Source organism: Oreochromis aureus, linkage group 7 (assembly GCF_013358895.1).
Source record: "Oreochromis aureus strain Israel breed Guangdong linkage group 7, ZZ_aureus, whole genome shotgun sequence".
NCBI classification, from domain to species: Eukaryota; Metazoa; Chordata; class Actinopteri; order Cichliformes; family Cichlidae; genus Oreochromis; species Oreochromis aureus.
The window spans coordinates 58,271,095-58,403,828 of NC_052948.1; the positions used below are offsets into that span (position 1 = coordinate 58,271,095).

Here is a 132,734-nt window from a genome sequence, read left to right on the forward strand (position 1 = left end):
TGAATTTAATGCGCAAAATTGGACTAGATCAAAATTAATTTGGTTAATTGGATTGTGGGATGTGTATTCAGTTCTCATTAAGGTCTTGGCAGGAGAACTGTACATCTGGAGCTGAGCTCAGCTAGCTGACTTGAGATTGAAAAACAGGGTGACAGTCAAGGTGTGAAGATAACATTTAAATTCTCTCAGTGTGTTAATAAGCTAAACATTCAGAATGTTTCAATTCTCTTTAATGGATTAAATTTTTGCTGCTCAAATAAGAGATTGAGTCAAAGACTTTAGAAACGTAGTGTGGAAATGGCTCTAGAAGGTGATTTGATCTTGTGATGATGATCAGAAACAAGTGTTTCAGTCCATCTGAGCTCAGTTCACTGACATCATTAAGGATGGCATGGGTGTCTTAGTTCAGTGTGGTGCAGTTGTAAAAAGCGTTGCTATGACAACCTGGCACACAACTAATATACGAAAATTTCAATAGGTAATTTACATTTTGAGGCAAACCACGCACACCCAGGAGCAACTTTATTTTATTTTTTTTAAATCTGGCAATCGTTACATACAGTGTGTCCAAGGTAGTTTGTATCAAAGGCAGAGGTGTTTAACCACAGGACTATAGAATCCACAGACCATCCACAGAGGTTCAAGAAGTTTTTTTTTCTCTGTAGTATTTCATGTTTCTAAGATGCCAAATTTTATGTAAGCTGAAATCAGTCTCCTTAGTCTGTTTAATAGCGGCAGGCTTTAATTCATTATCTCTTGAGTCTAACCAAAACCAATGGGAAAAATCAGAGGTGAGTCATGTGGAGTTAAAGACAGGCCTGGTATAAGTGTCCACCACCCACATCTCTGTCTGTAAAATTTGCTCTTATGTATTTGCTCTTATGTATAGAGGCAGGTGTAGAAGCTTGGGGTGAGTGGACATCTATTTGTATTTATTTGTTTCTGTGTGGTTGCTTTAAAGGTTGCATTTCCTCTTCTGTAGTAATTTTGTATCTCTTTATAGTCAGCCTGCATCACTGGTGTTAAACGTCTTATTGTAGTCCTTTTACATTGCGTTGTAGCTGTTTCTATGTTGCATAGCTTCAGATAATTTTGTATCTCTTTGTGGGTGTTTGTTTTTAGTTTTTTTGCATTATTTTGTGGCTACTTTTTGTGGCTATTTTGAGAATATTCATGCAGCGTTATTTCCAAAAGCACTGTGTAAACTGTAGATAAAAACATAGCCATCCAGCTTTCCTCTTATCCAGTCATGTGGCTCATGTGAGTTTATCTCTGCTGTTATAGGGCAAGAAACAGGGTACACCCTGGACAAGTTGCCAAACTGCTGCAGGGCTAACACATGGAGACAGACAATCATCACATTCATGATCAATTTAGAATGACTAATTAATCTAACTCTGTTTATGTCTGGACTGTGAAAGGAAGTAGGAGTACTCAGAAAGATTTCAACTGGATTTGAACCCAGGACCTTTATGCTGTGAGCCAAACGTGCTAATCAATGTACCACCTGCAAAGCTACCACCACTGCTGCCCCAAAATTTGCTGTGATTTTTGCACATTAAAGTTGATGAAATCTTATTACTAAGAAAACAATTCCAACCAGTAATACATTTCAACAACACTGGAAACAATTCTGAAAAACACACTGGATCCAACATTTTACATCTAATTTGGTTAACTGACAAAAGTCAGCAACATGAGTATAAAAAGAGCAACTCAGAGAGGCAGGGGTATCAGTGGGGAGGGTTCACTGCTCTGTTAAAACCACACTGTTAAAGACCACAGGTCACATTTGCATTCAGAGAATCTGGAGAATTTTCTATATATAAGTGAGAAGGATCCAGATAAATGCTGCATGGCTGTGATCTTTAGGTTCTTAGATGGTAGTGCTTTAAAAAATTTCAGAGACTTATAAGTGCACAGCCTAGACTAGTGCACAGATCTTGGGTAACTTGCAATCTTTGAAGACATCGTTAATTCTGTACCAAGTGTTATAGCAACATTTGCTGCTGTCCTGACATCATTTTCAGGGAAGTTAACATTCCACATTATCAGAGTGTGGCTCGGTACTACACTTCAGAGCTGCCATTCAATGAAAATATTTAATGGACTATAAAACAAAGAAAATGCAACTGAAATCATAGATCAACCAGGAACAGGATAACACATGGTTTCAAAGTTACAGCATCATACTGCTAGTCTCATAGGTACTCAATGGAAGTTGTGCAATAGGCATTGCACAGAGGCCAAGTGACTTTTCCTTTAGTTTATTATCCTGAGTGTGGACATAGACACAACTTTATAAAATTAATAGCAACACATTTAGTACAAAGATGCACAGCAATACACATTTCAGTTTGATTACACGATTCAGCACTGCATAAAAAGTACATTAAAAACATGGCATAAACATTGGCTTCTTATAACATAAACAGTGTCATAGAAATATACATTCGATATATGCATATCAGAACCTTCTCTGCTCTCTCTGCCCTCTCCAGCTGTTAAGGCTGTGACAGCTGCAGCCTCTGTCTTTATCACGTAATACTTTCTTTGCTTGCAACAGGATCTCATAAAATATTTACAAAATCTGATAAGTACATAATTTGAGGAAAAAAACCCATCATGCGTTTGTGATCATCAGTTTGTAAACAGTGAGTAGATACTGGCAACATGCAGGATGAACTTAAGTCATAAGTAAAATACACAGATTTTGCAAAAGCTAGCAAAACGGCCTACTGAATACACTCAGTGTCCAACATCTGTCCTGTGGTAGTGCTACAGCTGCCAGTATGCCTCATTCTTCTCTGGTTATGTCCTCTTTACTTCACCAAGGATAGTGGAGCAATAAATCTGCCTCCCAGATAACTGCTGACCAAAACTTTTAAACAGAACCCTTCCCCCTGGAGGGTTAAATAAATGCTGCTCTGCTGAGACTCAGCGTATGAGTCCATCACACATGAGCACAAAAGCAAACAGCTTTCATCTGATATGCTACCTCAAAAGGTACAAGAATAAAGAGGAATCAACCACTGATACAGTTCAGCTTAAAGAGGACTTCACACAAAGGAGTTGTATGTATCACATGGTATCAATCACAAGACACATACACATGCAAAAAGCAAAAGAAAAAAAATACATCCGGATAAGTTAATTTATTTTCCCCTAAACAGGCCAGTGTTTCACCTGCATTTTATCTGCACATTTTGGACATGCAAGGTACTCTACACATTATCATCACTGATTTGTGTGCTGGAAAGACTGAAGAAAGAAAGAGTATCACTTCAGATGGGTTCACACTGAAAACTGACCAAACATTCTTTAATCAGTGAAAACTTAGAGACGTCTTCAACGTTGGATTTTTTTTCCACAACTAATTTTTGTCTACTGCTGACATATACTGTACAGTTTTGTTCTGTTTTGTTTGCCATTAACAAAAAGGAGGGGTTTCGTCAAGCTCTTGTATCTCATGTGGGCTCTCGTCTTCAGGGCGTCTCACTCTGGTGCTGGGTTAATGGGCGGTAGATTCCGCTGTTTAAAGTACTGGGTGACCTGCTGAGGCAGCTCAGCCAGGACTGACTTAGCAAGGGTCTCCTTGGGTGCCTGAGAGGAAGAGGAAAAAACAACACATTGCGTTTTAGATTGAATAAAGTGAAGATTTAAAATGAGACATTTTCACTCACGTACAGAAACCTTGGCCTTTTTAATACACTCACCGTGAAAGTGTGTGTGGAGTGTGTTCAAAACAGTCGGCTTGTGCATTAGCCATTTACCCTGTCACTTACCAAGTACAATATGTGTACAGCGTCCATATGAGTGAAGACAGAATTCTTATATTGACCATAAATGCGTAATAACTACTCTTACTTTTAATACTACTAAGTGTTGAGGTATTGTAGACAAGTTACCACTACGCACATTAACTTGTTCACCATTGTGTGACAATCATGATAACAATGTAGGATCAAGTGAATAATGCCCCAGTCTCAAAGGCTTAGAGACCAGTCTATCACCATCTGACCACCACTGGTTGTGAGGGGATAAATGAATATTCCCTGAGTGACTGCAAGTGGTTACTAGAGGTTGATGGTATTCGCTGGGAAAAATAACAATTTGATAAATAAAACTGAACTAAACTGAATTCAATGTGTCAATGATGTCATGTGGTAAAGCTCAGTATTTTAAAGCTAATGCTTTGACTGCTTTCACCTCACTTATAAATGTTTAATTCTTTTCTTTATTTCCTGTCATCTCTAAACAGGTACAGTGACGGATGCTCTTAAGTAAAAAGGTTGCTAAGTAACATCTTTATACCAAAAGCTGTACACCAGCCTTCATAAAGCTCTAAACACTGTTTCATAGATTTTTCTACTGTTAATATGGCCATCTCCGCCCAAACCCCTGAGGTGCAGCTAATCAAACTGAGAAACAACACTACCTTAGTGGAGCCCAGGACCCATCATACTTAGCTTGAACCGAGCATCAAGTCCCATTTTAACTTGTTAAAAAAACCTGTTAACTTTCAAAGTAAACAATCAGCACTATACAACCCTAATGACAATAATTAGTACAAAAGAATCTACCCTCCCAGCACAGCTTATCAATCAGGTCACTCTAATTTCCACATTTCCTCTCTGTCTTAGGCTTCATTTCTCTCTCTTCCTCTCTGTTCAGTCAGTTGCTGTCTCTTAACCTCCCACCAACAATCTGGAATGAAGCCAGTAAACACTGTCTGTTCCTCCCACTACAGAGGAAATCAACTCGCCCACCATCAGCCCACACATACACATACACATACACATACACACACACAGACAAAAAAATATACACATAAAAAGACGATGACAAAACCCAAAATGCCCTAATGAGCCCTCCTGTGCACAGCCTGAAAATGTGCACGCACTAATTAACCCGTGTGCTGACCTGCAGCAAACATGTATGAAGCCTCATTAAAATAAACACATTTCAGCAGGCCTTGTGTGCTATGTGAAATCTGCAACATTATGAGAAGAAACTGAATTTTTTTTTATGTAAACAGAAAGAATTTCGGGTTACATGTATTCGAGGGCAGCATCAGCCAATTTGGAGAATGAGGACATATCAGACTGGGTGTATATACATATTTGTGCGTATCTACTTAAACCAATACTTACGTTGCGGAAATCCCTGAAAGGGACAAACTGCACAATATCCCGAACAGCCTCCTCTCCTGTGCTGGACCTCAAAACGCTGGCGTCCCCATCCAGGAACTCCATGGCGGCAAAGTCGGCATTGCCCACGCCGATGATGATGATGGACATGGGTAGCTTAGATGCCTGCACGATAGCGTCGCGCGTCTCATCCATATCGCTGATGACACCGTCTGTTATAATGAGCAGTGTAAAGTACTGCTGCAGAGGGGAAGAGGGATGGCGGGAGAAAAAATGAGAAGAATTAGCAAAAAACAAAAAGTTATTTTTAGTTGAGCTCTTGAAGATGAATCTACAGCTACAAAAAGACTTGAAACACATTCAGTAACGATCATTATGCTGTGAATAATGGTAAACAGAGTCGCATATTGCGGATGAAGAGGAAAAAGAGTGCTAGAAAAACAAACCAAAACAGATATTATTACGAGTGATGATGAAGAAGAGTCAAATACAACCCAGAAATAAAGCCTTTCTGCATTTTGTCAAGCTGAACTCCATCTGAACTCCATTTGTGCCAATGAAAAAAAAAATCATAACAAAATAATGGAAGTGAAAGATAAATGGCTGAATTTATTGTAACTTAGTTTCGGCATTAAAGTAAATTCAGATCAAGATTATTTCTATAGCATCACAAAAACAGTTGCCTTAAGGCACTCCAAGATAAAGACTACCGTATTATTGAGACCCCAGCAATCAAGCAACCCCCAATAAGCAAACACCTGGCAACAGTGGAAAGAAAAAACTCCCTTTTAACAGGAAGAAACCTCTGGCAGAACCAGAGGTTCAGGGAGGGGTGGCCATCTGCTGTGCAGGAAGTGAGAAAAAAACAAAAGAAAAAATAAAATAATTTTTCTTTCTGTTTTTTTCCAGATGGTCTCGGACGGGTTTCTAGGCCTGTGTGACCGAGGCTTTCGTTCACATTTATCACACTGTCCTCATCCCCGTTCCACGTCCAAAATGGCTGACAGGTTTATATGACGTGGCCAATAGCCACGCGTTTGCAAAACCTAAATGGATGTGTCCAGTTCGATGCAGCCAGTTATGAGGTGACGCGAGTATGGAGAGAGAACGAAAAAAAAGGTAAGCAATGAACTAAACCGCACTATAAAACTCCTTAAACGAAGAAAAGCTGCTGATTTGCAGAGAGACATCACAGCTAGTTACCAAAATCAGTGGTTGAGTTCTAAAAGAGCAAGAAAACTACAAAACAAGAAACAAGAAGCTAGACAGATGAGACAAGACTTGTGGATGAGCATAAAATTATTTGCATTGTAGTTGCCTCCCAGGATGCTCCCAGGAGATTACCTTCATGCTAACTTCTAGTCAACTTTAACAAAATTCATAATTCAAATGTTCACCCTCTATCAAAATATAGAATATGAATGTAGCTCAGGACCCCTGGCTGACCAAAGCACCTTTGAAAAATGGTGGGCGGTGGTGTTACGAGTCCAGCATGTGTGGGTGCAAATGCGTCTTTGCTGACAGAAGAAAAACAATAAGGATGCATCAAAACTCAGTGGACGATATTTCATCACTGAGCAGGATGCAGAATGTGTTTAAAATAGTTCTTTCTGTATTCTGATACAAATGTATTTAAAAAAGAAGAAGAAGCTAAGACTACGTGCTTTAATGTGGGATTATTTTATAACAAAAAACCCAAATAAAACTGTCCAAATACATAACTGCTGGACTGTATCTCTCTCTGGCACAAAATAACATGCATCAATTCTGCATAATGAAATGCAAATGGTTGTCCTATGATAAGAACAGACAAGGTGGCGACGCACACTGACTTTTCTTGGAAGAAAATCGCACTTTCACGTGACACGCAAACAGCCACACACGCGAGGAGGACTCTGAAGCCTGTCTCTTTAATGTGCTAACAGCAGCGCTCATTAGAGAATCATTATCACACAGACAGACAGGGTCGCTCACACACTGAGGCACGCACAGACTGCACTGGCCTGCAGCCTGGGTGTGTGCGCGTGTCACTGGCAGGAGCGTGATCATACACACTCGCGCAGTCTGCAGTCGCAGGTTCTCTCATTATCTGAGAAACAGAAACGCCGAGGCTGAGGAGTAGCTGATTTGTGAAGCCTACCCACTGACTTTCTCCAACACACACCAGTCTAACCAGTAACTCAGCGTGTAGCCTGTGCGCACGCGCGCGCATTTGTGCTGCAGCTGTTACATCCTCATTGTCTGTTATTCCTTCCTATTTTCCACCCGTGTTTGAACTCGCTGTAATATAAGACAAGAAAAGGGTCTGCAATCATTTCCTTACAGAAACAAAAGGATTCTGGCGCACAACACACAGACGAGTACAAGCCTTTGTGTATTCTGCTCATGTATTTTTTCTCCACAGGGTGACAGGGTACAATTAGGGACAAAAAGCACCGTGGGAGCATAATGATACCCAGCCACTACACTCTCGTCACATATAGGCAGTAGAAATGCCAGTGGATATGTACTGGAGAAGGACATGTATATGTTTAAAGTTTGTAGATCCCAAACTTCAGCGAGTGCTGCACATCTATATACTCATACCAATGAGAACATCATGTGGAGCCTTATGTATGAGAACACTGTCTCTACTCTGGTGCTTTTTGTTTGTTTTTGTACACTCTATAGTGTTTATAAAGCAGCAGAAGAGCAACGTAGCATAATTCTGTTTTTGACACAAAGATAAATATAAAGGAAGGATAAATATAAAGGAAGATAAAAATAAAGGATAAATATAAAGGAAGTTACGATAAATCGTAAGAATGAGTCGGTCCCGGTGCTCAAGGAAACGCTGCCAAAATAGAACGTCTTTTTGGGATGTGTCATAGAGCCTTAGGGTTGCTCTTATTTTGGGTTTTAGGTGTTAGCTTCACTGACATATAATAAGCCACTGGAAGTACAGCATGTTGCAGTTCAGTCGTTTTTCTGCATGAAAGTCAATTCAGATCAGGCAAGCTCGGCTGAAATATGCTCTTCATGACTTTTTCTGCCACTAAAGGTGTTTGGGTATAAAGCTGAATATGTGTCTCGAAAGTACCCAGCAGAACAGCAGAACTACCGCAAGCACGGCTGCACTTATGATAAAATTGCTCAGGCTATCTAAAATTAACTAAAAATAAAAGATCATAGACAAACTTTAAACGTCCATTCAGCACCAACTGATTGAGTCCTACCCAGAACCGAGCCAGTGGCACGAGAATGAAAAAATAAGAAGTCTCCCTGGTCAGTGTCTCAGCTGCAATGAGGTGTAAGATAGAAGAAGCTAGGACAGACGTTGTCACTCCAGTCTGTCACCTTCCTTCCTGACACGCTGATCCACATGCCAGGAGACCGAGCCAACAGATGCACACACTTGTTAGCTCCGTCAGCCATCAGTGTAGATAAATTGTGAGTATCAACTTCCCTGACAGGCCTTCCCTGTCGACTATTACTGGTTAGTAAATAAATATTAGTGTTATATTTGCATTTCTCTGGTGTGATTAAGCCTGAGATATGATATATGTATACATACGGCTACTGAATTGAATGAAGGGAAAGTTACTCACTAACTGCACGCCATAAAGGGCAGAGCACCATCGAACAGCAAAAGCAGCAAAATGACAAAAACTGAGATTGAATCAAAAAAAGAGCCTAAATATCTGTGACATAGAATCACATTAAAACATAAGGTGAAAGAAGGCATCAGTCAGTCAACTCCCACAGACTACCACGTACAAATGCCAGCTTTAAATAAAATTAAACTAAAACTGTATTAAAAGTGGCTAAAAATACCATTTTGGCCTATATAGATAGTTTACAGACTCTCTAAGGTGAATGTTTATTTTTTTTATAACGCATCCATCTGGCTACTGGTGGATGAGTTATGTATAGTGTGTCCTTAAAAAATGTGAGGAAACTGGACAAATGGAGGCCCAAATAAAAAGTGGCAGGCCTACAAACTATCAATGGCAGATTAACTGTATATAAAAGTCATGTACAAGAAACAGGAAAAATCCAGCAAGCCAGATCTGACACAGTACCTGAGAGATTCATCTGGCCCTTCGACTAATCCGTCTACTGCTTATTAGGTTTAGAGGGCGATTAATAGGGCCAGGTAGATTTGGGTTTTTTAGCTCTCAAGATATTTCAGTGCAAACCAAATGGGTTTGTAATCACTAAAAATAAATAAATAAATAAATACTTTTCCATAAAGTATGAAGCTATAAAATTTCAAAGTGCCAGTATGAGCGCCTCCAGCACACTCCTAGTTTGATTCTTGGCACCCAATCAGAAATGTCTCTTTTTTGGACATTTACTTTTAAAAACTATCAAAATGAACTTTGATTTAACTTTAATTTCATCGGCGTCTTGGACACAAAAACCTGCTTATAAAGAATCGCTGGTCAAAACTAATTTGTAAAATGAAGTTTTAAGAAGTTTTTGCTTTTTATTGAAGTAGAATTTTTATTGAGTAAAATAATTGCCTCTGTTTTCAGGAATATACAGTAACATAATCTGCCTCATCCTATGTTTTTATGGTCCTGCCAACATTTTGGCTTTTATGTTTTAATCCACAACTACTACTAATCAGACTGCAATGGACTTGAATGGGAATAAAGCAAACAATTAATCAAAGAAATCCCACTACATATAACATGCAATCTGTTGGGTATATGGTCCCTCTGGATTAGCAGAGAATCACACAAGCAAAAATCATTTCCATCCCAAGTCAGCGGATTACCTAAAACCTGGATCCTCTATTATAATCTTTCAAGATATGAATTAATTCACAGGTAGAGAGGGGACCTTTTTTGCACTCATGAATAACTAAGACTTGCTGTATTTTGTACTTTGTATGAACAACGACTAAAACTGACATTTTTATTTCAAGCATACAAATGCAAAACTCATGTGGACAGGGAGCTCTTTAGAGTGGTTATTCTGAAGATGCTTGGGAAATGGTCACAATATTAAAGAGAAAGAAAATTATTTAAATGGAATGTCGCAAAAATTGCATTTATAGGTTTTTAAAATGGAAATGAAAAGATTTAAATTTATACAATATTACATTTCATTATAATTAAAGACAAAAAAAGGCAACCAGCCCCCTCAAAAAAATCAAGCAAAAATAAGACTTCTAACGTCCTTAATCAAAATCAATTAAATTAGGTGCCACTTCCATTAGAGGGAACCCTGCTTGACCTTTGCTCGTTTTCCGCCTTCATTAAAAAAGCTTAACAAACACAAAGAAATCGAATGAGGTGTCCGAGTAGCCTGAAATTTGCAGTCAGTGTTTAATTTCCCCAGACGACGACATGTATTGATTTAGCTGTTTCTGTGACCTTTCCTCTCTTTCTTCCTTAATTTCATTTATAAACTTAACTGGGTAGCATCACAGAGAGTACATGTGTGTTTCTGCAGCCGTTAAGGGCAGCACAGGTGTACATATTCCCTCTGTGCTTTGGGCAATGTCAGCTCTAAGCTGTGCTAGCTGCACTAACTCAGGGTTCGTTCACATTTGAAGGGAAATTAAAATCTTTAATCTTTTTAAAGATTAAAGATTTATCTCCTTCTGGTGTAGTTACACAACACTACAAACACAACAGTGTTGGAATTTCCACGTTCTTGAGAATGCAAGGGTCTGCTTAGGTCCAAGTGAAGTAACTTTCATCATTAAAGGCTCTGTGTGGCTGCCCATCTGGCAGCAATTTTTTCATGACAGGCACTACACGGGAACTGACTAACTGAATAGCCCCCAAGAAAAAGTAAAAAAGTATAATAGAGCAGCAGCAGTGTCTGCGTCCACGTCCGCAAGCAAGTATAATCCTGGCCTCAGAAAATCATTGTCAACACTTCCTATTTCTTTTTCTGTCGTGAGCTGTCCTGTGTTGTTGTCACTCTGTGCAGCCACAGCTGTAGCGAAGTCGCTGTCCATCACTACAGATGCTCCCCTCTCAAGGTCGAGGCACATCAGTCCTTGTTGGATGACGTAAAACATCACTACCTGTGGTCCTGCATAGAAATGTCACTCCAGATCCCAGATGTAAAACTCTGGTATACCGTGAAATAGGGACAGATGTACCTGGGACTAGCGGGCTAATTCAGCACTGTGTGCGGTCCTTCATAAAGGGCTTGAATGGTTCAATGTAGGAATCCAGTTTATGAATTTATCTGCTATATGTGGTGGCTGAAAATTCAAATATAGAAAAGAGTAGTTTTTTTTAGAATGATTTCTTTGTTTCCTTAGGTTGTGAGAGATAGCATCCATCCAACCATTGTCTTCCACTTATCCAGTTCAGGGTCGCAGGGGGGCTGGAGCCTATCCCAGCTACCATAGATAACATGGATAACAACAGAAAAAAACAGCTGCGAGATATTGAGATATTCTAAAGCTAAGCCTTTCAAAATGTTTACTTTAAACTTTTAATGTAACACTCATACACTCCAGCTTTAAAATGTGCTGTCTTTACTTAAAGTAAAATTGGTAAGTCAGTAGGGAGAGGCTATATACAATAAAATTGACATAAATGGTACTTCTGTTTTAGAACTGTTGTATATAATGACAGCTGGGATAGGCTAAAGCCCGCCTCTACCCCCCTCCCCTCCCCCACTGCAAAGAAAAAGGTCAGAAAAATAGAAAATAGTGAGCAGCAGTTCTCTGGGCAAAAACGGCTTGTTTATGCCAGAGGTCAGCGAATGGACAGACTACTTAGAGCTGATAGGAAGGCAACAGGAACTTAAATAACCACTCGTTAGAATGAAGTGCAGAAGAGCATCTCTGAATGCACAACAGCTAAGAACAGCTAAGAACAGGAAACTGAGGCTCACCAAAACTGAACAGTGTCAGAATCCTGCATAAGCATTCGCTCCTTCTTGTATCAACAGGCTGTTCCTGCTGGTGTAATGATGAAGAGGATATTTTCTTGGCACACTACGCAGAACCTCAGTATCAACCGTATGATAAACACCACAGCATACCTCCATTCCTCATCTCATTACAATGAGTTCACTGTAATCAGATGCCGTCCACCAGATCTCAACCCATTATAGCACCTCTGGGATGCTGAACAGGGGATTCAGATCATGAATTTGTAGCAGCTGCAAATTCAATCATGTCAAAATGGACCAAAAGCTCTGAGGAATGTTTCCAGCACATTTCCTATCCTATGAATAGTAGAATTAAGGCCGTTCTGAAGGTAAAAGAGGATCCCGCCCGGTATAATGAGATGTAACTAAGTGAGCTGTGATATATAAAGTTACCAAACTCAGTATGTATATGTAACCTACAGCCTTGATGGACAGGTGCGCCAAAAGAAGAGAGCGTTCTGACAGATTGCAGGGAAAGTCTGGTTGTGTTTAAGCTTGGATTTGCAGTGGTTACAGTTAGAATCAGTATCTGCGTTTGGGAATACACAAACTCCTCCGGCAACACAGTCAACCTCTCAAACGAGATAGAAAAGTAGAGCTGATTGTGGAATACAGCCTGCTATTATATAAATAGTTTTATCTGTGGAGTAGAGTGTCTCGAGAGGTTTAACTAAAGAACAACTAAGAGTGTAAAAAGCAGGTAAATAGGTAAGTTGTAGCCACCCACCGCTGCTTTCTCCTGTTGAAGGGCCTGAGCAGCAAAACGTGCTACATGGTTGATGATTGGAGCAAAGTTTGTTGGACCGTAGAAACGAATGTGAGGGAGACACGCAGAGTAGGCCTGGGCAATGCCCTCCACACCTAAAGATGCAGAAAGGCAGAGAGAAACAATTTAGACTCAAATACACTTTAAATGTGAAGATGAGCTGGAAATAGTGAGGGCAGGAAAGAAACAGAGAGAAAAGTAAGAGGGAGAGAGGTTTGTCCTGGGAGAGATGGAAAAAAGTTTATACAGAGTATTTCAAGGTCAAAATTGAAAACATGATATTGTTTCTAATGAGCACTAATGATGTAGGACACAAGTGGTAGTTGTGGGGAAACCGGGGATCACAGCTTTATATTTTTTATACTTATTTACATATATATATATATATTAAAAAAAACGTGTGTTCCCTTCACTCACATCTTCATATGATAAAGATATACACATTCAGAGAAAAACATGCCGCACAAATGTGTGCACTTATTCAAAACATTGCACACCGATAGTTGGGAACATAAAACCATTCTGTTATCAGGACAGCTGCATATTGCAGTTTCAAGAATAAAGTTTTGCATAACAGCTGAAGTCTTTTTTTTCCTTTGGCCTAGAATTTTTCATTTCAGAGTGCACTGGAGGCTGTATTGGCCCAGAAAATAAGCTAACCCTAAAAAGAAAAGGGCATTTGCAGAGGCAGTTTTTTTTTTAAAATAACCACAAGCTGAACTTCATGTTCTGACGCGGGCCTTTTTCAGCACAGGGGTGAGTATAAATGGAGTTATTTAACATAACCTCTTTGCCTCAGTCAGGCTAAAACATGTGTTACACAATCACAATTTTTTTTCTGGGTCTCACAGATGTGCTTTCAGCAGTTAGCACTCAATTGATTTGCAATTGTCAATAAATACGTTTGCATCCTACACATTTCAAACGTGTTAGCAGATGCAGGTTCACCGTAGTAAAAGGAGAGCTTACTATGAGGTTAGTACAGCAAGGTGCTGACAGTTTATGAATCTTTTCAAGTCGCCTTTGTGCGATGAAGGTGAGGGTATGCACTTACTCTTACTCATAAACAAGGATCTGCAGCCATGGAAGCAGCTCTGTAAGGCTTTGCTCGGGTATGATGGTGCTTTATACTCAATAAACACACTCAAGTTGAAGTCCAGTGTTTAAAGCGTAAGTGTAGCCACAGCTAATAGTAAAAGCTTTTCTTTTTTATGTTATCTTTTTTGTTCAGAAGCCTGAGTGTTGTAAAATTTAATCAGGAATTAAGATTCCCAGAGTCAGAGTTGTTAGACACTGTTACTGCTGATATTTAAATGTGAAGGAATGGACTGTTTTCACTGCTCTGAACTGTTTGGTGTCATAATGTGCATTAGCGTTCATACTTCTAATTTAGATGAGCATCCAAAGTAGCAAGTGTAGGTGATGTGTTAAGGAGTTATTTACTCAGCAAGGCACTTAGAGAGGAGTGCACCACCTGCTGCGGTCACATGATCTGGAGATGGCATGTTTTTTTTTATTAGTGGTTTCTTTTAATCACAGTGCTTTTTCTGCCATAACCTTAATTATACAGCTATCTGTAAATGACAGGTTTTACACCTATTAACTAGTTAGTGGCCTTATTTTTTTGCATCCAAAAACATGACAACATCCTATAAGTGTAAACATATCAAAGCATGTTTTTATGGTATGGGTTTATGTTGAAAAATAATATAATGTATGAAAGGCCAAAAATGTAAATGGGGTATCTAGACCTCTGGACACAGATGGGGTAAATAAAAAAAATGAATGAAAATGAATGAAAATGATAACTATTTGTAAATACTTATAAAGGTTGCCGCAGAGATCTAGATGACATCATAACCTCCTGTGTGGTAACTCACCTGAACAGAAAGGGTTTGTTGGGTTAAAGTTGATGGCAAATTCATGTGACACCTAAGAGAAAAGAAATGAATGAATTGAATGATAATCCTTCACTACGCTGTACAATATTGTTAAGAAATCGCGTCCATTTCTCCCACCTTCTCCCTCCCACCCTCTCTCCATCCCTCTGTGTGCTGCTCTCTCTTCTTTGTCCTTTTCATCAGCTCAGTGCCATGGCAACACAGATGGGTTGACAGTTGCGTAATCATGTGAATATGCATCTATAATGCTTATAGTTTTATTTGTGTGTCTCCGTGTGTGTCTGTGTGTAAAATAATACATCTCGGCTTTAACTGTAAGTCCGCTGATGACAACCCACCCTCCTCTCTCTTTGCCACATGCATATACATGTATCACCTACGTTTGTGTTTGGAACACACACACACAGGCACACAACAACAACAACAACAACAACTACAACACCATCAACACACACATACCTTCCAGTCTGGTGGGAGTTGGGCTCCAAATCCCAGAGCTGGAAACATTTTGTCACTGAGGAGGAAACCATGACAACAGATTGGAACGTTAGTTAAACCTTTTTTTTTCTTTTTTTTTTTGCATACAAATTCAAAAAGCTGGATTTAGATAGCAGGAAAAATCCTGTTACCTTGTTCACATAGAAACACATTCAAAGACATTTACAGAAAAGCAAGAAGAGAACTGGTGGTAAAATGATGCAGTGAGGAAAAATGTCTTCTCACAAAGAAAAACATTAAAGACAGGACAGGACAGAAAATCAGATATAGTGATGAACAATTATTTACTGAAAGAGGAGGAATAGCAGTCGATAGATGCTATTGGTGGTCTAAGTCTGTTTATACTGTCTTATTTTTAACACAAAATGTAAAAGAACAAATAGCTGTTTGTGTGTTTATAGTCCAAAAGTGATGCCCATGCTACAGCTCTGTGCAGTGGCGCTTGTGTAGATGATGGGATTAAGATGGGTATTAGGGAACTGATAAACCTGTTTAGTTCTTTCCACAAAGCCTCAACTGCTCGAAGCTCAAACTTCAAAACTGGAATATGTAAATGCATAATTTGTCTTCGTCAAAATACTCTGAAACCAATGCGTCATTGTTGTTCTTTTAAGGACCCCAGTCACTCTCTTTGTGGTTCACAAGTTAATATGATTAGCATAGTCTGTATAAAAACATGGCATAGTCTGAAAAGGGAAGTCAATGTGCAGGTAACCTTTATATTTTTGATGATCAGCTGGGGGCAGAGTTTGAATGGTCCATGATAAAATGACATCACTGCTTACTTTAATTTTGACTTCGTAATGAGTTTGTGGTCTTAATCAGCAGTTTCAAGTTTTTCTTCAATGCAACATGATATTCAGTTTATAAATTATGGGGCTGTTTTGAGTAAAATATATGATAAAGCAGGGTATAATTTTGGGTAGGCCTGCCTTTTTATTGAGAGATTGCTACTCTTGAACCTATAAAGGCTCAAGGCTTCAGCAAGGCAGTAAAAATATATAAAAATGAGGATACAGAGACTAAGTCCATCTTATCTGTACAGTTTATGGACCTCAGCAGTGAAACGATAAACCTTTACATCAACCAGCCTCACGCAACCCTTACTGCTCTATGTGACCTCTCTTTGCAAGAAATGTAAGCAAAATGTAAATGTTTGCACTAACTGACTAAAAACAGTGCACCGACCCACAGGATTTGATTTAAATACTCACGTATCATAGTCCTGTATGATTTGTCCCACAGCTAAAATAGCAGCAAGGTACTCGTTGCTGCCCAGTGGGTTGATGTAGTGGAGGGAGGACGGTTCTCGGGGGTTCCCATTGGATGCTGTGAAGTCTATACCAACCTATTAAAATACAAAGAGGTGACAGATCAGTAGTTATCACATTGCATTCGTTTCCAAATTGTGTGCAGGGAGGAGGACAATGGTAGAGGGTCTGGAACTTTTGAGGAATGGCGATTACTTTGACATTACTTTTATTTTTATTTCGTGAAAGAAAAAGAAGGAAATAGTAAAATGCAACATGTGTCCAGGACAGAATTACCTGCATCATACTGCTAACACAACATCAGCTCTTTGCAAGCACCTGCAGACAGCATGCACGCACACAGCTAGCCCGAGTGATGTTTTAGCTGTGTGAATGGCGAATCCCAACCCTGCAACCAGCCACTGATCTTCAGTAGGTAACAAAACCAGTGAAAAGCAGCTAGGCTTGTAGCATTGTAGCCTTCATTTCTACCTGTACAGGTTCCTAAAGTAAAATCACTGTGGCGTTTGCTTCGAAGTCTCTCTGGGCTGGATTTTAACTTTACTAGACAGGAATTTGTGTTAGTGTGTGGGACTGTAACCCCAGGTTTATAGAGCTAACTGATATTTATGTAATTTGTAATACAGACGTGAAAGTACATTTGGAGCTTCAAGGATATGTACAGTGAATTCTGGTCAGTAAAACTGAAGGTAAATGCAGTTCCACAGTATATTTTAGGGGTAAATAGAGACAAATAAAAATCATACGATGACCCCGAAATCATATGGAGATTTTTTTTCTTTTAACACAGATTACCACAGGGTGACGTACAGTAGACACATATATGAGCACACATAGACACTTTCCACATGCAGCAAACATACACACTGGAAAACACAAACGCAGGGAAATGCAGCCAAACTCAATGTGAGATTAAGAGTGACAGGCTTTTCCTCAGGCAGTGAATAGTGGTTTGTGTGCTGACAAGAACCCGACCCACAATCTCCGCCTCCCTCCTATCAGCTTAAACATAGTCTAAAACGATCTTCTTCTTCGGTCTTTTGTTTGGTGTATTATAAGACAACAATGTTCTAGTTCAGTAAGGACAACGACCGAGAAAAGATATAACGGAGAAGGGAGCAAAGGTGGGGGGTGAGTGAGTACAAGGGAGAAAATTGGGAAAATGAGGTAAAGAGTGGTAGGGCAAGGAGAGGAAAGAGTTTAAAGAGCAACAGGAGAAGCAGGAGTGACGGGTACAGAAATGCAGGGTGACAGAATTAGGGTGCTGCTGTGTTTTGTATTGTGGGCATGTGACAACAACATACAGAATTGTGCAGAAGTTTTAGGCACAGACTTTTTCGTTCTTATCCATCGCACTCAAATCAGTGAGGCCTCTGATCATACTGCTTTCATTCTGCAGCAGAAAAACAAGCCTAAACACCCACAAGCATTTGGGCTACTATCCATTTACGTTTTTTCTTTTCATTACATTTTCTCAATTAAATGAAATCCACCAATTCAACTGTTTTTGAAAGCATCCTTGCTTTACTTTTAGCTGTTAAAATTGTTCCACGGCACTGTGTGTGAAAACCACATAAACCACACTTCATGGTGCTGAGCGAACAAATACATTTTATGAGGCCATTATTTGTAAACCCAAAGCTAACATGGAAACCAAGCAACAGGACACAAGAACATCCATTCATCTTTTGGCTCAGAAACACACTTTTGCATGAGCAACATTACCGAGTGAAAGAGTTTCATTTCAGCAGAGTCGAGTCAGTCATTGGATTCGCTTCCAGAGGGAAAGTAAAATTTACCTAAAGCGTTATTATCTTCCAATTCTGACCGCTGCACCTGAATTTTCACAGCTTCCTAAATCCTCGTAGAGATTGCCCTGATTAAGCCTGAATTTAGCCTTGAACTGTTGCCCCTGGTTAATTTTAGAATAATTTCTTCCAGATGACACATATACTGTCAGATCAACCAATCGATGCCTCACCATACAAAGATCAGCCCCCAAAAGCTGGTGCCAGCTGGAATTTAGCAGGTCAAATTTATTATTGAGATTTATTATTTATTATTGAAGCTGCAATATAAAACTGACTTGTCACCGGAGAACAGTCAGACGAGAGCGGTCTACACATAATACTGGCTTTCTCCTTCGTCTCCGAGAAGAAAAAAAAGAAGATATTTTTTCTACTTTTTGCAAAATCATTATTAGAATTCTAAATAGGCAATTCAGCCTGGGGTTCTGTTCATTATGAGTTACTCATTACAGCCATTCAAGTTATCTGCACTGTGTACAAATCTAAATAGTGCAGGTCCAGGCCATTACAAAAGACAGATTAAAACAAAGTGACAACCTCTGGGTCTGAAAATGAAGAGTGAACGGTGCCAAAACCTGCAGTTCCCCTGAAGGCCACTTGAGGCTGCCCCCAGAACAGCACGTCCAAAAAGTGTGTGCTTCAGTTTTAGTAAGTGAAAGCTGAGCATTTTATTTGTCTGAGACTTGATGCTAAATAGGTGTCTGAGCATTGCAAACAGACAGTATATGGATGCAGCTTGGCATTCATCTTTACATGTGATGTGGCTAAAATGTAGAAAAGAGAAGAGTAAAATAGAGAAGGCATAAAAAAGAAGGTGCTGGTGTCTCTTTCCCAGTCTCTCATGTGTCTCGACAGTCAATCTCAGTAGGAGCTCTGAAGTCTCCCAGCAGGACTTACAAGAAGCCTCATCGTCACTTCTCCCACATTCTCCTATAGACCTCCAAACTGACACAATGTGTTGGTTTTTCACTCCTTTTATCAACACAATACACATATGGAAAAGGGAAAAAAAATACATATTCTTTTGTCTTTAACTATACATGTTTATTTTTTCATGCAAGTCTCACAAGACTACGATTTACTCATCATCAAAGTGGACTCTTTTGCATTCTTCTCAAATATATAATGTTTACTTGAGTCACACTTAATCCTTATAATTATGTTGCATGAGGGGCAGCATGGTGGTATAGTGATTAGCACTGTTGACTCACAGCAAGAGGAGTTGGCCGGGGCCTTTTTGTGTGAAGTAATGGTTTGCATAGGATTCTGCTCTAGCTTCCTCCCACAGTCTAAAGACATGCATGTTAGGTTAATTGGGGAGTCTAAAACGGCTGTGTGTGTGGATGTGAAAGCATGTTGTTGTCTGTCTTACTAGATGTGAAAGTGGCAAGTTTCATGAATAATTTATGAGACATACAGCACGTACGAAAATAAAGTTCTGCTTCTGTTTCATATGGGTATAGCTGAGAATGTGTTCCTCAAGGTCTTGGTGTGTAAAGTAACCAACCGTGGTTATTTTACACACCAAGCTTGCAGCTTCAAAAAAAAGCCTGGCTCAGGGCTGCCCAGGTCAAGTGTTTTTTGACCTTTCACTGCTGGTATCATAGCCAAGATCAAATTTCTGCTAACATATAAGTCCTTGCTATTTGGTCTGCATACGATTTGTGACAGTATGGATGACTGCATCACTGTGCAAAGCTTCTCCACATTTCTTAATGTTTTGCTAGGAAGATGGAAAATAGGTGCAGCACTTTATTGAAACGTAAATGCATCTAAGTACATTATATAAGGGAAAAACAGAGTTTGTACAATTCTAATGAGGTTCGAAGTCAACATTTTTTATGACCACCTTCATACTTCAAGACAGCCTGAACTCTTTTAGGCAAGCTTTCCTTTGGAATTTCTTTAAGTAGTCATCAGGAATAGTTCTCCAGGTTTCTTTAAGACATTCAAATCTCTTCTTTGGATCCTGGCTGCCTTTTGTTCAGTTCTCTGTCACTATGATCCCACAATGCTTCGGCAATGTTGTTTTGCCTGGAAGGCCCATCCATGACTGACCATTGTGTGTTTTTCTATCCAAGTATGCTTTTACTGAATTATCTGAGTATTTGGGATCATTGTCATGGTAAAAAATGAAGCTGTTCCCATTCAGATGCTGTCTCAATGGTATTGCATGGTAGATCAAAATATGACAGTACTTTTCTGCACTCATAATTCCACTGATTTTCAGTGCAGTTCTTGTGTAATTTGGTGTACCTCAGCCTTTTGTGCACTTTCCTCTTTATTAAGAATGACTTCAACAAAAAGTAGATGTACCAATTGAAGGGCCAGACGGAGCTTAAGTCCTGCTGGAATTTTTTATTCATATTTCTTAAGGACATGACTTTAATACACTGTTGATCTGCTGTAGATATTTTGTTGGTCTGGGACTCCTTCCTTTGTCCTCAGGTTTTTTTTTTTTTAAAGACATGCTACACACCATGCCGAGAAACACCAAGGTTTCAGCTAATAGCTCAGGGAATCACCTTGTTGGTGGAAAACTACTACTATTTTATGCCTATGAAACTGTTATTTTTGGCATTTTTGTAAGTAAAGAAATGGGAGAAAAGTGCTAGTAACAATAACAATTGTTAACAACAATACAATTTAAACATTTTCTGTTATGTGAGTAACGTACTTTGAAAGACCTTCAGAAAGCCAATTTAAAAAATTACAGAATAGCTCATTGGAAGCAAAGAAATAAGGAAATTAGAGGCGGCCCAAGACTTAAGCACAGTACTGCAGGTACACCACTAAGCAGAAAAAGAAAGGGTTTATTATATAGTAGCATTTTTTTTCCCTCATGTAGTACATATTTTCCCCCTCTGGTATCATTTATTTTGTCTTACTATGAAGCTGAAAATATGTACGCCAAATTGATGGCATAAGATCATCCCTAAACTGTTACAGCATTTTTCCTCCAGTGGCCTCTCCCGTGACAGATGCTATTAATTTGATGGCTGTGTATTTGATGACAGTAGGAGATGACACCATTCTGTTTCCAACTTCTTCCTCGCCTCAAGCTATTAGTAATTGCGAACACACAAGCAGACTAAACACACCATGACAAACACACAATTTTAACAAGCAAGTACAAGAATTAAAATGATCATGGGGTGACGGAGGAGCATTTCATTACTGGATATTTTAGTGCAGCAATGTGGCAGAAAACGCCTGTGACCGCATTACATAGATGGATTCGACTACTGCCAAATTACTGTCAAATAACAGACATGCTGACAATCACGCTGGAGTTTTCTCAGCTGTGCCCTGTTGAGAACTGATGAGCCAGTTCTCATGCCAGAGCCTCTTAGACTCATTTGCAGTTAAACAGTCACATAGATGGATGGAGGGATGGATGAATGTGTTAGAGCCTGTGTGAACATCTTCTGGAGTTATTCTCTGTCTCACTCTGAGGCGATAAAGAGATGGTGACAACCAGAAGCTGCAGCCCACTGTGGGAAAGCCTGCTCTTGGTTCATATTTGTCTTGTTGGTTGTAGTTGTGTATTTTGCTTTTGTGAGGTACACAGGAGCCACTGGATGCTTTTTAAAGAAAACAATAAAAATCACAGCAGTGCCAAGTATGTAATGATGAATGACTCAGTGCTTGTAGGCAAACTGCTATGATATGTACAACAATGTGGGTTTTTTAAAAATGACTTTTTGTGTCTTTAGTGGAGTGAATCAATTACAATCAATTACTACTTGCCTGTAACTTGGTAGCTGACACATTGTACCCACATAGACAGCATATAAAAGAAAGGTTTAACCACTGTGATGTCACACATTGGTGTGTGAAGGCTGTGGATTAAGCATTTTGGCCATCACCATTATCACAGTCAGTTTACGAGCAAAGGGTTGTAACTGAATGAAAAGTTAAGGAATCCTGCACGCTCATACGGCAGTGACTTGGTCACAAAGTAGATCCACCTGAAGCATAACTGGTGTTATCTATTTCATTTTATTTTTCCTTTATTTTAGAATAATTTTGAAAATAAATATCAAATTGCATTCAACAAGACTTAAGCCTGGTTTATGGATAAAGTGATTTCTATACAATCTGACTTCTTTTTTCTACTAGGAGTCATCTTGTGCTGACAAGATGACAAGAAGCTCAGCTAGAAGTGGCAGAGTTGAAAATGTTAAGATTTTTTTTGAGAGTGACCAGGTTGGACAGGATTAGGAATGAGTATATCAGAGGGACAGCTCGGGTTGAGCGATTTGGAGTCAAAGCAGGAGAGGCAAGGCTGAAATGGTTTGGACATGTGCCGAGGAGGGATAGTGGATGTACTGGACAAAGGAGGATGAAGCTGAAGCTGCCAGGCAGGAGGAAAAGATAAAGACCAAAGAAGATTCATGGATGTGTGAAGGAGGACATGCAGATGGCTTGAGTAACACAAGAGGATGCAAGGCACCGTGGCAACCTCTAAATGTGGGGTGGGGGGGACGACACCCCTGCAGGACAGCACAAAGACCCAAAAGCTATGACAGACTTTTATAAACAGTATTTTAGAGTTATCTTTCCTATCAAGCTGCTGACTTTACTGACATTTTAGTGTCCACATAGCTGCTAGTCACACACACTGTGTGTGCTTCTTATATGTCATGATTTGTTCACCAGTTCTGTTCGATTTTGTTTTTGTCGACACAGTAATTATTCCACCTTGGCGGAGACTAAAAACTTTGAAATAATCCACCCTATCCACTCTGATGCTTTTTTAAATAAACAAAATAAAAGCATGCATAAAAATGAGGACAGGAAAAAAAATGACTAGCTCTAAAGACATAATCTCCCTTTTACATGTGAAATGTGATGCAACTGCAGGAAATCACTTTCATCGACTTTGGACTAACCCAAAAAAGGTATAGAGAACAGATTGTAGCATCCGACTTTCTCTTTGATTCGGTGTCATTCTGCAGCAGCACAGCAGCTGTCATTAACATGACGTTTTGTTCATTTTTTCAGCCGAGGTAGTCACGATAAGAAAATGATGAAAACATTTTAGTGAGAATAACTATGTTGTAAATTTTGCACTGAAAGGCAGAATGTGTAATTGAATGAAGGTTGACTCCTTTCATTGTCTAGGTCTCTCTCTCTCTCTCTCTCTCTCCCTCTCTCTCTCATTAGTTTTTTTTAAATTTTCAAATGTTTGATCAAAAGGGGTTACGAGTCACTTGTCAAAATAAAATGAGTTTAAATGAATTCACGAGACAATTTCAGCTTAAGAGATGTTAACAAATTAAAAATAATCAAAAATAGATCCACTACAAAAAGATAACAGTGATAAGATGATTTAAATTTGGGAGCCAACTTGAGTCAAGTAATCATCGTTATTATTGCTGGCAATCTGAATATCAGCAGGGAAAGGAAAAGTGACGATCGATCATCTTTATTTTAATCATCATGAGTAGATTTGATTGCCACACTTGCATTTAACAACATAAAGCTGACAAAAGAAAAGCTGCAAAAATGCTGTTAACATTGGGATTTGTGAAAAGTTTGTTTTCTCTATGAATCCAAAAGAAAAATGAGTAAACTGTATTTTTTAAATTATGTTTACTAAGAGTAATTCCACTAATGCTGCTTTAGTTCTGATGAACATTAATGTCTCAATCATGTTTTTTCCTTCTAAGAAAAGACAAAAAGACAAGTGATTGACCAGAACAAACAATCAGATCTCCATAAAAGGTAAAGAAACAACAAGCAAAACCTAACATCTCAATTGGTACTACCACCCTTGAAAGCTCTTCACTGCCTTACAGATGCAAAACAGGCCGGCGTGGCATTAGATCCCTAATGCTGCTAGTGGCTGCAATACATGCCATTTGCACTCTGAATCTCTATGATTAAGATGAAGAGTGCAAATGTTTAAGACCACCTGCTTGATCATGTTCAAAGCGAGTATCAGAATGGGGGAAAAGGCGACTGAACGTGGTGTGCTTGTTGGTGCTAGACAGGCTGGTCTGAGTATTTCAGAAACTGCTGATCTACTGAGATCTTCCCACACAAGCATCTCTAGGGTTTACATAGAATGGTGTGAAAAAGAGAAAACAGCCAGCGAGCGGCAGTTCTCTGGCCAGAGGAACTCTGAGAAGAACGGCCAGACTGCTGGTAACAGGAACTCAAATAACCAAGCCATGTAAATGCACAACATGTCAACCCTTGAAGCAGATGAGCTACAGCAGTAGAGGACCACACTGGGTGCCACCACTGTCAACTAAAAACAGCAAACTGAGGCTACAATTTGCACTAGCTCAGCAAAATGGACAGGAGAAGAAAAATGTTGCCTGGTCTGATCAGTCACGATTTCTGCTGTTTGGTGTAAACAACATGAAAGCATTGATCCATCCCGCTTTGTATCATTGGTTCAGAATGCTGGTGTAATAGTGTGGGTGATGTTTTTTTGGCACACTTTGAACCCTTAGAACCAACTGAGGATCATTTAAATACCACAGGCTACCTGAGTATTGCTGCTAACTAATCATCTTGTGATGACTGTTTCCAGCAGAACAACACATCTACATCACAAACCTCACATAATCTCACACTGGATTTTTTTTTTAAAATGATGGTGAATCCACTATACCCAGATGGCCTCCACAGTCACCAGATCTTAATCCAATAGGTGGAACGGGGCATGATGTATGATGGATGTGCAGTGGACAAATGTGCTGCAACTATGCGACGGTGTCATATGGACCAAACTCCCTAAGGAATGTTTCCATCACCTTGTTGAATCTATGCCACAAATCAGCATAAATAAAGGCAATTCTGATGGCAAAAGGGAGTTCAACCTATTACTGGCGATAGATACCTAATAAAATAGCCTTTAAAATAGAAATGAACACACTGAAATGAACTGGAATTTTCCTTAACATGGAAGCTAAACAATGACTCTCCTCATGAACACTAATGGATTTGACCATTACAGTGGTTACTAATACGAGTTTCATCTTATACTGCAGGAAGTGGTTTCTTTCACTGCGGTATAATATACACACAGAATACACAAGCTATTGATACTCTCTAAGAGTCTGCTTTCGATTCTTGAAAATCCATTATGTTAATTGTTCTCTATATGGCCCCTGAATGATATCAAACATATGATATTAATAATATCTTAATTTAGTAAAAATGTTTTTCATAAACAGCCTATCAGCAGTAGCAGGCTGTCTCTTTGTGTTGGAGTGTGTAACAGAAATGCGGCTCTCTCCTCAAGCTCCTGCAGCCCAGAGGAGAGACTTTCCCTTCGCGGAGATTAGGATTATAGCCATACTAAGTCTGATTGAACACCGGAGAACAGCTCTTTCTGCATGTGTGTGTGACTGTGAGGATGGGCTTTTTTGTACACGACCAGACACAGAAAGAGAGCGAGGTCCTAAAATCCGAGCATATAAATGCCAGTGTGTATATGAGGAGAACTCTTTGGTAATTGAGAATCTGCGCAAGATTATACATGTCTAAATCAGTCAGCGTGCATAAAAAGGTGAGGTGTAATGTTTGTGTACGTGTGCATGTACACCTACACCACGGTTGTTCAGAGCGCAGTAGGAAAACGTCTGTATGAATACAGATAGTGAGTTTTGAACTTGTGCTTTGTGTTTGTGTGTCATGAGTCATGAGTTACCCATGGAATCTGCATTTAAAATCAATTTTAGTGTGAAGTATGGAGTGTGGAGGATATACGTTTGTGCTCACGTGTGTGAAGTAAATGAGCCTGTAAGCAGGAGAAGGTAAAATATCTCTGCGTGTGTGTGTGTGTAACTCAGTGAAAGAGCTGCAGGTTTGTGACAAACGGCAAAAGATTAGGAGGGAGCAGGGAGGATTTAAGTTACCAATCTGCCTCAAATTTGCTCATTTCATCACCACTATTGCAGGCAAATGTTCCCATTGCACTGAAATTTAACACATTCCAGACGAGCTGAGCCTTGAGTGAGGAACTGATTAAAAATATTTAAACAATTCTGTGAGTCAGAACCTGTTTGCAAATTCCAGTAATTGTTATATTTCAACACATTGTGTTGGATGTTTGCATTTTCAGTAACGCTGAAACACTGCCATGGCTGAGAGCTGTCCAACCTTTTCCTGGGGCACTTGACTGCTGGCTGATTACCTGGGGATGAGTGTTTCACCTTTACGGTAGCCATCGAAAAGAGAGAAGGCTGGACATAGAGCGTCCTAATGGCCCTAAGCCCATCACAGCTGGAGTCAGAAATCCAACTTCTAGTTTTAACAGGTTGTCAATTGCCGAGCAGAGTATATACAAGAGGAATTACCTGCTACTGAAGCCCATTTATCATTCAATAAATACTAGAATGATCACAAATTCAGCAATGAAATAAGATCTGCATTGCATCCTTTGAAGGTTACAGCATGATTATATAATGCCTCTGTTTTAACCGCTTCATTGGCTGTCATTTTTGTTCAGTGATTACAAACAAAGTGGGTAAAATCAGCTTCTCTTTTCTAACAGGTGATCTTCATATTTAATATGTTACTGGCAGACTGGCAAATCTGCATGCTATTTTCCACTCAATGCTAACTCATGTTTTTAACAGGTGGTCATTCAAAACTCAAAGTTTTAATAATTACTTTAAATTGGGAACTATGTGAAAATGTTTTTTAATGGCTATGTAGGTGATGCTGTGCTCAAATAAAAGGGTAAATCTACAAATAAAACTAATAGCAAAACGTCGTCATCCTCATTATAGAAATAAAGAAACAAAAATGCGGTTAGGAAGTTTTGGTCTTAGAGAAGTAAGAGTTCAAACACAAACCCGCTTTGTTGGAAATATTACACTAAACTCATTACAGAAAGATTTCATCTTTGCTTTTAACTCCTGCAATGGAACAAGTGGTTACATAAGTAGCTACTGTAGCTACTTATGTAACCACTTGTTCCATTATACTCTAGTTAGCTGGACAAACTAAAATCTAGCAAGCCTAAAAACATTTTAGTTACTGAGAAAAATTAAAAACAAAAGTTTTTAAAATCTGTGTTTTGCTCTCATCACAGCACCATATACTGTTGAGCATGTAACAGCATGTAACAGGCACTGTTTGAAAAGTTGGACATTTTAGACCAAAAATAATGACAAATTAAATTAATTTGAGAAACATATGTTCACTTAAATTGTACATCATATTGTAAATATGCAGTCAAGTGTCTAACTATCCTTTTTTCTTTTAAAGCCTCATTTCCATCAGTACGTTCAGGTGTAAATAGCAGGCTGACACTGGAGGTTATCATTATTTTTAGCAGCTTTAGCAGCTAACTGCTTCAGACAAAATGTAGTCCTCAACAGCTCGGTGCACAACAACAGCTTTCTTGAGACCAGAAAAATACTCAACACTGCCTTCTATCACAGAAGGAAGCTACTCTGAAACTCCGAAACTACTCTGCAGTGTCAACATGTTGCAAATAATGAAAACAGATTCCTGGGTGGATAATGATGACATTTCCATATCTATCTAACATTTAAGTAGTAATTTACAGGTATTCACGCATCACATTGTTCCCATGGTTTGGACCCAGTGCATCTTGTAAAGCTTAAAATATTACTGTGTATGTATGTAGCTTGTGAAAGTGCATTATTGTGAGAGGCTATGCAGACATTTTGTGCTGTGAGCTTTGGGTGCTCTAATTCGATGAACTTTTATACGATCCCTTGCACCATGCACACACATGCCTTCTTGCTAAATGTAGCATAGATAAAACAGGATACTTCTATGTATGTGTCCACTTGGGAAACATTAGAGCCTTGAGGTAAAACTGCTTCTTGTCCTCCTAAATACACAGAGTTTATGTCAAAAAGGTAATCAGCATATATATAACCACATTGACTGAGCACAAACTCCTACACTTTTCCATTTTTGCCTGATAAATTTAGCATACTGCCCATTCCCACAACACTAATTTCCCCACAACATGTGTTCATATGGGGGTTTTCCCTGAAAGATGTTAGGATTTCATTAATTTGGTTATGAATAGCATCAACCTCCAGTGACTGCAGATGAAAATTAGCCTATATGGTTAAATCTAGCAAATTTACACAATGGACCTAAGTGCATGTGTTAATATATAAACTTTTTCCTTCTTAAATAGAATAAACATAATGGAACTCAACTGTTATCCCAGATGCTTTGCATTAAAAATGTAATATAGCCTTTCCTTTCTTGGCTGGTTTAATGTGTAGTGTTGCATCGATTTAATTAAATACTTGTTTTCCTGACTTCACATTGTAAAAGTTGTTGTTGTGAGTACAGGTTATATCACTCCAGCACCACTGGTTATGTATTTTCTCTCTGCCGTTTTTTGAATACCAACATTTGTAATCATGTACCAGCGACTTTTTCAAAAACTCATACACCCCATGATTCAGTAGGTTGTAGAGCCACTTTCAGCAGTAATAACTTGGAGAAACTGTTTTCTGGATGACTTTGTATCAGTCTCTCAGATCATTGTGGAGGAATTGTAGCCCTCTCTTATTCACAGTGTCGCTTCAGTTCATTAAGGTTTGCAGGCGTTGATTTTAATGCACAGCTATCTTAAGGTCCCACCACAGCACTTCATGCTGAAGTCTGGGTCAATGAAACACTGTGATTTTTTCCTTTATCAGCCATTCTGTTGTAGTGTTGCTGGGATCATTGTCCTGTTGCATCAACTAATCTGAGTCAAATTTTAGATATCAGTCAGAAGGCCTCACATTTGACTCTGCAATACTTTGTTGTTCAAAGGAGTTCACGGTTTACTTAGTGGCTAAACATCTCCACTTTGGTCTTGTCTGTCCATTGTTGTCAGATACAACTTTGCAAACTTAACCCATGCTGACATGTGGGTGGGGTTTTGGGGGGATTTTTGTGTTTTATTTCTTCCTGGCAACTCTTGCTAAACAAGTCATTCTTGTTCAGTGTCTTTTCTAATTGTACCATCATGAACTTTAACATTTACTGAGATCTGTAGAGTCTGAGGTGTTGCTCTTGGATTTTTTTTTGCAGATTTTCTGAGCATTGCACGGCACAAGATTAAAGTGAATTTGCAGGGATATGCACTCCTGGGACGACTCTGGCACTGTGTTAACATACACATGAATGCTCCAGACTAGCAAAATGACAAAACATATACTTTTACAGAGGTGCTCAGACCGTAAGGGTGTACTTTTTTTTTTTTTTTACATTACTGTATATGAGTACTCAAAGTATTTTTTTTCCAGTATTAGAGAATTAAACCAAAGTGCATGGAGGATATTTAAACTATCCATTGTATTTTATATAATCAGAAACAATCAACTCTCTTCCAGTACATCTGTAGAGAAAACATGAATCTTGACAAATATAACTGTACAATGTGGTGCACAGATGTCCAATCTGAGAACACACTTTATAAGAAATACCACAAAATCAAGCATGTAAGGAACTACATTATTGTCATTCTGCTACATCTGGAGCCTGGTTCTAGCTCACAAAGCTGGGAAATTGTTGGAGAGATAGAGAAGGAGGGAAAAAAGGGTCGTTGTGTACATGCAGTGAAGTTGGCACAGAGTGCATGTGTGTATATGTGTGTGCTCTCTCATTGCATGAGTGCTATAGGAAATATATTAATAAAAGAACTCGATGTGTGGCAGCGATTGCGCCTGGCTATTATAAAAGAGGACTCTCTCATTCACTGAGTTGCACAAAAAGGTGTGACATCATCAGGGACACACAAGAGTTTCTACTAACAAGAGACTAAAATAGACCATGACACCTCTCTGTCTCTGCCCCTCCCTCTGGTAAAAAATCTTCTTGTTGTTTATCTGTCTCCCTTTCTTTCCTCATTTGTCATTCTCTCATTCATGTTCCATTTCAACCATTTCAACCATTTCAACATTTCACGATACCCAATTTCTCCTCTTTACAACAATCAGTACCACCTTTCTGTTTTTAACCCTTTTTCTTTTGGTTTATAAAAGACACAGGGTTAGAGTTGGATCAATGTCCCATTACAACATTATTGCAGAGATATAAATGTGCAAGCTAATATTGTACTTACTGTAAACATTAGCTGACATCCCCCCAATATGTAATCCAGAAAAGTGTAGTCCCTTGTAATCTAGAGATACAGGAAAAAGCAAGAAATCAGGAAAATAAGTATGCAAGTGAGCACTGATCTGCTGAAGATCAGATCTACAAATGAAATAGTATTTTCCATCATTCACCATTAACTTCGCTGCAAACATAAACACAGACACTATTGATTTTTAATTTTTTAAACAAACCTGACATATATTTTTCGTGACATAATGTGCAACCAGTAGAGCACCACTTATCTTGTTTGAGCACTCCAATTACAATGAATATTTAGCATGGATTTTACTGTCATTAGTCTAATCCCTGCTGGCAGCCAACAAATATAATTACTATATTAGCCATTTTCTTCATGTGCTGTGCCCTATGTGTGTCTCTGTACAAAGGCTTGTTCATGATTGTGCGTAAGAAAAAAAAAAGAGGGAAAGAAGGAATGGAATCAATTATGAAAGCTTGTCATTGCACGCACACAGCTTTAATGTTATTCCAACAGGCATCTAAAGACTCCATGGTTCAGCTTAATGTGTCCTCTGTGGGGCTCTGAGCCATCGTACTAATTAGCTATTCAAGTGGAGTTATGAACGCCCAGTTAGAAGTGTGTCAGCTGATCAAAACTGAAATTCACTGAGTCGAGTGTTAAGATGGATCATTAAGACGTGATGAGAGGCCGGATAATTTATTTGATTTGCTACTGTAGGTGGGTTATTTTTGTTGCTCCTGCTTAGATTGCTAATGGATCAAACTTATTGAGCTAATATTTAAAACAAAAGTTTGATATTACCAGTGGTATTATCAAACTTTACTCAATTGTACTGCTGAATTCATTGTGAAATATCACCTAGCTGTGTTGCTCTGTGTGGACTGGTTTAGTTCATTACTGCAGGAATTACTGCAGAACTTTCCAGTGAAGTCTCATGGTTCACGTACAAATCCTGGTGCAAAGGGATGCAAGTTGGCTTGCACAGAATATCAGAAAGTTAAAGTACACAAGTGGCTGGTAAAGATGTAGCAGCTAAATAGAGAGCATTTCTCTTCGAAGCTGGAGCAACTAAAAGACAAATAAGTAGAAATGTAGAAAAACATCACTGTTCTGTTTCTTCTGCCCCCTTCCTAAAAACTTTCCAGGGGACTTTAACTGTTTGTTAACACATATATCAATTAGCCAGTCGCATGGTAGCAATCCAGTGCATTTGGCCATGCAGAAGTTCAGAGTGAGCATCGATGTGCAGCTGACAAAGGTTCAGCAGCTGTGTGATGCTATCATGTCACCATGGACCAAAATCTCTGAGCAATGTTTCCAGCAGCTTGTATGCTATGAAGAATTAAGGCAGTTATCAAGGCAACAAGGGGCTCCGAACCACGACTAGCAAAATTTACTTAGTAACAGTATCAATCACAGTGTTTTATTTTATTAAATTTTTTTTTTTTTATCTACTATAAGCTTAGCACCTGTATAAGAGCTACAAGCTTTCAGTTAAAACCACCATTAGACCATTTGGAAACATGAGAACATGACAACTAATAATGCTGAATGATTGAGCATGTAAAACCAAAATGTTGTTTTCATCCTTTTAAAATATCACTCAATTTCCTGACTGAGTACAGATTCCCCAGTTTACAACAAAGCTGTAACTATTGTTATTTGCTTCTTAATTTATTTTTCCTGGCATATTTCTCCGCAGGGAAATATGCCAGGAAATCTAAAAATATTGATCTGATTTTAGATTTGGAAAGACGTTTGATATGTGAAGCCACAAGTTTAATGTATACGCAACCGAAGATTAAGATTGCTAAGAAACCTCCATCGGTCCTCACCTTGCAGGACTTGACAATGATAACTCCAGAATTTTTATAGTTCTTCTTCTTTTTCTGTTTCTTGGGATTAATGCAGTCAAACTCCACCTGCAGATACAGGAACGGTTAAGAGGAAATGAAAGAAGTTAAAATTAATGTGTCACTATCAGTAACAGAGGAGTGGGTTTAGCAGGGACAATACAAGGAGAGGAAAAGCTGAGATGACAGCAGAGTTGAAAAGAGTTGGTGTGAGATGGGAAAACGATCAGAGAAGCAGACGATCGAAAGACTGCGACTTGGATTCACAGCTTCCCCATAATGATGAGACCAGGTTCACCTTGACTGTCAAACTATAGTGATTACCATTAATACAGTTACCTACATGTAGACAGAAAATGAAAACAATACAGATTTAATTTTATGTGATGCCGTTGAAAGAAAAGTGAAGGCGAGGATGGCTGTTAATACTGTAAGTCACACAGACACACTCTAAGGTGGCAATGTCTGATCAAAACAGACATTTTAGTCAGTCAGCGATTCATATGACAGGTAACTCTAAATGCCTTGTCGTGTTACTAAGGCTCAGCTAAGGGATATTTTACATCTCAAAAGCACTTCTTTTTTTTATCTTTCTTTTTTACATTCCATTCTCGCTCTCTCTCTGCTTACACCCCCCACTCCCCCCTCATCTCTCCATCCTGCCTCTTATCTTTATTTCCTTGTTATTTCCCCCACCCAACATCATTACCACACATGATGAGACTCAGTGGGAGAACAAGTCATGAGGCCGCTTTGGCACATGCACGCATGCAGTTTCACAAGCAACACACACACACATACACACATGCACACACACAGACCTGCTAATGAATGACCTATGTTCTTATCAGTGCATCATACATCTTTAACAGATCAGGAACTCACAAGAATAAATCTCAATAAAATATAATATATAAGTCTAGTAATTACAGTGTACTTACTTAAATATTGTCTCTTTATTATTATCTAATTACCCTACTACTAAACTGTGTACACACTCGAAACGATTCACTCGTTGCACTCTGCTGTACGATGCCTGGTTGCTTGTAGATATTCTAGGTTCTGGTTGCCTACGTGACCCTCTAATGTGTTCACATCCAGGTCATATGTTATATACAGGTCCTCGTCTGGAAATTGAGTGAAGTTTATCTTAGGCCCTGCCCACTTTCAATCACCAGCTTTTATTTCACCTGTGTTGGCTCAAAATCGCTGAATGTGATTCAATTTCTTTAGTTTCTTGTTGCAATGTTGCCCTAATTGCTTCCAGTGTGTACACAGCTTGACACTGCATTACGAAAGGATTCAAATGCTTAAATTCATTAGCTTCATTTTTATGTATGCTGCACATCCTGCCTTCCTGGCTTGCACACCTGTTTGTTCGCATTTCTGGGGCCCACCCTGCACCCCCCTATTCTCGCCTCTTTCATATGTGTAACAGCGATATCCTAAACCTGAAGGCACCACTTGTCCTGAGTAAGCCCTTTCTCGAACCGCAATCTCTGACCTAGATCATTTTCTTCTCATAAGCCTGTCACTTTATTATCAATAAACAGTGTTAAATCATGTTTGAGTTGCGTTATCTGCTAGCGAATAGCATGCTAACATGCCACCTGCTAAAATGGAGCCACAAGCACAATCATGTCAGTGTTTTACCTCCACTGAGTTCTGGGCTTCACTCATCTTTGCAACTGTGGTCTGAAACTCTCCAATGAAGTCATGTCCTCCATCATTATCGTAGTCATAACACAGCACCTGTAATCGTGCAGAATGCATCACATCATGCTAGTCTTTTCTTTCACATGGGCAGCTTATAAATAAAAGCGGAAACTCAAGCGGTTATGTGGTTTCTGGTATCTGTGTCCTACTTTCACTTCTGTACTGACTCTTCACTTCCTTTTTAATTTTTTTCAAGTTTGACATTCTGGCCAAAGGACATTATAAAGTTATTTTTTAATTTCTTTTCACAGTTGATCTCACCTGTTAGATTCAGTGAAGATTACGTTTGATACTAAACATGTCTTCTAACAGAGAAAGTAAAAATTCTTACTACTAACCTTGATGCTTCTGTCCACATCTCCATTGCACAGAGAAATGAGAGGCACGGTAAAAGGTTTCCACACTGGATCTAAAGTGTTCTTTATGACCTGAAGTCACAGACACAAAAATAGGCAGATTACCGAGCAGCGGATGCATGATGCAATTACCTGAACTTACATCTGTAATTAAAGTTGTACCACTTTGTGTGAGGCCAAGTTTAGCTGACAATGACAGTCGACGATAATAACAGTCAGATGAAGGTAAGTTTAACCTCTGCCAATGACTCACCTCTGTCCTGTGCACAAGCATCCATTTACCATCTTCTCCCTGTTTGTGAAACTCCAGGTAAGGGTCTGACTTCCCAAAGAAGTCCTGCACAAACAAACACACGGCGAATTTGCCCTCATGTCTTTTTTGTCTGTTTACATTTCTTATCTCTTTCACAAAACTGCAACCACTAACCACCGTTTGACAACTGCAACACAACAGGTGATTTAAATTTCTAAAAAAATGTTTCTTCGAACACTTAAAAGATAAGATTGATTAATTAATTTACTGGAGTTTTAACCACAGCATACAGCAGGTACACAGCTTCAGCTTGAATCCTACTCGCAGTTATGATGTTTCTGACCCAGCAGCTAGAGTTGCAGTATATCAAAGCTGCTTAAACGCTGATATTTAATATGTAACAATTTTATAATATCAACAATTTTTAAAATTGTCCTTCAATTGGAAATAACACCATGTGATAGTGTTTAAACGGTACATATGTGTACAGTAGTACACAGTGCATTGAACCCTAGGCCAAAACACCTTGTAATGTTAGATAAAGGTAGCACCTATTATGGCAGCTGAGTCATTGTGCGCACTTCCTTTTTAATATTTCAGGGTTTAGAAACATGTTGCTGTTACAAACCCACCGAATACTTCAAACCCCTTTCCATACCTGTTTTAACAACCCAGAATCACTAGCACCATACACAATACACACAATACACTTTCAGTTCAATCATGCCCGCGGCACACATGGCCTATATGTGCGTTTCCTGTAATTGTCGTTTGTCCTGGTTCCTGGTTTCACCCAGTGATTTTAGCCTGATATAAACAGGCTTTGGGAATGTTATTTTTCCTTAATGTTGTTTCAAACAAAGTGTTGTTAGGGACAACTTCATTGAATAAATTTCTTTGAAAAATTATTTTTTTCATAGTCTTTGTTATCAGCGACCTTATGCAGTAAGTCTAATTGACACTGGGAGATTATACAGCGGTTTGTTTGTTTTTTACTTAACTATAATCTTATGATATTTATAGTCAACTAAAACTACTGAAATCAAAAGAATTTAGATGTTAAAATTATGACTGAAGTCATTTTATGCTTTAGTCAAAAGGCTACGACTAGAACTAAATCACAATTATCTGCCAATACTAAATGCTGCAGGAATGACAGTTGGAGGTTGCGGTTGTTTCAGCAAACATCCAAAAATACATATTTACTGTGTCAAAACAACCTTTTTAATTCCAGCTATCCCAGCACCTGATAGCCTGTTGGTTGGCAGACAAAGGTGAAGACTATGAAAGCATTTACTGTAAATCTTGTCTGTGTGGGCTGTATTTGTGTGTCCTAAAGTGGTATGCATGCTCAAATATATCTGATGTGTGTGTGTATGTGTGTGTTTGGATTTGCACCCTGAGTGTGCGTGTGTGTGTGTGTGTGTGTGTGAGCGTGCGGGGGTCTAACTGCCTACCTTCTTATCCAGTTTACGCCCACTCAGGGTCAAAGTGATGATTCTGTTGTCAGACAACTCCTGCGCTGTTATCTAAAATAAGAGCACCACACAACATTAGTGGCAGCAGATGCACTCACAAATATTAACATTCACATCAACAACAGCAACAGGAACAGTTGGCAAACACGGTAACGGTAGCAGCCTCGACGACTTACTGTGTCATCAGGATCAGCGACTGTAGCCGTACCGTTCACGTAAACATCACAGACAACAGCAAGTTTAGGTGACATAGCACAGTGTGCATTTTTTACATTTGTCTTGTAACTCATAAAGTGCACTGAGATATTAACACCTTTCAGTGTGGTGCATGGCCAAGTCACCAGGTTAATGACTTCCATATATTCCTTATACAGCACTATTAGATTGCTGACTACTCTTTAAACAGATCCTCAGAGGGTCCGATGGCGGTCATGCTCTGAGTCACTTACTTCTAATTAGATCTGGGGGCAACATGGTGACCCGTAACACCCCAGTTTAAGGAAAATACTAATGCTAATAAGCTTGGGGTGTCTTTACTTAATTTATTTAAACCAACATAACTGATGATCCAATGGGATCCTTAAAAAATCTGGTCTCTTCTGGGGACCATTTCTATTTTATTTTTGTAAATAAAGTTTTTAAAAAACAAATAAAAGGTCATAATATTTTCTTTTAAGAGACAGTAGACATTCTTACTGTAATGGATCCTTTGCCAGCTGGCTTCCCATTGGCTAAGATCAGGGGTCTGTGAAGTTTCTTATTGGACACAATCTATTGGATAAGAGACAATCAGGACAACAATTATTTATTTTTGGAATTGAGCAAAAATCCACTTTAAAATATAGTCTGCATCTAATTGTAAGGATAAGTTCCATCTAGTTCAGTTTATCCTATCCCTTCTTCTTTAGACTATGCCTGTAGATATAAAGAATATACTTCAAACCAAAGAAGAAGAAATCATTCAGTACCACTCCCAGTGTGCAAACAAATGCTCCCAGGAAGTCGTGCTCGTCGAGCTGTGTGGCACACTTGTCTTCATCGAACATGGCAAAGCGAAGTTTCTGGATTTCTTCAAAGTGGTAGTCCACCTGGAACTTCACTCCAAACACCGGATTCAAGTTGTTCACAGCTGTTTCAGTGCGTCCCAGCTAAAGGTCAAGAAACAAGGAGAGAGAATAAATAATTCAAGTATTGTCCCTTTTAACGTTTCACCAGCGTGTCATAGTCCTGGTCCTGAACTATCGAGCTCTATCCAGCGCTTGTTTTTAATTGATCATGACTTGATTCCTTGTATGTTGGTTTATTCCTTGCTCAATAGTATGCTCTTGTGTCCTGTTGTCAGGTCTTCATCTCTCTGCTAAGTTGGTTTCCATTTTATTTTGGGAGCCCTTTGTGCTTAATCCTTAGTTTTACTTCCTTTGTTTTGTTATACCTCATTAGCCTCACCTCTTGTACCTAGTTGTTCCCTGTTATCCTGATTAGTCCTAGTGTGTCAGTTTGTAGAAAGAGCTTTGGTTGTCCTTTGTTGTGATGTCTGTTATCCTTTCCTGTGTGTCCTCTACCAGTTAGAGTCTTGAGTTTGGACCTTTTTTCCTTGTTCCTGTGTTTTGGATTGCTTTCTACCACCATTAACAATGAGCTTTGTTAATCCTGCCTGGCTGTAGAGTCTGGTTTTGTGTAGGCACTACATTACCAAAATAGCTGCTCACCTGCATCTAACAGTCTCAAAGTCACCACAAAATGTAAGTTCCGCCCCTTTCAGCAAAACACAAGTGGCTAGTTTTTCACTTGGTTTTCTTTCCATGTTCCTTACACAAGACTTGAATGCCAAAATAATAGGTTAAAGTAACTGTGACTCTTCTGTTGTGGAAAACTGCAAGACTGGGTAGTCTCTGCAATCTTGCAACATGTGGCAATTTATAGAGAAGGTTTGTAAATTCTTAATGAAAGCTTAAAAGACTAAAAATAAATGACTAGAAACATTATAATGAATTGAATTGTTAGTATGAATATATGTAAATACTATCATACATAATCATCAATTTAACTTTTGAGTATTTAGTTGCAAAAGTTTAAATGATTAAAATTAAAATTAAAGATGGACTTTTTTTGGAAGCTTTTGGAATCTTACAAAGCTGCAAAAAACAAACAAACAAGTTTTTATATAGTAAAAAATATTACTGTTTGTGTTTACAAAAAGTAAAGTATGTACATGCATATGCAATTTAATAAAGTGATACTGATATGTATCTGGCAACTGTAACACACCAAACGACTGTAAATAGTTTGAGTCGCTACATATGTATGTGTCTGTGTTTTTTTTACACTAGGGATTCCAAGAGAATGATGTTTAGTGTTAACATTAGTTTTGACACACACTTCTCAAAAAACATTTAATACTGAATGCATTAAACAAGAATCAGCCTCGGGCAACTCTTCAGCATCCCTGATTGTGACACCGGTGCGTCGTAAAATCTGTGGCGCCCACTCAAAGCAAGGATTCCCCCCGATAACAAGATGCAGCTAAAAAAAAAAAAACTTGGCCAGTGATGATCAAAACTGTGGGAGTGTGTTAGACAGAGACCCAACAATGTGCCTCCTACCTGCCATCCCCAGAATTACTATAGATTGCTATAAATATTATACCTTTGTCTGACGCTGGGTTGATAAAGAACAGCAGATTTATCTGAACTTTTAAAGTAGCCTGCTGCTGTGGTTTGTGGTAAATGTATCCTTAAACAAAAACAAAGTCCTAAAAAGCTGCAGCCGTCTGACAGCACTTTATCCAATTTAAGGGCCCTTTCCCCTAAAGCCATTTGTTTTTGATGTTTCTCAGTGCGCTGTGCTCTCATGGCCCCAAAGAGCAGTCCAGACAGCAGACAGATAAGAGGGTGTGGGTGCCTGAAAAGAGTGCTGTGAGAGTCATGTTCTTTGCTCTGACTCTTCTAAACCAGGTAGTTGACTGGCTAATCCCACGGCCGCGCTACTCTCCAGCCTGACTCACCCAGGACACATAAAATCATTAAACGTGGTCACATATACTCACCCTGTCACCACTGAATATAAAAGGCCTTAAAAAAGTTCAGCTCATTCCTATAACGGAGACGGGAGGGATGAAATGCAAACCACTTACAGAAATGCATCTAACCCTCTGCTGATTCACAGGAAAGGAACAAATACTTTACACTGGATGTCTAGAGTTTCAGTCTGGAGCAAAAATGTTGTTCAATTTAAATTAAACTAACTGAACTTTGATACACACCAAAAAAGTGAAACTCTTTTTGAAAGGAAAACTCTTGTTGATGATCTCCGAACCTATAAGACCTTCTAAACCTTTGGTGTCAAATACAAGGCCCAGGGGCCAAAATCAGCCGCCAATAACTCCAATCTGGCTCACTGAATGGATTTTGAAAATGTGAAGGAGGGCGTAAGTTTTACACTTGTACAGTAGACGTATTTTCATAGGCTATTCTGTTTAATAATTGTATGCTGTTGTAATGCTGCTCCTTTGACATAAAGAGTCAGATAGCATCACATATTTGATTTGGCAGTTTTAAACCAGATACCCTTCCTGATACAACCCCAAAGGGGATTGGTGTCTCTAGCTGGAACTCAAACAGTGACCTTTAGTTTGCCAAGCAAATATGCCAACCATCAAACTATGGAGCCATCACTGTTGCCCTATAGTGTCTAAGACCAGCCTAACATCGAACAGTTTTTTTCTTGAGCCCATTTCCCAACGTCTAACACTTTTATTCATAGTAACATTTACTGAAGGCACATCTAGACAGTTTATTAACCTCAAAAGAATCTCCATTTCTGCAGGATCCTGATGTATTTTCTATTCACCAGTCTTTACTCAAAAACCCCTGCAGCAAACAGCAGTACCGCCATCTATTACTTAGCTGTTCTTATCCAATTACACCTTCTTCTTTCATCTTTATTTCCTGCAACAGTTGTAGAGAAATGAATTCCTTGATCCTGACGGGTCCCAGTGGTTGCATACGATCTTTCAATGTTCATATATATTGTATATACTCCTTTCACTCTTCCTTTTTGCTATTTATTCCTGATGTCTTTACTATTTACATTTTATTTATATTTTATTTTAATCCTGTCCAGTACATGTACGATTCCATTCTATTCTATTCTATAAAATGTACCTTTCTCGTGCTACTGTGAATGCTAAGATACATTTCTCTCTGACTGTAGGTAATGATATTAGTACAGAACTGAGATACTCCAGCAGGAAAAAGGTTTTAACTTCACCCTGCTACCGGTGCTTGCAGCACTTATCCATCTGTCTGACTCATGGGAAGGCAGCAGCGGAGAATGGCTGCACTTCGTGGCTTAAAAACCCACATTATTGGGACATCATGGCACGCCAGCAGGCTAAAATCTCATAGCAGTGCCTCTGTGGATTTGATCCTGGTTCACTGAGCTTTAGAAATGAATCAGATCCCTCTGGCACTTCATGCCTCCTTTCTTTCTTATCTGTTTATGTTTACTACAAGATAAAAAAGAAAAACAACAATACAGGTCACTGAGATTACTTCAGATAGAGGAACTGCAGCTGGAAGAAACAGTACAGGTACTGATAGGGTTATGATAGATAGATAAATAGACCACCTTCTAGTCTTATCAACCACTCAGCATGTATTGACATTGTATGCTTTGGTAGCATTCAGCATTTATACTGTAACCTTTATCATTGCTCAGTTTACCACTGTTTGTTGGTTGGTTGGTGTTAATTGAAAAGTATTTTGCCCACTCATGAAGCTAATACAGACTGTTCACAACTAAAGCACTTTCAACAAAGCAAATGCAATGGATGTGCATCCCGCAGCTTAATTTATAGTGAGTTAAAGGAATTTAGAAGCAATCTGTTATAAGTGTTTGTGCCTTAGATTTGAGCGGACACTTTTATTTTTATTTTTTTCATTCAGCAGACAGGGAGACACTCCCCACCAAAAAACCCCCAAAACATAACAAGGACACTTCAGCCCAACAGCTCAATACCAAGATGTTGAATCAATGAAACAAACCAAAGCGGCTCTAAAGACATCGGTGATGATGTTGCTAACAAATAAACACTGGGACCAGCCTACAGCACCAAAACAATCTCTGCTAAACAATGACAACTGGCAGGTGCAAAAATGTATCAGTGAAAGTGTGCTTTGGCTTTACAGTTTAGATTTAATGTCTTATAACCATAGAAAATGCAACACAGTGGCTGTCAGCAAAAGTTCCTTATTTTGTCATCAGCTACAACAATTTTAATATAATTTGCAAGTCCTGTTTGTGTCCCGAATCATGTCCAAAGTTCACTTTCCTTTAAGCTTCAGTCTATTTACCACCAATTACTGAGACGAATAGATGCGTCTTTAGCTCCTAAATATCCCGTGTTTATTGTGCGCTCACTAACTTTGTTGTATGTTATGGGTTACTGAGCTGAAAGTCTGAGTTCTCAGTGTCTCTTTGAACATGGATTGATCACCATGGTAACTTGTGCTTACTGCATAACCCGATCTGGAGCAGATTATGTTCAGCTTCAGTTTAAAATAGTCTGTGCGCACAACATTTTCAGTCATTCAGTCTATTTACAGATGATACGAAGGAGCCTCTACCGCCACTGAAATAATATTCTAGCATGAGTGTTTTCATGTTAAAATGAAAAAAATAAATCTAATTTTCTGCTCTTACTTTTGATATTGGGAATTACATATCAAATATTCTGGGGAGTCCTTAATCATTAGTGAATTACGAGTGGTAAATTCAAAACAATACTCTGGCGTGGAAAGTTTTAAACATAATATTAATCATACACTTGTATGAACTGACTGTCCGTGTGCTGGATTTCTTTTCTTTTGATCAAACAGCAAAATTTAATAACTTAGGAGTTTAAATTACTGGAAACTTGGAACCCTGGGGACTAATCGTAGGGCTTTGAAGTTGTGATAAATGTAGAGGTGTGTGGTTTTTTTAAAGACACATTTTTAATATTCTTATAATGTATTTAAAGATGAAAATTACTACAAAATGTCAGTTATGTGGGGCTTAATGTTAACCACACCATTCACACATCACATAGTGATTTAATGCACTTAAAATCACAACATTTATTAGCCTATATGTTGGTATCTAATGATACAGAATTATAAACATCTGCAATAGGCCAGTTTACATTGGAATGAATTATAACAAGACTTACTGTTAGTAAGAGTATGATTTAGTATCACAAATGTAGATCTAATAAATAAGGCTGCATTTACTGCAGAGGACTGTTAGATTTTTAAACCCTCTGGTTTGAATATGCCACTGCCTGTGAGTTCTCACTTACAGTGTTACAGGCTTATATCTGGGTTTATAACACGTGTTGAGATTAGTATTGGGATTTGGAGTTGGAAGCTCGGAGAAAAAAAAATCCTTGGATTTAGAAAGTAGCCTCAGTAGTGTGATACTTGGGTGCCACATCATTTACATAGCTGAGATCCATATTTCTGTAGACCTATCACATTCTTCAAAGACTTTCTAACACTAACTTTGGCTGCTATCTCCCATTTATGGCTTCAGTCATTCACTTTCTTTTGCCTTCTTCTTGTTCTGTCGCTCATTCATGTCATCACCTCGCTGTCTTTCTCTCCTCCTCCTCCTCCTCATCCTCCTGTCTTTCTCTGGATAATTTTCCCCTCGCCTTCTGCTGCACCCTTTTCTCATCTCCCTCTCTCGCACCTCCTCGTTCTCACACTCTTACCCTTTCGTACCCACTTTTTCTCTCTTTCCCCCTCCCCGATGGACCCAGCTGCTTCTCACACCTCTAGCTCACAAGACAGATGAAGATAGACAAGAGACTGAGACACGGAGACCTAGAGAGGGGAAGGCTGGCGACAGGAACGAGAAAGACAATCGCAGAAAAAAACTGAAAGGAACAGGAGGGGATCAGAGAAGTGAGAAAGCTGAGCGTGAGTGAAACAGCGAGCTGTGGATAATATCCGAGAAAAGGTTCGGGCCTCATTTCGCCTCCTCCATCGTTGCCTCACTCCGGGAGCACTAAGCTTTTGTTTCCCTTCCCGTTGCTATGGTAACTGTTGGCAATTTCACATCGGAGCCACATGCCCTGCTGACCGACAGCTAGCTGCAACCCGAGGCACTCGCCTACACACAAACACACACATACACACACACACATGCAGGCACACATACACAAAAAACCCAGATTGCTCTGTTGACCAGCTGTTAGCTGCAGAAGCATCGAAGCAGGAGCCTGCACACACCAAAACTTCATCACCATCTTCCTCTTGAGCATCTTCAACTTGTTTGCTCAGTGGGTCTACATGGATAGACCATGTATGATCAGGACACATAACAGCCACTTCCTAGCAGTGAATGCACAGAATATTACCAGTGCTGTTCCGACATCATATAGACTTTGAGCAAGTGAGCTGGCAGTTTAAACATCATCTAATGTCCATTGCAACTGCGATGGTCAATCGTCTCCATCACATGCCCCGCTTTTCTGTAAATCTTCAAAAGGGATGTTTACTAAACAGCTCTGTTTAGAAATACAGTAGCTGGCAGTGATTCTGCCTATTGATTTTCATGGGCAGTGTAGTGGAGTCTTGAAAATGGCTTCATGATTATCACCATCTTCTCATGTTGGACCTCTGCATCGACGCTTCAATCCTGACTCAAGCTCACAGCAACAGTCGACGTGCGCTGTGTACTTTTACTGCGCCTCAAGTGCGCTTAAAGTGAATAAGTAATGGCAAAAAGATTGACTTCGCAAAGCTGGATGAAGCATTTGAAGACCTGTTAATATAGATTAACCCAAGAAAAATGCATAATTACCATGAACTGAGAACTATATAAAAATAGCTAATAAACAGCAAAACCAACTGACCAAGATCTGATACAAAATACAGTCACAATATCAAAGCTGAATCAAACCGACTGGAATTTAGCAACAGAGTTGCTGCACTTCAGTATTGGTGTCAACCTAATACCCCAGTTGTTGCTATTTGCAGGAAACAGTATACAACCTGACCGATCCAGGCTTGCCCTAATCACAATCATACTACTGTTCTAATAATCTTCTCCTAGCATTTTATTTGCCTTAGCAAACCATTTCAATCAGCTTTTGGAAAAACGTATTTACACATATTTGTACCATTAACTCCTTCCCCTCATTCAGCGGGGCACTTGTACTGTACTGACGCAGATACATTAAAGGTGCATCACAGCTACTGAGCTAAGATCTGTTTCTTCTGCTTTGGACTCTCCAGCTGTCCATAAAGCCGAAGCAGAGAAGAAGAATTAGCAGCTGATTTCAAACCAGTAACTTTCTGCTTTGAGTCATGAGCACACATCAATGAGTGCCTCTACTAACCAGAAAGGATTTCAGTACAGCTGTAAGGCTGTTGTTTACTTCTCTGTTAGTTTTCTTGTCAACAGTAAAAAAAAAAACAACAACAGAAAACGAAGGTATAATCACTTTTTTATGCTGTCTGGACCTGTGCTCTGGTTTAAAGACAATAACTTTAGTGCCATCTTGTTATAGGTACAAGGATCAGGTGAGTGAATGAGATGTGAATACTAACACAGTCAAAATGATGAAAACCACCTGAGTGGCTTTATCCCCGATGGGCATTTCTGATTGCTGGTTTGGACCACCAAGCCACTATACACATAGTTACCAGTTTCTGACTTATAAATGCAGGTCTTTCCAAATCTATGTACAAAAAAATAACACTAGAGGCCTTAAAATCCAATAAACAGCTAATGCAGCAGCCAAAGGCATTCGTTTTCCACTGCCTGTTCAATAAAGATAGACGTAGCGACCATGACACCACGCGCTGGTTGGTAAAGGTCACTGTAAAGTCTCAACCTAAGCATTTTCAAAATCAATACCTCAGCTTTATGAAATCTGAGTATGAAACTCAGGGCAATGACTTGTGACTGACAAGTAGTTAGCCTGGCTTCACAGAGCAAAGGAGCTGATGGATGTTTTCCTGTAAATTTCTACACAACTGGATGTCATTAGAAAGAATGCTTCACTTTTTACAGCTCAATGCTTTTCTAGTTAATTTTTGATTATCTCAAAGCATTTTAATCCTCAAATCACCAGTTATTGAGTGTTAAAGTGAAGTAAGCCTGTCAAATTGTAAACATTTTTCTTATATTCTGTGAACACATTCCTTTTCTATTCCAGGCAACTCGAATGCAGCAACAGTAAGCCACACTTCTAATTGGAGATATGGCTTTCACTTCAGTTTAACTCTGCACCTTTAAGAGAAATGTACAGAAGAAAAACCTCTTTAAATTTCATCAGTAGCAGATTTTGGTGTTTCCCATTATTTGGTGCTTTTCCAAAGTTTACATCAGAAAAAATTATTTGTTTAACATGATGATGCATCCTCGTCAAAACTTGATATTTTATGGCAATGATTTAAAAATGTCAAACATGTATTACTGACTATCTTTCCGGTTTTTGTGCCTTTGCCCGAGTCTACACTACTTGTCTTAGATTGGAATGATGCTCATAAATCTTGCAACATCCTATTGGGCTCAGCATGCCATGGCTGATGCCAGATGGTCAAGACATCATGGCTTTGGATCTGACTCACAACCTATAGGCTCTTCCTGCAGAGTATCATAGACCACAAACAAAACCTTCTGGTTCCCTTTCCTCAAGGAGCCAGCATGGTGGATGTAACCTTAAAAGCACTTCTTAGAATTATTCAAATTTTCCATCCTCCCCTCAATCTTTTTATTTCTGCATCACTTTAATCTTCTCTCTCCACCTCCCGGGAGTCGCAATACAGAGTGTGAAGAAGCGCCAACATGGGATTGACTACTTATGATCTTAACAGTAATATATCAACTCTCTGTTCGGTCTTTCCTCTTCAGTCTGCCAATTCATTCTCCATTGATTCTGCACTATTAAAATGAAGCAATCCTCTCATTTCTCTTGTCATTTTCTGTAGTATTTCTCATCATTTGTCTGATCAGCTCTCCATCCTTTACTGTACCTCCACCCAGTTTCCATCCACTTCGTGGAAGAGAACGCAGAATGGATCCGACTTGGAGGCTACATCTCGATCTAGCAGGCTGGACGCAGTGACCGACAACTCCACCCGAGTGACACAGTGCTGAGGTCCGACACTGCGCTTCTGGCCATCAGTGGCCAAGCCCAGTGTGTAGGCCATGGTCACACCTGATCACCCTGAAGGAAAGCAAACAGGCTTTTAGTTTCATACTTGTGCACATCTGAATCTTGACACTTAACCAAATATGTCATCCTTACAATGAATTTTTCCACTGTCGATTGAAAGAAAAATTTAAACAGAGCTGCTGTGATTATTAATAACAAATCTCAGCACATTCTCAGCTTGTGCAATGAGAATATGTGCAGTGATATGACAGTGAACTAAAACTCTCTGCATTATGTGCAGTTAGCTGTTGGAAACATAACACCTGAAGATGCTACTTTTGGCTCTGTAAAGTGGTGAGGGTTATTTTTTCACAGACTAAATGAATTTATCCTCTTCAGAGTACCATCATAGCAGAGCTGTTACAGCCTGCATCACAGCATAGGAGCACATTCACTCCCATTCCTATAAACACCTTTTTCTGTACTTTTTCTGCATAAGTGTTTTCTTTCTAACATTCACTGTCTGATGGGAGCATCAGAGAGCAACCAAAGGATATCTGGCATATCAACCACCAACGTTCTGGTTTGTAGATGACCTGCTCTACCTCCTGAGCTGCAGCCACCCAGAATAGAACATAGAAAATATATCATATGTTCAAAATGAGAAAATGTACTATTTTAAGACAGTATTAAGGTCTTGATCTCTGGATCTCTGTTGTATGTTTTCTTTGCACTAAATTTTTCCAACAGCTAAATGGTCTGGACCGTAAGCAGGTCAGTACAAGACCCAGACTCTTATACTGTGCTGTTGGAGTAGCTGCGGTTGAGCTTTATCTTGCTGAAATATGCAAGGCCTTCCCTGAAAAAGGGGTCGACTGGATGCGGGCATATGTTGATCTAAAACCTGTATACATCTTTCAGCATGTGCAAATTGCTAATTCCATAGGCACTAATGCACCATCCTAACATACAGGACACAGGCTTTTGACTCGAGTTGGTCCAAGGTGCAAGCTTGATGATCTCTCTCCTCTTTAGTCCATGTTTCCAAACAGAATTTCTGTGTTCACAGGCAGCGATTTCTGGAAGTGTTCCTGAGCCGTTACGTTGATTTCCATGACAGAATCGTGTCCATTTTAAATGCAGTACCAGAGGATTACAGGCATTAAACACTCTTTTTGAGACTTGTCCCTTGTGCACAGAGATTTCTCCAGATTCTCTTTTGATGATATTATGTACTATAGGTGAGGAGATATTTATATTGTAGTTTTATATTGATTCTGAAATATGCTGAAAATTGTTCCACAATTTGTAAACATAGTTTTTTGCAGATTGTTTGACCTTGTCCCATCGTTACTTGTTCTTTTTATAACCCGTCATCTTACTGACCTATTGCCACTTAACCCAATTAGTCACAAAATGTTCCTCCAGCTGTTTCTTTTTAGTACCACTTACTTTAACAGCCTTTTGTTTTTTTTAAATGTGTTGCTGCCATCAAATTCAAAGTGACCTTATACATCTTAAAATGACACATTTTCTCAGTTTAAACATTTGATATGTTTTCTACATTCAACTGAGAATAAAACATGTGTTTATGAGCTTTGTAAATTACTGCGTTAACACCGGTGAACACAGGTATAACTGATAAAACTAAGTTATGGTCCTGTTCTATTTAGCATACTGATGCCATTCTTGTCAGTGAGCATACACAATGCCAGCACCCCATCCAAATGGAACAGAGCCATAATTAGAGTTATTAATTACACCTGTGTTTACCCTGAGCCAAAATGGCTGCTCAGTAAATGGATGATTAATTAGACCAAACTAAAACAGAGTGCAGGTACAGAAACTGGCTGAAACATTACCGAGGCTTAAAATGACAGAAACAGATGTGCAGAGATTTTCCTGTTAGGCTGTCATGAAAAAAAGATAAACAGCCAATATCAATAACCTACGGTCACCATCAGCTCAAAGTATCTGCCAGTGCCACGAAGAGTGAGTAAATAAATGTGCTACTCTCATGTAATGTAAATGTAAACAACGGTAGGTTGCTATTACATACACACAGATGGCTGGTGTCCAGGATGAACCGCAGTTTCCCTGACGTAACTCTAACAGACAAGCATGTGCATGTGCTCATCTTACGCTGGTATCCAACCAAATCCTAAATTACTGGAGACACCGCTGAGGAGAGAACACGAGACGCTCCCAACACCCTGGGTGTCTGTATCTGTTGCCACGCAGAGAGCACAATTACAGAAATCAGTGTTTGACATTTGTCGAATGGAAGTAACATTTTAATGTCACGTTTGTTTTTTTTAAAAGTTGTTTGACATATTTGTGACCTAACGAAACGAGGGGAAGTTTACCCAGATAACAGAATTAGTAAATCCCAATTACATCAGATCACCTTGAGAATTCGGCTTAATCATACAAATGGTTCTGTTCGGCTAAAAATACCCAATGAGTACAAATAAAACACCACTGGTGTAAAAAAATCCATTGGGGGCATTATGAGAGTCATAGTTACCGTCTGATAAGCCAAATGATACCCAGGATTAAGCACTGCAAAGACACACACACACACACACACACACACACACACACACACACACACACACACACACACACACACACACACACACACAGTGCCCTGAGCCCAGATCAAAGCCATTACCTCTAAACTAAAGAAGCCTCAGGCTAGGAATGGAAAAAACAGAAAGAGGGAATACACACACACACACACACACACACACACACACACACACACAAATCTTGAAACAATTGCTGAGTTTAGTAAAAAATGTTGTGAACACATTCTCAGTGGTATTGCATTTGAAATAATTCCCAGGTGGCTTTTAGGACAAATAAACAGCACAGCGCCCCGTGTCCAGATCAGTGGTTTTGTTCTCACAGCGGCATGCTAAAAGGATGCTGTCTGTTGCTAAGATACTAATGTGTCATAAGCAGCGTGCTCCTCCCGCTCAGCTCCACTGTGATGTCACACTGGTAGTGGTGATGCACTGAAAATACCAGTGCAACATTTTCATTCACTCACTTCATCATTCATAGGTGGAGAAAAGCGTGTTTTGACTGGCTCAACTACTTTTACTCACTCGCTCATTGTTCGTGGTCTCAGTGGCAGTCTCCTGTATTTATAGATGATATTAACAACTCCAGTGTGAGAAGGAGCAGAGAGTGGGATAAATCCAGCTTTAAGCAGACACCTGCTCTATCCCTTATATAGAAGTGTGAATGATTAAGATTAAAAAGGCATCACAGATTGCCAAATAGCATTATCAAAGAAAACATGGCTTCATGAAGCATGCTACAATGCACCAGAGCAGCTTTAAAAGGTGTCCAGTGTATTGCTCAAGTGAACTGTGCTGCACTTCAACTGGATTCAGGATAGGACCACAATATTTGAGACATCAGGGGGGGAAAACAGGATGAATGTTTTCTAAAAGCAACTGAACCTCACAAAACTGCATTTTTCTTGTACTGTGGCTCTAAAAAAACTAGAGCTGCTATTGCATCATTTTTGGCTACATGATGCACTTTGTGTATGAGTGCACTGTAGAAAGAAAACACAAACATAAGCCAGGGTCAGGTGCAGGCCTCTGACTGTACTGACCGTGCCAAAAAGCTTCACACCTGCTCACACCTGCATTTTGGGCAGGCAGCTTAAAGTGAGTGACTGAGGCGGAAAAAGACCTGGAAGCAGATGGCAACTTGTTAATACTAGCGGAAGGATCAGCACGCTTTAAGTTTAATGACAAGACCGGTGAGCCATATTGGTGCCAAAGTAGCCAACATCACTGAAGAGTAGACTCTAAATCTGAATCAAGGAGAGAGATATGCCAACTTAACCATTAAAACTCTCTTTCACACACACAAACACAACACCTGTCTATTCTGTACCATATTTCCTGTGATATTTTTTTGGTCCTACATGAAAGGTGCTCGTCAAAACATGACATCTTCCCCACATCCTTCCGTAATTAACCTCCAAGAGAAGCACACCGACTGTACATTTTGGCTGCAAGGGTTATTTTTGCGTCTTAGTAGCTTCCCGGTTCCCCTTTGACTCGGGATCTGCTGTCAGATCTCTTCTTCTAATGTAAACCCAACAGGAAAATCTGAAACCGACTCACCTCGGTAAATGACGAACAACTTCTCCGCCGCTTTTCACTTAAAAAAAAAAAATCTTTAAGTGCTGCGTACAGTGAAGAGAGAGGAAAAGCAGAGGCAATTTTCCTATAAAGGAGTGAAAGCTGAGGTTAACATTTTTTTTATTATTAATTTTTTTTTTTTAACCCGAGTATCCTGGAAGGCGCAACAGTGTGTGAACACAAACCATCCTCGCAGCCTGGACTGTGCTCTCTGCGCCCAGCGCCACTGAAGGACGGAGTTTAATAAAGCCAACAGTGGTGGCTTCACAGCGGAAGTACGACAAACTCACTCCCAAATCAAAAGCGGAAGAGTCAAGCAGAAAAACTACTTCCGGTTAGTCTTTCATGCGCGATCAGTGCCTATATTTTCCATAAAATTACAGAACAGGAAAAAGATGCATATATTTTTTTTTACCCTACTTAATACGGTGAATGCATTTATTCCACATCTAAGACATTTTTTTTTTTAAATTATTTTGATTTTTTTTACTTACTAAGTACTTATAAAGTTTATCTTTAAAACATGAATTTAATCTTCTCCCTTGTGTACAGACATCAGGCCCCAAGTTTGTTCACTTTCTTTTAACACTACAGCCACGTTAGATGTAAAATAAGGCTATTTACAGTAGCCAACAGGACGTTCATTTTAAAGCATTATTTTAAAAGTATTTCCCAATGTTTTATGCTTCTGCTAACCGCAGCGAAGTCAAAGCATGTACATCTGCATGCGCAGTATTTTATGGTGTTATGTATTCAGTCTTATTTTACTTTCCATTGTTATTTAGTTGAATCTCAATAAAATGTAATTCAGCCTTGGAAAGGTTTACATCTTTAGTCACATTTGCATGTTTTTTATGTGCTGCGTATAAGCACGCCCACAGTTTCAGAGTCTCGTTAATCCTGGGGTATACGCAACATTTTTCTGATAATTTCAGATGAACATTGTGCAAGAATAGCAAGCAAAGCAAATCCTTCTTCTATGGAGAGAAATTTGCCTCCAAAGGGTTGCAAATGCGTACGATATGATCCACAAGCGTAAACTAACCTTTAAAAATGTGTACAATGATTTGTGTCTAACTTTTTAAGGACTCACGACGAGTGCTTCCATCCACACACAAACACCTGAAGTGAAAGGACCCAAGTTTTGGTAATCCTCCTGCAGCCCATTCAGCAGTACCACTGTTAACCACAAGAGGGCGGAAAGTGAACATAATTTACAACCTTTCGACCGAACGCAGCTGCTGGTGCCGCTGACAAGGAAACAGGAGAGGTATGAATTGTGCTTTGCATAATGAGCAGGACATAAGATGACCTAATCTACACCAAAAAGATGTAAAGTAAAAGCATAAAGCAATCAGGTATCAACTTTTAATTGCTGACATTGAGAACAAACCAGAATTGCCATTTTTTTAAAGTTGTATATTATAGTTGAGGTGCATATTTTTTGTATTAGACTTTATTTAACTGGCATGTATTGCTAGAGCAGATTTTGTTGAGTTTGTGCTTTATTGATGTGTTTAAATTTAACATCATACATTGTAAAACCGCTGACATAACAAAAAAATAGAAACTCAACTTAATGTTTTCTAATTAGCAGGTGACATCTTAATGCAACTCATAGTCAGGAAATATCAAAAGTATCTGCAATTTTTCTGTCAAGCTCAAATCACAACCTGCACACAAACCTTTCAAAAACTATATTTAACAGATAAGCAATTTTAAATCCTTTCAGTATGAGCCAGTGTTGCTCCAAAAATCAAAGGAAAAATGAAAAAAACGGACAATTACACACGGGAAAAGAGAAAGGAATAAGGTGCATTACATTCAGAAATCAGAGCATCAGCATGACGTTAGAAAGTCATGGTGCGACCTGCAAAAGTTACAGGATCTTCTTTTGGTCACAAAGCAAATACATTCCTATAAAAATATTTCTTTTTTTAAAATTTTAACCCTGATTTAATCACAGCTCAATAAATAAATACAATTTCTTGTGTCCTACTATGATAAACAGCAGAAATAAATACGCACATTGGATAGAGACCACGACCTAGAATGACGATAGGAGCAGATAACTCTTCTTTTACTGTGACTTTGTGATTTCTTGTGTTTTCAGTAATGTGGCCTCTAATTATTGTAAACATTCCACAATGCAAATTGACTCCTTGTATCAGAGTCTGCAAAGATACAGTCATCATTTCCTCACAGGAAAATAACACAGCGTGGCCTTTATTTTCACAGCAGTTTGGGTCGGTGTGAAGCTCAGTGGTGTGCTACTGAAAGGTGGAGCTCAACAAAGGTTTAGTGATTTCACACTTTTTTAAGTGCATACATAAGTTAGTGTAATATTTTTTAAAAGCCATCTATAATGTACTTTGTGACTTTTTCTAACTTTATTGTAACAAGTTTGAAATGATCCTGTCATATGGGAAATACTGTAGTCCCGTTATAACAGTAAAACATTATCTGTCCAATTCAGTAGGGAAGAATTTAGTAATGAGTGTGATACATTAGTTAAAACTGAACACTCAACCTTTGGCAGGGCCTGCTTTGTGTATGTGTGTGTTTTTCCTTTCTCCCAGGAATTCACTGATAAAACAGGAAGCAGCTGGCCAGTCTCTCAGCATCACTCACTTGGGTGTCCTCGCCCACCTACTTGCCCGCCTAGCAAGGTGATGACAGTACACCCTCAGCCGTAAAAAAACTCATTCTACTGCTGATTAATACGACTCATTATGACAGTAAGTGTGTTATTTCAATGGCTTTGAGGGAACTTTTTGTTAAAAACTGCATCTCTAGTTAAGCGGACAGTGACAACAGCTTTTGAAAAAAAGGTTTCAGTGACTTCCACCGGTTTCCTGCTTTGTGAAACCAAAGGCCAATCAGTGCAAAGTCAGAGATTTAAATAGTTTCAAAAATACATTATTTCTTCTTGTCTTATTTAAACTGTACAGCCGTGTTTTAATGGAGCAGCACTTAGAAAAAAACCCCCAAAACACTTCAAGCAAAAAACCCAAATTTCTCACAGATTTTTAAGTCAATGTTGGCAGAAGAAGTACTGGAGTGTTCATCTGCACCGGTGCTGGTGAACTGGAATTGTACTTCTCAACTGTCCAGCAGTGCAGATCATATCAGGTGGAAGAGAAATTCATCCTCCTGTCCCTCAGAGCGAGCCTATGGACATCACCCTCAAAGATTTTGTTCTTCCAGAGTCTGAAACCAAGTTCAAGAATTTATAAAGACCAGAACATTATCACAACATTAAAAATTAATAAGGTTTCAGTGGATAATGCAGGCATAAAAGTTCAGGAAGTTTACCTGATGAGTTGCAGAGCAGGGCAGAACCTTAAGGCTTTAAGCAGGGCCTCCGCTCCAGAAACACTCAAGCTGTTGCACTCGAGACTGTGAGAAATAAACACTTAATCTCTCATGTACTGAGACTAGAGTTGTTTTCCTTATTGTTTTAATAAATATAAGAAATCCTAAATGAAAAGTGGAAGGAAAAAAGTAAAACTCTTGCAGTTGCGGGTCTTTATGTGTGTGTTTTACTCACTCTATCTGAGTCAGCGTATGACAGAAAGGCAAAACCCTGGCCACTTCTAATGCCACTTCATCACGACAGTTATTCCAACCCAGACTAGACAGACACCAAGACACAGAGAGAGAGGTTTAAAGAACAGAAGCTGAAGCACCACGCAAAAATGTTATCCTAAGATGCAAATATCAAAAATTACTTTTAATTAAAAACCATAGTGTCATGTACAATAATACCTTAAATAATTAAATCATCAATTCCTTAAACTGTGTGGTGCTGTGTAAAGTGTAGGTAAAAACAGAATGAAATGATCTGCAGAGTTCATAAATCCATATTCTGTTCACAAGTGGCAATAGAAAACATGCAATGTTCAAACTGAGAAAAATATTTACACATTTTGTATTTGATGTGGTCATAGTGTCTCAGAAAAGCTGGGACAAGGGCAACAAAAGGGTGGAAAAAAAGGGGCATTATAAAGAAACATCTGGAGGAACATTTAGCAAATTATTAGGTTAATTTGCAACAGGCTGGTCACATAATGGGGTATAAAAAGAAGTAATGATGGACAGAGGCTGAACAATCTGCAATAAAAAAACTGAATATCTTCTCATACAGTGCATGACATCATCAGAAAGATTGAGTGGATCTGGAGAAATGCCTGTGTGCAAGGGACAAGGTCAAAAATCAGTATTGGATGCCTGTGATCTTTGTTCCCTCAGGCAAGAATGCATTAAAAACAGGCACGATTCTCTCATGGAAATCCCTCAGGAATACTTCCAGAAATCACTGTTTGTGAACACAGTTCATCCACAAGTGCACGTTAAAGCTCTACCATGTAAAGAAGAAGCCAGATGTGATCACAGTAACTTTAAAAGGAGCTACTATTTTTCTTAAATGCTACATTTCAGTTTATACCTTTGATGCGTTTTCTATGTTCTATTGTGAATAAAACGTGAGTTTACAAGATTTACAAATCATTACATATAGTGTGTGCCAACTCTTATAGAACTGGGGATGTCCATGTACTAAAGAACACAGAACACCACCAGATTATTAAATGTTTGATCATTTTTGCTTTATCTTACCCAACTTCCTGTATGAGGGGACAGTGAGCCAGACTGGCTACAACAGCACGCAGCTCTGAAGTCCCAACAGAGGTCAGGCTGAATTATTGTGCAAAAGACAAAAAACAATCAGTAAGTGTAGTCACCTGTGTGAGCTGTGATTCTGAAAATAATCAAAGCAAGTGAGTCTTACTTAATCTTTTTGAGGTTCTTCATGCACATTATGGCTTTGGAAAGGCTATCGGAGCCTTCATGGTCAATACGGTTGAGAGAAATGCTACAAATGACACAGAATTAAAGAAAGAACAAAAAGGCTGAATAAGTGAGGGGAGAAACACATATCAATGAGAACATATACGCCTGGGTGAGACTTACTCTAACACACTGAGGTGTGTCAGTGATGGGAAAATGAGGGCCATCCTGGCAGCAGTGAGGTTTCCCAGTGTGTTATCGGACAGACTGGAAGAGTGCACAAAAAGACATATAAATATGTACATTTTAAAACAATCTTTGAGTTGCATGAGTTAAATGCCAATTAATGATATAGCCAAATATATAAAACTCAGCTTTTCCAAAGGAAAATAAACAAGTTTGAAGATTAAACTGTTCACTCAAAAGTTTTGAGGGCTTATTTTGTACGCTTCTTTAGCCAAGTGCGTGCACATGCAAACTCTTGCATAGTGTTGCAATCAAGTGCCAAAAGCACATTTACAGGAATGAAACACATTCTCACCAGAGCTCCTCCAGGTGGCTGCAGTCTTTCAAAGCCTCGAGCAGCTTCTCTCCTGATTGGTCACTGATAAGGTTCTTTGACAGCCTGGAGGATAAACACACACAGCAAGAAAAGCAAAATTACTCGTTTTTAATAACTGTTAATGGACCATGTAGTGTTCTGACGATAGTGTGTTTTTTTGATTCTTCCACTGGATGGCGCCAAACTTATCTCAAACTTTACTTTTAAATTATATGGATAGTAGACACCATACACATTACAGTGGATTGATATAGCTCAGTTAAATCTGTGCTATAGGTAACTGGAAACTACCTAAATGCTTCAACTTTGCAATAATATCATTTACAGCTGATCATGGAATATCTAGGACCAAATAAATTTCACAAGCTGACTTGACTTATTCTTTCACAACTGTTTGCAAAGACAAGGTGTATAATCGATTGTGTAGTGATAGGATGTGTGATCTTTAGTAGACTGCAAAAGGCTTTGGGTGCATTCCAGAGTGTTCTGGCATTCAAACCCACATCCTGGGAGCATGGGAAAAGGGCATACCTTCTGTTATTGTTTTATGATAGGATAAACGTATCTATGTCTGTTTTAGGCTAAGTGCCTTTTGTTTAGATGAACTGCTGGACTTCCAGGCCAGCAGGTTTAGGGAAGTCATTTATGGGGTCAAACTCTGACCCCACACACACACACAGCAAAGAAGGACTCATCCAGGCTGGAGAAACTGATCAGGAAGGCTAGCTCTGTGGTCGGCATGAAGCTGGACACTCTGGTGTCAGTGGCAGAGAAAAGGACACTAAAAAAACTGCTGGACATTATGGACAATGCTGGGCATCCTCTGCACACGGCCATAAACAACCAGAGGAGTCTGTTCAGTGACAGGTTGCTTCTCCCAACGACAAGAACCAACAGACTTAAAAACTCCTTTGTCCCACACGCCATCAGACTGTTCAACTCCTCTCTGGAGGGGAGAGGGAGGGGAAACAGGAGGACAAAGGAGGGGGGAACAACTAAGCTGTAGTGCCTCTTCACTTCACTGTGCAATACTTTTTGTTAATAGTCAACGGTGCAATAGACTTCAATACTTGAAATGTGCAATTCACTTGTATTTTTATTTTTTATTCCTATTTATTCTATTTATCCCCTTCGTATATTTTATCTATATATGTCTCTGTATTTATATGTGTATATATATATAATATTCTCCTCACGCTCTGTAACTTCTGTCGGTGCTGTGCTTTTGGAAACCGAATTTCCCAGAGGAACCCACCCGAGGGATTAATAAAGTTCTATCTTATTTTATCTTATCTTATCTTATCTTACACACACACACACACTCACCCAAAGATGTATAAATAAAGACCAGGGCAGTGGCAGGGCGCGAGTCTCAGAGAGTGCTCTGTACTGCCCTTGCATGCAAGTAAAACTGTGTGTTTCTCCTCTCTGATTCTCAGCTGAAGAAGTGTCTTAGAATATATCTCTTGACACTATGCAATCTCAGATTCAGAATTCCTTCGGTTTACTTGATGTGTATAGGTTTACTGCCTGCCATAACCATTATTCCTTGGGATCTAAAAATAAAAGTGGAAGGAAGTAAGGACAGCGATAGCCCAGTGGAGGTGACAAAGTTGCAAATTTTGGGAAGCTTTCATTCAATCGAAAGAGTTTAACTTGTACATATTTAAATTAGAACTTCAGGGGTTTATACCGGAGCTGGATATGTAAATATGAAGTATAAGCATAAAAAGAGCATTCTCTTTAAAAAATTAAGCATAAAAGCATAAAGGCCTGTAATATGAAAAACGTCTTGAGCCTGTAGACATTTTGTGGCTGTCAGTCAAACACACTGGGAAGGAAGAACCTGCTGCATAATGCAAACAGTTGGTCTCCATAAAGGACAGATAAAATGGCTGTAACATTCTGAATGAGTGCACCTCTCATCATGTGGTTCTGATTTATGGTCCAGCATGTACTAACATTTTTATTATTAAATTGTTTAGAAAAAAGACAAACAAACTCTGTCTCGCTCACCATGTTGTATATGACAGGATAAATGGAACTTAGCACGAGTATAATCTACAGAAGATTGGTCATGTGACATAAACATAAAGTATTTTAAAGCATTATTAAAAACATTACTATTTCTCTTGGGGTGAAGGTGAACATATCCTGGAGAAAACATGTTGGAAATGCAGCTAGAGTGTTTTGGAGATAAGTAAAATACAAATTTTCCATGTTTCCACCCCCTGTGTACATACTTGATCTTCCTGAGCTCTGTCCAGGTCGGAATGAGCCTGTTCAGCTCTTCTATTCCTCTGCAAGCCATCCTCCAGCCCTCCAACCTGAGACAGAGCAAATCCAACATTCTCAAAGCCAAGCTTCTTCTCTTTTTAATGACAGACTGACAGAAGGTGAATGGTAATGTGCAGCGAGCGCTAGGTATGAATAAAAGACTCACTCTATCTCCTTTAAATGTGTGTGTCCCTTCGTGGCAGCCAGGAGATCTAGAACGCTGAGATTGTCCATTGCTGTGACAATTTCATTCAGCCTGGTACACACACACAAAATGTATCAGTTATGTTAGGTAGATATGTATTTTGATGAGGATTTATAGCCATAGAAACATGATCTGTATTTTTAAAATGTATAAAAAGCTTTGACATATGCTGACCAGGCAACCTGCCAGCTACATTTTACAGCTTAGCACTATGAGAGAACTGGGAACGATAAGGGATAAATTTCTCACTGGGGGGGGGGGAATTAGTAGGATCAGATCCTACTAATTAATTATGAGGTTCATAAGAGCCTGATGACATGCTGGTATGACAAACAGCACCAACAGTGGCTGCAGTGTGAAAAGCAAAGCAGCGGCTTTGACATTGCAATATAGTATAAATGCAGAGTGAAGTGGACTGTGGTGGAAACAGCAAAGACGTCTGCCTGGAAGAGTTTTGATCTGGGTTCAATAAATCCTGAAGACTATGTGGTAAAGAACAAGCCAAGATTTACTTTAGCTCTTGGATTATGACTACTGCAAAGAAACTGAGAGTGTTTCTTACCTGAGACGGCAAATAGAGTTGATATTCCTTAGAGCTCGTGCCAGACACATCCTGCTCTCCTCATTCAGTAGCACAGAATCCAAACTTTGGGTGCACAGAAAACACAGAAAAAAATGGACAATTTTGGAACAGCTTCTTTATTTTATCCAACAGAAAAAAACAGCTGTATTGTTGTATGTGCTGTATGTGTGTGTGTGTGCATGCCTTACCAAAGGTCTTCAAGAATAACACACTGTCCCAGTGCTTCAATGAGCTGCAGTCCTCCAGGCAAAACACAGTGGGAAAGACTACAGCAGAAAAGTTCCATTGTGAACAAATGTTTATTCACTGTGTGTAACATTTTACACCAGCCTAAATATAAGTTCATATTCTAGACCTTATTTTTCACATAGTCATGTACAGAAGTACATTGACACTCATAAATACTTACTTGAGTGATCGTAGACAGGGCAACAACGTGGTCATATTCTGAGCTGCTGTCTCACTAATCTGATGACCCGACAGACTGAAAGAACCAGAGGACGGTTAGAGATTGTATGTGTGCACCTTCATTAGGATAGGGATTTATGTTGGTGTGTAGAACTGCAGCCTAAGCTTTAAATTGTTAACTGTTAATTATGTGACAATGCATTCAGGTTATTTTACAGAGTAACACGAAAGTAATGTAACGAGTGTTGTAACAAATTACTCTCTTAGGTGAGTAATTAAGTAATTTACTGCATTACTTAAAAAAAAAAAGGTAACAAGCAATGTGTAATACATTACTTTGAGGAGTGACCCTCTACATTGGATCCACCAGTCTACAGAAGATCATGAAAACAGTTCACCAGGGAGGGTGAAGGGAAAGTTATTTATTTATCATTCTGGGCATTCCTTAAAAATGGTTTATATATTTGGGTTTTTAATGAGCCTGTCACTTCTTCCTCCACGTCTTACCTACACTTGTTAAATACATATGCCAAGTTTCCAGCTAGAAGCTCTTTAGGAACTACCTTGTTGGTGAAAAATACTGTTTTATGCCTTTGAAACTGTGCTATCTTTGACATTTATCAACTAAACAAATGAGAACAAATTATGCTCCAGGCTGCTAGTAATGAAAATGGTTCTTTGCAAAGTTATCTTTTATGTGTAGGCACAGCACTGGTTCACCTTCAGCGTCTTTTCTACGTTTGAATGATCCATAAGTCAGTGTTAAATGGCTGAATAAAAAAAACATTCCTGTGAAAACATTCAGGTACAAGAAAATCTGGTTTCCTGGAAATATATTACAAAGAAATAATGGATGGCTCATTACTTTTGCACAGTACTATAGGTAGTGCTGTGTAGCAGTCTTTAGCAGCGCTGATGGTAACCGAACAAAGGAAAATAGAGGAAAGTGTTATAATTCCTCCTTAAATTGGGAACATTATAAAAGCCTAACAGCAGTTATGACAAATCTGAGATAAGGGCAGCTTTTAAAGGTTTTGGAATCATGCGATCCACATCTGCTTTTTTATATTGTTATTATCATTATTATTATTATTTTTTATTGTTATTATTATGAATGCTCTAATTTCCCAGCCATCCTGAATGGAGCATTGCCCATGTAGGTACGGTATTTAATGTACAGTGGAAGAGTGTTGCTAAATCAATAAATCAATACGGGAATTGAAAATTAATGTTATAAAAATGCTTCAGACAAATTCTAAAATGTGTTGCTCACTTTAAGTGCTGAATGGTGTTAGACTGCAGGAAGATCTGTGACAACGTCTCAAGCACAGTCACATCACTCTCTTTGGAAGCAATACTGTGGATGACAGAGAAAATAGTTGTTATAGGAGATCTTTAAAAGTCATGTTGGTCAAATGTGAAAAGGTTCTGACCTGAGTGAAGTGAGATTGGGCATCCGGGGAAGAACAGAACAGAGAAACTCAGCTCCCTCCACACCGAGGATGTTGTGGGAAAAGCTGAATGGGAACAAACATTTTTTTTTTTACTAATTTATTTCCCTTGAGTACTACAGAGTACATGCTAATGTTAAATACTGAAATGTGACTACTTACTCCAGTTCTGTTAGAAATGGACAACTCGGGATGACGCTCTCTATGGATGCAAGCTGATACCCATTTACTGCACAGTCCACAAGGCTGGAACAGAGCGATCAGAGGAATTCGTTTTTCCTTTAAACTGTCTTTACTTTCAAAGGAATTCAAGCAGAGTGTGGTGTAAATTAATACAATTTACTAGAAAAAAGAGCAACCTTTACAACAGCTGGCTTTTCCTTTTTGCCTGCAAAGCAAGCTAAATATATAGCGTATGCACTGAGCATTAAAACAGTGAGTGGGGGCTGTTAACAAAGTGTGCATTCCTTGCAGGTATCATCAAAATGTAAAATAAAATGTCTAAAATAAAAAAATACCCAATTTTCTTAATGGCCCTCAATTGAGCTGCATTTCCAGAGTGATCACTGCAAACAAACAAGCAAAAGACACAAATCACAAATCTGAATCATTTGATTTCTAGGAACATGAAATTCAACATAACTATGTTTTTATATTTACACTTTAATCAATAAACTACCGAAGAGTACAGCTGCTGTCTATATAACAATCATTTAACAATAGTTATTACCTATCTGTCGTCAGTTCAGTGGACTTAATCAGGTGGAGTGTGTTTTGGTGAATACTGGAAAATAAATATAGTTCACAGCTTTGACACACATACTGTATCTTTATTTGGGCAATGCTACAAAATGTTTGATTTGTTTAAAAGGAGCATCATTTGCATCTATATGCATATCTTACCTGACAGTTTGAATATTGCTATTGAGTTGCAAACAGCGACACATTAATCCGACAGCTTTCTCAGCGCCGATCCAACGCTCCTCAATGCTAAGTAGAAAAGTACGTATAACACCGCTCAGTGTAATTCAGTGTTTTAACATCCATTCACTGAACAGCCATGACTGATTTGGATAAGTTGTAGTTTCAAAAAAGCCCGAACAGATTGACAAAAGAGATAACAGTAAAGATTCTTTTGTCTCACCTGAAAACACATCCACTTTGATTGGAGCTCAGCAGCTGCAGGAAATCTTCAGTCTGCTCCAGTAAGCTGTGGTTTAACCTGCAGATCAACCACAGACATATCACAATGTACTTTCTGATCATGGTTAGATAATGGAGGCCAGAAAGGAATGGTTAAACCCTCAATACCCTTAGCATAAAGAGACTTTTAATAAATCATAGATGCATTTCTAATCAGTTCCTTGTCTTGATCCGTGCTCAATCATCCAGCTAAGTAAATCCCAAAAGGTCAGTTCTGTTCATCTGGATGTAGCATTTTCAGTGGGAGAAACATTTCGTCACTCATCCAAGTGACTTCTTCAGTCTTAGCTGAGTTCAGGTTTCCCCAACCTTATAAACAGTACATTTGCACAATGACTGAAACTAGCCCACTGAATGAACAATGGTCTCTGAGGTCAGTTCCTTGATCATTAATCAGGCAATTTCTTGCTGTTAGCTCAAATCTAAAATGTTAACAAAGAAATACGGCCTTGTTGTTGCAATCTTTCCATATTTTAAAGGTAGTCAGTTTATGAACCCAGTTTTATTAAGTGTAATTATTAATTGCAAAGAAGCCATTATTTTAATGGGATGAAATCCATAAATTAGTCTTAAGATAAAGGGATACTTACTCCACTTTGGTCAGATGGGGACAACTGGACACAATCTCTGCTAATCGGACCAGATGTTCACGCTTCAAACTACCTTCCCTGACTCTGGTGGAGAAAAAAAGCAGAGAAGGCAAAAAAAACAAAGAAATTTAGATTTCTGCAAAGTGAGTGCCAAATCCAAAATGTACTAAAATCTTTAAAAAGCAAAGAAGAAGAATTGAAATTTGCCTTAACCTCTACTAGCCCCCAAATTACACTGTAACAGTATTATGTAGTCAAAGTGTATTGAGAGCTGGAGGACGCTTGTTTCTGTGAGTGCTAGATTTAAGGAAGGTACTTTCAGAGCAGCTAAAATCGATCAGACCCCGGAAACGAATTGTGCCGTTATGCAGAGTTCAAATATTTTTTGCATATCTGTGAGAGGTTTCCTGTGTTGCTGACGCAGGAAACATTACAAAGCAGAGAGTCTGGGTCTTTTTTTCACAATGACACTTGTTACTTTGAATACATCAGCTGTCGACTTATACAATCAGACCACATATAAGTTTCGTTTTGATCTTTTCTGTCTGCACACTAGTGCTGCATGGAGCTCTGCACTTTGCATTAGTTCACAGCTGCTCTCAACAATTTAACACTCTTAAAATTTCCTGTCTACGTGAGAGTGAGAGCTGTAAGCCTTCCCCTGCTTTTTAAAGGCATCATTTAGCTTTAGTTCCCCAATCAGTTGCATTTGAGGTGACTTTCACTACTTAGTGCTATTGTGCTTTAGCACTAAATTTTAGTGCTAAATATTCATGAGTTTTAATGAGTCCATCAGGTCATTATTATTTTTTTTTACTTTATCTGAAATGAAAATATTTAAAATTTTGACTGTTTTTTTTTTTTTTGGTGTAGGTGTGAATTCTGTGTTTTTACTCAAGTCGCTGTGCTCACCTCATCAAAGGGACTCAGTGGTACTACGGGCACCATTTCAGAATCAGAGTCAGTGTTTTGAAATTTTGGATGGAACTCCTACCTCAGAGATTTTTCACGAGTTTCACTTTGTCTGAACCAGATGAAGCATTGCTCTTCTTCTCCCAAGCTACCAGCAGACATCAGAAAGTAGAGTCCATGGACAAAGAGAGAGACATGGACAAATATTTCATTATAGATTATTTAGAAGAATTCCATTAACTTCTTTTCTATGCGCAGACTTACCTGACTTCCACACCAGAGACATTAGCACAGGTACACAATGTGTTGGCCACAGCCAGCAGCCCCTGCTGGGTCAGTCTGTTGTTACTGAGACTGCACATGAAGATTCATTAAAGAAAAGAATTAGTGTGTATTTTAATCATTAACTACGATACACATCATTTTTAAATATTGGAGCTTCATACTCTTGGTCTACCTGAGGGTGATTTTATTATACATTCTGTGGACACTTTATTAGGTACACTTGGCCATGTTCAGAATCACTTAAATCACCTTTTTTTTTTTTTTTACCCATTCAGATGTTCACTTTGAACTGCATTAGGGTGTCCTGATCTTATATACATGCCTAAATACATGTTGCTGTCATGTCATTGACTGATTAGATATTTGTGTTAACAGGCATTTAAATAGGTTAACTAATAAAGTCAGTGGTGCATGTACATTTAAGTATTTTTTACTCTTTTGCTCTATATTTAATATAAAACGTAATATGTTTATAGTCTTACTTGACATAGGTGTTGATTTTTAGCCTTGGTAGGGAATGCACAAAAGAGCTCATGTCTTCATCTTCCAGTTGGTTACTTGACAAACTGTGATGAAAGGAAAGCAGAGCTGAGCATCCTTACTGGATAAAAGCTCAGGAAGAAAGCACTGGACTATCCATGGCTACATGGGTGTGTGGTCATGATTCTAAGATTGTGTGTCTAAATGTGGCTCATACTCAAGATCTGAAAGCTGGGGACCCTGCTGCAGGATCTCAAGAAGTTTCTTCAAGTGGTCACCCTTCAGGCAAAAATGAGTTAACCTGTGATACACACAATCAGGGAGACAGAAAGAAAACATAGCACATGAAGTTCATTAATTATTAGTTATAGTGTAGTCACATTATTATTCTAAGATGTCCTCTTTTACCTGAACTCTCTAATTCTGTGGTGATTAAAATGGCAGGTTGTAAAATACAGGACATCCAACGTGCTTCACACTATATAATATTATCTTTTTTAATGAGTAGCATAAAATCTAATTAAACTGTGCTTTTCAACAGCTCTGTGTATAAAACAGAAAATGACAACATATATTTTTTAGTCAAATTCTAAAATAAACAGAGTGTGAAAGTGTTCTCATCTATTTGCTGTTTAAAAATTCACACATTTGCAGCTAAGTTCTCTTCAGACAGCATTACCTGCCTAGCTGGGTACATTCACTTGATGTTGAGCCACTGTGGCAGTTTAAAATGAGTAGCTATAGTGTATGAGCCGTGAATACTTAGGTAAGTGACCAAGTGAGCGGTCTGAAAACACCTACAAATGTTGTTAGGTCATCAGTAAGCAGTGAAAATGTTGCGGATCACAGACCTGCAGCTCACTTGTTCCACTTTCACTGCATCAAAATTGATGAAGGAGTCACTCTGAGGGCTAAAGAAGAGATCAAAGCAGCAATTAACCAAAACAGATCAGTTACAGAATTAAAGTAATTGCAGCTACAACTAAAAAGTGATGTAGGAAAAGGAGCATCACACCAGCACTCAATTATGGCATGCTGTGGTGTGATGAGTGCCACAAAAGTATTCACTGTACCTGAGCTCAACCGATGTCACGCGCTGACTGTCAGTCAAACAGCTGACCAGCTTGAGTGCTTTGGCTGCAGATGTGATGCTCTGACTGACACTATTAGGAATACAGAATAAACTGTTATTCCTGTTATTAGAAAAAATTAACATTTTAAATCCAGAATAATCTGACTGTCTATTGCAGGCTGTAATCCAGTGTTACTATTAATACTTGCATTAGCGTGTATGCCTTACTTGAGTCTCTGCAGTGACGTCATCTTTGGCAACACTTTGAGAAGATTCCCGATGGCTTCGTCGGTAAGTGAACACTGAGATAACCTGACAGAACACATTAGTGCATGAACATGAACGTGTTCAGTCACCCCTTTAAATACTGTTGAATAATTTGCAGATATACATAATAAAGCTTACTCTAACTCCCAATGGAAGCGACTCTGGACCAATTTTCGACATACTTTGGTCATATCAGATGGTAGGATGCTGCTGTCCTTTACTCTAGAAACAAAAATAAAAGGGGCTCATTCTTTTGTATTCAGAGTCAGAGGTCAGATTTGTACTTTTCTGCATGTCTTTATTTGCTCACTGTACCGGAACATCTTCAGCTGCTGCTTGTCATCACTGAAAAAGAAATACAAGAGAAAAATAAATAAATCTAGATGGAGACAGCAAGAATCAGACTGTGTGAACTTTTGCATAGATGCAGGTTTTCTACCTTTCGTCTGGGCAGAACTTTAGACTGACTTCCTCTTTGCCTCCGCCACTGTAAAACCAACAGAGCACAACAGCCAATTATAATTAACCTGACTGATTACTGTAAAGCTATATGACCAGTGTTGGCCAAGTTACTTTGAAAAAGTAATTAGTTATAGTTACGAGTTACTTCTTCAACAAAGTAACCAAGTTAGTAACTGAGTTACAATGTTATAAAAGTAACTAATTTCCAGGAAAAGTAACTATTGCATTACTTTAAAAAATGTTTAATTTGAAATAAATTGGCACTTAACAAAAGGAACTAATAAGAAACATTGTACACTAATCTAAACTATTCAAATTCTACTCTGTGAAAATATGAAATAAAACACCAATCAGATAAACTGTAGATAGAACAATACACTAGGTGTTTTAAACCTCGCCTCTGTTTTAAATTATGTTTTAAACCTTTATCTCTTTAAGAAAAATTTTTTTCCGTACTTCCACTCAAAAAATGCTTCCTTTGAATTATCTGGGCTCTCTGTGACTTTGTCTCATCACTGTGCGTATCTGTTTGTATATGAACACCTGCCCAAGTCTGCCTGTGGTTGGTTTATCATGACTACTTTACTCTTCCTCAGCCAATCAGCAGCACTCATGCGATTGTTTCGCACCCCTAGCCCCCGGTAAAATGACGTAAGCGTCATCCATCTGTGTGTTTAAAAATAGTAACACACCCACACCGCTTTTTTTTCTTAGTAATGGTAACGGTGTTTTAACAATAGTAAAAGTAATTAGATTACCTGTTACTGAAATAAGTAACAACGTTAGTAACGCTGTTTATTTTAATGCAGTTATTCCCATCACTGTATACAACATGTCTGTAGTATTTCATGTATTTATGTATTTTATAGTATTTTTCAAACAGATAGATTTTTTAAACCCAGACCTGGATAGGTGGCACAAACAGATGGGTAAAGCAGCTATTGGTATCATTAAATAGCTACAATGTAAAACAAAGATTACCTGATGTGAATTTCTGTTAAGGTGTTATATGAGCATAGAGCACCAGCCAGCATTACCACCCCTTCCATGTTGATGTCATTGTTACTGGCACTGGAAAAAACAAAAGCAATGAGCACAAGGAAGTTGGTGTTGGCTGTTTGGAACCTGTTTAGTGAGAAAATAGTTTACCATTTGCCTATTTGCTTTGTATATCTCCATGTAAAAAACAAAGAGTCATCTTTCTATTGAAATACTCGCAAATTACTAGAGAGGTAATGGAGGGAAATTCTGCCACCAGGGTCAAATACAAGTAGTAAGTGACCCTGGTGGCTAAAGATACCAACAACTTATAGTTGTTGGTATCTTTAGCTATAAATATCTCAAGGAAAGCTTTAAAAGAGGTAGAATTGTTAATTAATTATTAGTTATAATGGTTGTGTGTGAGCATTGTGACAGACTAGCAGCCTGTCCAAATATCTACCCCCCCACAGACACCTATGCCACCCTATGACAGGCTCCAGCCTCACTCAGAGAAAATAAATGCATGCGTGTGAGCTTACTTAATTTCCTGGATTTTGCTAAGACGAGGCAGGAAATCCAACAACTTCTTCAGACCTTTGTTGCCTAAACAGTTACTGGACAAACTGAAAAGAAAGGTTAAAAAATGCATTACAATTCGGCGTTTGTACATTTGTCAAGAGAACATGACAAAAATGAGTCAGTATATCAGTATCAGAAGTGCAGACACAGCTGATCCACCTGAAATGTGTAATGAGTGTGAACAGTGGTCTCTTTTTCCTCTAAATGTGATACATTTGTTGAGATCTTTCTATTAATGCTACAAATTACAGTTACTTACAGTTATTTATTACATCCATGAACTGAAAAACGTGTTTTGGAGATTAAATCACTAAAATATGTGCGTTAAATATGTGTGTGTGACAGGTGGTCTAATAAATTTGTTAAGCACTGTATAAGCTATCTAAAGGTTAGCTGTAAGCAAAAACCATGATGGTGCATCTTTTAAGAGGTGGTTTAGGATGTAGCGGTTAGCTACTTCATAAACTCAGCATACACTGTCATTTTTAGAATAATGTCCAAGGCATCAGTTTTTAACACAAATGTGTTTTGATTGCCTGACACACTTTGTAAATATCTTTCCTTCCTTTGCACTATTATCTTCGTAATTGTAGACACTTGTATTCATGCGGCTCCCCCTGTAAATGTTCTAGTCATTTTACACATAAATTTATTATCTACTAATTAGAAATGGTCCTATTTTTATTATCTGTCCATGGTAAAATGGTGTGTGCACTTTCGTGGTTCTTGCTCATCTTACTCCAGCATAGTGAGATCAGAAGAAGTTCCCAGACATCTCAACACACTTTCCAGATCAGCAGGATGCAGATTGCAGTAGCTGAGGCTGAAAGATGCAAAAGCCGAATGATTATCATTCGTACCGATGACATATTATTGGACAAAGGATATACCTGAACAACCCATTATAACAATTAAAACATTAAAACTTTTTGCTTGATAACTGATGGTCTGTTGGTTACCAGTTTAAAATGATAGCTTTACTCATTCTAAATCCTACCCCACTGTTGTTCTGCAACATCAAATATACTGTTTGATCGTTGTTGTAAGCTTGTGATACAGAAGCATTAACATACCAGAGAGATTTGGATATTCCACTTGCAGGTTTTTCTCTTCCCCTCGCAAACACAATAGACACCTTAACAGGAACCTGTAGTCTGCAACATAAAGAAACATTCAGATACATAGCAGAGATGACAGCAATAACTCTAACATAAATCTAATTTTGCATTTCCTGGTACAGTATGTCTAAAGGTTTCTGCAACTATGGTTGCTAAGAATAGATGCGTGTGTGTACCTGATATGAAGCTCCATCACAGGAGGATAATCAGACAGTAGAGCCGTCAGAACCACCAAACCCTCCACTGATGAGCAGCTGTCATTAATGCTGTGAAAAGATTGTAAAACGTCAACTAAATGCTGCTGGGTTTTATGCACAAGTATAGCAAAGTGCACAACACCATTTTTTTTTAAACCTAGTCTTACATGATCTTTTCAGTAATGCTGAACTGTGGCAAAAACTCAGTCAGTTTCCTTAATATTTCTTCATCCCACTGGCCTCCAGACAGACTAGAAGGCAAAGACACAGTAAAACAGTTACACACATTCACTGGCCTTTGATTAGCATTCATTTACCAATGTAATATGCACACAGTGTAGTTTGCAGATTGTTCAATTACTTGAATCCATAACAGAAGGAAAACAGTAAGTCAGTAACTGGTGCATTGTTGCTATTCTATTCATTCTGATTTTGTCTGTGTCATATGCTCTGAATAGGTTTTTCTAATTATGAAGGTGTGTACTTATGAAATCTTACTCTAGGACAGACAGGGCAGGGCATCGAGCCAAGGATTCAGCAAGTTTCTGCATCTCAGACTTGTTCCAATTCTGGTTCAGCAAGCTGGAGAAAAATGACACCAACATAATGCAAACATCCATGATAAAAAAAACCCTCAAAAATACTCAACTGTGACATTTAGAGTCACATTTAAATCAACATGCACATTAACGTCCTTTCTAGTCAAGATCTTTTGAAGCCAAAAAAAAAAAAAACAGTCAAGGTGAATGCACATTTTCCTGACACCCATTTAAGATCAATGAAGGTGCAAAGTTCATCAAGGAAACTGGCAAAGCTCTTTGGTAAGGCAGTTACGGTAAACCGACTTAGTGGTTTCAGATCTTACCTGATTGTCGATTCAAGTATAGATTTATGGCTGTAGAGCGGAAAATATCAATATATCAGAACTTTACTATGTTCATTTTATTGCTTTATTTGGTTTAGAAGCATAAAAGTCACCTGTTCATATCTGACTTTTGGAAGAAAGTTACTGTCAAGTCTTTGATCCCCCTGCAAAGAAAAATAATCTGGACTGGAGTACACATTTATGACACACTTATGTTTAAAGTTATGTCTTGTCATAATAACTTTATCAATAGGAATTAGCTACTTTGAATTTCAGGAATCTCAAATCTATGACTGAGAAAATATTCATAGTGCAGTGAGCATTACTGACAAAAGCGAGTTAAAATGTGTGTAATTTTTTATTTAATTTAAACAACAATCCCTGTGCCATAACTGTGCCTTAACCGCCACTTTGTGTACATGTGTGTGTGGTCATACTCTGCATGAACATGTTGGATGTTCAAACATGAAGACATCATCTTAATAAGACAGTCGACTGCATTCAGGGTTGTGCTGTTTCGTCCCAGCCTACAAAGAAGCACACACACATATGATCACCACACAAAGTCTTCTGCATTAAGTACAGATGAGTCTTTGCATTAGAAATGTGAGAACTTACACTACATTCGAAAGGTTTTGTAGTTTGGTAAAAATCTCAGCAATGTAACTGATTCCTTCATCCCTCAAATTGTTGTCACTTAGGCTGGAAAAAAAAGAAGAAAAATTGAAACTTTAAGCTCAGCATTATTAAAAGCATCTGGTTAATCTAGCAGTTAAACTAATCGTGTACTATATTGAACAACAAAAGATATACTTGATTTCAGTGATGTGTGGACACCCCTGAAGACCAGAGGCCAAACTAGCTGCTCCAGTAGCAGTCAGACTGGCACCAGAGAACCTTGTGAACACAAACATCAAACAGGTAATTACTGTAGTTAAGGGACGATTACCTTTAATATATTTTTCGCAGAAATAATACAAACAATAAAACATACTCTAGTTTTCTCAGGGATGTGAATTTAGGCAAAACAGACGACAACTTCTCAGCAAACTTGTCCCCATACTTGCGGCTGTGAAAACTGTAAGGACACATAGTGAAAACCAATAAAGTAATTATTATTCACAAGGAAGCATAGGATTAGAAACTCAAAAAAACAAAACAAAAAAAACCATCAGTTCAAAGCAGCAATTAAAGAAAAACCTGCTTTTTACAAGCATCTCTATAGTTGACAACATTTCTTGATGCTGCTATGTTTTTATCTACAAATTAATTATTTGTGTAGTTATCGTTTGAGGGTGGCCCCTAGTGGGAACGCCAGTTTCATTGGCAGCTGACCAGCTTATGAAAACAAAGCGAACACAGTTCAATTATAACAAGCATGCCAAAAACATTGGATTTATGACTCTTCTTGGCAATTTTTATCTAAGCCACCAGGTGGGAAATTCCAATGCTTAATATTTTCTTGAATGTAGTATTTTAATTACAGAGGATAAAACAGACTCAGATTCCCAGAATCACTATATGAACCAAACTGGAGATCTGTTTGTTTAAATGTCAGTGTGAATGTCTGAACATAACAATAAAATAAGGAGGCATTAACAGATATTAAAAAAATGGTAACTTTTTCTTAAAGAGGTGGTGACAGAGACAGATTTCTGTGACGCAGCGAATCATACTAGATTCACAGACTACAAACTGAAAGCCAAAGTGGGGTTTATAGGAGAATTGCTTTGGAGTTGTAACCTGTAATCTCTTTTAACTCTGTACAATATTTGATACATGAGATTTTGAGACCTATATATCATCAGTGTCTTTTTAACACACAAAAAAAATGCAAAAAAATGAAACCTCATACATGGAAACTGTTATTTATTTATTTTTTTAATTGTTAGCATTTGTCCAATTTGTCAAATTAAAAGAAAATCAAATGTCTGGCATTAATCCATGCTTCAGGCTTTACAGGGTTAATAATTCACTCTATGTAATCCAGAATAAACTGAAACTAAATCCCCGTGACAGAGGTAATTTGATGGGATACTTTTTGAACACTGGTTATATCATGTTTGCTTTACTTGTATAATTTGTACATGGTTTTAGGTTTACAGCAGTTTTCTGAATTATAATTTTCACATTTCTAAATCATATAATGATGGATAGTTTATTACATGTACAAACAGTATTGTAAGTGTTTTACATGTGGATGATAACAACTTTTTTTCACTCAATAGTCTTTTCATTGGCTGCCTTCCAGGTGGCTTTTCTTGCACATGCTTTCTCTCATACGGTTACACTGTATGCTCTCTGGTGTTTGGAGCCCATCTGGGTCTATGTATGGGTGGTCTCTATTTGTCATGTCCAAAATGAAATAAGAAGAAAAATGTGCCGGTATTCTGTTTGTTTTCATAACAAACAGAATACCGGCACAAGATCTTGTCAAGATCAAGAACCGGGTACTGGGTTTAGGATTAAGAGTTGGGTGACTGCCCCCAAAAAATCTAGTTTAATAGCTTACATGTGCCTGGGTGACATAAAATATACACATGAAATAATTATGGTGTAACTATGTGAGAACTGTAGAGAGCAGCTGACAAGTTCTGCTTGCACCCTTGACTGTTCACTAGTTCTAGTCTGCACAGGAGGATCGAATCACAGTCAGTAAAACAACATTTTCTGCTCACCACAGCTGTAAATATCTATTTCAGGTACCTTCTGCATCTTGTCAACGAGATATTTTCTGTGTATAGAGCACCTACGCTGCTGTTCTGAACATATAGACTGCTGGGTACAGTCACATTTTTCCTCATTCTAATTTTCCAAGTTATAATTACTGTTTATGACTTGTATGTAACTGGTTCTCTTTATAACCACAAGCAGATGTATCGGAGTTCCTAATAAAATGCTTGAGGTTTCGGTTTGTTTTACATACAGATTAATGAGCTGTTGCTGCAGCACTTTATCAGACACTGTCTCGCTTTACTTTTAATGTCTGAGCTGAAATCTTTATGGTCAATGCAACTTTATTTGATACGGTTACGCTATATTTGTCGTTAAATTCTTGTTTTGGATAAGGAAAACATCAGGAAGAGCAACTAAGGAGGGATAGCTTTCCCGCTAGACAGACATTAGATGTTAATGTGCATAATTATATAAAATTAACAATAAAGAGATGACAGATGTGAGATGACAACGTGCAGCTTGCAGATTTTGCTAAACAGATAAGCCCTGTCCCACCCACTATTCAAGACATGCAAGTGCAAACTTGTGTGGAACAACATTCTTTTTCGAGTTGATGAAGGAATACTTTCAAAGAATCAGTAGTCGTGTTTTTGCAGTTGAGTGCAGACTATTTTCTGTCTTCTTGTAACAAGAATACTGAGCTCATTCACTTTCACTGTAAGACAGGTGGTCAGTCAGCTGAGGAATGTCAAAGGCAAAGCTGTAGCTCTATCAACAGCAACATTCACTGCTGCTGTGCGACTAGTCCTCTCTCTGCATGTCCGTGGGCTAAACATGGGTTTTACAATTTCTGACAGATCAACACCGTCCATTTCAACACTCTCATGTGTCACAATGATGGCTTTCCAATGTTCCCATAGTGCATTCCCACAAATATCATATGAATAACCTTGTGAAACCTTTTCAAATAAATGCTGACCTGTAAGATTTAACATATCCAGAATGGTACAGTAATATAATAAAAACCCTCATCTCAAAATCAAAATAAACATTTGTATTGTAATTAATAGTTTATTTTTGTTAGTGTTATTTCTGATTTAGGTTAGCTAAAAAAATTACACTTAGGTTTTTGGAGGGTTTTTGTTACTTTTTAACTACTGTAACTTGTAAACGTCTGTGTAGCCTCACCTGAGGTTATGAATTCCCTGACACCTGGCCAGAACTATTAAACACTCCAGCTCCATGGAGCACGCTCCGAAGTCCAGACCGATGTCATTATGATCGGCTGAATTAACTACGAAAGCCAGAGCTTCGATATCATTCGGTAACAGCCAGATGTTGCGCAGCTCCAGTTTGGGTCTCACACCAAAAACCTGCTTGGCGAGTTGGTGGTTCTGGCTCTCCTGCACACTGTGGCAAAGCTGGAGTATCTGGCAAAATATAGCAAAGAAAAGATCAGTAACAAAGTGACAGAAAAGAAAATCTGCTTTTCCTGTTTTTCATTCTACCTTTGGTCCGGTCAGAGTGTTACTGTTACACATGGTTTTGAGCAATTTCAGAACAAGGTCTTGTCGTTTCTGGACCCAACTTTGGACGCTACCAGAAACCTTGGCTAACTCAACCAGGGCTGGAGTGCATTGTGAGGAAGCCAGACCGCAAACATAGAGGTACAGTGAGTCGGTGAAGACCGTCTTCTGGTCTGATTTGCTTGTCCAGCGAGTTTTCAGACTGAATCTGAGGATATAATGAGAGCAAAGTCAACATCTGAATTATGATGCAAATTAAAGCATGTTACTTTACTGTCCAGATGATAGTTTCAACACTCTTCTGGGAGATGAGAATAATAATAATATGACCGTGCATATTTTGAAATGCAATAAATAATATTATTTTTTAAGATTTAACAGATAGGACAAAAACAAACAACTTCTACAGTGCAGCCCACAAAGCACACAGAGTGGGAAGAAAGCACAGTACACCAGTTTGAATGGCTTTCGCCTTTTCTTCTCTCTTGCTCAGGTGCATTCATTTTACCACATTCCCCAAACGCTCACAGAATGAAACACACAACAAAACGTCAAAGCCAGAACTGAACTAGTCATTTTGCAGCTGCCTGACTGATTTCGAACCACAGACCTCCAGAACCTCACTGAAACATGTGAAATCAAAGGGTTAAATGAGGAAGTGTGAGGAAACAGACCCGTTATCTAATCATTTAAGGAACTGGGTATGGGTGAGGTCCTTGCTGCAATCCACCTTGTCAACTAAATATGATGAAAATGTGAACAAATCCATATCACACCACCAAAAAAATGTAGTGATTCTTTAGAGGAAACAATGCGAGATTTATTAAAATACAGCTGTACGAATAGATTTCATGGTGTTGTAAATTTGACTGCTGGAGCAATTAAAAAAGCAATTAATTAATTAAGATTTAAGTAATTAATGAATGCGTGTCCCCTGTTTAAATATTCCAAAGCTATCATCTCTCACATCACTATTGATCGTGTTACTGCGTCGTGACTACAGTTATTTAAAAAAGTCCTAGAGAAGGAGCTTCAAGTCTATATATGTTTGGACATATGAGAATGGATCTGAAGCCGAAAAGGGGATGGAAGATGAGCTCTATAAGGGAAGGGTGCAATTTGGATGTCAGAGGGTGGAGCTTAGCATCTGTGGGCTCTGATGCAATTAAATTCCTGCTTTTAAAACAACTTGTGATAAAAACAAGACCCTTTTACAGAAGAATCAATAAATCCATGAAGCTGCATTGTCATTTTTAGAGGAAGCAGTAGCATTACACTTAGGAAAAAATGTGGTGGAATACAACCCGGACTTGTGATATACGTCATACCACATGTAGCCACATACAAGAGGTCTCTTAGCGAGTGACTATGGTCGCCTGCTGCTTAGTTATGTCAGCTGTGCCATATTTCACTTTCAGTGGCCCCACCTTTGCACAGTCTCACAGACTCTCACACTGTGATTTGAGCCGTCACTTTGTGCCTACATCAGTGTTTTTCTGATGTAAGGAGTAAGGACAAATATGTCTCGTACTGTACCGTGCTTAACTCGCACAGCTCAGGTTGCTTCCATGGCAGAGTTATTCCTGGTATACCGTGTGACTTTACATAGTCAAATTCCATCATGCTTTCTTTCACGTATTCTAAATGAGATTCATTAATTAACTGTTGAATCTTTCAATATATTCATCATAATTCTGCTGTTTGTGAGCTTCTCTTTTTTAGCTTAGGTGACAAAATTTTATTTCCACAGCTTTTCAAACACTCCATCACACACTAGTGTCTACCTGATCTGAAGGGAACTTATCTATTTCGGGACCAGGCAGGGACTGCCCAGCACCGAGTTGGGAGGACAGATGTAGACAGAAGAAGCCTCATTCAGCTAAGGCAGCAACAAGAAAGGTGACTGTATTTAGGACATTTTGTTCATTTGGTTCACATGCACCACAGTTAATTAACAAAACCGTTTCCAGGATGTGAATTTGCAGATAATTTAATCAATTAATGTGTAATAATGTTGTGAATGTTATATTGTTATCTGTAATTTGAATTTGTCCAACACCAGTAAGAGAGTAAAGTGCAGAGGTTACTGCGTATGTGCCATTAGACTAAAATGCTATCTGGCTATTTTATTAGGTACACCTTGCCAATTTCGAGTTATACCCCCCTTTTGCCCTCACAACTGTCTTTATTATTTGTGGTACAGACTCAACAAGGTGTTTTCATGTTGCTTATACTAAATTCTGACCTTTCCGTTTAAATGTCAAAGCAGAAATCGAGACCCATTAGGCAATCTTGTTCAATTTTGGTGAGCTCGTGTGACTTGTAGCCTCAGTTTCCCGTTCTTAGCTGGCAAGGTGGAACCTGATGTGGTCTGCCCGTTCTCCCATCACCAACACATTTTCACCCAGAGAACTGTCACTCACTGGTTACTTCCTCTTTTTCAGACCATTCACTGTAAAAACTAGAGATGGTTGTGTGGGGAAATTCCAGTTGATCAGCATTTTCTGAAAAAAACCAGACCAGACCATCTGGCACCAGCAACCATTCCAGGTCACTTAAATCACCTTTCTTCCCCATTCTGATACTTGGTCAGAACTTCAGCAGGTCATCTTGACCATGTTTCGATGCCAAAAGTACAGAGCTTCTGCCGTGTGACTCCCTAGTTTCTCCATCAGGTGGGCTATGTAACCTAAACTGGTCTTGACGCTGCAATCATCTTAAAAATTACACCCATATTTCTCTCCATTTGGCTTCCTTACCTCTTCTTAAGCTGTGCGTCATTAACATCATTACTAGTCATGATTCTTAGTGCAGCTAAAAACTCCTGCACTGTCAGATGAATGAAGCAGTAGGCACTGGCGAGTATCCCGTCCTGACGTCTGAGCTCCACCTAACAGCAGATAAGTAATTATGTTATTATTATTAATATGTTACAAACATGACAAGTCGTCTACAGGGACAGCCTTTATCTACCCTTACTCTGTTTACTACACACAGCCCTACTACATCTATGTCCACTGTAAGTAAAAACAAATACCTTTTGCCCACTAAGCAAATCTATTAATAGTATCAATAGTATAAATAGCATGCAAACACTCGACAACAAGGATTTTGAGGACATTCACAGATATGAGGAGGACATTAATGCATGCATTCATGTCTGACCTGTGATAAGAGTCCTATCCTCAATGAAAACTTTAAAACCTCCTGTGGAATTTCTTCTTTCAAAAAGAGTATCTTGCTTTCCTCTAAGCCTGTCCAAGCCAGTCGGCTCAGCTCACACAGCTCCGACTGATACTGACTCAGAATGGTCAGTGTGGTGACAGCACTGCACGGAAAGACAGAAAACAGAGATAATCCATAAACTGAAGCATGACGCATTTTTTGCTACACTGGTGCTTTCTTTTCTAAACAGTCATTTTTTCATTTACTTCATCTTTTTTGAAATATAATGTTCAAGATGGAGACACATTAGAGTGAGTTCACAGCTCAGTCTCTACCTGTGAGGAAATCTTTTAGTTTTTGGCCTGCCGTCTCCTCCGTGGTTAGGGTCTCGGCTAAGAAATGAGCCCAGAACAGTGAGGTAGACCTGAGTGAGGGTGGCAGGGACTTGGGGTGAAGCGGGAGTCAGCTGGGGTCTGCCATTTGTTCCATCCATTATTACATCTTTGCTCCCTTTTCGTTTTCCATCCTCTTGTTTCCTTTGTGCAGGATTTCCTCTTCTATTGCCCTCCTCCCCTCTGGCTTCTCTTGACATCTGTGCTCCTTCTGCTTCCTGAGCATCTGTCCTAGCCTTACTTCCTTTTTCGTCAGGCATCGGTGCTCCTCCTGTAGCTTTATCTCTCCACTGCAGCAGTAAATGCTCAAGACAGATGCAGCAGATGTTGCATAGGGCAGGAATGGAAGACATGGCGAGAAGGTGTCGACTGGAGAGAAGGAGCTGTGCTGCCTGCTCTCTAAGAGCTACATCTGCTGGGTGTAAATGGTGATTAAACTAATTAAAGACAACATACATTTAAGATAGACATGCACAAGAAGTTTTACTCAATTGTTATTTTAACACCAATTTTTTCATGTTAGTAATGCAGCTATTACACATGAGATCCTATTTTATATGGAAATTACTCATTTCTACTAGTTTGAAAGTCTAAATTTTAGCAATTGGCCAGTTATAACTGGATACAGGTGCTGTTTTGCAGTTCTAAATGATCAAATATAGCACTGCTAAAGATGTAGATAACCCCAGATTAGGTTACTTACATAAGCTACTGCCAGCAAGTAAAATAAAAAAGACAAACAAATGTTTAGTCGGAAACATCCAAGTTCAAACTTGTCTGATATTTATGTGAGTCTTGAAACCCACAGCAACCATAACTGAAGAGAAAATAAAAAATGCAGACAAGTTTCATGTAAGAGTCAAAGAGAAAGCGAGAAAAAATATTAGAGACAACTTTGGCTGTGGGGAAAGAGGGAGCTAGATGTTTTCAAGAAATGAATAAACAGCAGAGATCTGGTGTCCAGAAAACCATATTTTATCAGTTAATACAAAAAAGTAGTAATAAGTGAATTATTTCATGTTTTCTAACTACAATAATACTATTATTGTATTGCCTTGATTATATATACTAAGCACCAACTTCCACAGAGAAAAATTAAGTTAATACAGAAGAGCCAAAAACAACACTTCCTCAAAACTTTACTGAAATAAATAAAACAAATAAATAAAGCCCAACGACAATGTAAATACAAGTAAATAAAGTTTTCACCTTTTGCACCAAAGAAGTTGTCTACATACTCCTTGATCTCATCCTGGTCCCAGCCCAGCAGCTGGCCTACTTTATCTGAAATGCCATCCAAATCTATAAGATCCCGTACACGACAGGTGACCAGCACAGTGCTTCCTGGAAGAATCTGGCGATTTAGCAACCCTGAGATGAGGTCTGCGACAGGCAGAGGATCTTCTAAGTGCAGCGGTTTCCTCTGCACTTCTTTTTTGCTGAGTTTGCTGTGAAACTCATCATAGCCATCCAGTACCCAACAGCTTTGCTCTGGATTAGTAAGGAGGTAGTCGATAATGGCTCTCTGTTCAAATGAAGAATAAGTTTAGAATGTGAGAGCAATTGAATGTAACATTTTCCCAACATACATGTTTTTTAGTTTCACACTTTAGCCTAATGAGTGCAGGCTATTACGCCTTGCCAACCACACTAAGTGTTTTCATACCTGCAGTTTGTTTACTCTGGCCCAAATCAGCTGATGAGTTCATGAAATTGTAGCCCTTTTCCCATGGATTCATTTTTTTTCTTACACAAACAAAACTCTGATCTTCCATTTACATTCATTTTACCACTAATATGGTATGATATTCTGTCATATCCCAGAATGCAAAGCATAGCTAACTATGTTTAGTATCACAAATGTACTGTTTTATAACAGGTACTACTCAAGCATTACATGCGTACCTTTGCATCTTCTCCCCCAGTTGGAGGGAGGTAGTATTGGAATAGCAGCTCTGATAGTGAAAGAGGGCGTGACAGTAGGTTGAGCTGACGAAACTCCAGCAGGACAAACACAAAGGATGAAGGGACAGGACCCTGGATGAGATGGAGAGGAGAACAATTGGCAGAGGGAAAAGAGTCATATCAAATTCTGTTTGCACAGCTTAGGTAGTGCCACAAATGTGAAAGTTGTAAGAAGCATTCACTGGCTCCAGAAGAAACAAGTGTGCAGTTGAAAAACGGCTGAACAAGTAGCTGCCTGATAGTAGCAGGAGCTTCTTTACTGTTATTCTTAATGCACCAAATTAATAATTTATTAACTAGGTTTTTCAAATAAACAATGAAAATGCAGAGTTTGGATCATCTGCAACCTCTGCAAGGTCAGTGATGGTTCCTAAGCCTAGAGCATACTGTAATAATGATAGCCACAATAAAGCCAGTTTAAATCAGTTATATTTAATATGGCCTTTACATACAGTATGGAAATATAGCTGCCCTATGTTTTTATATCACTAGCATGCAAATTCTGGGACAATGGCTCTTCCTTTATTCCTCTGAATACAAATAAGATCAGCACTAGCCATACAGATAAACATCGAACATGCCTGATAACGCAAATAATTAGAACTTACTAATCCACTCGCCCACTGCTGTCCTAAACAGGATGTTAGCAGAGTTTTTCCTGATCCCGTCTTGCCCACCAGAACTGTCACTTTACCCAAACATCCCTGGAGGAACGTCTCCAACGTCACTCTGGACTCCAAATACCCGTAATCCCCATCGGGCTCTGAGTTTGGTGAGAAAGATGTGCAGCAGACTTCAAATATTCATGATTAGGTAAGTTTACATGAGAAGCTTAGAACATACAAAGCTGCTATTATTTTATTTCTTTGTGTACCACAAGATACTTTTCAAAAAATCCCTTTATTTTAAAAAAAGCCCAATCATCAACTGGTACAATTAGAGGAAGTCTTGCTGACCAGGTGTTCTGCCCCCTCTGTCTGCTGAGCCAGGGGTTTGATCAGGTCTGTCTCTGCTTCTGTTTGCCGCTCTCGGGCTGACCCATACATTCTCCAGCTGGACCTCCCTCACCAGGCCAGCTGTGAGTTGCTTCCATCTCTTCAGCAGGCATTTCTGCACTTCACTGATGTACTGCTGCCAGTGATCTGTGGGTGGAACCCATTAGAAAAGTTAGAAGTGAAAAACAGATAATCTCTTTACAGTGCAATTGTCTTGCTTGGAAATTTCAGCCACTGGGTTTCATGTTGATCTTATTTTGATATCTAAGACACAGGCCCGCTCTGACGACATCAGCTTCCCACAGTACACAATAATTGCTCAACTACATGAAGCAGCACAACTAAACGGTAAACTTAAGACTTCCTTATCAAAATCTAACTGAATATCTGTGGGATGAGGTGTAACCCTCATCCATGTAAGCCCAATTCCCCTATTCCCTACATACAACATAAAAACAATTTGCCGCCAACACAGTGATGCTAGATACCACAGAACAATGTCAGAGTTCATAGGTCCATGTGCCAAAGGGGCAGAGCTTTTTTGGCAGCACAAGCTTTACTGCCAAGATAAGGCAAAGGGTTTCAGTGCTAAAAAAGTGATAAGTCCTTTAAAACTTTAACCTAAATTAGCAATACCACCATGCTGGATTAATTATTATGAGAACTAGATAAGTACTCGAATCCTTCCAAGATGGATCCCAATCCTTCCACTGTCAGCTGCACACTTACTGTATTGTGTTTTAACTCTTCCTAGTTTCTTATTATAAACTCTTGTTTATGTGTTTTTATTAATAAATCAATGAATTAAATATTTCTCTTGGCTGGTTTGTGTGATGGTTTGAATGTAGCTGTAACGCATGAATCATTAAGAGTCACATGTGTATCCTACCAATCCGTGGGCGCTTGACGAGCCGCTGCTCGAGAAATGGCGGTGACGAGTTCTGATCTGTTACAGCAGGGCTAGAATTTTCATAACTGTCTGCAATACAGAAGACACAGAAAACATACAGTGCATGAAAACCCCTGCAGAAAAGTATAACATGCCAAAAAGGATGAATGCAATAAAGTGTGCTGCAAGATGTTCAAATATTCTGTATTTACACCTCTTAAACCTTCCTATTAGTTTCGAAATGATCTACACACCAAAAACGCAAAAAAATAAAATGCTGGGGGAATCCCAAAGTGAAACGAACGAATAAGTCACGTGAATTTTTTGATACATGCAAACCTATTTACAACAATCTTAAGCTTTTGGTTTCACTTTTCCCCTAAGTTTGTTTTCTTTGAGCCTTTACTGTAAACTAAACTGAGCTAATACAAGTGATTACTTAAATAATCAAGAAAAATGTAAAAACTAATTTAAGCTTTTCTAAAAAGAGAAAGAAAGAGGCATAACTACTGAGTGGCTGTAGAATGGTTATAGTGGTATTGTCACCATCAGGGTAGTGATGATTGTTTTGCAGCCACAGGTGATAAATGAAGACTATACTGCTCAAAAATGAAGGGAACACAGGTAAATATCAGTACAAACCGTTGTGAACCTATTTCACCTGCTTTGGTGCAAAGCACCAGTGAGGGGGCACCGGAGCAGCAACAACTAGGGAATGGTTTTGCAGGTGATGGAGAAACTACTGCTCTCTCCTTATCCCTCCTGAGTGATTTTCCTCTAGCTGTGCTTTTTCCTGTTGAACTTGTCACTGCTGATTACATGAGACAGTACCTGCATCCCATTAAGGTTCACAGGTCATCGCAAAAAAGTTTGCTGTGTCTCCCAGCACAGCTGCAAAACTGCCAGGAGATACCAGGAGACAGGCCATTAGAAGAGGAGAGCAGGACAGGGCACTAGAAGGCCATCAACCCAACAGCAGTAGCAGGAGGAACACAGCTAAACCCCTGAAAAATAACCTCCATTGACCAAACTGTCAGAAACAGACTCCACAAGATAGGTATCTCCTCTACTATCTTAAGACCGGGATGGAAGGCACAGCAAACTTTTTTGTGATAGCCCATATTGACGTGGCACACTGGAGGATCAGAAGTAACTCTTACAAACCACATGGGCTGCAGGTGCTATCTCATGCTACCAGCAATGACAACGACATCAGCTAAAAGAGTCAGTCAAGAGGTATAAGGAGAGACCAATGGTCTGCAAAACCACTTGCAAAACTACTTCCTCTTCTGATCGTCTTGCTGTTGCCACTCCAGTGCACCTCATGTCACTTTCAATTGCACTAAAGCAGCTAAAATGGATTCACAATAGTTGAAGCTTCCAAAATGGGCAGTTTGGTATCCCCGAAATTTAACTGACTTTGTGTTATACTACTGTGATTACGTTTTTACTTTTACTTTACTTTTACTTAAAAAAATAAAGTGAATGAGAGTTCAAAAACATTAACATCTGATGAATTTCATCTAGTGCCTCACTTTGGGTTTCACTACCATTTAATCTTGGCTTCTGATCTTATGGCTGAGCCTCATTTTACTTGGAAGATGCCTTGGGTCTGCTCAGTAAACACACGAAACAAGCCAGAGAAATGTGAGCCAATGTGGTCAGGCTGATGTAAAACCAAAAAAGAAAACACCAAATTATGGAAAATCACCTGCAGACTGCAAGTATATGTATTTATAGTAAGCTTAGAGGTGAAGTTAAGCACAAGTAAAACTACAGATCTTTACACACCCACACAATCATTCTGTACACACAGATATGAGATAGTGACAAACAGTGGTGATCTACCTGCGTTTGCTAGAGACACGTTCTCTGCGGCTGGAGACGGTACATCATCAGCTAAACATTCAAGCACAAAGTCATACTGTTAGCCATGCAGATAAGCACAATTATACTTACGTTTTTGATTACTTACATACACACACCATGGGAATAAGCATATTACCATTGGAATAAATAAAGTAAGTGGAATTGCTTTCCTAAACCCTGCCCTCAGTCATACTGACAATTTGTGGACTACACTTAAAAGCTGGGTCGGTACCAGGAAACCAATCAATTTAATATAAATCTGCCCAGTGGTCAAATATATATGAACCTGTATGTGTACATTTGCCACTGTGTGGATTACAGAAGAGCAACAATAAATTAAAACCTCTGCACCTAATTCTTTTTTTTTAAACTTTACTAAATATAAGAGATTAAGAGCTGAGCACACCAACCCTTATTCAGCAGAAATTAGTGACCATTTATACTAAATTTGGTGATTCAACAAGTCTGTTAATACAGTAAAAGTTAGTTCATGCTGTCATAGTGTGTTAATTTGGTGAGAAAACTGCTGACGCTCTGTACACTGTGGGGTTGATTTTTGGGTTCTTTCCGTATACAGTCAAATAAATGTAACCACTTCCGTGTCAACCTCAGTGGGTATACCCTATTCTCCTCAGCAGGCAAACCTTTAACTGGTATTGTATGCATGAAATATGTATATGTATGCATTTGCTCACCAAAGAAAACTCTAATTGTAAGACTGCTTTAAATTCCCTTTCACATTGTTCTACTGTTTTGACAGAATACAGGACCTGGACGAGTAAAGTGAACCTCAAAGTGAAAGTGACTGACGACTGCAGTGTTTTGGTCAGAGACAAACACCACTTTATACTCACTGCTGTCATATCCTGCCACTGACATGAGCCTCGACTCCAGAAGCATGGGGATGTTCTCACACGAGAAGCACACTCTCTGAAGGAAGTTACGGCATCTTCGAGCACTGGCTGACCTGAAGTATTCCAACATGGTTTTGATGAGTTCTGGTCTTGCTGTTGCAGAAGAGCTTGAGGGGTCAACCTGATATTGGTGCCAAGCTTCACTGGGCATCATTTGACACAGCTCCATTATGACTGAGTGCGACTGACTGCTGAGGATGTGGAACAGTTCAATGGAGTCCTGAGCCAAGACTGAGTTCACATTTTCATGGTCAGGGTTGACCTCCTCATCCATGGTCAGACTCCATCGGCTGATACAAATAAAGAGGGGGAGACACACATAAAGTCACAATCTTACCTGTGAAATGCAGCTTTGACTGAAGGAAGCAAGTAGCAAACATGCAAATCATACATTCATATCATCGTACATCACTATATTTGTCGATGCTTCAAACCCAACACGGTGAGCATTAACATTATAATCACACAGAAAGCCACAAAGTAAAGCGATCGTCCATTGCATTTGCAGGAGAGCCCGTGCTCCGCACTTTATTCACTGGAAGTGAGCCACACATGGACAAACGCGGTCTTTTACGTCATTTTCAAAACCGTAAAACTTTTTAAACACGCCCTTGATAAACCAGTAAAAAACATTCTTCTATGTGTCCATCGGCCTCACAGATTTACACTTTAAACAACTAAAAGTGCTCCAATAAGTAAACAGCGTTAACTGTGCTCTAATTTAGGTGGATTTTGCTCATTATTAACGAAAAAAAGCGATTTTGAGGGACGTTTGAATCATTAAGAATAATTTGTGTGTGCGCGCTTTTTATACGTTTATTGTTATTATTTTATGTATACACGTCATACCGACATTCATTTCTTTTGTGTCGTTTTTAAACTTTTAATGTAAAAAAAAAAATCGACGTCCACTGCTTTGTCTCGAGCCTGTCCTCAAACGGCTTCGAGGCGAGGTCATTTAAGGTAACGCACATCAAAGACTGCGTCATTGTGTACAGCTCAGCAGAGCTAACAAACTCAGGCTGCACGGCCAAGCAAAAGTCTGCGACACAGGCTACAGTATATTGTTCAGAAATAAAATAAAGACTCACCAATAATACTTGGCGCAGATTGCAACTCAGCGCGGCCAGCCAGTGTCTCTATCATTTAAACCGAAACTCGTGGAATGGCTGGCTACAGTTTTTGTTTCGTTTTCGTGTAACGCATTTGGTGGAGTCCATGGGATACGCTGGACTCCTCCAGATGAACAAAGGAGATATAAAACAGTAGGGTTCTGGAGGAATGATATATTTGGGCATTCAAACGACTGCCCCAAGTTAAGCATGACAGGCAGAAATTTGTGTTAAAACAGTCCAGTGTGTCATGGGTTTTGCTTCACACAAGACATCTGATGGTAAGCGAATGACCATACCACAGGAAATGCCATGGGTGTAATAGTGTGATATCCCGTGTATTAGATGCAGGCAGGCCAGTGGGTTAGTACTGCTTGCTTTGCGCATCAAAATCAGGTTTAGTTTATTGGGTTATTCCAGTTCCGAACCCGTTTCTTACTGACAGAAGAGCTAAAGCTTTGGAGAGCGCGTGGCTGGCGGTTCGCCATGCTACTCCATGTTTTGCCAAAGAGTCTCATTCTGGACAAGATGCTCTTTGCATATTGTAGGAGCTTCTTAAACAAAGGCAAAATTTTGTAGCTGCTGCTATTTCTCTTTATCCCACAAATAATATATTAAAATGACTATGGACTGATTTTGAAGGGAGGAACCGACATTGCGTTTATTTTACATCATCCAAAACACACTGGTGCCTGTTATAATACATGAGATATTTTGTATAATGTTGTAAACTTCTCTCATTACTCCTGTTGTGAAGCTCTACAACGTCAAAAACGCCACAGTTTAAGTTTAGCGCTTCATAAGTGGACTTAGATGAGATAATATGTCATGTGTCTGCTCATTTGCTGGCTTATGAGCTGCAGTCACCCACCCCTTTTTTCAGACAAAGTATTGCAGTTTTACTTCTTTAAGTACTTTGGTGATTAGGTTTCAAAGGAACTTCAACAGCTGTCTTGTCCTTCAAAATCCCTGACCACATCGCCTGATCTTTGACCTCCCAGTCGGCACTCTTTCATTTCATTTTCTTTATTTGTCAAAGACAGTGTACAAAAAAAAAAACTAAGAAAAATTGCATTGTACCAAACATGATTGAAAATATTAACTGTGCCACAAAGGACCCATACATACACACTGTTAGGTACTCGTCTTTTATTTTTATTACTTTTCAAGATCGCTCTGTACAGCTTTTCAGCTGGCTTGTTTTTGGCACAGAGTTCCCCTCTGGTCCCAGAGGCAGCTGAAATAGCAGGACTGATCACCCAAATCAGTCCCAACTGCTCTACCAGCCTTCAGGCACTGCCCACAGAAACTACTGCCCCACCACTCCTCTGCAGCAGAGCAGACCACACCCCCGCCACATACCGCCATTGCCTGACTGAGGCGAGGGAGCCATCTGGCTGAGCCTATCCCCCCACGCCAGTGGGAGAAGAAATCCCCCATGATCATCTGCGCCCCCGACCTATGGACCACCTTTAACTTCAACCAGGTGAGAGCCAGATACCACTGGGTGATCTGGGCATCATTCATGCGGTGGAGCCATTGCAGCAGGGCATGGTCTGAACAGCGGGTGAATGACCGTCCCAGGATATAATAGCGAAATGAGTCGACTAGCCACCAGATGGCCAGACACTCCTTCTTTATCTGGCCTCTCTTTCTGACACTTCGCAGCTGATGTATACAACAGGGCGGTTGGAACAAAACAGCCCCCAGTCTTCTGTTTGAGGCATCAGTCTGCAGAATTAAAGGGTGTGAAAAGGGTCTCCCCACTGAGAGCCTTCATCACCTGCACAAATCCTGCTCAGTCCACTGGACCATATCTTGGACCCCCTTTCGGGTGACATTGGTTAAGGGCTGGTCAGCTCCTCAAAGTTTGGCACAAATCGTTGGTAATAACCAGTCGACCCTAAGAACCGTCTCACCTCTTTTTTGGTCTTTGGATGCGCGCAAGATGTGATGGCTGTAGTTCTCTCCAAATGCAGGCACAACTGCTTGCCTCTTAAGTGGTACCCGAGATACTGTACCTACCTCTGTCCAACTGCATACTTTTTTGGGTTGGCTGTAAGCCTGCCTGCCTCGGAGACTCCAGGACCGCAGCCACTCGCCGCACATGCTGTGGATTATGACATCATCCAGGTAGGCGGCAGCATATGCAGCGTGTGGATGCAGCACCTGGTCCATAAGGAGCTGGAACGTGGCAGGGGCTCTGAACAAGCCGAACGGAAGGGTAACAAATTGATACAAACCGCATGGAGTGGAGAAGACGTTTTTTTCCTTGGACTCCGCAGATAAGGGAATCTGCCAGTAGCCCTTGGTTAAAATCAGTGTCGTTAGAAAAACGAGCAGTGCCTAACCAGGAGCTCGTTGACTGGGGCATGGGATAAGCATCAAACTGCAACACTTCATTCACTTTGCGGTAGTCAACACAGAACCATAAAAACCCATCTTTCTTCACTGCAAGAACTATGGGGTCCTTGCCAAACCGCGCACTGTGCGACTCTTCTATTACTCCCATATTCAGCATCGCAGCCAATTCCTTCTCAACAATTTGTCTTTTATGTTCAGGTAGCCTGAAGGGCCAAGAACGCATTGTCATACCAGGGCGCCGTTTCAAAATGGTCCTCTATGAGATTTTTTTGACCGGGCAGGCAGGAGAACACATCTGCAAAATGCTGTTGCACCACAGCAACATCTGCTCTCTGGGCCTGTCGAGATGATCATCATAATGGAGGGAGGCGGCAATGGTGGAATGTGACACCTCCAGCCTGAACTGATCTCTCTCCTTAACCATGCTCACCAGAGAAACAGTTTCCGCCTCTCTCCATGCTTTCAGGAAATTATATATGTGTGGCTCCCCCCTGTCAAACCTTACCAACTCATAGTCAACATGCCCCACTCGCCGTGTGACCACAAAGGGTCCTTGCCACTTGGCGAGAAATTTGGAGCTAGAAGAAGGGAGCAATACAAGCACTTTGTCTCGTGGTGAAAATGAGTCTAAACCCTCTGTTGTCCTGTTCCTGGGCCTGGAGCAAATTCTCTTGTGACAACCCACCCAATGTGTGTAGCTTTGCTCTCAGGTCCAGAACATACTGTATTTCATTTTTAGCCGAGCTTGGACCTTCCCCACGGTTGTTTCTTTCCACACCTTCCTGCCAAACAACAACTAAATATATCAATATATCAATATATAACACCACCCTTTTGACCTAGTAGGCCTTTTACTTTCTCATCATCAGACTGAGACCATGATGACTGATGCATTAGTGAAGCTGATGCTATTTAATCCATGTACATAGACACATATACCATGATTTATAACCATCCAACAATCCATTCATCTATCTATCCATTTAATCTGTTTAGATGTGTACCATTAAATTTCTGTGAGCCAGCATAAACATGTGAGGTCACTGCAACTCAAAACATGACAGGAAAGAGTTAAATATATATTATATTACATAATCATTAGTAATTCAGTGACAGTCACCCCAGATGAAAAATTTCCATGTCATTTGCATCGCTCTTGTTTTTCTTCCCCTTTCCTCGTAGTGGGAGGCACATTCGCGTAGGAACCGATTTCCTCAGTTACTCCGGGCTTTTAAAATTTAGCTTGCTTAAGTGAAGACAACTTGATTACCACGCTCGTTGGGAAGAAATGAATTTTTAAAACATATCAGAAGATTAATAGGTGTATGTTGCTAGGAGCTTTGCGTTTGCCATGAATCAGCAATAACAAGCATTTTTACTACTCAAACCGAAACGGTGTGTTCTGTTTCACAATACATGAATAGTTAAGTAATAGCTTCCAGCTATCCAACCAGAAGTTTGAACAAACTCAGAGCTCTGTTGGAGGCTGCAGTGTGTTTTTTTTTAAGTGTTTGTGTCAAAGCAAACACTTTTATCTATGCACTTGAGCACAGTAACAGTTTCATTTCTTTTGTGCAGGGCAGTTTAACGTGACATATTTATTTTTTTTAAAATTGCATGAAAAGCTTTTGGATAATTTGTAGTATAGATATATTTCCTGTGAACAGTACAGAACAGTAAGTACTGTCAAATCAAAGGTATTTTGTGACAGGTGAGCAAGTGAAGCATGCATAGTATGTCACTAAACCATAAAAGCAGCATTCAGTTAGGTGCAGGCTTAACTTTGGTTAACTAACTGCAGTCCACCAGCTCAGAGACAGCTTTGTACCCTCTCATTCTTTAAACACATGCTCACTCTTACAGCCACCACCGCAGTAGCCTTTATAACTACTCATATTTCATGGGTATGACAGTGGAGCTCTAAAACATGCTGCACACACAGACCTAGCATGTGTGTGTTACTGCACTCCAAGTTAGCAAACAACTGGTGCACTCTGAACACTAAACCACACTCACGCAACAGTGAGGGCCAAAAATTCTCGCAGAGACTGGCACACTGGACATTCCTGTAAAGTTAAGTCAAATTAGTTTAGCTTGTTATACATGGAGGTTTTCTGAAACTACATTAACCTGAAGGGAATTAAAATGAACTACATCAAATTAAATGTTTGCTCAAAGTCATTCCAAATATTTTACAATCGTACATATGTGCCTGCATTTGCATGCAAAAGACCCCAGTAACTATACAATTTCCATATCAGTTTATTATTTAGAACAAATGACCTAAATCTTTCCAAAAAGAAAAACTGCCCAGAATTTTGTACATTTCCAAAAAAGTACTAAACCAGCAGAACAGAATCGCCTCCTTCAGACCATTAAATCGAATGTCACCAACCTCCACTGTGTATGTTCAGTCTGACTCTTTAAAACCTCAAGTATAATTGTTTATTTTAGTACAAAAAAGCATTTTCCCCACACTCAATTTGGTTTTCAAAGCAATCACTGTAAAATAAAACACACTAAAATCCACTGAGTGTTAAAACATCAGTAATTAAATGAGATGATGTTATAGGGACAAGCCCACTTATAGAATTAATTCAAAAGGCATTTATACCTTAAAATGTGACTGAAGACATCCCGTTTTTTCAAGCATTATAGACCTAAAGACCCTTTTCCAACATTTACATGTTTTGAATATTTTAAATACTTTAAATATTTTGCTGTGTCTTGTATTCCAGGAGGAGTATAGGCCAGTGTTCATCTGTCCAAATGCAGCAAGATCCAGCACGGGCACAAGGAGGATGAGGAGGGTGCTAATGTTGCAAGTCTCAGATCAACCAGCTGAGCGCTAAGAGCTGTGACTTTGGCAAGGTAAATAAATATATGTCAGTTTAGAGAATATCTGAAATAGCAGTAACCATACACTTTCTCTTTTATTTATATTATTATATGTAAATTGGATTTTGTTTCAATTTACTGTATCATATAATGTGGTAGGGTTTATGCTGAAAAAATAAAGATGAAATGGTTGCCCTTTAATTGATCCTTTGCCTTTTTTTAACCTGTGAAAGGTAGCTAATATAAGGAGTTAATACACCTCAAGCACAACCGTTTGATTTGAGAAGCACTAAGGATCTTGAGAAATATAAAACAATACCAGTTGTTTGTAACACATTTCTGTCACAGATCATCACTTGACCTTTATATTAAATATTCTTTCTGTCAGTAAATAAAAATATTGTTACTGAGTAGAACTGTACGGTAAATGTTAGCCACAATCCCTTTGCCTAATGTTTTTTTTGGCACAGAAGTCAGAAATGTAATGTAATATGGTAAATAGTTACTTAAATATCAATTAATTTTTTATCAGTTAATGTTATAAATCAGGGGTGTGAAAAGAATTTTACATTGCGGGCCACATACGGCCCACTTTGAACCATTGAAACTCCTTTTTCTGTCAGTGTAAAGTCACATATTTAACTGTGACGGTCAGGCCCCTTCCGGGGGATGGGGGGCCCTCGGGCCTTGGGCCTCTGGACCTAAGGCCTCGTTCCACTATGGTGCGGCTGGCTACCAGCAGAGCCCGTGGGCACGTCACTACAGCCCCCTGTGGCTTCTGCGCCATGGCTGCTGGGTGGCCCCACGTCTAGGGCTCTCCTCAGCTCTTCCCAGGAGGGTGGCATGGATGCCCCTCCGGTGGTCCTCCTCGGGCTGTCACGCTCTGGGGGCCTCTGGATGTCTGGGGCCTGGATCTCCTCCATGCCTGCTTCATGCCCTGGGGGATGGGGCTATGGCTCCCCACACCCTCTAGCTGATGGTTACATGGAGAAACCTTTTGAATACAAGCGCACTCATCCACACACGTGTGCATACAGGTATACACACGGGTGCTCACAGACACAAACTACATCTTTCTTGGCTGCTACCTCAAAGCACATTGTGCGCTGTCGGTCTTGCGTGCTACACAATAACATTCATTATTTATCATTTACTGTTAGTTACAGTTATCTAGGTTATTGTTGTGGTGTCGTGTTTATTGTGTTGCTCTCTTTTTGCTTGTGTTCTTTTTTTTCCTTCTCTCTCAACAGGTGATCCAGCTGATTTTTTAACTATTTTTTTCTTAAGTGTCTTTGCTCACTGTCCTTCTTCCCCTCTGTTTTTCTTTCCTTTCTTTCTATCTCCCTTTCCTAGCCCCTAGTCATGTCTGTCCCATCTGTAATAACTTAAAATAAAATAAAATAAATAATAATAACAATGGTCAATCAAATGGACCAATATGGCAAGGGTGTGATGATGATCCACTTGGTAAAGTAAATCCGTTGGGCATCTTTCTCGGCCTTCAGACAATAATTCTGATGACTAAAGAACCAAACGGGACAGGCAAAAACAAAAGAAGAAGAAAAAAAGGAATTATAAATACCTTCAAGTGCACATTCAGGTCTGTGAGACTCATTTAGACTCTCAGACACTGAGCTATTCAAAGACACTTTGTATAAAGTTTATTTGATGTAAATTTCAGTTATGAACTGTATAAGGTGTATAATGTTTTAATAGGCTTGCTCAAGTTTGAAACCTTTTGTCCCCCACAATGGGATTCGCTAAAAAATAAAAACGGGTATCACTTTAGCAAACTCATCTTTCTGCCCCCCTTCCTTTGTTCACATAATGGTATGATCCTAGTCTGTCTTCGCGTGTGATTGGTCGGATGGTGTGCCCATCAAAATAAAACATAAAATCCCACCCCTGTCAGCATGGATTCTCAGCAGGACTGAAGATTCTCACATACCAACCGGCCATTAATAAATGACATATGAAATTATCTCGTGGGTCAGATGCGGTCCACGAACCTTAAGTTTGACACCCCTAGTATAAATCATCCACACCACACCAAGGGTGAACTTCTTTCTGTGGAACCGCATAGCATTTTTATTCCTTGTTCCCCTGTCTCACAACTTGAGACAATGCTCCACATTTTGACTGGTTCTACTGGAGAAACACTTTTCTCGAATCTGGTTCTTATACACATAGAAAGGGAAGCCTTTTAATTACAGTCAAAGGAACATCGCAAGCTTTGCAGATTTTTAAAAATTTGATGGAAACTACTACAAAGAAAATAAATTCTGAGTATATTCTGCAAAATAGTTTTTTCTAGATGTTTTTTTTTGTTGAGTAGAAAAATATGTTGTGAAGTGACATAGTACCAAAGCGCCAAAGTTTCTAAAATTGTCAGATGTGCCAAAAAGAAGTGTGTCAGGCTATGGATGCACCCAAACCGAAACCTAAAAAAACGCTGAAATGAAAGTGAAATAAATGAGAAGCTTGAGATTAGAAAAACAAACTTAAGCTTCGTTTTATCATTATTGCACTTACTTAGCAAGAGAGTTGGAAACGTAATATATTTGTCCTGTACGTGCTTGATGACAAGTTCACATTGTTGCCGTGGCCTCATCTAGTTTGTTGGGATGCTAAACACACCACATGATAGAGCTTGCTGTCACTGTATCAGAGGATGAAGGAGTTAATCAAAGATACCTAAATGCCAAATTTCTTAGGTTTACCATCATCACAAAAGCTTGTTACATGCACGTATATATATATATATTATTTACATTAAAAAGTATTATTGACCAGCTCAAGTGTCAAAATAAACATTAGAGATTCCAAATTGCAAGACTGTGTTTTTACTGCGTGACAATTTCATGTGGAAATGTTTAAGAAGTTTGCCATACTAAAGACTGTGACATTTCAGTGATTGTATTGCACAACAAGTGGAATGAGGTTGACATTCAAACTGCAGTGATGTGCATGTGCCAAAAGTGGACTTGAAGCTGTGTCTGCAGAGTCGGTTGAAGTGTTAATAGGTTGACATATGAGTGTGAATGCCTGAGAGATATCTCTTACAGTTAATCACATGTAATTATTCGTATAATTTAGTTATTATGAAACTATTACGTAGTAACTCTCAATGACATTGCAAGTTATTGACGACAGTTTAAAAACTAATTTTTTGTTTGTTAATATTTTTAATTGAAATAAAAAATATATACATTAACAAAAGTTTGAAATATGTGTTTTTACTTTGATTGGTCCACCATTTGACAAGGGACTTGAATTGAGCTATTTTAAGTAGGGATTATGAACAATTCAGGATGTGCATTTGGTGATGGAAACATGACACATAAGATGTACGCACTAGCGACAAATGCTAAACTCATGTACCCATCAGCTGTCTTCCTGACCATATTTGGTTTATGTTATATATTTAACTTGTGTGTTGTAAGCAAACACACTGAATGCATTCATATCTGTGTATGTAGTAGAAGACATGTGAAAGTTGTTTGTGCAGTATATTGATGTGTTAAATCACTTTGGCCCAACAATTTTGTGCTTTTAAAATTATGAAGTGTATAAAAACATTAAATAATTAAACAGTTACCTACAAATATATGTATATAACTTTTTTCACTTATAAAAAAATGCATTAGACATTATGAAATTGTTTAATAAGTAAAAAGTAAATATGAAATACATGTTCTTATCACTTGTATATGTATTTATAAGTTTGATAGCTCATTCAAAAAGGTTTCTAATAGAAATATTGTATGCAACTATTTTTCTGTATTGTTTATTTATTCTTTGCTGTAATTAACAATAACATATTTTCTATCCACATAAGAAAATCTCCACTGAGTCCAGTCAGTCACCAGGTGGCAGAAAGCAAGAAGCAAGCAATATTCATGTTCAAAACAGATACGGGGTGCATATGAGGATGCAAATTAGGCAGAAGAAAATCAAACCGAAAAATCTGGATATCCCTGCATCACTGTAATTATCCTCATATTTATATATTATACATTTATAAAATATAATTAACATTTTTCATTAAAAAGATAGAATGCAAAATGACTTTTTACTTGAACTGGTTTGACAATTTGACAGAAAACCCCTGTAAATTTATATTTATGCTAATTTAAGTAGGGATTATGGCTGATGGAAACATGAAACATTTGATGTACGTACTAGCGACAAATGCTGAACTCATGTAACCATGAGCTGCCTTCCTTGCCATGTTTGGTCTATGTCATATATTTAACGTATGCTTTGTAAGCAAACACACTGAGTGCATTCAAGTCTGTGCGTGCTTTAGAGGATTGTATTTCTGGTGACATTATCATTATTAATATGAATATCAACACCTTAATTATTATATACTTTGGTAAATATGCAGTGTATTTTAATATTAATTAATACTAATTGTATATGTTTGATAAGTTATTGATAGCTCATTCAAAAAGGTTTTTAAAGAAACAGTCTGGAAATCTAACTATTGTCCTGCAAATACATTTGTCTGTTTATGTATTTTTTTTTACCATTACTATCAATAATATTGCTATTGCCCCACATATGATTCTCCACTGAGTGTAGCTTGTCAGCAGGCCTCAAAAAGTAAGCAATGTTTTCAAATAGACACAGAGTACAGATGAGGATGCAAGCTCTTATGTGGGATGTTTTAAAAAATTAAAAAATATTTATTCCTACCAGGGATGTAATGTATGATATGACAAAAAAAAAGAAGAAGATATAAAACATGAGCCCTTTGAATATAAAAAGTCATAAATGAAGTAATTGACAGTGTGCAGAGGAGAAAGACTGCAGGGAGGATCAGGAAGTTCATCGTGGATTAACATAATTCTCCAGTATTTGACGGTCTACATACAATTGTCTTGTGTAGGCCTGGGTCATAAGAACTATCTTACCTAATGGGGTGGAAAAAAAAGGTTAAAACATACTGGTGTACTAACTTCTTGAATTGTAAGAAGGCTCACTCTGTTTTGTAAGGCACACATATTATTAGCTGTGCTAAAACATCTATAAAGTAGCAAACACGACATTCATTTCTCACAGTGTTTAGCTGCCATCCTTAACCTACAGTAAAAACTTGACCTTGCACTTGGTCTGGCACCGCAGACTTGACCTAGTGTTAATAAATTCCAACACACCATTCCCACTTGTAGCATTGAACGTTGCCATTCCAACATATATCTCTAATTAATCTGTGTAGCATGGCAACAGCTGTAGCCAACTTGGATTTATGGCATTCCAGAGATGACCCTAAGACACGGAAAGAAACTGTTGAATTGTATAAAATTGTTTCAGTGTCTCCTTCATTATAAACCGACGTTTATAGTTTTTAATGGGTTTTTTTTTTCATGTTTTTATATCTTCATCTGTCTAATGAAGCATCCTGAGTCTCAGATAGCATCATGCATTAGCTTAGATACAAATCAGGTTGTGATTTTATCAAGAGAGAAATGAGCAGCTGGTATGTGAGTGGGACATCTTCGGCATTATCCTAAACTGCTCATGAGAATCAGACATTTTTGTGGTTACTTTCCCATCTTAATCTAGTTGGTGAATCAGTAGGAACATTTTTATAGACAAATACTCAAACAAAATAGGTCAGAAATTAATAAGAAAAACAAAAATATCTCAAAGTTTACACAGGTCAATGGAATTAAATAATAGTAAAGGACTGTATAAGTGTAACAACAGAGTACTGTTCAAGTTTATCATCAAATATTACTTGAAAATAGACTTGAAGTCTCTAAACATTGGAGTTGTGGTTACACTCTTACACCGTCAGTGAAAAATGAGCCGCTTTGCAGCCTGTGCAGACAGCTGTTTTCATTAAAAGTTCAGCTGTAAGTAGATCTTCATCTGTGTCACACTGTCCTGAAAAATGCAGCTGAAATACAATCTGTGTTGATATAGTGTAAAATATGGCAAAGGCAACGAGGGGAAATCATTGTTTTGGAGATGCTTCATAAAATAAATTAGCTTCACAAGTGCAACATAAAAAAAACACAAGGCATTTTTTGGAAAACCTTTTTCTTTTGCACCTTGTTTCTTTAATGTGGACATGATAGTTTGAATTATTGTCAAGTGAGAAATCCTTTGCTTTCTTCAAAAATAGCTTTAAAGAATGTTTAGAAGTGAAAGCTGATGTACAGTATGTCCTTGCACTACGTTTCAGCGGATGTCTGCTCTCACTGGTATCCGCACCACATTTGGCATTTCTCCCATATATAACTTTGTCGGGTAAGCACGCTGCATTGAATATAAGCAGTCCACGAGAGCACATCACTCTGTGGTAGAAGAAGAAGACTCTTGCTTGTGGTAGGTTTGTCTTCTATCTGCTTTGGAACTGGTAGTATCTTCATTATTATTATAATAGTACTTAAATAAATCAATTTATTTACTTTTTTTAAAACAAGTATTTTCCTAGTAATTGACAATATCTCATATGTGTTCAACAGGATTGTGCAATATAACATACTTTTGACAGAAACAGAGTCAGGTATGGACAACATTTAACTATTCAAAATTGTCAGTATTTTGTGTGTTATATTATTTGTGTTGATAAGAAGGATAAGGTGTTAATTCAATTCAATTCAATTTTATTTATATAGCGCCAAATCATAACAACAGTAGATCCTACAATAATAGATACGGTGTTAGCTGTCCACTCACAAGAACTGACGATAGCTCTAACATATTTGTCTAAGATTACACTTATTTGTCATAACATCATAGAAGTAAACCGCCACCATGAGTACGGACGCAGAGATGGCCGTTTATGGCAAAGCTGCCATTTACCTCCGTAAACCAGAGAAGGAGAGAATTGAGGCTCAGAACAAACCTTTTGATGCCAAGAGTGCCTGCTACGTGGCTGATGCCAAAGAGCTGTACCTGAAGGGAACTATCATCAAGAAAGATGGTGGCAAAGTCACTGTCAAAGTCTTGGACACTCAGGAGGTCGGTATCATCAAGTTAGAGTTAACTGAGAGTCAGATGTGACAAATTCTCATCGTGATCAATGTGCTGTTGCAGGAGAGGACAGTCAAAGAAGAAGACGTCTCTCCAATGAACCCTCCCAAGTTCGACAAAATTGAGGACATGGCCATGATGACCCACCTCAATGAAGCCTCTGTGCTGTATAACCTCAAAGAGCGTTACGCAGCATGGATGATCTATGTGAGACTGTCTTCCTAACAAGCAAAACTTTGAAAATTACTCTTCTAACAGCAACTGTTAATTAACATCCACTTTTTAAAAATCTCTTGAACCACTTTTAGACCTACTCTGGGTTGTTCTGCGCCACAGTAAATCCCTACAAGTGGCTCCCAGTGTACGACTCTGAAGTCGTTGCTGCCTATAGAGGCAAGAAGCGTATGGAGGCTCCACCCCACATCTTCTCTGTCTCTGACAACGCTTATCAGTTCATGCTTACTGGTATGCCTTTAACTCAAAAATCCAATATTTAATCATGTATATGGTGATAACTGCAGAAATACATTGTGAACTCCTTTTTCATTTTAACAGATAGGGAGAACCAGTCTGTCTTGATCACGTAAGTGTCACATTTTTGGACCTTGTTTAAAATAGTTCAACATTTCGAACAAACTCTTAAAAGTCTTTGTCTACACCCAGTGGAGAATCTGGTGCCGGAAAGACTGTGAACACCAAGCGTGTCATCCAGTACTTTGCCACTATCTCAGTTGGTGGAGATAAGAAGAAGGATTCTGGCAAAATGCAGGTACATAAACGTGATAAGATTTCTAAAATTATTACGAAATATACTTCAAGAAGAAACATTTTTTTCTCATATATTTCTTAAACCTGGGTTTAAGGGGTCACTGGAGGATCAAATTATTGCAGCCAATCCCTTGCTGGAGGCTTACGGTAACGCCAAAACTGTGAGGAATGACAACTCTTCTCGTTTTGTAAGTATGGAGTGATCTTTAGATAGGAGAAATTGTGTTATGATTGTTGTGTGACTTTGACAGCTCCTTTTGCTCCAAACAGGGTAAATTCATCAGGATTCATTTTGGCCAAACTGGTAAACTGGCTAGTGCTGATATTGAGACATGTAAGTGACAAATTCACAATGTGAGTAGTTCATCTGAGTTTGGGACAAACTGTGACTTCAAAATTTGATCAAAATGTGCAGATCTGCTGGAGAAGTCTAGAGTGACATTCCAGCTTCCTGATGAGAGAGGTTACCACATCTTCTACCAGATGATGACAAACCACAAGCCAGAGCTGATTGGTAAGCAGCGACACCAAGGTGTTACACAGTTCTCATTTTAAACAATTTATTAAACACTTATGTTTTATTCCTTTTTCCAGAAATGTCCCTCATCACAACCAACCCCTACGACTTCCCCATGTGCAGCATGGGTCAGATTACTGTGGCCAGCATTGATGACAAAGTTGAGCTGGAAGCAACAGATGTGAGTGAGATTTGATTTATAATTAAAATATCAATGATGTTGTGTCTTTAAGAAAAAAAGTGTTTATGCAGTGTTTCATGTGGACACTTTTGAACAGAATGCTATTGACATCCTGGGCTTCAGTAATGAGGAGAAGATGAGCATCTACAAAATGACTGGTGCTGTGCTTCATCATGGTAACATGAAGTTCAAGCAGAAGCAGCGTGAGGAGCAAGCTGAGCCTGATGGCACAGAGGGTGAGTACTTAGTACAAAAATACTTGTGAATAAGAGCAGTATGGTTCCTAATTGGACTAAAAAATCCTGGTCAGATACTGTATAATGTATATACTGTATAATAATGTTATAAATTGCTGTTTTCAGATGCTGACAAGGTTGCTTACTTGCTGGGTTTGAACTCTGCTGACATGCTGAAGGCTCTGTGCTATCCCAGAGTGAAGGTCGGAAATGAGTATGTCACCAAGGGACAGACTGTACCTCAGGTAAATGAGACCAACTGGTACAAAAAACATGCACCGCTTAAATCAGAGCGTATTTGGATCAAATGAAACAAAATCATGTACCAGATTTAATAGATAATTATTTGCCAGGTATATGTTTGTTAAATATTTGGTCTTAAATGCATTTTGTGATTAAATCAAATTTTCCCTTTTTATTTTTTTAGGTGCTGAACTCTGTGACAGCCCTGGCCAAGTCCATCTATGAAAAGATGTTCTTGTGGATGGTCATCCGTATCAACCAGATGTTGGACACAAAGCAGCAAAGGAATTTCTTCATTGGTGTCCTGGATATTGCTGGCTTTGAGATCTTTGATGTAAGCTTTATTGCTAACAAATGGGGAAACTCTACTTCAATTATAAGATCCCGCTTAGTTATTTTTTTCCCTGCCTTTTTCTCCCCTCACAGTTCAACACCTTGGAACAGCTGTGCATTAACTTCACCAATGAGAAACTGCAACAGTTTTTCAACCACCACATGTTCGTCCTGGAGCAAGAGGAGTACAAGAAGGAGGGTATTGTCTGGGAGTTCATTGACTTTGGCATGGACTTGGCTGCCTGCATTGAGCTTATTGAAAAGGTATACTTCAAGTTCATGTTTGAATCTTATATCTTTTTTTATGTTAGTTTTGTTATGATAGGGGAAAAGTGCCACTTGGTGACATATCTCTTTTCTTTACCTTAATCAAGCCCATGGGCATCTTCTCCATCCTTGAAGAGGAGTGCATGTTCCCCAAGGCAACTGACACATCCTTCAAGAACAAGCTATATGACCAGCATCTTGGCAAGTGCAAAGCATTTGAGAAGCCAAAACCTGCCAAGGGCAAGGCCGAGGCCCACTTCTCCCTGGTGCACTATGCTGGCACTGTGGACTACAACATCAGTGGCTGGCTGGATAAGAACAAGGACCCACTGAATGAGTCTGTGTTGCAACTTTACCAGAAGTCCTCAGTTAAACTGCTGGTTCTTCTGTATCCTCCTGTAGTTGAAGGTATGATGTAACTCAAAACATACATTTCCATATTCTACATGTTATTGAGTTTTGTTTGGTATTACGAGTCTCACAATGTTTTTAATTACAATTTACAAATGAAAAACAGAGACTGGTGGTGCCAAGAAGGGAGGCAAGAAGAAGGGTGGCTCTATGCAGACTGTGTCTTCACAGTTCAGGGTGAGGTTTGAGAAGTAAATTAAATGTAAAATAATACATTTTTGATTTTTACTTTTCATGACAAAAGTTTACTTTTTTGTACCTACAGGAGAACTTGGGCAAGCTAATGACAAACCTGAGAAGCACCCATCCTCACTTTGTGCGTTGCCTGATCCCTAATGAGTCAAAGACTCCAGGTAACCCAACATAATCTGTGTGCCTGTGTGCACAGGTTTGGATTTGAAAACAGCAAATTAGTGTTTGTTCACAGTATATACTCAAACATTTTTGTTCTACAGGCCTGATGGAGAACTTCTTGGTCATCCACCAGCTCAGGTGTAACGGTGTGCTGGAGGGTATCAGAATCTGCAGAAAAGGTTTCCCCAGCAGAATCCTCTATGGTGACTTCAAACAGAGGTGCAATTAATATCCTCGTGGACTTTTGATTCAAAATATGATAAGAAAATGCTGACACTGACAAATCACTCTCTCACAAAAGATACAAGGTACTGAATGCCAGCGTCATCCCTGAGGGCCAGTTCATTGACAACAAGAAGGCTGCTGAGAAACTGCTTGGATCAATTGATATTGATCACGACCAGTACAGATTTGGACACACTAAGGTAAACAGCCTGATTGCATTATTATAGATCTATGCATGAATAAAGAATTACTTTTTCAATTTTAAAAAATCTGTCTGCTTAAAACAATTACTTTTGGCCAAAACTGAAGGAGGTAAGGTCAGTGAGCTGGATGAAAACTAAAAAGAAGATCAAGTGTAACATCAACAAGTTTCCATCCCAAAATTTCAATAGCCCTGGATTTCTTATCACAGTTACACATGAAGATCAAATCAAAACTTTCCTAATTTTCACAAAGTACATTTATACTTGACACATTTATTGTTATGTTTTCTTTTTTGTTTTAAAAATTCTTATTATTTTATGTGGCTCATTTGACATAAATTGTGCTACTTTGTGCACACATGAGATACTGTATGGTAGACAATGAACCGATTCCCATATTTAATACAGATGTGCCCACACAGGAGGCACAAGGTTTCTCAAATACCATGCCATTAGTTTAGCAAGCCTTTCACTGTGTATGCTTCCCCAAACCTGATGTAGATTTACATTTACTGTACATATGCTTTCTGAATCATTTCTAATTGAATGCTTACTATAATATAATTCTCTCTTGTGATCATTTAGGTGTTCTTCAAGGCTGGTCTCCTGGGTACCCTTGAGGAGATGAGAGATGAAAAGTTGGCATCTCTGGTCACCATGACTCAGGCTGTCTGCCGTGGTTTCCTCATGAGAAAGGAGTTTGTCAAAATGATGGAGAGGAGGTAAGTTGAACACAGCAATTAAGAGCAACGAGCCAGAATAAAAACAGTGAAAAATAACTTTGTCAATAATGGAAATCTCTTGCGCACAGGGAGTCCATCTTCACCATCCAGTACAACATCCGCTCATTCATGAATGTCAAACACTGGCCATGGATGAAGGTGTACTACAAGATCAAGCCTCTGCTCAAGAGTGCTGAAACTGAGAAGGAGCTGCAGCAGATGAAGGAGAATTATGAGAAGATGAAAACAGATCTGGCTACTGCCCTGGCCAAGAAGAAGGAAATAGAGGAGAAGATGGTGTCCCTTCTGCAGGAGAAGAATGATCTGCAGCTCCAAGTGGCATCTGTAAGTAGATATCAAGAGAAGCTGTGCCCTTTTATTTTGTAACCATAAAATATTAATGTGTTCATGTGTGTTCTTCGAATGCAAAATAGGAATCAGAGAATCTCTCAGATGCTGAGGAGAGATGCGAGGGACTTATCAAGAGCAAGATTCAGCTGGAGGCCAAACTCAAAGAGGTAACTGAGAGACTGGAGGATGAAGAGGAAATCAACGCCGAGCTTACTGGCAAGAAGAGAAAGCTGGAGGATGAATGCTCTGAGCTCAAGAAGGATATCGATGACCTGGAGCTTACCTTGGCTAAAGTAGAGAAGGAGAAACATGCCACTGAGAACAAGGTTTGACATTCGGAATATACCTAGCAGATTAAACAACATGTATACAACTACGCAGTCATATGGTAATAACATCGTAATTGCAAATGTAGGTGAAGAACCTGACTGAAGAGATGGCTTCTCAAGATGAGAGCATCGCTAAGCTGACTAAGGAGAAGAAAGCTCTTCAGGAGGCTCATCAGCAGACTCTTGATGACCTCCAGTCTGAGGAAGACAAAGTCAACACTCTGACCAAGTCCAAGACCAAGCTTGAGCAGCAAGTTGATGATGTAAGTTGAAAATGTCACAGGTGATGGCAAAAAAAAGAGAGAAAAGAAACCTCTTCTTGAACAAGAGAATAACAAAGTCATGTCATTGTGCAGCTTGAGGGTTCTCTGGAACAAGAGAAGAAGCTTCGTATGGACCTTGAGAGAGCCAAGAGGAAGCTGGAGGGTGATCTGAAGCTCGCCCAGGAATCCATTATGGATCTTGAGAATGACAAGCAGCAGTCTGATGAGAAACTGAAAAAGTACTTTCATTTTTTCTCCCTTTATGACAAGCATCCTTCTAAGGATTGGCTATAATATGTACATTTATTAACTATACAACTTGTTATTTTCACAGGAAAGACTTTGAAACCAGTCAGCTCCTTAGCAAGATTGAGGATGAGCAGTCACTGGGTGCCCAGCTTCAGAAGAAGATCAAGGAGCTTCAGGTAAATGATACATGATGTTAAATCAAATGATAGTCCATACATATTTTCTGCTTCGTACTTTAAATTTGAAAGTTTACTCAAAGGAGACACATATCTAATCCAACAGGCTCGTATTGAAGAGCTGGAGGAGGAGATTGAGGCTGAGCGTGCTGCTCGTGCCAAGGTTGAGAAGCAGAGAGCTGACCTCTCCAGGGAACTTGAAGAGATCAGTGAAAGGCTGGAGGAAGCCGGTGGTGCAACTGCTGCTCAGATTGAGATGAACAAGAAGCGTGAAGCTGAGTTCCAGAAGCTCCGTCGTGACCTGGAGGAGGCTACTCTGCAGCATGAAGCTACCGCTGCTGCTCTTCGCAAGAAGCAGGCTGACAGCGTTGCTGAGCTGGGAGAGCAGATCGACAACCTCCAGCGTGTCAAGCAGAAGCTTGAGAAGGAAAAGAGTGAATACAAGATGGAGATTGACGACCTGTCCAGCAACATGGAAGCTGTCGCTAAAGCAAAGGTAAACAACAAAATGCATTTATTTTATACTTAAATTACCAGCAAATAGTGATGAAATAAAATCTTGTCACTGATGAATCTTTTTCTCCCTCTCTAGGGAAATCTTGAAAAGATGTGCCGTACTCTTGAGGACCAACTTAGTGAACTGAAGGCCAAAAATGATGAAAATGTCCGTCAGATCAATGATTTGGGTGCACAGAAAGCACGTCTCCTTACTGAAAATGGTTTGTATAAGACAACATGCAGTGATCTGAACTTAGTCCTTTACAGTGATCTTCTGTTTTTCGATAGAAAAACTGAACACAAACTAAAGTCTGATGACTATTTTTACACAAGGTGAGTTCAGCCGTCAGATTGAAGAGAAAGAAGCTCTAGTCTCTCAGCTGACCAGAGGCAAACAGGCCTTCACACAGCAGATTGAGGAGCTGAAGAGACACACTGAAGAGGAGATTAAGGTAAGAAACACTTCAGTGGAGGCTGGTATAGCTTACCAGACAGAGCAGGTGATCCCTGTGCTGTAAGGCCCAAGTTTGAATCCATCCTAAGGCCACTTATTACATGTCTCCCCCCTCGTCTCCCTTCTCACTATTGTCCTATCTCAATTAAGACTAAAAAAGATATATATTTCAGTGAAGTGCGTATAGTTTTTTGTTGGTGATTCGACATTTTGCTCATGCAATGATGTGTCTTACAACAGGCCAAGAATGCCCTTGCCCATGCACTGCAGTCAGCTCGCCACGACTGTGACCTGCTGAGGGAGCAGTTTGAGGAGGAGCAGGAGGCCAAGGCTGAGCTGCAGCGTTCCATGTCCAAGGCCAACAGTGAGGTGGCTCAGTGGAGAAGCAAATATGAAACTGATGCTATCCAGCGCACTGAGGAACTTGAGGAAGCCAAGTGAGTATTTAGTTAGTAAGAATGTGAGCAAAAAACAAGTAGAACAATAAGTTTTTACTGAGAAAACTTTTTTTATTAAAGGAAAAAGCTGGCCCAGCGCCTTCAGGAGGCTGAGGAGCAGATCGAGGCTGTTAACTCCAAGTGTGCTTCTCTGGAGAAGACTAAACAGAGGCTCCAGAGTGAAGTGGAGGACCTCATGATTGATGTGGAGAGAGCTAATGGCCTAGCCGCCAACCTGGACAAGAAGCAGAGGAACTTTGACAAGGTACCATCATTTACTTTGCTTGAACAAGACACAAACTCACGGTTTCTCTTAGTATGGGTGAATAACTGCATCGAATGCTTATCTAGGTGTTGGCAGAGTGGAAACAGAAGTATGAGGAGGGTCAGGCAGAGGTGGAAGGAGCTCAGAAGGAGGCTCGTTCTCTCAGCACTGAACTGTTCAAGATGAAGAACTCCTATGAGGAAGCCTTGGATCAGCTGGAGACCATGAAGCGTGAAAACAAGAACCTGCAACGTGAGTTCCTACTATGCTGTGCAAGTAACGTGTGTTCATATTAAATGTCTTAAGACTAAACAATATCAAACATGCCTCTGCAGAGGAGATTTCAGATCTGACTGAACAGATTGGTGAGACTGGAAAGAGCATTCATGAGCTGGAGAAGTCCAAGAAGCAGGTGGAGACAGAGAAGGCTGAGATCCAGACAGCTCTTGAAGAGGCTGAGGTAAATCTTTGTCTGAGGAGCTCCTCTGAAAATAAATATTCAGTCATGAACAAGTACACCGTAAAAACTACAAATGCAAAGATGAATATCTTTTCATATTCATTCTTTCATATGATTAGGGAACTCTGGAGCACGAAGAGTCTAAGATCCTGCGTGTTCAGCTGGAGCTCAACCAGGTCAAAGGTGAAGTAGACAGGAAGCTGGCAGAGAAAGATGAAGAGATTGAGCAGATCAAGAGGAACAGCCAGAGAGTGATTGACTCCATGCAGAGCACTCTGGATTCTGAGGTCAGGAGCAGGAATGATGCCCTGAGAATCAAGAAGAAGATGGAGGGTGATCTGAATGAGATGGAGATTCAGCTGAGCCATGCTAATCGCCAGGCTGCTGAGTCCCAGAAACAGCTGAGAAATGTCCAGGCACAGCTGAAGGTATGGTAGGGCACAGGACTGTTGTACACACTCTGTGTAAGTGCATTTTGTTATTTATGTGAATATAATTTTGATATTCTTTTACTAGGATGCACAATTGCACCTGGATGATGCTGTCAGGTCTCAGGATGACCTCAAGGAACAAGCTGCTATGGTGGAGCGCAGGAACGGTCTCATGGTAGCTGAAATTGAAGAGCTTAGAGCTGCTCTGGAACAGACAGAGAGAAGCCGCAAAATCGCTGAGCAGGAGCTGGTGGACGCCAGTGAGCGTGTTGGTCTGCTGCACTCTCAGGTGAACATTTTCGAAGAGACACTTTAATTATTTTTTTTAGATAAACTTAAAATGAACATCTTAAAATTTAAACTTTCCATTTCTTAGAACACAAGCCTTCTGAACACCAAGAAGAAGCTTGAGGCTGACCTGGTTCAGATCCAGAGTGAAGTGGAGGACACTGTTCAGGAAGCAAGAAATGCAGAGGAGAAGGCCAAGAAGGCCATCACCGATGTAGGTTTATACATGTTTACTATCACGGTACAACTCAGCTTTGTTTTCATCACACTGTTAACGGAGGTCATGTTTTCTAGGCTGCTGTGATGGCTGAGGAGCTGAAGAAGGAGCAGGACACTAGCGCTCACCTGGAGAGGATGAAGAAGAACCTTGAGGCTGCTGTTAAGGACCTGCAGCACCGCCTGGATGAGGCTGAGAATCTGGCTATGAAGGGTGGCAAGAAACAGCTCCAGAAACTTGAGTCCAGGGTAAGAAGATTGTGCAGGTGAAAGGTGTGAAGACATATGTATATAAACCAGGGATTTTAAAAGTTTGCCTAATTTTCTGAAGGTGCGTGAGCTGGAGGCTGAGGTTGAAGCTGAGCAGAGGCGTGGTGCAGATGCTGTTAAGGGTGTCCGCAAATATGAGAGGAGAGTGAAGGAGCTCACCTATCAGGTAAACCACATTAATATTTTACATCCATCCATCCATTCTGTTCCACTTATCCTTATCAGGGTCGCGGGGGGCTGGAGCCTATCCCAGCAACCAGAGGATCACATTTTTAAAATGTGTTTTCTTTTACAGACTGAGGAGGACAAGAAAAACATTAACAGGCTGCAGGATCTGGTTGACAAGCTGCAGCTCAAGGTGAAGGCCTACAAGAGGCAGGCTGAGGAAGCGGTAAGGACCACACACAGAAAAAAAACCCTCAACTCTATGTCAGATTTTAGTTTTGTGCAAACAAACTGTCATCGTTTTGGACACTAAGAAATTTTGACTTATTACAATGTTACAGGAGGAGCAGGCCAATGTCCATCTGTCCAAGTACAGGAAGCTCCAGCATGAGCTTGAGGAGGCTGAGGAACGTGCCGATATTGCTGAGTCCCAGGTCAACAAGCTGAGAGCTAAGAGCCGCGACTCTGGCAAGGTAAATGTACAGACACTTTAGACTTTGCACAAAGTTATAAGAAGAAATATCCCAATTCTGCTTCGAATTTCCTAAAATTGGCTACAGACAATAATTTGATTTGTCTTCCCTGAATGCTCCATTATACACACTGACCCATATGTACTGTTTTCTTTTGTTTTACAGGGAAAAGATGCAGCTGAATAAAACACACGTGTGAATGGTGCATTTCTAATCATACAATATGACGTGAAATACACTCCAATAAAATATTTTTTATCATAATTTCCTGTCTGTCATATTTTCATAGTAATAAACAAGAGAGTAAACATGACACACGGGTAATCTAAGTGCTAATGAATCTTTACTGAGGTATCTTGCATTCAGTTATTAATTTAGGTATGAATACATAATAGTATATCTCAATTAACCATTTATAACATCTTAGGATTTTGAGTACAAACAGCTCAGAGCAAAGATATCCCAGAGGGACTCATGAATGTAAATAAGAAGTTAGAGACACTGGTTTGGGAGGGAAAAAACAATCTGCACTTAAAAGAATCAACGTGAACATAAATAAATAGGTAACATTAATAACTTCATTCAAAATGCATTCTGGTGTATTTTAAGCTTTCTTTGTAATCCAGTGCTCTAGCTTGAAAAACATACACCACATAATCAGTTTCAAATTCAGCTACAGAATGTGTGCAGTGAAAAAAAGTGACATACTGAGTTTGAGAAGAACGTTTAACGAAGAGTCTATTTTACTCATTGGATCACATTTTAAAGAGAGGCTGGCTTTTTGCTTAATAATCTTAATGAGGATTCAAAACTAATCATTGCTGTTCTTGAAGCACATGCTAGCTGAATGAGACTGGCATAGCTAAAATAAAAGCAATACCACACTGTAACAGTAAATTACTCACCTGACCATGGTTTTTGTTTTTTTGCTGTGTGTATATTCTCCCTGGTTTCCTGAGCCTTTGTCCAATCATGCTCAGCTCATATCTGTCTTCTTTTTCTTTTCTCATTAATAGATTGGCTGTTAAAGCATCCTGCCTGACAGCCTAAAAAAGAAGCATAGTCTTTTAAAACATGTATTCAAAGGTTTTTGTTTTTTCATTTTTGGTAACTTCAATTATTGGGATTAGTCAACTGGAAAATTCAAAGAAATTATGATGGTGCTGATATTCCATGTGTGGCTTTGTACAATCACTTCCACTTAATCACCTTATTTCAAAGGTACATATTCTATACTGTTTAATTCTTTTTAAAATTTGTGGCAATTACTTTAATTTTTTTCCGTCCACTCACTTTATTTTGCTATGTTGTAAACTTTTCATTAATGTATGTTTTTATTTCACCCTTAAAATTTAACTGTAAATTTAATTAGTGTTTCACACACTTGGTCTTCTTTATATATATATATATATCTATATATATCTCTCTATATATGTATATATATATATACTCAAAGAAATAGATTTTACAAGGTCAAAATGACTTATAAGTCTTTGTTGTGTTTAGTCTTACCTTAAAAAGAAAAAACCTATCCTGACTCTGACAGTTGCCCGCTTGTGTTCAATTTATCACACATGTGCACAAGATGGCGCACTCTAGCCACAGAGCAGGGTGAGGACATGTTGATTATCAGGAGAAAAAGTCAACAGGTAATTTTAGTGCTTTTAAGCACTTATTATTTAAATTATTCAGTTGTGCTGAAACCTTAATACAAAAAGTGTGATATGCAGAACACTCTTTTATCACAGCATTGCCATTCTGCTAAAAATGATATCACGTTACTCATGGCATAATATTCCAATAACATTATTGTGCCTATAGCAAAATATGGAATTTATTAAGGATTCATAGGAAGTTTTAAACAACTGCATTCTATCTTGTGAATTTAATGTCTCATATATTACATTTCATAGAATAAATTGTGGATTAAAAGATACACATTGTATAAAAAATAAAAAGCAACTAATCATCCTAACTGTGGCATTCATTATTTTTCGAGTCCTCTCGTACTGATTTAGGTACATGCTAATTACATGTGGATAGCAACAAGTACAGTTTCTGCTTTAGTAACCAAAATAAACATTTAAACCAACAGTTCGCAGATAATGCCTCTCATAAACTGAGTAAGGAGAGTAATGTTAGTGTGGCATTGAGAAAGTTAAGCATTGTTACAAACTGTAACTGTAAGAAGAGCATCACATGTTTACCGCTGAGTAGCAGTAAGTACTGAGAGTAATAAAGTTTTCTGTCACTGTGAGATCAGGAAGACAACCATGTCTGGTCTTTACCTCAGCAAGTGCAGATACCTGAACAGTCTGATACACATGCTTTCAGGCAAAAACAAACAAATACAGCCATTCATGATGATAGCGTTGGTTCTGCTGTGATTCAGATCAGTAGGCCATGCCACTTTGCTACTGGCTGGCGGACTGAGCGCATCATCAAAGTCCAGTGCTCGTCTTCTGAACTCTTCTCCTTCCCCACACTCAGCTGTCCGATCAGTTGTTTGGCTGATTTGCTTGTTGGGCGAGTTTCATATATAGAGACCAAAATTTTACACCGCTCCAGATGAACCTCTGGCAAGGAGAACAAGAGGACCTCATTGAAAACGGTCACCAGGCACCGAGCCACTGTAGAGCTTTTCTGGTACTTCAGCTTGCACTGATTGCACTGGACGCTGATCCTCGCATACAGAGCTGTGCAACACATACACAGATTACATGAATGTATAACCATATGTGCATCAGAGCTGGTGTCTTTTTTGTGTGAAGGTGTCTTTTTTTAATTTACCTGCATTTGGGGATATCTCAGAAAGGACAGTTTTGACCTTTAGCAGGCCAACCTCCAGCCTCTGAGACGTGGGAAGAAATTTCAGTGACAAAAGCACCTCTCCAACAAGATCCTTTGGAGAACACATAAGTATAATGTACATTTATGCACAGTTTTAAAAAAAAGTGATATAGTTGCAGGCACAAACATAAACGACAGCATTCAGCAGGGCTAAAAATCACCACATAAGCACAAAATGTATTAAATTGCCACAGTCATAATTCAAAAGTATAACATTTTTTTCTTTTGTTTAAATTAAGTTCAGGAGGCAAAGGTCATGCTGTGGTTTTAGTTGCACTAGTGTTACAAATATATTTTTCTTTTCTTTGAGCAATTAAAAAAGTTGTAAAAGTTAAACAAAATTTTCTGTGGAAAATAAAATTCAAGCTACACAAGTGCACTTTTGGGTTCACCTGTACAATTCTAAATATTTCGCCTCACTCGTGGTTCATTAATGTTGTGGACAAAATATTAGGCATAGGTACTATAAACAATAACAAAAATTATTGCTTTTCTGAAAATGGAACAATTTTTGTATGGACTATGAAGAAGGATTACATAGTTATAACAATGTCCTTTATTATATTTTTACTATCATCTATTACGTCTGTAAATGTCTGTTTAATTATTTCCTTTTACACTAAGATTATTAGCTTTCATTTTTATTATTATGCCTAAATATAGTTCTTTTATAGTTTTGTAATCATATTAACATACTCTGTATTTCACCTTTATATAACATCAACTACTTGAGATGCTACTGAAAACCAGTCCTGTGTGCATGCTGTGTGGTGTGTGTGTGAGCGCCCCCTGCAGTACCTTCTGGGGTATCTTCAGATCCTCTTGTAGTTCCAGAGGGTAGGAGATGTTGAGCTGTCCTAAAGGAACCCTCACATCTCCTAACACTGTGTTTCTGGAGAATTTATCAAAGTCCCTCACCTGAGATGCATACAGACACCTGATAAATGATTTACACCACCTCAGATAAAATACTTTTATCATTCATACTTTTTTCTCTCTACAGGTGAAAAGAGACTAAAGTACTATAACATAGCTGTAGTGCTTATGGTTTTAAATTCTTTGGCCCTTGAAAGTATAGTACAAGCAATACCGTTTGAGTCCTGAACAAATATGTTTTAAGAATGAGAGATATGTTTGTGTAGTGCAGAACCTCCATCCTTAGGTTGATGTGATGAAGCTTATCCTCTTGTAAAACACAGCTGAACTGGTCTCCAAATAAAGGGTTACAGCTGCCTTTCACAATGCGAGTACGCCACTCCTGCAGCACTGTCCTCAGAACAGGCGACAAGCCTTCACCCTAAGAGCATCACAGCAGTAATCTATGACACCTTTGTCTTTAGTACAGAGATGCTGCGCTGAATGAAAACTCAAAGACAGCGTGGATTATATTTTTTAAATATGTATCAAGAAAAAGAAGAAAAGAAGTTCATGGAAGAAATTAACAAGAAAAGCTTACCTCTTCATCTTTAAAGCCCTCGACTTCTACAGCCTCTGATCCAGCCCACATCAGCAGTATTTTAACAAATGGTTGGAGGGTTCGGCTCTCACTGTGCTCCAAAAGGCCCTCCACCTGCAACACGGTGACCACCAGACGTGACTGCATCTGGTCATAATAGACGGAGAACCGTATCGATCCCTCCACCTGGTACGAGAGGATATGTTAAGAAAGACACAAAGGCTTGATTATGCCTGAAACTGTGTCATCAGTGATTTACTGTTAATCTTATTTTGTGAGGATTGAGGGAAGATTTAAAAAAAAATTATGTTTAAATTTCTGTTACATACTCAAATACTTGCCATTAGGAAAAGAATGGAATACTAAAATCAGCCTGCTTATCTTTTAGTCACCCTGATTCACCCTGAATATCTAAACGGATGCCAGAAGGATTTACAGGACATTTAGCTCAGACATCTTTGGTTGACAGAAGATGAATCCTAATGACTGTGGTGAGGTGTTTGTACAGCCAGAGAAATTAGTGTACACATGTATCTGTGAGCTTAAGTGTAATTCATGCACAAGTTCAAGGATATCTGTATGTTTTTGTGCAGCATATTTACACTGCATTTTTTAACGTGTCTCTCTATAAACTCACTCTTGGCGCCACCATGTGGTTATGTTTATGGCTTACTAGTAAGAGACAGAAGCTTGTAACGTTTACCTAAACGTTGGCATCTCTACTAATGATGGGAAAATCTCAATTTTACACCACTTAATTAATCTGACAGCTTTATTTAGTAGACTTTAAATAAAAAAAAGTGATAAATTCAAAACATATTTAAAACAGCTGTGCATAATTGGTGGTCATTCCTGGATGTTGCTGGTGTTGTTTTATGAATCTTTAAATTATGGATCTTTAAAGCAACACCGCACTAAAAGAATGAATATACTTTCTGTTTCATCTCACATTAATAATTTCACTGGACCTCGGGTTTCTGTCTGTCCAAAATAAAATATATAAACTGGATAAAATACCAGTTTTACCTTTTGAATAGTCGCCTGCTCTTCTTTGTCTCCAGCTTCCTCGGTGGATGCTAAGGAGGGAAACGAGGGCTGGGACAGGCAGCGACTCAGTCTGTGGGCCTCTGTGCTGACATCCTCCAGCTGCAGGCACACACACATGCACACTATTTACCCAGGAATTAAGAAAGAAAGCAGACTGGTTGTATAAGCCTTTATAACACAGAGCCCAATTAATTTTTAAGCCTCTACTCTTTACAGACTCACATCTATCTATTGAGGAAATACTTAGATATTCCACATGTACACACTGTCATGATGGATCTGGTTTCATGTACATAACATTCAAAGGGTATTACCTTATAACTGTCCTTAGACTAGAGTCCTTCACTTGCATCATAGTTGTTGTTGCCTGCTCTATCACAAAGGTGCTCAAGGTGATTTAGAAGTAGTAGCTTCAGCTTGTGATATTACATTAAACTGCTGCCTACATTCAGGTCTGTGGTACATCTGTGGTCCTCGATTTTCATCAGTCTTAATTTAGCCAACATTTGCCCTTGTTCTAAAACTCTACAAGGAAGTTTTTATACTCAGCTGAACTTTTCCTGACACAGGTCAGTCATGTGGTACGACGCAAACAGCAGACTATCCAAATAAACTGCCCGACTTCTCAAACACATCAACACAAACACCCCACCCAGCCTGTGGTTTACTTATCTGCCTTCTCTCTCCTCTAAAACAGTCCTTAGTAGAAATACATGCTAAATGCTTACTTCCGTGGTACAAAATATATTAAAACTCCTAATGGTGTGGTATTTATATCATCCTGTTTTCCTAATTTCCTACTGAAAATTCTCACGTTCAAGTAAATTGGCGTTACCTGATCACACCATGAATCTACAATTTTCAGAAATATTCCCTTCATTTTTTTTCAAGCAGTCCTACGTAAAATATTTCCTGCATTTCTCCCAAATCCTGTTCCAGAATCTTAACATGTAACTCAATAACTGTGTCAGAAAGAAATTAGCAGCAACATATTACATTTCAGAGATTCCCCTTGTTCAGATGCACAAACCCCAAGTATCAACTGAAAGACAGCAGATTCCTTGAAGTTGGATTTTCACTTAACCTGGTTTATACACTCTGGTCAAGACCATGTGCACATTAGTGCTCAATTGTGATAAAGTTTCCTCTTACTTTGGTACTTGGAGCTCCTGAGTAGTTTCCTGTTGTCGTTGGCCCTTCGTCTGAATACAGCAAATCATTATGCCCTATTGCAGAAAACAGACACAACCATGCACTTAATAATTTGTCTCACAGTCACTCTGGCTTGTCAATATGCACTGCACTGTGTCTAATTGTAATGTAATTCCTACTCACCTGCATCTTGCTGGGTGTATGTATGGGTGTATTTCTCTGTGCAGAATCTGTAGATCTGCCAGGCTAAGATGCCCAGAGCCAGCAGTAGGAGAGTGATGGAGATGCCCAGAATGCCGTATTTGACCACATCAGAAAATGGCATTCTCAGCTCTCCAGCTTTTGAAAACAGCTCCATAGGAGCTGGGTAGTCTATAAGAGTCACCATGGCTTTCTGCCGCCATGTGCCCTGCACATACCTCTGCAATACAGGAGCACAGAGCATGTGTGGATTAAAGTTATTTTAAGTTATTTACTTGCATTCCCAGATGGGAGAAAGTTTTTTTTTAATTGTATAGATTTTTTCTATTGTTAATTGTTGTTATGCACTGTATATGCTAACAATACAAGGTTTCTGATGTAACCAATACTAAGTACCTTCAGTGAAATTTACAAAAATATTCAGCACTGGTTTTGAAATGATCATCTAGTTAGTCATGTAAGGAAGAATGTATTAATCTTGCTCAATGTATTACAGTTTCAGACTGCATGTGTATGACAACACTTGGGAACTGGATTTTTAAAAATTGTATTCTCCTATTTTTAGACTAATGGCTAATAATACGGATCAACACATTGTTAGTATAGCAAGGACACTCAGTGACAGATCACTGGCAAAAAATTTAAATCTAAGCTGTAGTAGTCATTGGTCTTTGTCACTGAAAACTTTCTAGTAAAAGTAAAAATAACAACAACAACCCCTCCCCCCCCATTAACTGGGTTGTCCTCAAAGAGTAAATCAAACAAGCATTACAGGAAAAAACAATGCTCTTGTTGGTGGCGACTGTTGTTATAATTTGGCCTAACTAATTGAATCCACAGTCCAGTTTTGAGCCACTAAAATTTGGATTCTATGTGCATAATATATAAAGTTCTTTGTGTAATAAAGCCCAAATGAGTCTAGACATATATCAGCTTAACTTTTGTTTTCCTTCATGTTGAATGTGGTAAAGCACAGCCTGATCAGTTTTCTACAACCTTCTTCAATTTGCAAAAAGAAAAACAATAAAAAGAAAAATCTTATTTTTCTTCTAAAGCTGTCATATACAGTTAGTGGCATTAACAAAGTTTTACACCTGTACCTTTACCAAGAATTCTAGACATGTGCACACTAAATACCTACCAAATGTCCAAACGCCCTGCTATTATCTGAGCGTTTCCTCTAGTGAAGAAAAAACAGTACAGCTGTATCTCTTTTCTAAAACATACTTAACTCCTATCAGAGATGGTTTAGTCAAACCGGACCTGCTCTATGCAAAACACGACGGAAAAAGTAGTACCTAATGTTTCTATTAAGACAACGAAAAATCTAAGGCAATTATACAATGTGTTGCTAGGTCAGAGAATTTAAAAGGAAATGTAAAAGGTAAAAACAGATGTACACTTCACTACTGTACAGACCGTCTGTTGCTGCTTGAATCGTGGCTAAAATTACTTTAAGGACAGTTAAATATTTACCTGTGATAAGTTAAAAACTGAGGTCTCCTTTTTCTTCTTTTCTTTTCCTGTGCTATAAATCCATTGTGTGAGTGCTTACATGTCCACAGAAACAAAAGAACTTGTCTGCAAAGAGAAATTCAAACTAGTACCTTATCATGTAACTGTTGCTCCTACTTTGGTCACTCTATACACACACACACACACACACACACACACACACACACACACACACACACACACACACACACACACACACACACACACAGACACCCTCCCTCCCTCTCTCTCTCTCTTTCACCTAGCACATGACTAGCAACACACCATTCTGGGCAGACTGGTTTGATTAGATACGAATTACATTTCAGAGAGCTTAGCTCAGTGTGACCTGATCCCAACCTGTCTTCTTCATAAGGATTCCTCTGCAGGCCTGTTTACTGAGTTAGATAATTCACAACTGAATTACTGAAACTTGGAAAATACAATTGAAACTTGGAAAATAAACATTTTCTAAGTTGCATGTTCAGTTTCAGCTCTGCTTTATCATCTCTGTGGCCAAGCTGGCTGCAGATACAGGTGTTATAAAATGACAGTGGTAACGTACTTTCAACAGCTTAAAGGTTAGGCAGGATCATGACCTGTTTGTCTTAAAACACTTCCCTTGACATTGTCTCGCAGAATGGTCACCTACTATGTTGCAGGACTGCCTGCTGACAGCAAGGCCTGCAAAGGGGAAAAGGAAATGTATGTAAAAATTGGCCTATCAAGTAACACTTAATGCGGCAGGTAAATAATCAGCTAACAGTGCATATTATGTTAGCGCGATCTGCCTTATTACAAAACCTGCCATTACTGTGGGCTGCATTTAGGTGACCATGATGACAGAGTCAGACAGAGTCTGGCTGGCAGTTCTTGCTGCAGTCTACCGGTAGCGTCTCCTTTTAGTCCAGGATAGACGAATGTCACCGAACAGTGACTAAGTTTGTGGTCAAAGGCTTGCACCCATTTGCCACAGCAGATGCCCCCGATTTTCGGTAAGTGAATGTGTTTAATTGTAGGCAGGGACATTACTGGATATTCTTGTGTAATTGCTACAAAATAATTTATGTTAAGAATATTTATTTTATTTTACATTTACAATTTTTTTTCCTGGGGACCCTGTGACACCCCATTGAAGAGCCGAAAACTGGATCGCTTAAGATCTCACTGTTGGGTTTGTAAGGCCATGTTACTCCTAAATTTCTATCTTGTTCAAAGAGAAGATATAAAACAAAGTTCTAAGCTAATCGACCTTAGCGTTCTCTTTTTTAAAAAATAAGAATCGATAAAGAATCGAAAATGGAATAGGAATCGTGAAAATCTTATCAATACCCATCCCTATGTACTTTACAACCTTTTCCCACATTCTTTGTAGCTGTTCATGTTTTTAGCTCCCTATTAGGGTTGCAATGGTATGAGAATTTCTAGGTACAATAACTAACGGCATTGTGGACTTGAATTGTTACACCTTTGTTTTGCAAAGCTAAATCCACTAAAATGTCTACAAGCACAGACTCAACATGCAACAGACCGAGACTGGGTCCCAGCTTCTTTGACAGTCTTTCTGCCAGTGTCCTAATTTTTGTATGTATTGGAGTTGAATCTTAAAAACACTGTCACACATTTTTAAAATGATTATTCAACTAAATAACCAATCACTTGTAGCCATATTTGCCATTGTAGAACAACAAGTATCTCCTAGGAACAAAGAGTCTCCTGAACTGGATTCGCTCACTGAGCTGGGCTCACTGACTGAGGGAAGTAATGCATCATCTTAAACTCAAGAAAGTAGATACATTTGAGACAACCTAAAACACTTAATGAACTATATTAAAACTAAGCTTTACATCCATTTCCACTACTTAAACAGTGGCACCCATATATAAACTTAGTATTCTTAATGGTATTGATGAATGTTATCGCTTCTGTCCTAGTCTTAGGAACTCTTATTCTGTAAGTCTACAGACTAAGTGTCTTGTGCATTTGCCTGCCTGCTTTTGTGGTGTCATTTACTTTATGTGCTTAGAAAATTATACAAAAAAAACTGAAGAAATGAACATACCTCATTTCATAGTTTATAAATATTATTTACAATAACTCTTTAAGGAATAAACCAAAAGATAGTTTTGTTTGAATAAATTATTTATTAGAACTGAAAATTGAAACAATTTTTAAAGCAAATATGTGTAAAAAGACTTCCATCTTTACAGTTTCCCATTGGAGCAAACAAAATAAGGGGAAAAGCAGCAGAACCTTTCAATAAAAATAAATAAATAATAAACCCTACTTCTTTTTTTTTAAGGAATGCAAACAGGAGAAGTGCACTAGCTTGATGTAACTGTTCTCCAAGCAACCAAGATGACTATGGGCAAATTAAATGCAAATATCATACGGCCGTTAATCGTCATACCATGGTTTAAGGGCAAATCTGCAAACTGCTGCTAACCTAGTCCCTATGTAGGATATTTTATTGGATATCTGTTGTACATGTAATCATTGTGAAGACACTGATGGACCGAGAACCCATTTGCACCACGGCTGGTGTTATTTCACGGCAAGACAATCCAAAAGTCTAATAAAGTAAGGCTAAAAAGTGGGTCATAAGCTAGTGAGCTAGCTAGACAAGTAGCAGATAAAGTTTTTTATTTTTTGCCCCAAAAAATACACAGCAGGCCCACCCTAAGCGATGAAAAGTTCATGGAGTTTGTGCTAACATTTGTAAACTCTAGTCTGTGATTTTCTCTTAGCAACACAACATGCGCTTCCCTGACCGCAGGGCTCAGTGCACTTTTTGAAGGGGACAGAGCAAAATGGTTTGGAAAAAGCTCTAGTAGATACTAGAGATGGCACGATACCGATACGTAATATCGGATCGGTCCATCTCTAGTAGATACGCTCCTATAAAGTGGAATGCAGCACAATAAAAGCCATAGTTACATTCATTCTTGCATAGTTAGTGTAAAAGCAATAACCATTAGGATGAGTTAAGAATTCTCAGTCATCCTACTCATAACTGATGGACATCAAGTTCACCAAGGTATCTGCTCTCCTGTAAAGTTCAGAAATGAGCCATGGTCCTTTTCAGTTAGCCCTCCAATCACAGACAACATGGAAGAAATACTATCCTCGGGACTCAGTGGAGCCTGGAAAGAGATGGAGAGAACACAAAAGCATGTGAAACACACGCTTCTGTCATGATCCCAGGTCTGTTCTCAGGGTATTTGTGTGTTTTGGAGTGTTATTCAAATTCATTCTTGTTTATTATTATGTTAGGTCTCTCTTTGGGTCTCTTTGGCAATCATCTATATTTTCAGGTTTCACGTCTTTTACTCAGTCTTCAGCTCACAGTTTGAGTTTCTATTTGTATTAGAGTTTGTTTGATCCCTCAGTGTCTCCGTCTATCTTATTGTCCTGAGTTAAGTTCACTCAGATTTATTTTTTCTTTGATTTTCCATTTTACTTCGCTAATCACACTCTTTGTGTATTGTTTGTAGTTTAACCTCCTCATTTACTTTGACTGTGCTCAGCTGTGTTTAGCTTCTCTTACGTTTCTGCTCTCCTCATTACTTCATGTTTATTTTTAGCCCCAGTTTGCCTGTGCCCTTTGTTGCATCATAATGTGTTTTAACCATCCATCTATCCATCTTCTTCCACTTATCCGAGGCCGGGTTGCGGGGGCAGCAGCCCATGCAGAAAAGCCCAGACCTCCCTCTTCCCAGCCACCTCCTCCAGCTTGTCTGGGGGAACACCATGGCCTTCCCAGGCCAGCCGAGAGATATAATCTCTCCAGCGTGTCCTGGATCTGCCCCGGGACACGCTGGCAACTGTTGCTTTTATTTTTGTGCGCTTTGTATTTTGTATTTTAGACTCTTTGGGGTTTTTTTTGTTTGTTAAAACCAATAGGCTTTTGTTATTTTGGATCTGGACTTTATATAGTTACAAGCAGCAGCTTATATTTGAGTCCTTTTAACTACTTCGATAAGGAAGGTACAGCCTTCCTTATCGATTATGTCATTTAAAGTAGGCCCTTACCTCTGACCCCCCCATGTCAGTGCGTACCCAGCCGGGGTGTATAGCCATACAGAGAATCCCATCTGGCTCTAGGTCTACAGCCATGCAGCGACTAACCATGTTTAGGGCACTCTAAAATGACAAGCACAAACAGGTTACCATGAAACACAAAGAAAATGAATTTCCCCTTGACCCCTCTTTTCATACTCATATTACAGTACAGTTAACCCAAGTTAACTGATTAGCAGTCCGTTACTTTTTATTATGCAGTATTATCTAATAACTCTTCTTTCCTTTAACCTGGAAGCTGCTGGGAGCTCCTGCTAGCTGCTAATAGCCAATAATTACTGTTCTGAATGTTTCGTGCAACTCCACATTTTCCTCAATTCTCTAACAGTGGTTGAAAGTGCAAAGTGAACATGGCCCACACACCTATAACAGCAATATTAATGCGAAATACTCACAGCTTAAATAAACTGTAATTATTCTTTAAATCACAGTAACAATACCTTGGATGTCCTGTAGGGGTACCATTTGAAGTTGTTGGCTCTCTCACCCCAGGCGAGCTCCACAGAGCCCAGGAGTGAGGTCACGTTAATAACCGCTGCCCTCTGGATTCCCATTGTAGCTGAGCCTCCTGCCCCTCCTCGGGACGCAGCTTTCTTTAGAAGAGGCAGATAAGCCTGGCAGAAAAAAGAAGACACACACATTATAGCTGGAAGCACCAATAAAGTCACAGTTTATGACTGGTTTAAAATTATTAAAAAACTATAAAATTTATAGTTTTTGTTTTAGTAGTTTAATATTTATATTTACATATGCTGTGTAGCATGCTGATTATTATACTTTTAACATTTTAAATATGAATTTGTCAAACTGACACATTTTACACTGTATGTGTTTAGAGATGATGCTAGTGCTGCCCTCTGGTGGCAGCGTTTCCATGTAGCAGCCAAAAAGCCACAATTCTCCACATACACTTTTTCAATTTTCTCAAACTTTACTGATGCTACTGAAATATTCTACTTTTATTTAATTATTATTTTTTGCTTTTTAAAAAAATAAATAAAATCAAAACAAATATTCAAAACAAAAAAGAAAAACAAAAATCAACAAGTTGAAGCAGAGATCAACAAAAAAAACTAATAATACAGCCAGACAGCTTCAAACTGCTTGATTCTCCACAACGCAACTCTATTTAAAAACAAGCATTTTTAAGACAAATGACAGCTACACCCTTTTAGGTTTTTATAGGTTAAAACAAGTTTTTCCTCAAATTACTGATTAATCATTTAGTCATTCAGTCATTAAAACTCTCTGGGAGAAACAAAAAACAAACAAAGACCTAAGATGACATTTTCAGTTCTGTTACAATCTGAAGTGTAATTATCTCCCAAAGCCTGCAGAGAGGGCTGAGAAGCAGGCGTCTGCTCTAAAGTATGTGATGTAGTGTTGATTTCAAACCACATTTACAACTTTACAGACGGCGATTATAGAAGACCTCCGGGCAGCAATTTGGCCTTGCAGTTGCAGAAAGTGTTCTTTAACAGAAGCAAACTGTGTGTCAGGAACAATCTGCCATGCTGCCACGCTTCTGATCAGTGCCTGAGTTTTACCAGCACAGGAGGGTTACTCTGTAGTCCACCCTAAAATCAGCGGCCAACAAAATAATTGACTTTTAATTAATATTTATGGCATTCGGTCTGCCCCAGGCAACAGGGTTTTGTTACTTCTGTCCATCAAGGTCATGTCTTTATGTTGGCTTCCAGCACTGAGGAAATGAAACACTCATGGGTCCTGCTCGCGGCGACTGAGGAAAACAGAACGCTGGGCTCTTTTCTTTTGGTTATTTCACTGTCTGGTGATGTAAGAGGTTCCAAACAAAACTTTTTCAGAGCTACTAAGGAGCTGATTCACAGCACAGAATGTGGCAAGAGGCACACAATATATAAATAAAAATTACCTTAGTGATCATTAGAGGAGCCACAGTGTTGGTGTGGAAGTTTTCTATCATCATCTCGGCGGTAACAGAATGAAAGTCGGCCACCACTTTGATGCCCGCATTGTTGATCAGGCAGTTCAGACCTTCTTCTTGCACCAGCTTGCTCACCTCTTCTACAGACTTCTCTATGCTCTCCTGGTTCACTACATCTAGTAAAGAGACATAAACTAATCAAAGCTGAACATAAAGAAAATCATGCAATGCTCTCAGCAACAAGATTTTTGGGGGCTAAAGAATCATAAAAGGACAAGGTGATCATGAAATGTGGCTCAGATCTTAAATACTATGAATTGCATTAAGCCATGTGATTGGCTGATTAGATATTTACAATAACAAGCATTTGAACGGGTGTATCTAACAAAGTGGCCGATGGCCTGTCGTAAAGAGTGTGATTTTGTGTTTTAAGTTTTCATAAATTTTTCTGTCTATACACAGAAAACAATGTTCTTCTCAGTCTTACCCAAAGTGATTATGTGGATGTTGGGATGCTTCTCTGCCAGTTCCTGAAGTTTCTGTAGGTCAAAATCACAGTCGGATAGCGGTGAGGGGGGATGTCTTGATCCTGTTTATTTCTATGTTAACTGAGGGGTGTACTACAAACCAAGCTCAGATAGCCAGGGTCTGTTTGTGTTAACTGGCTCAAGAAAACCTTACCGGCTATGATGAAAATTGGTTTCCAACTTTCTCCGGTAACAAAGGCTTTCTGATTCAGACACTGTGCATATTTTCTGATGCAAAAAAGCCAATTTTCTATTATTAGCGGCACTTACAGCAATGTGACAAATACACAGGTTGTTTATGCAAAATGCATTTCTTCCTCAGAAAATCCATATCGCACTCAGAGCATATTGTCAAGAAAAGTTAAAAAGTATCAATTTTAAACCACCACCTTTCTGACATTTAAAATTCAGGCTCAACACGACTAAATCATAAATCCTGCTTCATAGTACAGCCCTCTGGTGACCATCAGTGTTTGCTCAAAGGAGGAGAATAACTGGCCAGTGTACTTTTTTCCTTACTTGAATGTCAACATGTTTGCCTTGTCAGTGGAGTGTTGTTTGAACATGTCACCTAAAAGAAATGTTGCTGTATTTTTAATGCTGCATAAAGACACAAAAGCTGCTGATAGGATTAGGATACAAAAGCACAACGACAAGTAACACAATGCGAGATCCCAACAGACTTGCTCTCTCTCACATACAGATTCCACTATAACATACAGGCCAAAGTAATTTCAGATTATGTTACCCATGTATACTGAGATTGTTGCCACTTGTTAGATTTAGATTAACAAACTCCAAAAATTTAGCTAAAAATAAAATTGAATTTAATTAATGTGGTAAGGATCCTACAATAAAATAATCAGAAACAATCAGAAGACCTTATGGGCGTGCACTTGGCAACAGTGGGAAGGAAAAGCAGACTTTTAACAGGAAGACACCTCCAGCAGAAACGGGCCCAGGGACAGGGAGCCACCAGGCGTGACCAGTTTGGTCTGGGATGAGCTTTTACTCAAACACTTTAAACATGGATCAGCGCTGGCGGAAACAAGTCTTTATTTAGCCTTTATCCTACACATGACAATGTTTGAAATAATCTTAAATTTAACATATTTTTGTTAAGAACATATTTTAATTAAAATTGTGGGTTTTTTAAAGAAAAGATCAATATAGTGTACATCACTTTTTTCTTACACATTTACTAAAATATGACATCTTTTTCAATAAATACCTAACCTCTTCTTTTACTTTATGAATAAGTTGTAAAACTTATGCGAAATGTTCATATTTAGCGTTTTTTTAACCGAGTCATACTTTTTTGGAAGATATTTTTCCATTCCTATTTTTTTAACTAAAGGGGGGAAATTATTCCGTTTCAGCGTGTTATATTCACTTGTCTTCACAGATGAGTCAAATACGCATGCGCCGACGGATTACTTAAACGCGACCAAAGCGACATTGACTGAAATACGAAGAATCACTGTTTGACTATTCTCGGGAGTTAACATACACACTTGTATTATCCAAATAGCTGTCTTTGGAGTGGTCCATCAGCTTTGTTCCATTACTGCTAGCCATCAATGCACACAGCGAGTTTCGTGTTGGTGTTTACCTGTGCGTTACCAGGGTTTCTGCACGTGGCTATTATCTTTCCAGGTGAAAACTGTCCACTTGCCAGACTGTCCACTAACTGCAGCCCGAGGCCCCGGCTGGCTCCAGTAATCAGCACAGAGCCGCATTTTTTAAAATTCATAGCAGCACTCATGATGGACTGTATATGTCCCTGTGCGCGAGCTCTTAGATAATCTGCAGGCGTCACGCGACTCCCCCAGCAGGGGGAAAGCTTGCTCCACTGGGGCTTGGGATTCTTCTTCTTCGTCTACGGAGTTTCATTAAATTGCTATCCCTTTAAGTTTCATTACTGCCTCCTTCTGGTTTTAGTCCTTCATTGCAGCCCACTGTTGTCTCATAATTGCTGCTGTTACTTGAATTGCTTTAAAAACTTAAATATGCGAGAAGCCACGCATGGCTCCACTCTCTTCTCTGCCCGCGTTTTTTGGACACTGGATATTTCTCTAAACCTGTAAGTTACTGTAATCATTTTTAAACTTTTAATGACTGGCTATTTTCTACTCTACCCCAGTTCTTCAACATCACCTCAAATCAGCAGCTAGACAGCTGAAACGTGGACACAGTTAGGTGTTCTGCCAGGACAATTATCTCAAACACAAATCAAAACCGGTTTTGGAATTTATAAAGCTCGCTGACATTGAGCTTTCTGGACCATGACCTCAAATCATTTGAAAATTTGTGGACTATACTGTAAACCTGTATTCTTCTCAGGAAACTACTAAGCAGTGCAACAGTTGTGCCAAGAAGAGTGCTCAAATATTCAGCCAGAATTATGCCAGAAGCTTGCTGGTGGCTACCAAAACTGCCTGGTAATTCAGGTAAAATGAATGGTGCTTTGACCATGAGCCGTTGCTAACTTCTGAAGTGCAGCTTTTAATTATTATCATATGATGCAGTGCAACTAAGAACTAACCCAACAACGGTACCATTCTGATTAAAACCTAGTAGATTAGTAGTGTGTTACCAATGGAATTCTTGGTGATTGTACTCCCAACCACCCTCAGATCATTAACAAGCTCTCCCATGTAGTTTTGGGGTGATCCACCACCTTTCTCGTGATCATTTTCATCCATGAGCCAAGATCTTTCGCACGGACTCCAGATCACAGGTGACTGACAGCTTTGCGCAGGTCTATGATTTTGTTCTTGGTGTCCTCTGATGACAGCTCTTTGGTCTTGCCCATGGTGTAGGAGAGGGTGGAAGAAATTGATTCTGTGGACAGGTGTGCTTTACACACATAACAAACTGAGATCAGGAGTATCTGTAATTGATTAACTGACTGCAATCACTAATCTGTGGGAGCTAGAATTCTGTTTGGGTTGTAGGGGATCAAATATTTATTTCATGTATTGACATGCAAATAGCTTTGAGATTTTGGGTTGACATTTTGTCTCTCTCTATTAAAATGAGATGATTTATTTCTTTGTAAGTGAGCAAACTTCCAAATTCAGCAGGGGAAACAAATATTTATTTCCCTCACTGTATGTAAATCTCTGTCAACTATAAATGTGATGTCTTCCCTGAATTAATTCCTGGCTGTTGTAATGGTTGACAGTGCTAACAGTGACTCATTCCACAGAGTATTTCATTTTCTTCTGCTTTTTTTTTTACCCTATAATGGTTACAGGAATGTATATAGCTTAACAGCACAAACACTCAAATAAGCTGATATTCTCCTACAAATGCCAGTGTGGCCACTGTGTACAGTACCTGAGACTTTGACCAAGAATAACCTCACAAACAGAGCCTGGTAGTAGTTGGAAAAATAAAATAGAGGCATCAACACCGCAGACAATGAAGTTAATAAAAAGGAGGTCTCTGTACTTTTCATTGTTTTGAAGCTCTGGATTGAACATTTCCACAATTCACTGTGCACAAAACCCCAAACAGCTGTGTTTGCAGCAGAGTCATCTTTACTTAAGCAGCAAGATGCATTTCTCAATGAAAGCTAATAATCCATAAGTTCAGGGATCACAGAGGAAAAACAAACAGAGTTATGGGTTTTATTTAATATTTTTTGAGCTCAAAAGACAATGATCATATTAAACAATGGAAATCGAGGCGCAGGAGTGGGGAGGAAATAGCAGTGTGTCCCAAGTCTCTGCTTTATTTTGATCGTTATAATACACAGAAGTGCAGGTAAAAGCATAAAATAATTAATGCTGGGTAAATGTTTTAGGAAAATGTATTGCAATCAGTCACTACCTCTTTGATCCACACATATCAAAAAAGCTTTGTATCTTCCCTGCTATCTTTCCGATCTTTGCCTTCAGTTTTGCTCTGTGTAAGAGGAGTAGACTCACTCATTTATGGCACACAGGTTCTGTGTAATCGCTTCAAAGAACTTTGTCACTTCTTTTTCTGGCTTGTCATATTTTGGTGAAACCTGTCAAATTAATTCCTGGTAAACTCACCTGTAATATTGCAAGAGTTTACTATCAATAGCTTTTTTTTCATACTCTCATACCCTCTTTTCTTCCGATATCGACAAGACTGCTACACCTAAATGAAAACTCTTGGAGAGCATTTTTGTACTTGAGCCACACACACCCACCAAAAACCACGCAAAAACAAAACATAACAAGTGCCAAATTACTTCTGAATGAAAAGGGCTGTATCTTACTCATGTGCTGTGATAGAAACCCAAGAAAAGCCAAAGAAAGTCCAGACACTGATTATGAGATAAAGTTAGCAATACTCATATGTAAAGTAGCAATGGCATGCTTACATTGTAGACCAGGGCCCGTGATAGCAGAAATATATAAACCTGCGTACACCATCCAATCACATTGTCCTTATTATGTAACTTGCATGCTAGGTGGTCTAATGACACATATTCCAGTAATTTCGTCCACTGCCCTTGAGTCTTAAATGGGGCTGTATTGGTGATCCTAAAGGACACACTTCCTTGCACAGAACGTTAACAGCCTGTAGAGCTGCTTTGCAAACTTCCCCCTGATTTTGTCATTCGCCGTTCCGAGTAGCATACACAATGGACTACATTCAATTTCACTATAGAGGATCTTATCCAGTTCACATTTTATAACCCATTACTGTATTTCAAACTGAAGGTGCTGAAGCACATTCAAAAATGAGAAAAATGTGCAACATACCAAACACTTACATGTCTGCCTAGATTATAATAAATTATTTACAATAACGCTGAAGCTAAAATGAAGGTAAATTAGTCTTCTCTCAGAACTACCAATAGTTTTTCATTAGTTTGATGTGAAGTTGGGAGGGGAGGGAGGGAGAGCCTTCAGTTTTCAGGCCCCTCTTCTGTGGAACCAGCTTCCAGTTTGGATTCGGGAGACAGACACTATCTCTACTTTTAAGATTAGGCTTCAAACTTTCCTTTTTGCTAAAGCATATAGTTAGGGCTGGATCAGGTGACCCTGAATCCTCCCTTAGTTATGCTACAATAGGTGTAGGCTGCCGGGGATTCCCATGATGCACTGAGTATTTCCTTTCCAGTCACCTTTCTCACTCACTATGTGTTAACAGACCTCTCTGCATTGAATCATACTTGTTATTAATCTCTCCCTCTCTTCCACAGCATGTCTTTTATCCTGTCTTCCTTCTCTCATCCCAACCGGTCGCAGCAGATGGCCCCGCCCCTCCCTGAGCCTGGTTCTGCCGGAGGTTTCTTCCTGTTAAAAGGGAGTTTTTCCTTCCCACTGTCGCCAAAGTGCTTGCTCATAGGGGATCATTTGATTGTTGGGTTTTTTCTCTGTATGTATTATTGTAGGGTTTACCTTACAATATAAAGCGCCTTGAGGTGACTGTTGTTGTGATTTGGCGCTGTATAAATAAAATTGAATTGAACTGAATTGAAGTTACCTGCAGTGCAATAACTAGTGCCTTTATAAATATAAGAAATGGTGACAAAGCAAAAAAAGAGACTGCCTAGTATATGCATTAATTTGCTCTGATGAACATGCATTCACACTCGAATGCTTATTAAAGCCAGTAGCTGTTAATGTGTTTCCTTCTACTTTCTCAAATTTACTGGAATCTACACAAGGTGGAAGGAGTACCATCTAAGATCACATTGATCACATTTAAGGGAATTTGATTCTACTGATGCAGTCAAAATATATGATTAGATAGTCTGGCCTTCATGAATACTGAATTTATAAAGGGGACTTACTCTTTGCATTCATTTAGTTTTCAAATATTGAAGCTAAGATGGAGGCGCAGCGATAAGGGTGACAGCACAGCTGATGGAGCTTATGCAGTCACAGCACACAGATGGTTTCTCTGGCAGCTTCCTAAGTCCAGATTTTCTTAAAGCTTCTGGTGCTTGGGAGCGGCAGATACTCTGGGTCTGCTCCAGGGTCAGTTAATTTGGAATTTGGCTGCTATGCCTCCATTTACAGACACATTACTTTGGCACCAAGCGCACAGTGCAAGTGATGAGGTAGTGGTACAATGTGTGGTGCAGAGATTTGCTCGTGGAACTGGAGAGTGTTAAGTGGCTTGCCTAAGCACACACAATAGTGCTAAAGACAAGACAACAGCAAGTTAATGGCTTATATTGGAGTTGGTCTGCCTGGTAATCAGCGCAGTGCAGAGGGACATGCAGAACATGGTGTTTCCATTTTGCTGGTTCTACTGCAACTTTACACATTTACAGACTCTAAGAAAAAAGCTCTGGTAATGAATGACACAGTCCATGTCCACCAGAGTTGTATTACTTGAAACAGCTGCCTCTGAGCTATGCTGACTATATGAATGACCAGACAGTACTCTAATTATAGTTAGTGGACTTCAAATATTGAAAAATAAAAAATTTAGGACCACCCTCAAAACCCTCATCAGAAATGCATCAGAGTGTTTTAATTTCATTAAAAAAAAGATGGCAAAGTGACACAAAGGCACAGGATGTGAATGTGATAACCTGCCCGTGTGGCTTTAGGGCCAATAGTTCAGTGCAAGGCTCTCTTTAAAGTTTTAGTCTTTAATATGTTCAAGAATCTGAGCATGAAAAGAAAAACCTTAATGTAGTCAAACTTTTCAACTCAATCTACAATTTAATTCACCGTGAAATTTCTGACAAAAACACAGGTCAGGTATCTTGAATCATCCCATATGGGCTAAGGGGGGCATTGTAACTCTTTTGAAAGCTCCATGACATGCAGTGCTCAGGCTGTTTACTAAAGGCTCTTATATCTGAGAAGTATAGCAGCACGGCATAGGTTTGCAAAGTTGCATCTGACATTCAAGACCAAAATGGAGTGGAGCATGTCATGTAAAAATCAGAAACAGCATATTAGCATGAACACTGCATACCAGTTGTCACGCACAGTGGTGGAGGAGTGAAGATTTGGGCTTGTGTCACAGCTATTGGACCTGGGCTCCTTGCAGTTACGGGTTAACCATGAACTCCTCTGTACACCAAAGTATTCTAGAGGCAAACGTGAGATCATGTCTCCAACAGCTAAAGCTTGTCCAAAATTCGGTCATGCCTCAGGACAATGATCCCAAGCAACACTGTACAAAAAAGGTGAACTCAGATTTCTTCACAATGATGTGAGAGATTGAAAACATTATACAGAGAACAATTACTTCAAGTTCTTGCTGCTAAACGTGGTTCTACCAACTACCAAATCATAAAGTCTACTTAGTTTTTTAACAGACTATTTTCACATGAATATTTTCTTCATCGAATGAAATGTGAACATTTAAAAAGGGGTTGAACAGCATTAATTTCCAAGTTAACAACAGACACAGTGGGCTAAAGAGCTGCATATATCACAAATAAGGAGTTGGTAGAAACAAAAAAAAACTAAAGCTAAAGCTGAAAATAAACAAAGCTAATAAAATAAACTAGGGTGACCATATTTTGATTTCCGAAAAAGAGGACACTTGGATCAGTCATGAAGAACTTGCTTAAAGAAACATATTTAACATATTTAAACGATGCCTTCTCTGTGCGGTTAATGAATTGTGAAATAAAAAATGTCATATAGGCTTTTACAAGTCAACAAGTGCAAAAATAATAATAACTTAAAAGCCTCTGGAATTAAATAATGGTACAGAAATAATGCCTCATCTGCATAAGAAAAATTACCAGTACTGGGCCGGTAAGAGGGAAATTTCTTTTGCAGTTCGTCTGAAAAGATGCAGTTGCGCTTCGGGATCTTTTAAACATCATTAGGGGCATTGCTGCGCGCTGTCTGTCCCGTCCGTGAGTGCAGAACAAGCGCTCACAAAGCAGCAGCTCGGGGATGACGTCACACACATGGGTCCTCTGTCGGACTATTGGATTTTATCTCAAACCCCCCCCGGACGCCCCGGACAGAACGTAAAAAGTGGACATGTCCAGGGAAAAGAGGACAGTTGGTCACCCTATGTAAACGAACCTCTGAAACAGTCAAAAGCCATGATAACACGTGTATTTTCTATTCACAGGTTATTCATAGTTTTGATTGATGTAGCTTTGGATGAAAAAAATACATTTTTAGACTAATTTATGGAGTAAAGTAAAAAAAAAAAAAAAAAAAAAAAAAAAAAAAAAAAAAAATATATATATATATATATATATATATATATATATATATATATATATATATATATAAAAAAAACACCCAGCACGCCCCTGCGGGCGGTTTATCCTTCAAGCTCGGGTCCTCTACCAGAGGCCTGGGAGCTTGAGGGTCCCACCATGCAGTATCTTAGCTGTTCCCAGGACTGCGTTCTTCTGGACAGAGATCTCCGATGTTGTTCCCGGGATCTGCTGGAGCCACTCGCCTAGCTTGGGAGTCACCGCACCTAGTGTTCCGATTACCACGGGGACCACCGTCACCTTCACCCTCCACATCCTCTCGAGCTCTTCTCTGAGCCCTTGGTATTTCTCCAGCTTCTCGTGTTCCTTCTTCCTGATATTGCTGTCATTCGAACCGCTACATCGATCACTACAGCCGTCTTCTTCTGTTTGTCTACCACCACTATGTCCGGTTGGTTAGCCACCACCATTTTGTCCGTCTGCATCTGGAAGTCCCACAGGATCTTAGCTCGGTCATTCTCCACCACCCTTGGGGGCATCTCCCATTTTGACCTCGGGACTTCCAGGTTATACTCGGCACAGATGTTCCTGTACACTATGCCGCCACTTGGTTATGGCGCTCCATATATGCCTTGCCTGCTAGCATCTTGCACCCTGCTGTTATGTGCTGGATTGTCTCTGGGGCATCTTTACACAGCCTGCACCTGGGGTCTTGCCTGGTGTGATAGACCCCAGCCTCTATGGATCTTGTACTCAGAGCTTGTTCTTGTGCTGCCATGATTAGTGCCTCTGTGCTGTCTTTCAGTCCAGCTTTGTCCAGCCACTGGTAGGATTTCTGGATATCAGCCACCTCCTCTATCTGCCGGTGGTACATACCGTGCAGGGGCCTGTCCTTCCATGATGGTTCCTCGCCTTCCTCCTCTTTCTTGGGTTTCTGCTGCCTGAGGTATTCACTGAGCACGCTGTCAGTTGGGGCCATCTTCGTGATGTATTCGTGGATGTTTCTTGTCTCATCCTGGACTGTGGTGCTGACACTCACCAGTCCCCGGCCCCTTCCTTCTGCTTAGCATACAGCCTCAGGGTGCTGGACTTGGGGTGAAACCCTCCATGCATGGTAAGGAGCTTTCTTGTCTTTATGTCAGTGGCTTCTATCTCCTCCTTGGCCAGCCTATTACCCCAGCAGGGTACCTGATCACGGGCAGGGCGTGGGTGTTGATGGCCCGGATCTTGTTCTTACCGTTCAGCTGACTCCTCAGGACTTGCCTGACCCTCTGCAGGTACTTGGTGGTTGCAGCTTTCCTAGCGCCCTCTTCATGGTTCCCATTCGCCTGCGGGATCCCCAGGTACTTGTAACTGTCCTCTATGTCTGCAATGTTGCCTTCTGGTAGTTCAATCCCCTCAGTTCTGACTACCTTCCCTCTTTTGTTACCATCCGACTACACTTCTCCAGTCCGAACGACATTCCAATGTCATTGCTGTATAGCCTGGTAGTGTGTATCAGTGAATCGATGTCTCGTTCACTCTTGGCATACAGCTTGATGTCATCCATGTACAGGAGGTGGCTGACAACCGCTCCGTTTCGTAGTCGGTATCCGTAGCCAGTCTTGTTAATGATCTCACTGAGGGGTTCAGGCCTATGCAGAACAGCAGTGGGGACAGAGCATCTCCTTGGTAGATCCCGCACTTGATGGTGACTTGTGCTATGGGCTTGGAGTTGGCCTCTAGTGTTGTACGCCACATCCCCATTGAGTTCCTGATGAAGGCTGGTCCTGTTGATCTTGTACAATTCTAGGCATTCCAGTATCCAGCTGTGGGGCATTGAGTCATAGGCCTTCTTGTAATCAATCCAGGCAGTGCACAGGTTGGTCAGTCTGGTCTTGCAGTCTCGGCTGACCGTTCTGTCTACCAGTAGCTGGTGTTTTGCGCCTCTGGTATTCTTGCCAATCCCTTTCTGTGCCCCGCTCATGTATTGACCCATGTGCCTGTTCATCTTAGCCGATATGATGCCTGACAGGAGCTTCCATGTAGTACTGAGGCAGGTTATTGGTCGGTAGTTGGATGGGACCGGTCCCTTCTTGGGGTCCTTGGGGATCAGGACCGTCCGACCTTGGTTAGCCATTCCGGTGTCTCTCGTTAACTAGCAGCTGGTTCATTTGTGCTGCCAGACGCCGTGGAGTGCAGTCAGCTTCTTCAGCCAGTAGGCGTGAACCATGTCGGGCCCTGGTGCTGTCCAACTCTTCATACTGGAGACCCTTTCTTGGATATCTGCCACTGTGATGGTTACTGGACCCTGTTCAGGAGGTCGCTATGGTCTGCCCTCAGATCCACTAGCCACTGAGCATTGCCGTTATGGGTTGCGTCCTTCTCCCATATGCTCTTCCAGTATTGCTCCGTCTCCAGCCTTGGTGGTGCTGTATATATATATATATATATATATATATATATATATATATATATATATATGTAAGTCTATAACATCTTCATCAGTGAGCTTTAGCATGGTTAGTTGGATTTAAATCTTTTAAGCCAAAAGTTTGCTTATTTACAGTTACAGCATAAGCTCCACATTTATCATACAGATGTGTGTCAGGGGTTGGGAACATTACTTTCGGAAGAGACATTTATGAGCTGTTTTTTACCAAATAAATCTCTATTTGAGCCTCATAATAAAGTTGCCGCATCCTATCAATTAAATTGGACCATCAGCATAACTCATTGGTGTAAATCAATAAAATCCTTTAACATGAGGGACCACACTGCAGTCGGCATAT

The 132,734-nt window shown here is 39.2% G+C and overlaps 5 protein-coding genes across 11 annotated transcripts; 1 reads left to right on the top strand and 4 right to left on the bottom strand.

Moving 5' to 3' along the window:
• Positions 1-2,214: 2,214 nt before the first annotated feature.
• On the bottom strand, positions 2,215-50,589 carry cpne2 (copine II). 3 transcript variants are annotated; one of them, XM_039614363.1, is made up of 16 exons: positions 50,328-50,589; positions 46,055-46,248; positions 36,995-37,174; positions 36,723-36,797; positions 36,006-36,077; positions 34,549-34,587; positions 34,278-34,367; positions 33,877-33,975; positions 32,206-32,292; positions 30,356-30,415; positions 16,418-16,551; positions 15,165-15,219; positions 14,685-14,736; positions 12,766-12,899; positions 5,154-5,390; positions 2,215-3,603 (listed from the first exon to the last, which is right to left on the bottom strand). In XM_039614363.1, exons 2-16 carry the CDS (start codon positions 46,229-46,231, stop codon positions 3,496-3,498), a joined length of 1,599 nt encoding a protein of 532 aa, XP_039470297.1. In that variant the 5' UTR covers positions 46,232-46,248; positions 50,328-50,589; the 3' UTR covers positions 2,215-3,495. The 3 variants fall into 3 exon arrangements, with proteins under 3 accessions (XP_039470297.1, XP_031590155.1, XP_039470298.1); XM_031734295.2 differs by having other exon boundaries at positions 34,549-34,632; XM_039614364.1 differs by lacking the exon at positions 46,055-46,248 and having other exon boundaries at positions 2,216-3,603; positions 34,549-34,632.
• Positions 50,590-51,699: 1,110 nt separating this feature from the next.
• Positions 51,700-85,219, bottom strand: nlrc5 (NLR family, CARD domain containing 5). 4 transcript variants are annotated; one of them, XM_039615384.1, is made up of 56 exons: positions 85,113-85,219; positions 83,962-84,311; positions 83,087-83,137; positions 81,239-81,328; positions 80,311-80,496; positions 79,963-80,117; positions 79,295-79,426; positions 78,599-78,914; positions 77,333-77,804; positions 76,998-77,160; positions 76,592-76,722; positions 73,815-74,040; positions 73,495-73,736; positions 70,625-70,708; positions 70,444-70,527; positions 70,249-70,332; positions 70,068-70,157; positions 69,744-69,794; positions 69,631-69,660; positions 69,264-69,347; positions 68,933-69,016; positions 68,745-68,834; positions 68,524-68,604; positions 68,190-68,273; positions 67,411-67,494; positions 66,872-66,961; positions 65,868-65,915; positions 65,744-65,773; positions 65,567-65,650; positions 65,390-65,473; positions 65,163-65,252; positions 64,941-65,000; positions 64,307-64,390; positions 64,092-64,175; positions 63,589-63,678; positions 63,407-63,472; positions 62,413-62,496; positions 61,764-61,841; positions 61,523-61,609; positions 61,350-61,403; positions 61,138-61,185; positions 60,782-60,865; positions 60,602-60,685; positions 60,442-60,525; positions 59,170-59,244; positions 58,949-59,026; positions 58,740-58,823; positions 58,139-58,228; positions 57,939-58,022; positions 55,675-55,758; positions 55,317-55,400; positions 55,135-55,218; positions 54,963-55,040; positions 53,896-53,979; positions 53,661-53,744; positions 51,700-53,555 (listed from the first exon to the last, which is right to left on the bottom strand). In XM_039615384.1, the coding sequence occupies exons 2-56, from the start codon at positions 84,293-84,295 to the stop codon at positions 53,474-53,476; spliced, it is 5,832 nt and encodes a 1,943-aa protein (XP_039471318.1). In that variant the 5' UTR covers positions 84,296-84,311; positions 85,113-85,219; the 3' UTR covers positions 51,700-53,473. The 4 variants fall into 4 exon arrangements, with proteins under 4 accessions (XP_039471318.1, XP_039471316.1, XP_039471315.1 ...); XM_039615382.1 differs by lacking the exon at positions 85,113-85,219 and adding an exon at positions 84,429-84,531 and having other exon boundaries at positions 77,333-77,801; XM_039615381.1 differs by lacking the exon at positions 85,113-85,219 and adding an exon at positions 84,429-84,531.
• An 11,391-nt stretch (positions 85,220-96,610) lies between these two features.
• On the top strand, positions 96,611-107,374 carry LOC116315810 (myosin heavy chain, fast skeletal muscle-like). Of its 2 annotated transcripts, XM_031734221.2 has the most exons (41): positions 96,611-96,674; positions 96,815-96,855; positions 97,092-97,313; positions 97,389-97,532; positions 97,634-97,790; positions 97,881-97,908; positions 97,989-98,094; positions 98,189-98,281; positions 98,364-98,427; positions 98,509-98,607; positions 98,688-98,791; positions 98,889-99,027; positions 99,154-99,272; positions 99,455-99,604; positions 99,697-99,867; positions 99,978-100,278; positions 100,388-100,458; positions 100,547-100,634; positions 100,737-100,854; positions 100,937-101,060; positions 101,649-101,785; positions 101,875-102,130; positions 102,220-102,462; positions 102,552-102,728; positions 102,822-102,967; positions 103,063-103,153; positions 103,260-103,649; positions 103,746-103,872; positions 103,985-104,103; positions 104,346-104,542; positions 104,624-104,807; positions 104,894-105,059; positions 105,143-105,267; positions 105,387-105,695; positions 105,784-105,987; positions 106,075-106,200; positions 106,281-106,451; positions 106,534-106,638; positions 106,768-106,863; positions 106,979-107,110; positions 107,276-107,374. In XM_031734221.2, exons 3-41 carry the CDS (start codon positions 97,107-97,109, stop codon positions 107,294-107,296), a joined length of 5,805 nt encoding a protein of 1,934 aa, XP_031590081.2. In that variant the 5' UTR covers positions 96,611-96,674; positions 96,815-96,855; positions 97,092-97,106; the 3' UTR covers positions 107,297-107,374. The 2 variants fall into 2 exon arrangements, with proteins under 2 accessions (XP_031590081.2, XP_039470740.1); XM_039614806.1 differs by having other exon boundaries at positions 106,534-106,863.
• A 1,552-nt stretch (positions 107,375-108,926) lies between these two features.
• syt19 (synaptotagmin XIX) lies at positions 108,927-115,452 on the bottom strand. The gene is made up of 10 exons (XM_031734190.2): positions 115,424-115,452; positions 115,293-115,344; positions 113,799-114,036; positions 113,616-113,689; positions 112,443-112,562; positions 111,417-111,602; positions 111,111-111,257; positions 110,759-110,878; positions 109,901-110,012; positions 108,927-109,806 (listed from the first exon to the last, which is right to left on the bottom strand). The coding sequence occupies exons 1-10, from the start codon at positions 115,429-115,431 to the stop codon at positions 109,499-109,501; spliced, it is 1,365 nt and encodes a 454-aa protein (XP_031590050.2). The 5' UTR covers positions 115,432-115,452; the 3' UTR covers positions 108,927-109,498.
• Positions 115,453-117,434: 1,982 nt separating this feature from the next.
• Positions 117,435-123,684, bottom strand: si:dkey-12e7.4 (uncharacterized protein LOC558132 homolog). Its single transcript, XM_031734255.2, has 6 exons — positions 123,436-123,684; positions 121,784-121,835; positions 121,285-121,472; positions 119,831-120,004; positions 119,343-119,453; positions 117,435-118,453 (listed from the first exon to the last, which is right to left on the bottom strand). Exons 1-6 carry the CDS (start codon positions 123,586-123,588, stop codon positions 118,340-118,342), a joined length of 792 nt encoding a protein of 263 aa, XP_031590115.1. The 5' UTR covers positions 123,589-123,684; the 3' UTR covers positions 117,435-118,339.
• Positions 123,685-132,734: the final 9,050 nt, after the last annotated feature.

Excerpts from the sequence above, each read along its gene's own strand:
- cpne2 (XM_031734295.2), bottom strand. The coding sequence starts at position 46,231 with ATGGCCTACACACTGGGCTTGGCCACTGATGGCCAGAAGCGCAGTGTC. Across the intron at positions 34,633-36,005 it reads GGCGTAAACTGGATAAGAAG|GACTTCTTTGGGAAGTCAGA; the intron begins GTAGGCAGTTAG and ends TTGTTTGTGCAG. Across the intron at positions 12,900-14,684 it reads AACAAACCCTTTCTGTTCAG|GTGTGGAGGGCATTGCCCAG; the intron begins GTGAGTTACCAC and ends CTGCATCTTTAG.
- nlrc5 (XM_039615381.1), bottom strand. The coding sequence starts at position 84,523 with ATGCAATGGACGATCGCTTTACTTTGTGGCTTTCTGTGTGATTATAAT. Across the intron at positions 55,759-57,938 it reads ACAGAGCTCAGGAAGATCAA|GCTGTCAAAGAACCTTATCA; the intron begins GTATGTACACAG and ends TTTATCCTCCAG. Across the intron at positions 55,041-55,134 it reads AAGAACCTCAAAAAGATTAA|CCTGACCTCTGTTGGGACTT; the intron begins GTAAGACTCACT and ends ACAATAATTCAG.
- LOC116315810 (XM_039614806.1), top strand. The coding sequence starts at position 97,107 with ATGAGTACGGACGCAGAGATGGCCGTTTATGGCAAAGCTGCCATTTAC. Across the intron at positions 97,791-97,880 it reads TTATCAGTTCATGCTTACTG|ATAGGGAGAACCAGTCTGTC; the intron begins GTATGCCTTTAA and ends TCATTTTAACAG. Across the intron at positions 100,279-100,387 it reads GTATCCTCCTGTAGTTGAAG|AGACTGGTGGTGCCAAGAAG; the intron begins GTATGATGTAAC and ends AATGAAAAACAG.
- syt19 (XM_031734190.2), bottom strand. Across the intron at positions 111,258-111,416 it reads AGGGCTTTAAAGATGAAGAG|GGTGAAGGCTTGTCGCCTGT; the intron begins GTAAGCTTTTCT and ends TGATGCTCTTAG. Across the intron at positions 110,013-110,758 it reads ATCTGAAGATACCCCAGAAG|GATCTTGTTGGAGAGGTGCT; the intron begins GTACTGCAGGGG and ends TGTTCTCCAAAG.
- si:dkey-12e7.4 (XM_031734255.2), bottom strand. The coding sequence starts at position 123,588 with ATGAGTGCTGCTATGAATTTTAAAAAATGCGGCTCTGTGCTGATTACT. Across the intron at positions 121,473-121,783 it reads CATCCACATAATCACTTTGG|ATGTAGTGAACCAGGAGAGC; the intron begins GTAAGACTGAGA and ends TCTCTTTACTAG. Across the intron at positions 119,454-119,830 it reads ACCCCTACAGGACATCCAAG|AGTGCCCTAAACATGGTTAG; the intron begins GTATTGTTACTG and ends TTGTCATTTTAG.